Here is a 144,179-nt window from a genome sequence, read left to right on the forward strand (position 1 = left end):
AGCGATGACATTTGCGGGGGAGGGATGACTCTGGAGAAGTCAAGGAAAAGCTGGGAAAAGAGGGGTCTGGATGAGGAGAGGGGAGTGTTTGGAGAATGACCCCCACACAGGATCTCTCCAGGGCAAGTGGTTGGCGTGAAAGCAGCAATCTGACATCTGTGTGTGTGTGTAAAAATGTCCAACCCTCACCCTGGAAGGGAGAGGATAGGAATAAATGGGGGAGTGGTAGTCCTGGGATCTGCGCTTCCCCCCGCCCCAACATTCAATGTGCATGCAAAGGAAGCACATTCAGATGGACTGAGAGTCCCGAGTAGAGAGCAGAGAGCTTCCAGGAGGCAAAAGAAGGGTCTCCAGAGGAGGGCAGCGATTTCTGAGCAAAAAACCTGAGGATCCATGAGGATCTGGCTTTGAACCCACTGTGGTGCCATAGAGCATGGGATGCAGGATTATTATGTTCAGACATGTGTCTAAGGGTTTGAGCTGTGATGTGCAGGTGACTTTGGGTTGACCAAGTGGAAAAATCATGAGAATCCAGGAGGATCCATGTTTTTCAAGCAGGTTTTTGCACCAATGCAACACCATGATGCATGGGATGTGTGATTGTTGTGTTCAGACATGTGGCTAATGGCTGGAGTTGTGATATGCTGGTGATTTTGGGATGACTTAGTGCAAAAATCATGAGGATCCGTGTTTTTCAAGCAGGTTTTTACGACACTGTGGTGCCACAGAGTGTGGGATGCGTGATTGTTTTGGTGCTGCCTATAGTTCCATAGTTCTCTCATGTTCTATAGTTTCATGGTGGTTTCATTTCATTCAAGTGCAAAAATCATGTGAATTCATGATGATCCACTTAAAATCATCTGGATCCAGCTTTTGCCCAGATTTGTGAGTTGGGGCATGTTCTATAATGTTGTGATGACATTGAGATAACCTGGTGCAAACAAACTTTGGTTGTGGTGGGGGAGGATGGGGAGAGAAATTCAGATTTTGCCATGGGCTCCATTTTTCCTCGCTACGCCTCTGGTTTCATACGAGGCTATTTTACTCATTTAATGTATACCATACACATGCTTTCACAGGTGTGTTTCACAGGCTGTGACCAGAGGTAGCTGGGATTGTTAATTCAAGGTCTAGTAAAGATCATCTTTACATGTTGTAGCAACAAGTATGTCCCTGCTAGCAATTCCCAAGTCATGTGTGACAAATATTCTATGTGGATGTCTGTATGCACAGATGCCTCAACCAATGAATTCCTTCTTTCTGAATGGAGGGAATGACACTATCAAGCTATCACTCCTTTGTTTGACATGCCTGTGTCACACATGGCATTATAAGAGGAAACCTTGTCTGCCTGCTTCTCTGCCATATGGAAGCACTAACTTTTAATTCCAGAATACTTTACCCACATAGTCTTGTTCATTATTCAAGCTGAAATGCACTAGCAGGCAAAGCTATGCACATGAATAGTCTCTTCCTTGGGAGTCTGAAATCAAACCTCTATTGGACATTTATTTAAAAACAGGGGAAAGAAAAGAGATGAATTTTTATAGTACAAATGTTCTACAAAACTATGTTTTTAAAGGTCTGAGACTAAATATTATTTGTCCTGTGCCAGACAGAATGCTTCATTTTAAAGCCTGTGTATTAGATTTTCTTCCTCATTTGCTTTACCCTTCTGCTGTGAACCCAAACAATTCCTAGACAATGACTCGTGCTGACTAACGGCAGTCTGGGAAACTTTTAGACGTTCCTTCAATTTCAAACAAGAAAGCAAACTCTTGAAGTCAGTAGTTAAACATTTCTGTGAAGATCTGTCTGTTCTTTGTCTAAATAGTGGGTATGATTCAGCCAAAGCTTTCTAAGTCTCATGGATCGTAATGAGACAGTTAACTGTAACAAAACAGAATATTAAGCATATTGAAACAGTTTTTTTAAAAAAATGTAAGCCACTCCGAGCTTGGCCTTGATCAGGAAGGGCAGGGCATAAATATAATAAAATTTAAAATATATTGAAACAGCCTTAAAATGACTTAAATGTGACTGGATTGTGCCCTTAAGCTGCAGATACATGCACTGTGCTTCTCAGTGGCTTGAAAGCTTCTCATTCTACATTCTGTATTTGGATAAAGATATGAGCGTGTATATAGGGTGGTATGGGAACAGAGACCTATGAATGTGACAACTACATGGCTGATATCACTCTTCCAATTACATTTTTGGTCAATGACCTGCTTTAGATTCCATGGTGAGAGATTATTCTCCTTCCTGGAGTTTCACATTCATCACATAAAACTGATTTGCAGGATGGCTCTCTTATTTGGGGCTGGGGTGAGGAGAGATATCCTGTGCTCCTGCCTATGTCTCCCAGGAAAATAAATGAACCATATTCATTTGATATCAAGATTATACAGTCCTAGGCAGAGTTACTCCGGATCAAGGGCTTTTCCACATGTGTTTTTTCCTCACGTGTGCCTGTATTTCATTATTTCTCTCCTTTTTCACACATGTTTTGTTCCCCACAATGATCACATTGATATTTATTCATTGCTATTTCTCTAACTTATTTATGAGTACAGTTAAAATGAACTTAAGCCAGAAATCCCACAATTAAATATCAAAGAGATCACTAGAGGGCGTAAAACATGTGCAGAAAAGGGAAAAAACCCTGATGCAGTACTGATACCGACACACGCCATGAAAATAAGAGCAGAAAAGCTCTATGTCCTTTTGCATAGAATTGCACTGCCAGAAGCAGGAAGAAATATGCCATACTAAGAATCACCAAAACCCACCATCCTCTGTGTGCCAGAAGAATAGGGAAATAGGTGGGGATCAGCTGCAGCCACTGATATCATTGGCTCTTCATCCAGACTAGAAAAACTGTGTGTGAGAGAGTGTAGCATTTGGACTTCCAAAAGCATATTTACAAAGCCAAACATTGAAGCAATTGAAAAGCTTGTATAGTTCTCAAACAGTTTATTTGTCATTCACACTAATTATAATATTGAATTTACAGAAATTGTGGTACAAAGAAAGTAAGTTTCCATTAGAATCAATACAGCAGTCCAGCTGCTCCACATGCTAGTCACAATGAATAGTCCTGAACACACTGATTTTGCTATGTAGAAAAAGTGACTAGTCCGAAACAATGATATCTACCGGTAGAGGCCTGTTGGTGTTGGGGAAATAAGTTCTCTTCCAAGTTAGAAAACAGAGTTTTATCATTGGAAATTTTTAAAAATCCCCCCTTTTTAAAGTGATCTGTAAGGATCTGGCAATTATTCTACACAGCATAAGTTTGTTGTACATATGCCCAGAAAATGCGGAATTCACATATGCAAATATATGTTTTGCAAAGGGCCCTGCTTCCATTGTGTTCATCAGATTTACCAGACATCATTCTCATAGAAACATGTTTTGTTTCTGTTACATCCAGAATACCACAAATAACCCACAGTTGTTTGCACATTCATTTTCTCCTACAAAAAGTGAAGAGGTTTTGATGTGTCCACACAATGCCATGCTGTAACTGCTTACAAAGTAACTAAAAGAGTTAAATCTCAAATCCTAAAATAATGACGTTGAGAAGAAACAAGTTTTCTACAGTATTCAGTAAACACAAATGCAAGTTCAGAAAAAGGTGTAACAAAGGAAAAAGGTTGAATACTTACAAGCAGTAACAATATTTTTCTATGAAGTTTTTTGAAATTTATTTACATACATAAATACAATGAAGTCTCCTGACACAAACCCTTTTATGATAAGCAAAGGACAAATTACTGGTATTGACCAAACAAAATCAAGAAAGATGTAGTAAGCCTTATTAAAAAAATGTCATAAACAGAACAAGTGTTGAGCAATGGATAATGCATGTTATGTGGCAAAAAGTAATGGATATTTTGAGGCCAGAAGAATTTCAGAATTATTTATGGTTCTGGGATATCGGTGGGGAATCAGTTTAAGGGGATAAAGGATACTCTATAAGTCTCAGCACTCAAAATAAAGTTTATTTATACTGCTAGAGGGTGGAGACATGTTATTTGCAAAGCTATGATAGAAGATTTATATCCAACCCTAACCAAAGAACCTGGATTTAAAAAAAAATTAGGCCAGTGTAGCTCTATCAGAGTTGAGTAAATTGAAACTGCTTTAAACCCTACTGATTCAGATTAATGGGGTTATAGACAGTGCTGTTCATTTAAAATAAAAACACATTAATCTGTATTCACCACTAACTATTATTATGATTATTAAAACATACTTCTTGGGACAGCATTTTCAACTGTAATATTTTTCCAAATGGTATTTGCTTGGAAAGCAAAATTTAAAATGGAAAATTCTTGAAATTAGAACTGTAATATCTTGCAGGATTTATGCACATAAATATTTCTAATATTTAGTTGATATGGATATGCATGGTGACAGAAAATGCCTGTTACATGCTGAATGTAGTGATTCCAGTTAGTTTCAGCAAAATTGGAGAGCAACTGGTCTTCATCCTGCTGGGTTTTTTTAAAACAAACTAACGAACAACTCTTAATCAACTCTTTGAACATGTGAATCATTGACTAGAAGAGCGGTCTTACGGAGAATCATTAGCTTGGATAACAGAAGTGGGACAAGTTAAACATGGTGCACTATGTTAAACCTGGTTTATCCTGAACTGCTTTTTTGCTTGAGCAAAACATTTGCAAGCAATTTCTGGGCACTATAACTTATACCTTGAGCACCCAGCAGTGTACTACATTTGTTTATGTTTCTGCTTATGCATTGCTGGATCTATGATATTCAGTCTAGTAATCTATCAGTGGCTTCTTCAAAATGCTTCAGATGTAGTAGTCTCCATATGTACTCCATGTGAATTCCTCAAATGAAGGAAATATGGTTAAAGATGAATGGATCAGTTGGTAGTGTTCATATTTAGGCATAGGGAGTGTGGCTCAAGGTCCAATAGAACTGCAGTCTTATGAGAGTGCAACTCCTATGAACAATATGGTAGTTACATGGTTGCTCCCTTCAAACAGTTATTCACCATATTTATGAGAGGTGGCATATTCATATTTTTCAAAGAAACAGAATGGGAACTGCATCTCTTAGCATTTACTCAAACATCTTTAGGCGGGTCCATCAGTATAAATCCACATGAACAAGGAACAGTACCTTTTCAGGGTGGGGGAAAATCATATTCTATATGCTATTAAAGACTAAATGGTCCCTTGTAAAAATAAACCCTAACATGGTAGGATCCTTTCCAGATATCAGAGGTATGTGTTACACATATCATAGAACTGTGAGCCAATGAGCAAGACTTTCAGCCCTAAATACAATCATTCTGAAGTTCTTAAAGAAAGCCATTTACTTATGAGTTAGGATTCCAGAACTTACTAACAATAATTGGTGATAAGTACCTTCCAAAGGGCAAATTCAGTTAACTGATAAATTAGAACTGAATTGAATGCTTATGCGGCACTAAACTGAAGAGTTTCTCAGCAATAATCAAGACTTCACATGAAGTGAAAGATATGGTTGGCAATAATACGACTGTGATCTTAATCTAGGGAACGTCTGATCTAGAGTGTTTAATCCGGGGAAAACTGTATTTCAGGAAGGCAGGCTTGTAACTGGAGCAGAATGGGAAATGGGGAATAGCAGGTAGGTGCAAGTGAAGCGTTAGATGCAGTTATCTTGACTTAGCAGTAAACATTCGGTTCTTTGCGAGTGTAAATCCTCTGAGTTTTGAGGGTTTATGATATACAGATGGGGTAGGATGGAATGAATGTAGAACTTGATACTGACAACTTTCAGATACATAATCCTAGTTCAGTCCTCTGTATAAATTTGCAGTGCCTATTATGTGTTAGTAATATTAATTGAGATGGTGCTAAGAATTGCATTTCTTGGAATCTCTTATCCTGGTCAAGTTCATTCTTTTTACACTAGCCTGGCTTCATCCCAGTCCATTTGTGAAAGGTGATTCTAAATTAGATTGTCAAAAGTACAAAAGTATGTGCAGTGAATTCCTCTAATGATGGGTACAACAGCATATCGTTTCTCATACTTCCAGTGGGCTAACCATGTTAGTCTTTTGAAGTTAAATAAAATAGAATTCCAGTGGCACTTTAAAGACTAACACAGTTTCTGAAGCATAAATTCTGTATAAATGGTGGCCTGATTTATGTCATCTATAATAAATATTTTTTTTCTAAATGGATGTCCACAGTTAGTACTTATGAGAGATAATACGTTACATTGGAAGCTGAATTCCATGGGAAAGCGATAGGACACATTTCAGTGTCTCTTGAAACTTAAGAAATCTATACATAAAATGTCAACCAAATAGAGGGTAATAATTTGATGAGATTGAAACTTTTTCATTTTTTTCTTCATTTCAGAAGCATAGGACTGTTTTCAATTCCAGATTTTTTTACAAGGAAATTTAAACTCTTCCAGTTGCAAAACCAATTCATTTAAACAGAGCATGGCATTCACCTTCAATACTGGAATAAAAGAATAATATATGAAATTAAAAGGGCATGAAATTGTATAATCTCTTGAGTTTTGGATGAGATCAAGTGAAATGTTCTGCAGAACGTTGACCTTACTGATGACATAGCAGCTTCACTCCGTAACAATTCTACCAAAGTGCTACTGCATCAGACATACAAACAATGCAAAAAAATGCAAAAGCGAAGTCTACATACATAGAGATATATAGAAAGAAAAAAATACTTTAAATAAGTCCAGCTGTTTTGCTGCCTGCAGCCAAGGATCTTTCAAAACTGAATCCTTTATTTGTGTTTTAAACACCCAACACTGATTTAAAGGCTTGCTTTTAAATACTCAGTAGCTGACCTACAATTGTCCCACTAATTTTTAAGAAAGGTCCATTTATGAATGATCAAAAGATCATTTTGGATCTGTCGACCTCAGCCGTTTTTCTTTAATGAGGTGTACAACTGAATTCAGACCACACTCTCACATAAAATAGTGCCTTAAAATTTACAGTGATGTCTTCAATGTTTCAGGTGTAATAGAAAACAGTGATAGTCCCAGAATAACACTCCAGTTGAGCTGTTACGTTAAAAATTACAGAGCGGCTACCAGAATGGACTGTCCTATGTAATAGTCCAGAATATTATTTTCTCTTCCTTTGCCAACTGTGAGCTTAATTTTGCAAGATGATGAATATCACATAATGCGACCCAATGCACAAGGTAAATCTTGCTGAGGTCAATGAAACTTACTCTATAGTAAGAGAGCATGGGATCAAAATCTTGCCCTGCTCAAGATCTTAGGCCCCTTTCCGCATACGCAGAATAAAGTGTTTTCAAACCACTTTCACAACTTTTTGCAAGTGGATTTTGCTGTTCCACACAGCTTCGAAAAGCATTGAAAGGAGTTTGAAAGTGCATTATTGTGCATGTGTGGAAGGAGCCTTAGATTCATTTATGTTGAACTGGGTCCCAAACCAGATGTGACAAGCAAACACACATCTCATTTCTTCTCCTTAACCAAAACCCATCCCCATCATTCTCCTACTTTGAGAGGCTTCTTAGTTATTTTCCCTCCAGTAATATAGATATCCATATCTTGTCCCTATGGGGAGAAAAGAACCAGGGTGGGGGGTTGAAAAATTGCTGTCCCTTTGCTACTGTACCACTGAAATTCAGTGAAAGTCTGTCCAAACTCTTGTGCTTAGGATTAGAGCCTTAGACAAGTTCTTGTATTTTCCATTAGTTTAGGGCAGTGGTGGAGAACCTATGGCACTCCATATGTTCATGGACTACAATTCCCATCATCCCTTCCAGCATGGCCATGCTGGCAGGGGTGATGGGAATTGTAGTCCATGAACATCTGGAGTGCCATAGGTTCACACCATGGGTTTAGGGTAAAACATCCAGGATTTTGTCAGATTATGCCCATAATATAGAAGCTACATACTAATAGGGTATCACAGCATCCAGCTATGCTTGATTTTACTACTCAGTTCTGTTGCTTTTAGATCTTGGTACAGTATAACATCCAGCTGTGCCAGAAACTCTGAGTACTATCAGAGACTACCATTCAGCCACTGCCTCCCAGTGTTCGTCTGTGTCCCACAACCACTGTCTAAAGAAAATTGTGCCAAAATTTGGTGCAAAGTTCTTCTTTTATAAAATGGAGACTCACAGACACCAATATATTTCTATTATACTAACATATAAAATAATTCTGAGTTCTCAACTGGACAAAACAACTTCATTGGATATTGAATGTTGAAAGTGAAATGGAAGCTAAATGTAAACAATACTTCTAAATAATTAAAATCACATTACCCATAATTATTCCAGCCATTTTATATATGTGATAATTTTAAACTTTGGTTGCTACAAAAATGCATGTGCTTATCTTTAAGCATATTTAAATAATAAAAGTATCAAACAAAAAATTTCAATGCTGAGCATAAATATTGTGTTAACTCATCATATATGTTTTCAGTAGTTGAAAAGGACTCACGGCTGTTGCTCTTTTTATATTAAAGGAAGAATTAGATTATTCCCCCAGAAGTGGAAGGATTTATACCTTCAAGATGACAAAGTACAAGAAAAGCAAGCACATTTTTTTTAAAAAAAGATTAAATCTTTTTGCAAATTTTAAGGTGCCAAAAAAAGGAAATAAAAAATAATATGCAAAGAAGGATGAGTTCCATCCTTAAAAAGAAGTAAGAAAGAATTGCCATACTCTTTGGAATATACAACTTGGTTAAAAAAAATAGTTCCAGGATATAAAATCTCTCATTCACAGCATTGCTAAATCAGAAGCATTCACAGTTTCTCTCTGAGAATCTTCTTATACTTCTTTTTAACTCACATGACAAAATGGTTGATTAAGATCATTGAGATTGTGTTAGGTTTCAATCTCCAAATCAGATGCTAAACAAAATACTCTTTACAAGCTTTGGGGTGCTCCAAAACTTTGTTTGAAGTCTCAGGCTCTGAAAACACAGAGCATCTACTTTTCTCCATACCTATAGACAAAGTGAGTACTGCCATCTTAAATGCTCTCATTCTCAGAAGTTCAGCCTTTGGACAAGTATACTTTTATGGAGTATTATCACCTCACTGACTAAAATCTACTGGATAACATTGTGACACCATTCCTGGAAATAATTACTTCTGAACTGATTGTTTCTCAGAGAGATCTATAAACATTCATGAGGAAACCATGGTCACCAAAAGGTAGAACATTTTAGTCCCAGACTATTTTTGCTAATAATCTTTCAATATGGTCGCCATACTGCTTCTTCTAGCCTTGCTGTGGTTCCCATGTTAGTAGGGGAGTTGCTATGGCTACCTTCTGTGTCCACAACATCATTTTGATTTGGAAGATTGGGGTTGAGGAGAGTAGATCCCGTAGAAGCATTAGTGCAAGGAGGAAGAATACGTGGAGGAGACCGGTCTCCTCCAGACATCATGGAGAACTGGTACGATCCTGCTGATGTTCCATAGTAGAGATGATAAGAGGGCGAACTGGTCTGAAATGGGCCACTTTGAGCCTGAGAAGAACCTGGGTATGGAGGCGGTAGATAAGTGTGGTATCTGGTAGCAGTGGTCATGGCAGACATACCAATTCCTATTCCTGAGCTGACAGGTGTTGGAGTATAGGCAAATGCTCCTGGATAGTGCATGCGAGGATCAGAAATGGAAGGAATTGCAGGGAAGGGACGATCAATTCCTACTCTTGGATCACTGAATGCTGTTAAGTCAGAAGCACCTGGTTTGGGGAGGGAAAAAACAACATTTTAGAAAATGGTTTGGAGAGGAAAAAAAGAACATTCAAAATTCTGTAAAAACATTATTTTGTAATATCGTTGCTATTAGAGCTTTTGGCATTTGTGCTGTATCTGTGATATAGTCTTTTTTCCATTGTAATCATAAAAATGTACTTTCAGAAGAAACATCAGTGAACATCTAACCCATTTCCCATCACTGAGGCATCAACACTGCTCTGAAGTTGATGCTTTTGATTGCTTTTAAAAATAGTCAGCATTTAACTACACAATAAATGATAAATTGGAAAATGAATAGTAATACAAATCTTAGTGTTTCTGAATGGGCAAACTCTCTCCCTTGTTTTGCAGTAATTTTCAAAATTTGGTCATGTTTTGATTCTCATGAAAATGTTTATGAAAATTATATTCCTCTTCCTCTCAGCCCAGACCCATAAGACCTTAAATGGCCTGCCTCTGCTAACAAAGATTCATGAAAATATTACAAAGAATGTGTTATGCATTTAAAATGATGGGTGTACTTCAACTCTTTTTCTTTTGATTGAAGAATTCTCATCTGCTTCCATGCTTAAAAAGGATTAAAGAGATAATGGCCTTTTAAGAAAGAGCTTCTAGACAGCATCCAATTAACAGAGATCACGGCTCCCCATTTTTGCCAGTTATTATGGAGCATTAAAAACAACAATAAAGACACCTTTTCTTCTGGCAACATTTCCTCAGACATGATGTGGAGTCTGCATAAAAGGAATGTGTATGTAGCGGGGAATCAGCTGGTAGGAATAAGAAAACAAAAACAGTCTGCATTGTGACAAGGTTAAAAAGCACACCAGACATATTGTGCAGTCAGTTTCTGAAAGCTTGTCAGTCCTCTTTGATATACTTCCACATATTTCTCATGCTATAGTGGCTCCAATTCCTTGACCTGTCAGGTATTAGTCTTTTTCATACAAGCGGCAAGCATCACTGCATGCTGTTAAATTCATTGAGGTTTTTTTTAACTCCACATGGTTTTTCCTGTCTTTGATTTTGGAAATGTTTTTGCTATTTTTCCTGTCAGAACACTTTTAGTGCATTTTTTTTACTGTTTCAGAGCAAGCTCTGGGTGCAGTTTTGTAATGGAGTGCCACTGATGACAGTGGCAAGGCAGAAAGAAGAAGATTGGATTTATACCCCACCTTTTACTCCTTTAAGGAGACTGGAGGTGGCTTACAAACTCCTTTTCCTTCCTCTCCCCACAAAAGACAACTTGTGAAGTAGCTGGGGCTGAAAGAGTTCTGATGAACTGTGACTAGCCCAAAATCACCCAGAAGAAATGTAGGAGTGGGGAAACAAATATAGTTCACCAGATATGAGTCTGCCGTTCATGTGAAGTAGTGGGAAATCAAACCCGGTTCTCTAGATTAGGGTCCACCTGCTCTTAACCACTATACCACACTATTTCCGTCACTCTCTTGTTCTCTTCTTCCTCTACACTTTTGTTGCAATGATGCGGAGATGAAAGAGGAGCCAGCTACCCGCTCAGATTATTGTCGCCACCCTTTACTATAGTATTTTAAAAACATTTTTAATGAGAGAATTAGTGATAAAACCCTTGAATAAGTTAGTGTTAAGTCATCCCGGATGTATTGCCTGGGCTAGTGTGGCTGAGTGCTAGGAGTTGGAGAAATACATGGTTTTCCTATGGGTAATGAAACGGACATCTATCTTTCAAGAGTCAATGTACATACAATGCACATATAAAGAAAAACCTAACAGCTACACGATCTGTAAGCATATGCAAACACATAATGGTTTATTACAGGAGGGATTGTTCTGCATTGTCACCCACCATGTCACAGGTGACATCTAGACTCCACCAGGTATGCGACTTTTTTTGTGGCAGAACAAATACAAGGGGGGAAGGACAGAAATGCCAAAATTACAGTGGGGGGAATGGAGGAGTGGTGCAGAATGATTTCTCAAAAAATGTTTTCAAGCCACATGATTTGACCACTGGGATAATTTGTGCTAAAGTGTACATGTGGAAAAGGTCACTTTATGCCTTTCCACTTAATACTACTGGACATCTGGGCATACTTCCTATAATATATTAGATTTCCCTTTGAAACATCAATTGTAATTAGCGTAGTTATATTTTCCACTACACATTTAATAACTGCAATAGGTAAAATTCAGCAGGTAATGTTGGGCTTAGCATGGAGAAGTTGGAGTAGAAAAAGCTCCATCCATTGAGAATATCTGTAGGATTAAAGGAACTGGAGTTCTGGCATGAAAACAAAGCAGTAATTATAAATTGCAACAAAAGAAGTTTTATGCTAGCTGTTCCTCAATGTCATGTAACAAACCAAGATTGTTGCCGATTTACTGCCAGGTGCGAAGCTCCCATGGGGACATCAGGGGACAAATGCCCTGGGCACTCCCTGTGGGAGTCACATGGGGGGGTGCAAAATCACCTGCTTGCACCCTGCCCCTCCTTTGCCTGATTGCGTTTTGCCTGATCTTATTGTCCTCCCTCGCTGTCGTCATCCTCCTCCTTGCCCCCCCCCCCCTGTGCTTGGTATTTATGTCTCCACAATCTGTGAACCTTTCAAGTTATGGTGAGTCCCAATTTCATTTTACACAGTTTCTCAGCATCCTCAGGGCATCTGAAAATCACTATTTTGTAATTTGCCCTCATCCCTTTCTGCCCCTCCAAAAGGATATTTCCTCCAAACTGTCCCCCAGCACCCTCAGAGCCTGCATGCAAATGAGCCTTCTTCTCATTGGCTCCTACTTTCGTTTTGCCTTGGGTGGTGGTGGTGGGGGGGAGAGAAAACTGGTGAAATGGCTGGTATTGAGCCAGCAAGGTCAGTAGAGAAGAGATCATGCATGCCCTTCTGAAAGTTGCACTGGTAAGTTTTAAAAGAAAGGAAAAGATGACTTTCTACTTTCAATTTTACAGAGGCTTCACGAGGGGGCTAATCAAAACAAAAGCTAGTTTGTGGCTTTTACCTCTTATCTTCCAGCATAAACACAGTATGATATCTGTGAATTGCATTTGTACGAGATTTTTTAATGCATTGAATGTGAAAATAATCCCTTTATAGGTAATGTTTTAGCATTAGAAAACTGTATTATGCAAACAGCACACAGGCAGCATGAACTTTGGAGATTCAGAATCTGAAGAGCTTACAAAAGAATCTAATTTTGTAAATAAGAGTTTACAAACGAATGCATCCAGCCATGAAAGCTGAACCACTGAACCTGCAAAAGTTTTAATTAGTAGTTTTTTTTATATTATGCATAAGCCATATAGTTAAAAAAAGTTATGCATATGCATGTATGTGATGTAAGTGTTGCATACTTGATTCCACTTAAAAAAAGATCTATCTTTAAAGTTCCCCTTTGCTATTTTAGTTGCCTGTGGCTATTCTGTTTTTGGGATAGCTTTTGGCATATAATTTTATAATACTGTCTGTCTCAAAGTAAGTACATAATGTGGTTTTTCACTAAAGATAGTGGAATGAATTTCAGATACATAATAGTGCAAGTCATATTGTTCCAACTTCCAGGTGGTGGCTGGAGATCTCCTGGAATTACAAATGATTTCCATGTACAGAGATCAGTTCACCAGGAGAAAATGGCAACTTTGTATGGTAGATTCTGCATTGCACTGAAGTCTGTCCTCTCTCTGAACCCCCCTTCCTCAGGTTTCACCTTGATAATTTCCAGGTATTTTCCAGTCTAGAGCAGGCAACCCTAGTTCTGCACAATGTAGCATGTTTTAATAATAGTTATATCTTCAATGTTTGTGATGTCTAAGTTGTAAACAAAGGAGCCTAGAAGAAAGAGCAGGGGACACAAAAACATAGCTGTTCATAATTTTTCTGCATCTGGGATTGTAGAGAGTGATGTGTTGGAATGCTTGGAGTAAACTCCCCACAGTAAACTTCCTGAGGTTCAGCAAAAAGGCATAGAGGCCAAAGTCTGATGTTGCCTCTTGGCATTGGTATTCAGAGGTTTACTGCCTCTGGATGTGGAAGTTCTGCACAGTTTCAGCACTCAAGACAGATTTTTCAAGAGCAAGTAAAGTAGATTCTGAGTTTGTGCCCAAGCAGCCCACAGCAGCTTCTGGCCTTGGCTCCCCAGGCTGATGAATGCTCACCATATAAATTCAATGCTCGCCATATAAATTCAAAAGAATACATAAGCTCTCCCTCTCTCTGGGAAGAACCTTTGGATCACCCTTAGCAATTAGAGGACAAATCTGAAGTGCTTGGAATTCTTATAGAGACAAGTGTGAAATAGGCATTCAGAGGAAGAGGTGGAAATTCAGGCTTGCTTGTACTGTGGCTTATTTGGGCAGGTTTGATATTAATCCAAATTGGCTATTATTTCTGGCAATGCTTGGGAGAAATGCAAAGGAATGAGTGGAGGATAATAAAACATTATTCACAGCAGTAATAAAACATTTTGAAAGCATTTTAAGTCATATGACACTTAAAATACATTTAAGTGTTATAACAGTTATTAAACATTTTGAAAGCATTTTGAAAATGTCAATTTTTTAAAATCTCTGCTGTGTGCCATGGCACATTGCTGTGTTCAGTTTTGTGAGTTGAGACAAGTTCTATAATGTGATGGTGGCTTTGAGATGAGCTGGTGCAAAAAATCGTTCTTTGGTTGTAGCGGGGGAGGGTGGTCAGGGTGGGGGAAGGTAGCTGCCCATACTGGGGGGCGGCATGCATAAAACTCAGATTTTGCCCCGGGGCTCCATTTTCCCTAGCTACGCCTTTGTTTACTGATCATTAATTTTTGTAGGCAGAATGTTTTTTCTAACATGGAAAGAAAAATATAATATATAGGTCACTTATAGGTATTATTCAGTCAATGTGTAAAGGCAATTTCTTGGATCTCTCTCCAAATTGAAATTTGTATTCTCTCCTCCTCTTAAAAAGGAAATTGACTGTACAATTTTATGTAAGGTGAATTTAGTGAGGGAATGTAAAAATTAGGGCTTTTTAAAATAGTACCAGACATAAAAGCCTCATAAAACCAGTTGCATTTGTTTATGGGGAAAATCCATTCATATAAACTTTTAAAAGTTAGGAACAGCAAATGAAAGGATTAAAAAACAAACAAAAACATTCCCTCATGGGCAGACACCACGCCTCCACAGGAAAGTCTCTGGTAAACATGTTACAGATTCTCCATTCATCTGACTTGTGCGGCAGTTGGCAACAATTCTGCACAAATAGAACTGGGTCAAGTCCTAAAACTGACAGGTTAGAAGCCATTTGTAGTAGGTTTTATGTACTATTTCCGAATGTTATTTACAACATTTGTGGCTGCCTTGGGAGACAGCCAGGAGACTCTTGGAGTCATGTGACAATTATTCTTTTACTAAACTCCATCATGTAATGCCATATGGATTCAAATCTTGAAATTTTGGACTCTCATTTGAGAACAGCTGAGTTCCACAGTACAGTCCACATTGTTTGGCAGTATAGGCAGGCTTGCTCATTTTGTCTGCCAGAGTTCTTGTACCTTTTACACTGGACAGCCAAAATCCAGATTTCTCTGATATATTTGAAATGGCTGAAAAAGCTTCAACTGAAAGATTTCTGTCTGTCTGAAAGCACAGGAGCCCAACAGCAATGGCTGGCAACCCTGGGAATTAGTTGCTTATTCAAGGGAAGCATCAAATATCCCAAGTTCTAGACTGCTGTCCAACACATGCAGAACTCTCTATACAGCATTACCACTACTTCCTAAATTATTGATCTGTACTTGCATGTAATTTAGAAACAAAACTTTATTTTTCTCTATGATATCTCATACAGGATATAATTATTGAAGAAAGAACAAATGAGAACTCTCCTTCATTGCACACTTTCTGTTGTCCTGTTCATATTACACTGAATGCCTGCTGCTGGGCCCAGCCGGGCTGGGAGGCAGCAAGCAGCTCAGGTGGGTGCCTGATGCCAGCTCCTGCCCTATCTGGCCTCCCTGCTGACAGAGAGGCCGGTTGTGGCCACGGTGCCCACCTGAGTTGCCTGCTGCCGAGCCCGCCACCAAGCTGCTGTAAGTGGGGTGCGGGGGGGGGGGAGGGGAGTTGGGCGGGAGGGGGCCATAAGGAGCCGGTCATTACTTGGCTGCCATTTTGGGCTGGTATCCCTCTGGTTGCATATAATATATGTAGAGCTGAATGTCTGATTTAAACTCCACATTTATCCAGGTACTGGTCCGCAGATTCATTTGTAAAGCCAATATATACTGGCTCTTCTTCACTAACAGACTTATGCACATACATGCAAAGATGTTTGTGAATTCACTGTAACATGTGACAGAGGTTATGTCATTCATCAAACAATATCAACAATCAGTCTTATTATTTGGAATAGGATAAGATTGATTATAAGATTTCATAACTCTTCTCCTAATTAAGCCATATTGTCTTTTTTCCCAGATTTTTAATTTACCAATAAAAAACTGGATAACCTTGGGGCAGCATTCAGTTGAAGTTCTCCTAGCTGCCGTTTCTCAGATCTACATAGTGGTGGGGAGAGCAGGGCCTACATTCAGTTGAAGCTCCCTGCCCCTCCCTCCAATCACCTTGATTTGTCTTGACTGAACAATTATGGGTTTTTAAAACCTGAACCTGAAATTTACCAAATAAAAAAGATTGTGCTCATCCCGAGTCCTAATAAGCCTTCCATGGATTCTATTGCTATCACCTATCATACAGCAGGTAATATCATCCCTGACTTGTTTAACAACAATGCACATCACAGTGTTCCAAAAATGACCACCAAAGTTTACCGCAACTATGAAGATCAACAACCCACTTTGGTCAGAAGAGCCCAACAAGATCTGGTCTTTAGAGCAGCTTATTTAAAGCTCCTGAAGTTAACAGTTTTATCTGCTATCATTCATAGGTTTGGGGAACATGCAAGCTAGAAGGTAAAGTACTATGACCACAATGGCGATGCAAAGTGGTACTGAAGTTCCATAAGAGAGGGAATCAAGGGAAAATGAGCAAAAGAAGGCACATGCAAGAGTGGATTTGAGGACAACTGAGCTGGAGATTCTTCTTTCCTTGCCAGCTGTTTATATCTTCTTTGATGCCCTGCCTCACATCTTGAGAATACAGGGTTTAACAAATAAAATAATAAATTGAGAGACTTACCTGTCAGTCGGCTAGAAAGTTCAGCAGACAGGGATGTCATTCCACTAGCCCTTCCAGGTGAAATTGGTGTTGTTGGATGCACTGATGGAGTTGCAATTGGTCCTAGATATTGATAAGATGGATCATAAGGCCAAGGGGGAGATGGTTGAAGCTGCCTTGTATCTAAAGAGGAACAAGGAACGGTCATTTTTAATATGCCATACTGTGATCAAATGTTATTCCCTAAATCAGGATTAGAGCATCAGTTATGATCTGGTGAATTTTCTGGTGACCACTGGTTGAAAAAAAAATTCTAGATCTCAGTCTGATCCAAGAAGACACTTCTTATGACATAGAACAAGAGGACAGTCTCAGGAACATGTTACAGATTTGTCATATCTTTAAGGAATCCTGGAATATGCATTTATGCTTTGTATATTGAAAACACATTGGTTCTAACAAAGACAGCAATTATAATTTTTAAAAAATAGACCTTTCAAGACTAATGTCAACCAATCCCCAAGTAAAAGTTTAACATTCTTGAAAACTGCATTTTATTCAATATTCCCTTTGCCAGGTTTTTAGACGAATTAATCATTTTAAAATAATGTTTCCCTGTTGTTGGATATCATTAAATTTTGTTGATCATTCACTTTAAGAGTTTTGAAGGGATGAGACTGTATTTGTTTTCACAAGATGCAGATGCCCAGCATAATTTTTTTGCAATTGTTATCTTTATGTTGAATGGGGATTTTCTGCTCAAAATGTTCACAGGTCCAACTAGCCAAGTGCAGACTTCTGTAGAAAAGGGGTCCTTCAAGTTCCTATCTATTTAACTACAGCTATTATACAACAAACCCATATTTGGTTCACAAGGTTCCCATTTGGATTTCTAAGAAACACTGAAGTAAGTTTCGTATCTGAATCCCTTGACTTTGTAGCTATATGTCTCTTTTGGCATTATTTTGAGAGAACATGCCTGATGTACAAGTTGCCTGTGTCAGCTACAAAAAGTATGGCCCCTCCTGTTTGCCCATACTGCCTCAGAGGAACCTATCCACACATATTTTTGGGAAAAAAAGTTTTTGAATGCAAAAAGGAAATTTTGCATTTACTGTTTGCAGTCACAATTTGGTAGTGGCTGATATGCCTGATGTACTGAGAGGTCCTTCTAATCAGTTTCCTCTACCTCCCTAAATGTGTTTATATGAACCCTCAGGGCATCACTGTTGACTGAAAGCTCTAGATCCTTCCCATCTAACCAATAAAGGTATTGTCTTGTCTCTTCCAGTGGCTGACACCTTCAGCCCCTAACAGAACCTCATTCTGCACATGCAGAATAATGCACTTTCAAACTGCTTTCAGTGCTCTTTGAAGCTGTGCGGAATGGCAAAATCCACTTGCAAACAGTTGTGAAAGTGGTTTGAAAACGCATTATTTTGCGTGTGTGGAAGGGGCCAGAGTTTCTGGGACACAAGACAGGCAGAGCTTTAGTTACCACCAGCTGAACTTAAAGGTTCAAGGCTTTGGCAGTGTGAATGAAGAGCAGGAAGATTCCAGATTGTCTCTCCCTTTTGGGAGATTCCAGATTGGTCTCTGGCTGCAGGGCTTGCATCCTTTGCTGTTAGCATTTCTGCAAGTGCAAGGCCAGTGTTTTCCGAGGAGCCCTTGTGCACACAGAAGAGCTAGTAGTGGATGAAGCTAGTGCTGCAGTGGAGGACAGCCTGTGCAATGGCTAGAGAGAAACACAAGGGAAACAGTGTCACAGGATCCAAGCCCAAATGTTTCTGTACTAAGGGGAAACAATTGCCATAAATCTGGCTTTAGGATACTGGCATGAGAAGATACATGTTCAAATAATTCCCACTAAGACAATTTTCAAAAGGTCCCAAAGTGATGGAAGGGATGAGGGAACATGACACAACTGCCAGTTCCCAGCAACTGTTGGCTTTCAATCAGCAACCACTGATATACTTTGGAGTCCTTCCAAGCAACTGTCAAGCAAGAAAATACTCTATAGACTCAATTTCCACCAGGAACCCTGATCTTCATGCCCCATGACCTGAAAGTCCACGGATGCCCTACAGCAAAATCCAAATCCAATTAGTGAGATGTTACAGGTTGCCCTGGCCAGTGTTGGTCTGACTGGGCACAGAAGCATGAAGAAGATGGGCCATTCTAGGGCCTCACACCTTAAAAACATCAAGTCTTTGTGTCCATCAGCTGATTTAGAAAACAGCCTGAAGAAGATCAAGGGAGGAGGCCTGCTGTACCAGCTATAGATCACATTGTTCAGTGGGAAACTTGAAAATTAGTTTCAGTTTTACGAATCCAGGAATTCCAGTACAATCTTCACAAGTCACATCAAATGGAATCAAGACATACTTGGACAGACATAAGACACTGTGCCATTTTGGGATGTCTGGTTTGCAGAACTGGAAACAGCAGTGACAGCTGAACAACAACTCCATCCTCTGCCTCCACTAGTCTTTCTGCACCACTCATAGTGATGACAAACGCCTCTCCTTTGAGCAACTCAAATCAAAGGGGCTTTTCATAGTTTGTGCTCACAGGCATTTTGTTATAATATTTATCATTTATGGTAAGATATACGGACATAAAAATTGCAATTATATTGTTAGGAGTACATTTTTCACTATGTCTTTGATAGATTATCTGGCAGATAGAGTTGGCAGGAAGTGGCCAGTGTGTGGAGTCTAATCTAGAGAACCGGGTTTGATTCCCAACTCCTTCATATGACTGGTGATCTCTTATCTGATGAACTGGATTTGTTTCTCTGCTCCGACACATGAAGACTTCTGGGTAACCTTGGGCTTGTCACAGTTCTCTCAGAACTCTCTCAGCCCCACCAACCTCACTAGGTGTCTGTTGTGGGGAGAGGGAGGGAAAGGAGTTTGCAAGCTGTCTTGAGTCTCTTTACAGGAAAGGAAGGTGGGGTATAAATACAGGCTCTTCTTCTTCTCTTCTGCATCAAAGGCAGGTGGTAGGGGAAATATGGGATTAGGAGAAATACTGAATGTCCAAAGTTGCTATGATATGCCAGAAGGTCACATATGGATAGTTCGTGGCAAGTAAGGTCGGCAGAACACAGCCTATCAGACTGGCAGGTGGGCATGGGGTTTGAGTAAGAACTACTCATCATTCGTCTGGAGCACTTCTTCATCCAGGCTTGCCTCCTTTTTAGTAATCACTTCATGCCCTGCCCCCTCTAGAATCACAACAGCACAACCAATCATATCATAGTCCTTTTGAACATCCAGCCCCTCTGTGACAGGCAGGCAGAGGAGTCCTTCATGGCCAGCACCAAACAAAATTTATTACAATACAGATTTTTTTGGCAGCCCCAAACTCTTTGAAGGGCAGGATACAAATAACATGAATTGGAGCTGACGAGGTTTTTCACTGGTGAAAAAGGGAGAATGGTCCTCTTTGACCACCCAGTACTGTCATTCAAGCATAATAATATACTTATTACAAAAAAAACCCCATTTATTTAAATGTGATAAAAATAATTCAATATAGACATTTTTGGTCTTTTATTTGAACAAGAATTTTAAAAAGGTTTAAAGGAGATTTAAGGCACCAAGTGTGAGATTCTCATAATGATTCTCACCGTTTCTGATTTCCAACAAAGCTCTCCATGTTTTTCTCTGTGAGCAAAGTGCCATCCATTTTTTGTCTTTCATAGTGTGAGAAAAATATATGTAAACAGTTAATTATGGCAATAAAACACTCCAGGGTGCAAATTAAAGCACGGTAATTCGTACTGTGCTTAGTTAGATACAAGTTCTTGGCCTCCAGCCTCATGCTGAACAAGCTATTAGATACAAAACCCTGTACCACCATTCATGCTCCATCTTGTTTTACTGCCACAAAAATGTGGTGTTCAGCTTCTTAAAAAAACATAATTAAGCAATGCATATGTTGCATAATATTTAATAGTTTCATATAACAAGCTTTGGTTTTGAAAAAAGAGTCAACAAGTGGTTGACAAGAAACTGCAGTACTTGGTGCCTTTGTGTCCTCAGTATTTTCTAGAAATCACCACTGTTTAGAAGATAGCAATGCCAGAGTGGTAACTGGAAGAAGGCGATCTCCCAACGAGGCTTCTGCAGCAACCTAGTCCACCTTTTATATTGACCAGTAGGTGGCACTAGAGAGCTGCTTGAACAATCTTCTCATTTTTAGCTTACCAGCCAGAATTCACTTGGCAATCTTTGCCTGACAAATAGTTTGTCAAATCAGCAGTATTCTGTCAACAATGTGCTTTGGTGCCTGATTTGCACCACATTAAGCTTTCCTCTCTGTATAAAAAAAAGAATATTTCATACATCCCAGGACTGATCCAGCAGACTCATGTTACAGCTTGCCATTCTAAGTGCACAGACATGTTAGCTACCAAATGGTCCTGGTGCACCTTTTGAGAAATCAGCAGGGCCCTGGACAAGTATCCTTGCATGTTCAGAACAGACAGTACAAAATCTCCAAGTGCATAAAACATCTGGCTTAAGCAAATGCTTGACTGATGTTGGGTCATATGGATTTTTTTTCAGAGCACCTGAAATTCAACAGTATAGCATGTTGATCTAAAATTTATCTGGAGGACTACTACAGGTTTTGTATTCAGCCTACCCATTCTTTCCATCTTCTGCAGCCCATCAACTGCCTCATCTAATGCTGCTGCTGTGCATTGGCTGTATTATTAGGAAAAAAAGGAGGGAGAGATTTTTCCATGATGGCAAGTCACAAATGCTGAATATGACATGAATAATAAGCCTAATAAGCCTTGGGTATTGGTACAACCAGAGTTGGTTGTCATTTTGGGAACCTGAAGATGGCACATTTCAAAAGTTTGCTGACTGACAAATTAAAATTAGTAAAATTAGAGTTGTGATTTGTTGACTGTAATTGCTCAATTGGCAGTTTAGATGCAGCCAAAGAATAAAATTCTGACCATCTAGCATAATTTGAAAATGTACTGTTAGAATATCTAGGCAATTTTTTTAGATCTGTCCCATAAGAAGAAGTGTTGAAGACATGTGCAGATACGTAGGTAGTGTATACTAGTTTGTTTTCAATCATCATTGTTTCTGTTTCAGTCAATGAGATACTAGGAATATAAAAAACTGACTAATTAATACTTTTACCTTGTTCAGCTAAACACATAACCCTCTTTTACTGTTGTGCAGATATTTTAATGTAGTTTCTCTGCTTATTACAATTTGCATCCCAGATGTTAGCAAAATGTATCATTATTCTAGATCGAGGTGACCAACTCTGGCGCCCCAGATGTTCATGGACTATGATTCCCATCAGCCCTGCCAGCCTAGCCAATTGGATACCCCTGATCTAGATATTGCTCAAACATTTTTAAAGCTTATTTCTTTTTAAATTTTTTTTGCATTTGCTGAATAGTCCCCTTTATGCACATTTTTGATCTGTATTCAGCCCTGGATGGGAAGCATTAGATACTTGATTATAAGCTTCCATGGGCTAGCTCTCCTTCTCCACCAGATGCTGCATAGCTGACTTCCTGGCTACTTGTAAAGTGGTAGCTGTGTTAAGCCTGTTGTAGCAAAGTCCAGTGGAACCTTAAAAATATTTGCTTCAATATGAGCTTTCAAAAGTTACAGCTCACTTCTGCAGACACACTCTGCTACTATCAGCATGTGCGCGACTGAAAGGAAAGAACTAGTCTGTGAATGGCAGCTGCTGGCTTTGTAGGCACAGACTTTCTTTGGAGCAAGTTACGCCACATTATGGCATGAGCTCTCAGTGTCTCGCAGCTAGACAGACACTGGGCATGTGGCATATACAAGGGCTGAATCTTACTATGACACATGCTGCTGGAAGTATTTCTAAAAAAGAAGAAGCAGGAAGTGAATCACTGGTAAAGACGATATGCCAGTAACAGGCAAGATGACAGATATCTCCTGGAAGAGACTGACGCCAACACATCTGAAAGTCATCTCTTAAAAAAGCCCCGCCAGGAGCACCTCTCTTTCCCTCCTCTGAATGTCTGCTTTCCAAAAATGAAATCTACATCAAAAGGATCAGTGGGCACAGGCAATGAAAATAGTAAACAATTAATTAGCTACATAGCTATGTCAACAGGAATCCCTCAATAACATGAGTCAATCACTGCCATGCCGAGATCCAGGAAAATTGCAAAACTGTTTTCATCAGACCCAAGTCATTGAACCCAGCAGAAATGTCTGCCAAACTTATTTTGCCAAGAATGGTAATTTCTTTATTATACTGTCAATGAGTTTAACCTAGTTCAAAAACAGGGGTAAACTTTTGTAATTTTCATGAATCATGATGATATTAACTCAATAACAATGCAGTCCTAAACAGATTGCCTTTTTCTAAACCCAATGACTTCAATAGACTTGGAGAAGCATACCTCTGCTTAGGACATCACTGTAAGGCTTGTCCAATGACTTGGCCTCTTGCCATCTCCCCTTCCTCCCTCCAGCATGAGCAGTTTAGCTTCATGTTTATGTTTCACCTACTTGAATTTCCCACTGTTTCCAGATCAGCTAATTGACATCAGTGGTCAAGTTCAGTAAACCTAAGAACAAACTCTTGCAAGTACTAATCCTAACCTTCATTCTCACCAAAGTCATGCCCTTGCCACCACTAATATGACAATATTAGTTATAGTCCTTGAAATCCAAAGTAAGTGGAAAGTAGATCCCCCACCCAGAATGTGATCTTTGAACACTTACAGGAGGTTTGATAATGGACTGCTCATCCTAAGCATTGCTTCCAGCCATTTTTCTTTTCCCACAACATTGTTCTATTTGAATAACAACATCAAGTCTGAATCCTTGCCTAAGACAACCTTTTGAAAACCATGTCATTTTCCATAAACTAGATTCCTCAGTGCTTTGGAAGAGATGAGGCTTACCAAAGCCCATCACTCGGAACAGCAGATGAACAGCACAAGTATCTGCTTATCTTAGGAACTGGAAAGCTGGAAAATTACAGACCAAACTGTAAAATTCCGTTCTCAGCTGCTTCAGCATGCAGGGTGCTTTTCCATGGTGCAGACTACAGTGGAAATTCTTTCTATTTCCCACAAACTGTTTCCCAGTAAGGAGCCAGTGTGGTGCAGTCGTTAAGAGTGGTAGTTAGTATCACAACTCACGCCATGGAGGCTCACTGGGTGACCTCAGGCCAGTCACACTCTCTCAGCCTACCTAACCTACCTAACAGTGTTGGTGTGAGGATAAAATGGAGGAGTGGAGAATGATGAAACCGTCTTGGGTCCCCATTGGGGAGAAAGGCAGGGAACAAATGATTTGAGAAGATGACAAATTGGGATTTATATCCCTCTTTTCTCAACCATAAGGAGTCTTGTAACAGATTACAAACTCCTTCCCTTCCTCTCCCCACAATAGACACTTTGTGAGGTAAGTGGGGCTGAGAGAATTTTGAGAGAAGTGAACCTAGCTCAGGGGTCAGCAACCTGCGGCTCTCCAGATGTTCAATGGACTACAATTCCCCTCAGCCCCTGCCACCATGGCCAATTGGGAATTGTAGTCCATGAACATCTGGAGAGCCGCAGGTTGCAGACCCCTGACCTAGCAGCCTTCATGTGGAGGAGTGGTGAATCGTACCAGTTCTTCAGATTAGAGTCCCCTGTGCTTAACCACTACACCGTAAGAATTTGAGATGGGTTGGTGGTGGACATATTGACTTATGGCTTGTCAGAACTTAATTAATGGCAATTATTGTTCGTTTTGATAAAGAAACTTTATCTTCCAAACCCCATGTTCAAAGTACCTGACTCCTATGCAAACCAACCCACAGCTAAGCTCCTGCTTGCAGGCTCTTGGCCTGTTATGATTTTAAATATGTTTTAATTTTGTATTTTACCCATTGACCATTTTGGTTTGTTGTTATATGCCACCCTGTGCCCTGCCTCACTCTGTGACTGATCCTTTTTTGACAAACAAGATCAGTTCTCTTCCAGCAAGTTAGTGTCCTGACTGTTTGACCTAAAGTTTAATGATGCTGTTCTTACGGTATGGTTGTTGATGGGTTTCCACAGTTTTGTTTCCTCTTAAAAAGTTTTTTTTTACTCAGATGTAGCTTTAGTTTGCATGTTGACTTTTAACTGCTTTTTCTTAGCTGGAGATTTGTCTTTCTTACCTTGGAGATTTGTCTTCATGGTGTGAGATAAATATTTCACAAAACAAATATATGTTTTGATATTAGAAGACCCTTTTTGATATTAGAAGACCCTGCAGAGCAGCTACAGGGGCCATGTGGAGTGAGAGACTCAGATAAGAGAATATAGAACTGACAACCTGTTTCATGCTCCATTTAAATAGCCACTCCATGTTTTTTAAAGACCATCTACATTCAGAAGTCCATCCAGAGCAGTTCTGTACCAATTCTGATGTTCTGCTAAATGCTGTGATGACTCTTCATCTTTGACTAGCTCATGGGTAGGGAACCTGCGGCTCAAGAGCCGCATGCGGTTCTTCTGCCCTTGCACTACGGCTCCACGAGCCGAGCCGCCGGCTTCATCCTTGCCCGCGGGCGCACCAATTGCCCACGGCCGGCTGGGCAGCATTGTGGGCTTCCCCTCTTGCCCGCCTTGTTCGAGCGGGGCGGGTGGTTTCCCGGCGGCCGGCTAGGCCGAGCCGCTGGCCCCATTCTTGCCCGCCCTGCAGGCAGCAGGGCGGGGGCATCCATGTGCTTCTCAGAATGAGTGGAGTAAAAGGTTAAAAAGCCCAATATATACAGTGTTATCTTTATTTTAAATGTCAAAAATTATTTGCGGCTCCAAGTGTTTTCTTTTCCCGTGGAAAACGGGCCCAAATGGCTCTTTGAATGCTAAAGGTTCCCTACCCCTGGACTAGCTGAAGAAACCTCTACAGGTAAGTCTCTACAAGTACGTTTATATGAATGTCAAAGGATATTATTGTTTTAAAATGTTTGACTTGTATTCTCAAGATTATTTCATGCCAATCTTTGGCTCCATTTTCTCATATAACTGAAAAGTATACAGAGTAATGGTGTACATGAAGTTTCAGTATCATTGACAAACTTATTTAGGCTCATTTTAAAAGAACTGGTACCTTTAAGTAGTGACCTCATGCCCCATAGTTTGCTTTTATTTTAGAATTTCTGTGGCTTTACTGCAGCATTAAAACCATTTGAGAAGTTCTGCAGAAGCTTGGGTGTTTGAAACGACTTTCAAAGGAAACTGAAATTAGTCCTTTTAAAATTACATTTAGGGCTGCATCAGTAGATCACACCCACTGGAATGCCTCCTTCTGTCATTGCACTGAAAGGCATGTGGTATTTGAAGGTATTTTTAATGCTTTGTGTGCATTTTTATTAATCACAAAGCACCAGTGGCTTTATTGGAAAATAAGGCTCATTTCTAGTCATCAGATCTACTTAAAAACATGACCCAAAATAACCCTGTGAAGTTTTCAAGTCTTGTTGGATGATTCATTTGCTCTAGACCCCTTTCAGTCTGCCTTTAGACCATGCTATGGGACAGAGATAGCTAGTTTTAGTTGACAACCTCCATCTGAATGTAGACAAAGGCCATGCTACCTTGTGGCTCTTGTTGGACTTACCTATAGATTTTGACACACTAGATCATATTATATTGTTGAGGTGTCTAAAGGCAGAAGTAGGTTTCAGGGGATGCATGCTAAACTGGTTCAAATTATTTCTTATGGATCAGATTCAAAAAGTTGTCATTAGTGTGGGACCTATTCTCTGCAGTTCCACAAGGCTCAATTCTATCCCCCATGATTTTCAATCTCTCTGTAAAGCCATTAAGCAAATCATTTATAGCTTTGGGGTTGGATGTCATAAATATGTGGATGAAACCCAGCTCTGTATATCCTTATCCAAATCCTCTGATGATATGGCCAAAGTCCTGAATAACTGCCTGCCTGCTATGGTACATTGGCTAAGAGTGAACAAATTGAAACTAGACCCTGAAAAAAACAGAAATAGGGCTGGTTGGGAAGGCAGAGATCTGGAACAACACTGTGCTCCGCACTTTTGTTGAAGTTCAGCTGACCCTAGGTGACTCAATTAAGAGCCTTAAACTTATATGGGGCCAACTTTTATTACTGGAGAAGCAAGTTAACACAGTTGCTAAAAAGGTTGTCTTCCAACTTATCCTGGCCCAAAAGATTGTCCCTTATCTTTTATGGCTGATCTGGCTATGTGGATCCACACCATCGTAACATTACTACTGTAATACACAGTACATTGGTATCCTCTCAAAATCAGTTCAGAAACTCCAGCTGGTGCAGAAAGCCACAGCTCAGCTATTATTGGGAGCTAGATGAAGCATGCGTATTGCTCCCATCCTGCAGGTACTTCACTGGTTGCCCATCAGTTACTGGGCTTAATTTGAGGTATTAGTTTTCAAGGCCTTCACGGCCTTGAACTCTCATATGAGGCTACGAGGCTACCTGTTCCCCTATGCTTCGCCACAACAGCTTCCCTCATCAGAGCAAGGTCTTCTGTAGATGCCAACTGGCAAAAGGGCAAAATCAGCAACTGCCTATTCATGTGTCTTCTCTATTGTGGCCTTCACCTTGTGGAACAGCCTGCCTGAGGAGGTCAGGAAGGCTACCAGTCTCGTGGCTTTCCGGAAACTATTAAAAACTGAATTATTCAAGAGGGCTTATCTATACAGGTAATAGAGTTACACTACACAAAATGATTCACATTTACCCAAAAATTATGAGAGTGTGGAATATAGCTTGTGCATAGCTTGTTGAAACTATGATATTACAATGGAATTTTGCATAATTTAATATTTCATATTAATATTTATGCTTTGCTTCAGCTGTGTTTTTAGACTTTTGATTGGTTCTACAACCCTGATCCTATTGCATTCTTTATAGAATGTCACATGAGTTGATTGCATGGACTCATTCTGCGTAATCTGCCTTGAGTCCAAGTGAGAAAGGCAGACAATAAATAATGTGAATAAGCAAACAAATAAACATGTTATGTATTTGACACATGACTTTTTTAGAACAATGAGTGGCCCAATATGGCAGTGGTAACCATTCTAGAAGCCTAACAAAGCTGAGATGTGTTTGTTTCTTTGTAAAACTTCTGAGTCACATTTTATGCTGCACAATGAGGAGTCTCCTTAAAATGAGGAAACTGCATGATTACCAACTACATGCAAAGGGTTGTATGAAACACAGAAACAATGCCATCTCCATGTTAAGACAGACAAAACAGAAAAGGGGAGAACACAAAATCTGGTTCCCAGTTTCTGTGGCAAGAAGACCGTTAATTCTGTTGCATATTGAAATGGGGCTAATGAAGGGCAGAGGGGAAGCAGAACCAGCAACCTGTAGGTGCTTCTGAGGCCTTAGGCCTGATGGTCTGCTTGAAATAAGACTGCTGCACAGCCCTAGACCACTGCAAATGGCTCTGGGATGCACACTTGTTTGAGGCAGCTCAGTGAAGTTAGATCAGCTTTTAGTATGGTTTGAATCTTGCACAAGTGACAACATGCACCACAATCTTCCTGAATCACAAAGGCAATATCAGAGGTTGCCTTTTAAGTCAAGTCTGGGCCTACACAAATGGCTGATCTTTCTAAATTCCTGTGTTAGACATGGAATACACTAAGGACTACTGGAGTCTAGGATACGAGGAAGTCAGATGAGGATGGGAATTGCAGACTCTGGACAAAGTTAAACATGTGCTGGAATTATACAAAGTTTTAAATTGTAGAGCTCATGTTTAACTTCTTAAAACCTCCTTGAATATTTATAACACATAGGAATAGAACCCTGAAAAACTGATAGAAAAGGTGAGGCAAGAGCACTGAACGAACAAGCGGTAACACGATTAATTGCCACAGTCATAACAGACTGCCTTTTTCAAAAAAAGCATAATCTGTCACCTCTGCCTAGATGTGGTTTCTGGCTGACATTTTGAGGGTATCTCAGAAATTGCTTTTGAATGGAAGAATATATAATTCCTGTAATGGCTCATTGACAGTCAGTAATTATTGTGTAGACATGGCCCATTATGCATGGAACACTTACCTCAGGACTCTTCTCTGCACAATGGGCTTGCAGAGGACTCTCCTCGCATTTCATGCAAGGAAGCACTCCCTCCTTTCCCATGAGTTTTTCTCCAGACAGCTCACCAGACCAGGTTCTCTTCACTCTGCCCATCAAGTGATTCTGGTTCTCTTAACTCTACCCATCAAGTGATTCATTACACCTGGTAGTCAAGACTGCTGGCTTAGCCCTTTAAGCAGCACTTACTTCGATATTAATGTTTCAAAAGTAATCTTGCCCCTCCCCCCAAATGAAAGAGGCAAAGCAATTCCTTGAACCACGGGCTGCTAAAGAAGAGAACTGTCCTAGATCAGATATTCTCTCCACCTCCCCTCCCCTCCCTTCCACACAACACCTCCTGCTGTGGGTGCTGTCGCCACCAGAAAACAGAGACTTGTTTCCAAGTTCTCTTTGTATAAGTATCTCGAAATACCAAGAGAATTAGAGGTTCATGTTGTGTGAGAAAGTTTCTTTTCTGTTACTTGAAGCAGCCAGCAACATGGAGGGGGGGGCAAGGGGGAAGGCTGCCAATCACTGTGAGGGAGAGGAAAGGCTGGCCAGGGGCGAAGGGAAGATCACCAGGGCAAACCTGTGCTCAATGGCAAATCTGTTCCACTTTGGCGGTGAAGCAAATTTAAAATCATGCTAAAAGTGGTCTTGCTCGCTGTGAAGAGAATGGAAAGTGAAAGTGGGGCTCAAGGAAACAGGTCTGTACAAGAATCTTGCTGCGAGGGACATTCGCCCTCATCACACAGCAAGCACATTGTGCATAATCAGCCCATGAATGGTTTTCATGCAGATTTCTAAACTAAACTGAAGAATCTTGAGGGCTTTAGAGATAAACATTAAAATGGAAAGTCAATAATTTTTATTCTTGCTATTATTCTCAGCAGAATTCTAATATTTCTAAAATTCTCCTCCAGCATGAAGGGAAATGAACAATTAGGACAGTTTTCGCACTATCTCAAGTCTTGTGGAAGTAAATGGGTGCTATAAGACTGTAGAATCTATGCATAACACCGTCATGGGGAGGAAGAGACACAATGTCAGGGAAGAATTTATTTGGTGAAGGATATGGTTTCCCCCTCTCTCAGCAATGTATGTAGCAACCAGCTAGAACAGTACATGAATGATAGTAAAACTGCCATTTTCCCAGCTCAGTACATACTGCTGTTTGCAGTATCCCAATGTCAGTGCTAAGTTGGTCATAACCTAAGCAGATGCATAAAGTCTTCTCAAATACAAAGTTTCTGAAACATTTTTATGAACATTCTGAGAGCCACTGTTGCATAATGGTTAAGAGCTAGGCACTCTGCTCTGGAGAACTGGGTTTGATTCCTTACTCCTCCACTTGAGTGGCAGACTCTAATCTGGAGTACTAGACTTCTTTCCCCTCTCCTCCACATGAAGCCTGCAGGGTGACTTTGGGCTAGTCACAGTTCTCTCGGAACTCTCTCAATCTCATTTGTCTCACAAGCTGTCTGTTGTAGGGTGGGGAAGGGAATGTGATTATAAGCTGCTTTGAGATTCCTAAAGGAAGAGAAAAGTGGTATAAAAACCAGCTTCTTACTATCATCATTGTTATTGTTATTCCAAAGTAACATTGAAGCCTGTTCTTTGTGAGATTCCTTAATAGTACAATCCTATGCTGTACTCTGAGGCTTACTATAATGATTGAAAGGTTATTTACTTCACTGGCCTCCTTGTCTTGCTGTCAGACTTTCCTAGAAACAACTAATTTGGCTAATCTTTTTTTCTTTACCCTTGTTATTGGGAATCACTAGCACTCACTGCTAAACCAGGGCTAGCTCCCACCATTTCCTGATTTAGCCAACTAGGATAAATGTCCTAGCTGAAACAAAGTATGTATAGCTAGTTTCTAATCCCAAGGCAGCTGACCTGTATTTAGGACCTGCAAGGACTATATGTGAGGTGATTATATTTGGTGTTCAAAAAAACCCCCAAACATTGGTGAGGGAAAGCAGGTATTTGGTTTGCCAACAGTCTCCTTCTCAGGACCCCCCTGGAGAATAGGTGAAGGAGGGGGTAACTCAGTGCAGGTATTCCTCCCATCTTGCTTACTTCTATGAGTGACTCCTCCTTAGTAAGATATGAACCAATGTGGCTGAGGGATTTGTACAAAAGTTCTCAGCAGAACTCATATAGCCTCATTTAAATTCATAACACAATGTACTTTCCTCCTACCCTGAAGCATGTGTTTAAAGAAAGTTTAGACTAAGGCTGAGAATTCCACAAGGTGTTAATTCCCTTCAGAAAGACATAGCAGAAAAGCGGCAGAAAGGTAGATGTGAACAATGTCTACAGACAAGAGAGCAGTGATAACTATGGTAACATTGCCTCCAGTACTGGAAAGGTTACTCCTGAAGATATAAACTAATTACACAATATTAAAGTTCTCTCACTTGCAGATAAACAAAGGATTGCCCTTTTCATATGTTTAGTGCTTCTCTCCCACTTTTCTTCCCTAGCTTTAATGTAGGAGAAACTCGCTTTGTAGAGTTTGCTATCACTTCGTTTTCCACAAAACACTGACCTTGATGTGAACTAATTAGGACTGAGATAGTTAAATAATACAGGTTGGCAGTGGGAAACTTTGTTGGAATAAAAGGTGTCTTTGAACATAACAGCCGTTACACTTTCATGATCTCATCCCTAGAGTTCAGAAAGAAAGAACACAAACTAATAAAGGGAAACTTCATCTAGGGGAATTCTACATATGCAGCAGATTGTCAGCCCACAAACTCTTTGTCCAGAACACCAAATGAAATGGAACTGATGATTCTTTTACATTACAATATAGATCATGATTTAAAATAATCTTTTGGTAATAAGCAGACCTCTGATGATCTAAAGACATAATGGTTCACATTATCGACTGAAAAAGTAAATGTTACATCAAATGCAACCTTCATGCTATAACAGTGGAGGTCACCTTGTGGTGAGGAGAGGAATGCTACCAAAGTAGTATGAACCTCCTTTCAGAGTTCAGCCTTGATTTACAAAGTGAAAAATAAGGTCTATCTCATAAACTTTAAAGGATATTTAAAATCTAACTACCCCAGTCCTGAAAACTAATAAAAACTTTGGCTGAGGCCTCCTATCAGAGGTAGAGTGGGCGTCTAGAAACACCACTACATCTACTCTCTTTAGACTCATTCTGTAATTTTAAACACCAGAAAAATTATTTTCTCCAAGTTTTTGGTGACTAGGTAAGAGAGTGGGTGTTTGTGCTGCTGATTGCTGCTTCATTGGTTGCATGGTTTTTTTTTACTGGTGTCTAATAATTTCATAAATAGAACACATTAGACAGAAGGAAATTCTATTGAAATAAATGTATTTCCAAACTGGCCTTTTCGAATGGCAGTTATTTTCAAGTATATTACTCTGGAATAGATAAACAAGAAACATGAAAGGAAAAACTTCTACAATATAAAATCCTCATTTCTTCCATGCAATCAGTGAAAAAGTGCCACAAGACTTTTTGAGTGACAATAGCACATCATCCCATTCACAGGTAAAAGACTGCGAAGCAATATCTCTAAAAGAAAACAGCGCTGCTTCTTTATAAATAAAAGTTCTGGAATGACACTTACTACTGTGTAGTAGACATACAATAGCAGAACACAAAACCTCCAAGGAATAAAATAAAAACAACTCAAAAGGCACAGAAGGGGAGAAAATTTGTCACAGTGAAGTCCTCACTCAGAGTTTCAAGCAAAATAAAAAGGCGAAGACACTAACATCCCCATCCAGCAAATTTGTCCTCCCTGGGTATTTTCCCCGGCAGAGGGGCAGAAATGCTGGCAGGCAGCCATTGCCGTGCCCCATGGCACCCAGATGTGGAATCCAGCACTGCATCAGTGCTCCCACGCTGCTGTTTGCCACATTGGTGTGGCAAGGGCATGGCAAGGACATGGCAGGGGCGGTCTGGGGGGTGGAGCCAACATTAATTGGCTTCCACCCCAGGTTTGTGGCAGTTATGCCATGCTCCGGTTCTCATACTTATACTACCCTTTTGGGTGGCGTAAGTCCATTAAGCCCAATGGAGGGTTCCCCCTTGAAGTAGGGGGAGGGGTTCTTTGTTTTTTTGCCTCCCTGAACCACTAGAAAATTCTCTTGGAGGTGGTGGAATGGCACCATTGCAGCACTGCATCTCACCACCAGGGCTCAGGATGGGCTACTTGCTGTACCTTACAATGTACTTAGATGACAAATGGGCCAGGTAGGGAAGGTAGGACATTTTCTCAGGCCTTTTTCACTGCAAGTACTAAGAAATATCCACACCACAAAACTGTTACAGCAAAATGTACATATTGCTCACATGAAACAGCAAGCAAATGCACATGTTATACAAAAACTGAGTGTGCCCAAGCACTATAATTAAACTGAGAATTTGTTCAAAAGTAGCTTTAAGGAAGATCTGCAAAACCAACTTGGCAAAAAGTTAAGGTCAGAAATCTATAGTAAAAGCACTTCCTCCCCATCTTGCAGCCAGGCTACACAGTCTAGAAATGTATTTAAGATACCTTGAAATATTATCCTCCCGTGAAATCCTCTGGCACTTCCTGTTTTGCTCAAAACATAAATTGGTCTGCTAAGAGCACAGAATATGAAAGTTAGTTTATAATAGCAACTATAATTTTTTAGAATTCATTTAGATGAAAGAATTCATTTAGATGAAAGGTAGTAAAAACTAAGCTAAAAACATCTCTGCACATTTGGCAACCAGTCTAGTTATCAGCTCACAAAATTATCTTTAAGTCACATTTAGACCCCAAGATTCCCACATAAAGGCTGCTTTGAGTGACCTCATGCCAGAATATAGCTAAATCTTATGGCCACAGACATAAACATGTTGTACTTAAGAGTTTCCAGCAGGGATAAAATTACACAGCCTAATATGTTGGAGCACTGAGATTAGTGTGAACTAGAAATCAGCTCTGGAATGCTTCAGAGGACAGTAACAATTACCAAAATTATGGTTTCAGTGCCTGAGTTTTTACAGTTGCCCTTCTTTGGACTCAAAGGAAAAAGCTAGTGGAATCTGGATGTAGGAGATGCAGATTCTAGTTCCCTACATGTGCATCTGTCTCGGAGAAGATATAAGGAGGTAAGAAAATATTATATCCTGCCCAAGCCCCTGGGACAGGGAGGGAAGAAATGGAAAAACAATTCAGCATTGTGAAATGGCTGTGATCTGTGTCTCCTCCTCTGCCAGCCTGAAGGAGGAGGAGGAATGACAGGGCAGGCTGGTCGGCAGTGAGAAGCGGTGCTACATGGAGTTGCCCATGATCTCATCTGTCCATTAAGGAGTCTGGCTTTTTCATCATCTCTACAATCCTTAAAAAAATTGAAGCATTTCTTTTGGTAAATATAAAACCCTCCTGAAATTGGTGAGGCTATAATCTGGTACATACTTACTTGGAAGGAAGTTGAAAACAATGGAGGACTTTAAGTAAATGTGATTATTACCAGGTTGTGTGTGCTTAGAATCACAAAAGTGTTCTATTTTAAATAGACTTGTTCTATGTTAATACTGTGCAACAAGATGTGAAATGATGCACCCGCTTTCCAGCACCATCCAGTTGGTCATCCAACAAGATACCATCACCACTGCAGACACAGTTTCTCAGTCCTCGCTGAAGCATGTAAAAGGGTTTCACATGCTGTTTGCAGCTTATGCTGACTGTAGAGAGTTGCAAAAGACAGTCCATGGCACATTGCTCTATCCATCTTTTCTCTAAGGGAATTATCATAGCAATGTTTGGGTGTCAGAAAACTTGCACTCCATACTGGGAGTTGCTTGAGTATTCAAATGACAGCCAAGAAAGTGTAAGGGTTTGCGCACCACAAATATGACAGTTTATAGAATGGTTTTTTTGGTAGGACTTAATATTTAAATGCATAGCATACATTTAACTTTTGGTACCACACTGACTCCTATTTGTGTATTGTTTGGACAACAACAAAAGAAAGATCCTTGCATAAATAATGTCCTAAAATGTTACAGCGTGTGCACTGAACTCATTTAATAAAACATATCTGTGTGGAGCCTTTTGCCTCTTAAATAGCAGCTGTACGTTTGGATTTGTTGCCCTTTCAAGCGCATGAAATATATATTAAAAAGCAACCCCTCCATTTAGGGCACTGAATATTTGACTCTCTGTACTTTAGATAATGCTGAGACAATGAAGACAAAAATCAGACAATTACCATCCTTTGCAAGCATTTTAAAAGATTTGGGCCCTGCAGCAAAATGCTGTTTACTGAAGAATGAATGTGCCACTTAAACACAACACAGCCAAATATGTCTGAACTCAAGAATCCTGGATACTGGCCAGCAGTGGACTCTGAGAAAGGTTTACAGGTATTAGATAACATCAAACTTCTGTCTACAGTTCATTACTTCAGGGCCTTTGCTGTCTTTTAAAACAAGCAAATGCAAGTACTAACACAGGCATATTATTACATCTGTCTTTATAGTCACCTCTTGCAGTATTTAATCTCTCATCTTTGGGAGCATTATCATCAGTGTGTCTTAGACCACCCTGTCAAGATACACTGCTAGATTCTAAGTTCAGGTACAGGAATAAGGTTTTACTAAAGCTACGTGACTGTACCCACAAAGAATCTGGACCATTAATTTTGCCATAAAGTTAAAAGTCTTTGTCAACTGCTTTAAACACACACAAACAGCCCTGGAAATAAAACCAGAACTGACCCCCCACTGTAATCATTCACCTCGTGTGCAAGACAAGCTTGATCAACCCTTCCCTCCCCCCACCCCACATCATGTCATAAGGAAGTATATCCTCTGCCTTCTTTTTATAAGTTCTGTGCCTCTTCCAAACATATGACACTTTGCTGGTGACGTGTCTAACAAGGCCTTCATTGTCTCAGACAGGTGTGAAACTGGAACTGATTCACAGCCAACAAACCCTGGCACTAGAATCAGCTCTTGAGCTGAAAACAGGCACAAACCATTCAGTAATACCAACATAGACAACCAGAGACTCAACGATTTAAGGCTTAACACATACATGCATGTATGCACCATAAATCAGATGATGGTGTGCCAGCCAACTCTCAGCTTTTTGGGCTGCTGCCTGCAGACTGTCTGTGCACATCAAACCCTGCCTGTTTGGGTGAGTGGAAACATTTCTTTTCGCTCTGAAGATGAGAGATGGGTGGAGCAACTAGTTCAGACACATCTCTGTTGGCCCTGTCTTGTCTTGGCTTTTCTTTTACACATGCCTTTTATGATCCTCTTTTATTCAGAAGCATGACAGGGAATATTTAGTGTACAAACACAGGGGATCATGTGTACTTGCATTCTATATGTATGCTGCCTTCACAAGTAAAGTCATTCCATTTTTGTACAAATTGTCTCTGTCCTAACATGACCTGCCAAAACAATAGAATTCAGTCACCTCTTCACTTTCACCAGAAAATGAGCTTCTCCTTCTGCCTCTTTATGCCATGAGCCTTACCCCTTTTTCAAAGTTAAGGGGGGGAGGTCAAATGGGAGGGGTGTTTGGGGAGTGCAGTAGCAATAAACAAGAAAAGGGATAAACTCACACATATATCGCTCCTTTGCTCTGAATCATACACTCACACCTTTTCCTTGCTCTGTACTCCTCTGCTCCAATCAAATCTTTCAGAAAAGTCATATGAAATACTGATCTACAAACCTTTAGAAACAATCTTTCCGAGATTCATTCTGATTCTGTTCCTATTATTCATCTCAGTTCTCAAAAGTGAACAGGTTCTTGGTGCAGCTTTCCCTGTTGAAAGATGATTCACGTCCTCCCCAATAATACAGCAACGTGCTCACAGCTGTGACTCTGCCTGTTGGTGGCTGTTTATCTGTCATGCCCACCTGTTGGGTTTTATGGTTTTGGCTGGACAGCCCAAACCACAGCTGCAACTGGCATTTGATGAGATGAAATTCATAACTGGAAGCAACAGGATAGCCACACACAAACAGGGAAGCATGTACTTAAAATTAGAAGGAAGATATATGTGGGTTTAAAGTAATATTGAAAGATGAATTGGAAATAAGGATTTAAAGGTTTTTTTTTTAAAAAAAAATGATATGGCCACCATGCCAATAACTGACTCCTTTAGACACTCAAGAAAACATTCAATGTAGACTATTTGTATGTCTATTTTTCTCATTCCACATATTTTGACCAACATATAGAATTATTTTCGCATGTTCAAGAATTATTTTTTTCAAAGCCCTATTTCCACTCAGTGGCAATTTCTGTATCCTGGTAGCACACTTTTCTACTGTCACAATAAATGAGAGCAGTTCGCCAAAGCCAGTGGATATATCAACGCAACACCTGGTTCACACAAAATACTGTCTGCATTAACCAGCAATGTGAGGAAAATGTATGATAACCAGTTATGTAGAATAAATCAGAAGTAAAAGAAGCATTATCAATAACTTTTCAATCTTTCCCCGCCAATAATGATAAGTGAGCACAAGTAGACTCTTGGTACCAGAGCTGCTCAAGGGTATTTGATGCCCTGGGGGAAATTTGGCACTACAAATTCAATGTAAAGATAAATAAGAGATGACATATTGATATATTTTGAAATAGAAAAAAGCCCCACTTATGTCTAATTTGGCATTCCTTAAATCCTAGAGACCTAAGTGACCACCTAGTTCATATATATGGTCAGAAGGGCAGAGTGAGGGGGAACTGTGCCCAGAGCACGCTTGTGCCCTGCCATCCCCTACCCCGGAACGCCCCGCCTCCGGAACACCCTCACCACGCCCCCGCAGGGGCACACACCCAGTGTGTCACGCAACCCCCTGCCCCCTTGGTACTATGCCACTGATGATCAGGCTGGTGCTTCTTGGGACTTTTCAGCGTGACTGCAGCTGATCTGACCAAGAACTGTTCTTTGCAGGAAAATGTTAGACTGCGGCCAACATGTTGGAAGAAACTCATAGAACTCAATCCAATTCTTCACAGATATGCATTCTGAACAGGGACAGAATGGGAGAGGTGTGCACCTCTCATATCTTCCCGTTTAGCTTTCTACATTCATTATATCAAGGAACGATAGCTCATACAGAATTAATGGGAAGATGAAAGGAATACATAGGATCCTATTCCTTGTAAAAGCCTAGTATTCTGTTAGTATACTGAAGGGAAGTGGGGGGGGGGGGCTCCCTCTATGTGCAGCTGCAGGGCCTGTGGTGGATTGGACAGAGCCCATAATTTGTAAATGTTAATGACACCCAGCTTTGCACTGTACAACTTCAGTTCATGTTGCTACATATTTGGATGAGGTGCTTTGTTCTCCTATCATCTATAGCAGTGTCTGCAACCTGTGGCTCTCCAGATGTTCATGGATAACAATTCCCATCAGCCAATAGGTCATGATGGCAGGGGCTGATGGGATTTGTAGTCCATGAACATCTGGAGAGCTGCAGGTTGCAGACCCCTGATCTATAGAAATAGATTCTTCTTAGGTAGAGACATTGCTTAAAGATAGTGTTAAAGAGAAATTTTAATTTAAATGTATATCACGTTCAGATCCAAATTAAAGGGATAAAACCTTTTGACCTCAACAAAACCAAATTGTGCTCAAATACTGGCTAAATTACCATATATTGTTACTCTATCCATTTTGTTTGGCATGAAAACACAGCAAAAAGGAACATATCTGTTAATTGTGAAATCCAATCTGAACAAATCAGTAGCAAAGCAGCATCTTATAAATGAATTAAATCCTCAAAAGTAAAATCTTCATAAAACACCAAGACTACAATTTCCACATCTGTGAGCAAGTATCTCATGCATGTCAGCCACAGCAGAATCAGTAATTTGGGACACTGAAATATGTATGCTTAGAGCTAAACTAAACATGACCCAACACTTCTCCCAAAATTTCTATAAAATATAGGGGAGATGAGGAAATTTAAAGCAGATCATAAACAAATGGGACAGTGTTTTGTGTTCTTCCTACCCAGACCACCCCCTCCTAAAACCCTCCCCAGCTGTTTTCCTCATAGTGGGGATTACTTTTGGATTTTACATCGATGCCCATTAGAACATCAGAAGCAGCAGGAGAATTATGAATAGGAAAAAGCTTAGCATCTGTTACTAATGATCTTTATATAGTCCCTGCCATACTTTAGAAGGATCTAGTTGGAATTCCAGGTCTAACGTGCATGTCTACCACCATCAAGTTTGGCCCAAGAACAAAAAAATTTGCTGCAACTAGCCACTATCCTCACAGTGAATTGTGAGCCAGCAAATGACTAGTTGCATTGCTTTTTGTGAACACAAACTTGAGGACCAGTTGAACAAAAACATGTCCAACAAGTCTGTAGATGTTGGCTTTTGACCATTTATTTGCATGTAACATAACTTAATTTGGCAGTTTGGTTCTTGATACATAGCACAGTGCTGGTTTGGAGCACCTGTCACAGAGAGGAATTTCCCATTTTCTCCATGTCGTACAATACACAGGTAGATTAAATCTGTGCTCTGCATTTCTCTGTCCTAGTTATTTTTACAATGTAGCTTGGCTTCCCTTTATTTCATGCTTCAGGTAGTATTTTACTATCTAGCCACACTTACATATCCATTTCCATGGTCGTACCATAAGAAATGCTTGGCCTAAAAAGCCAGACTGCTATCAAAATTTGACAAGTAGTGGATTCACAAGGATTTGTGGAAGATATTTCATTTCCCCTCCCCCACTATTCCTTCTTTTCCTTCCCTGACAGATGCAACATACTTTTCCCCTTTTCCTGCTTCCTTCTTCTCATCCCTCCCCCACAAACCAATCAACTTTTATCTGTCTCCATCTTCAGCCTATCCTCTTTTCCTCCCCTGGCAGCCTCTTCCTGGGAAAATTCTGCCCAGTGCTGGCTGCTGGGCTGGGTCCAGCTGAGTGATATAGAACCTGCAAGAACCTGTATCCCCCCAAATTTATTATCCTCCTGAAACTTCCATATCTTCACCTATCCCTGCTTCCTTCTCTCCTACCCACTCACCAGCCAACCAAAATTTTATCTGCCCCAAATCTTCAGCTTTATTCATTTATTTCTCCACAAAAGGGCCCAAAGCAGCTTTCAACATATTCCCTTCTTCCACTTTGTCTTCACAAGAACCCTGTGAGGTAGTTTAAACTGAAAATGTATTACTGGTCCAACATCATCAAAAAAACTTCCCAGAAAGAACTGAAATTTCAACCTGGGGCTCCAAGATCCTGCTCTGAAACTCTAACTATTACAGCACTTTGGCTTTTGTGGAGTGGCTGCTATTAAACAGTAACAAGTAGCTGAGCCTGGGTGAGTCATGCAAGTCATATGGCATAAAGTCTTCTGTTGGTTGGTTGTAGTGGGTTCTCTGAGCTGTGAGGCCATGGCCTGGTTGTTTTAGCTCCTAACATTTCATCCCCATCTGTGACTGGCATCTTCAGAGTCATGTCACAGTAAGATCTATTTGATAAAATGTGGGCTAAAACCACCAGTTCACAGCCACACATCCCACAAAACTCATAACAGTTGATTCTGGCCTAAAAGCCTTCGACAATACATCTTCTGTTGGTTGCTGTCAGACTTAGCCCCAAGTCCTCCCCAAAAAGGCCAAAATAGCAATGGAAAGGCCACTGCCCTCTCCTTTCCTTTTATTGACAGAAACCAAGGCTTGGAGGTTGGACATACGGATGTGGTTTCCTAACAAATCCCACAATGACCAATGAGAGGTTACTTGTTTCTTAAAACTGCTTCTACAGGGACTGCTTCTACTATTTTTTGAGGGTTGGTGGTGGTTACCTTCAATCTATTTTTATTTGAGGTTTCAGATTTTTCTGAAAACCTGGGCCTTTTCCCAAATTGTAGAAAGATCTATCCAATCTCGGGAGCCCTTAGGGGGTTGGGCAGTCTATAAAATCTAATAAATGAAATAAATGAAATGGATTTAAGTATGCACGGATTTGGTCATCTTGAGAATTAGATATATTGATGATGAATGTTGGCACGCATTTTCTTTTCCCCAATTATGTCCTCTTTCCCTTTCCTGAAAGCCCCTATAGCATCTGCCCTTTTTCTGATTCATTAATGACTACACCACACTGGCTTTTGAGTGGGTAGGTGGGATGTTGCTGTAGCAAGCAGCCTGTCCTGGTAAGTCATGGAACTCAAGTGATAGAAAGTCACCCATTGGTTGTGAGGACTGCCCCCAATGAGTCCTCCCTCAAAGACCAAAACAGCTCTGGAAAGGGTCTTGCTCCCTTCCTGCCTTTTACTGACAGATAGGCTTGAAGGCTAGCAATACAACAGCGACTAAGGGCATTTGTTTCTAAAGGCACTGCTTCTATTATTTCAAGAAGATTTAAACCCTAATGTATTTTTTAAAGATTTCACCTGTGGCTTTTGGGGGTGTTTGTGGAATGTTTGTTTATGGCCCCAATCTCTAGATTTCAGTATCCCCAGATTCTGATATATTAAGAATTTAGATAAATTGATGATTGATTATTAATTGTCTAGATTTATAAATAGTACAAAGACTCTTATCCTACATTATTTCAGTCAACTGATAGAAAAAAATCAACAAAAAGACATTTTTACATGTAGTCACAAAATAGGTTTACTGATTGGTACAAGTGGCCAAGATGTTCAAAAGCAAGAAGCAGTTTGGGGTGATTCTATTTCAGAATGTGCAATTAGAAATGTGTCAAGAGGTGTTTGTTGAAAGCATACTGAAGAATCCTACTCTTTTAAAGACATCTGGATTAAGATGAGCAAACTTCCGTAACGCAGATTGAAAGAAACCACTTGGCGTTCATAGAACCACACCTATGGTAAAGAAAACCAGGGACACTTCTTTTATGTTTCTATGGTGTGGGATTACTGGTTTAACTTGCCAAATTAAAACACATAGTTTTTTGTAAAACAAATTTGAATTTGGAGTCAGCATATAAACCATCCTCTTGCCTGCTTGCATGACAGACCAAAGTTGTAACAGAGAACTATGTAAGTATGAGTCATATGTGGACATGAGTTTTAAACCTATTGACATCTTTAGAGACAGCTGAACTTATTTAATCAGGATCAAACCTTGATAACATTCTTTACTCATTTGATTTATTAGGGCACAGGTGTCAAACTCACGGCCCTCCATATGTTATGGACTACAGTTCCCATGCTTGCAGGGGATGATAGGAACTGTAGTCCATAACATCTGGAGGGCCGCGAATTTGACACCTATGTATTAGGGTATACTCAGTGAGAGATGGTAAAGCTGTTTTGTGAACAGATTTTCCCATAATCTTTATATTACAGAATACCACAAATTTATGAAAACATACCTTTCATGTACACCTGCAAACATAATTGTGGGATCATGAATACTGACAAATACTTCAAGTGAATACTCTAAGAAAATACTCTAAGAGAGAGCATCGGAACATAATTTGAGATGCTGGGTAGTTTCCAAAGTATTTTGTTCTCATCTTTTCTGATTAACTCTGTGGCCCTTTCTGCATAGCAAATGTAAAGCGGATTGCAGGCAGGATCAATGAACCCATCATAGCCCTGGGCTGTTCTCATGGCTGGGTGTCCCGTAGTCAGTGAGCACATTGGCCGGGACACACGCCTTTGCACAGAGGCACTTCCCCCTCTCCCACCTACCTCAGCTGCATAGCTATGAAGCTTGGAAGGCATGGACCTCCACAGCCATGTTGCCGTCCCTGTGCCCCTCCATAGTTACACAGCACAGAGGCAGGGACTGAGAAAAAAAGGGAAGCATGGCCAACGCACTTCCAGGGGCAGCCGTTCACTCAGCCACGGCTGCAATCCACATTAAAACAAAAGAATCGCAGATAGTGTGATTCTTGAAAAACCTGGGTTTGGGGTGGGAAATGTGGAGCTGACTCACATTCCAATACATGCGTAGTCCCCCCCCCCCCCACACACACGGGTTTTATACCATGCTTAGCCTGCATTTATTGGCCAGTGCAGAAGGGGCCTATGTGTCACAGTGCTATTCTAAGACGAGTTTCGCCCTTCTAAGCCCACTGATTTACTTAAGATGGCACTGGTAGCGGTTCAGAACAGGACAAACTGGAAACCTAAAGTAATTTTCAGCAATGAAAATGCATTCATACAAAGACCTGAAGTTCCACATGGCTTATCTTTGGTAACTTTTGCACATGCAGAATAATGCACTATCAATCCACTTTCACAATGGTTTGCAAGTGGATTTCGCTCTTTCACACAGTAAAATCCAGCTGCAAAGTGCATTGAAAGTGGATTGAAAGTGGATTATTCTGCATGTACGGAAGTGCCCTTAAAGGAGTGTCAAAATGTAACACTGCATTTTATTCCAGTGCAATTTTAAAATCTTTTCACTGCATCCTTGTGGTGATTTGGTCACTCTTACAGCAAAGCTATTCCTATACTTAACCAGTACAACAAAACTATAGGATCAAATAACTGTGGATGAACACAGACTGATCCTTCAGAAACACCCAGAGAGGTACACATAGTCAGGGAGGAATATGGACTTTTTTGTTTCTTTAATAGCAACTGAGCCTTTCACATCATAAACCACTTTTAAAAGGCTGCTTAGTTCAAAGGTGATTGCCCTGCTGTCCTTTTGGTGGCTGCTTCTGGGAACCAAACCAAGTCAAGAGCATTTTGGAGTACATAGCGTGGTTGTCTTGACTGAGTCCCATATTGCCTAGAGTAGATTCTGCATGCCATTGAGTGTTTGCTTTTTAAGGTATTTATTTATTTTCATGGTATTTGCATTGGGAGGTAACTTGAGCTCTGGTATCAGTGTTCTGCCAAGAAGGGGATTATGGGTGAAAATTCTATGGAGAGAAACTGGATTTGTCAGTGAAAGGCTAAAACAGATTTTATTTACTTGAGTTTTGCAACCAGCACCTTTAATCTTCATAACAACCAGGTTATTCATGGGCCCATTCTATGCTTCAAAATCCAATTAAAAAAACATTAATGGCAAGGGCATTAGACCTCACCTCCAATGTGTCAATATTTCCTTGTGATCCTGAATATGAGATCCTGAATAAGGAACACACTTGCTTTCTAGCAATGATAAAAGGTAAGATTCATCTGGTCATATTATCTCACAGGACTAGTATATTTTATTTATTGCTCTCCCGTTCTTTCTCAAGAAGATGCAGGCAGAATACACAGCTACCTTTCATTTTATCTTCATATTAGTCCTGCAAAGCAGACAAACAGTCCAATCCATGTGCATGCACGGGGGGAGACGGGGACTGCTGGTGGAAGAAATGTGGGGCCACACCAGCAGATCTGTCCAGATGCGTATCGGGGGAAATGGCACCGGGAGACAAATTGTCTCTGGGCGCCCCCTCACTGTGCCTGGGGGTGGGGCTCTGCCCCAGGCCCCGAGCCGCACCCCCCTCCCCCGGCCACCCGGGAGCCCAGCTTCTGCCCTCTCCTCTGGAGAGAGCTGAAGAGACTGCCATCCTCTATCCTCCAAGAGGTGCTTTTATAAGCACTGAGGCTGGGAGCAGGGCTTAGGGGCAGGGCCACACCCCACACTACTGAGCCCCACCCCTGGCCTCAGTGTTTATAAAAGCACCTCTCAGAGGACGGAGGATGGCAGTCTCTTCTGCTCTCCCCAGAGGGTGCGCAGAAGTCAGGCTGCTGGCCCGGATTCCCAGGAGCCTGGGGGAGGGGAGAGGTGGGAGTGGCGTCCGCAAGCATTCTTGGCCCTGCCCACTTCAATGACCCCCTGGGCAGGGCCAAGGGAGCCAAAAGATGATGAAGCAGCAAGACTTCCTACTGCCCCGTCATCTTCGCGCTGGACTCAGTTATGGGGGGGCAATTTTGCATCCCCACGTGACCAGATTAGTGGCACCCAGGGACAACGGGTACCCCCCATCCCCAGGGAAATATGCCACTGGATCTGTCCTCCCTGGGACACTTACCCTGGCGGAGGGGTGAATCCACTAGTGGGTGTCCACCATGGGCCTCTTGGGTAGTAGGATGCAGCACTGGATGTGGGGCCAGTTTCACTGCAGCCCTGCTGCCCCTTCTCCCCCCCCCCAACCACTGCCCCCATTACACTGGTAACCAGGGCTTCAGACTTACGTCACCAAACAAATGGCGTAAGTCCATTAAGCCCAAAGGGGTTTGCCAGCGCCAGGGAGGCCTCTCCAACCCACGCTGCCAGGAAGCCTCTTTGGAAGTGGCAGGCCAGTGTGACTGCAGCGCTGCAGCTGAGTGCCTGATCCACTAAATAGGGCTGCCTGTCTGCCAAAGTCATCCAATCATGAGTGGGGCTTGTTCTCTCTGTTTTAATTGAGGACAAATGCCCTCACAAGTCTGAAGGGGAATGAGCCTGGAATATTTCGTAAGCTGAAATAAGGCTGACCCATATATGTTCCTCTGAATTGTCAAAGTACTTTAAGTTCGGGAAAGAGCAGGGAAAGCAAAAGAGATCACTATGTGTTAAGCTTTCTTTAGGTTTTCTCAGTTCCTTCTGCCTTTTTCTGCCCAAAGAACAGCAGCCCTACTCTTTGGGCTACAATTTCATACCAAACAGAAGAGTGTCCTTGTTTTCATTTCAATGCTGAAATCAACATGAAATCAACTGTGAAATTGACATTGTCCAGCAAAGTGACACTAAACCAAAGATGGTAAAAAGAAAAAAAAAGTGGCAGTCAACCTCCCCAAATGGAGGTTGAATGGAAAAAGCAAAGAAGCAATGGGCAGGCAAAATGCAGATCAGCCCAGCTAGGGACACTTTGCAGCAGGAGAATCCCTGTATAAACAGAAAACCATGGACACCCCCTCCCCCACTCCATGAAGCAAACATCACAGGGTAAGTAGTGCATGCATAAATGGCCCATTAATTCCTTCTAAGATATTCATACAATTTCAGTAGTACATTTTCAAAATGATCAAGATGGCTAGAATTTAGAAAATATAACCATCAATACCCTTCTGCAGATCACTGCTTGGCCCATAGGGACTTAGCTACCCTTCTGGAACAAACAAAATGCTACTCTGGCTTCGGTTCATAAGCTCTTTACTTCTGTCAGAAAGTTAACAGCACTCCTACAATCCTGAGTCCATGTACTACAACAACCTCCTCCGTCCTGCTATCCCACTCAGGAGGTTTCCTCCCTCCTGGGAGCTCCCTGCTCCAATCTCCCTGTGGCTGGTGATTAGTCTGTCTTGTCCTGTCAACCAGAGACTGGCTCTTCAACCTTCCTGGCACCCCACCCCACTCTCTAAGGTGGCTGAGGGTTACTGATTGCAGCTTGGCTAGGCTGAGGTGCCTCTCTGGAATGGCTGTTTGCTCTTGCTGCTCAGGCTCTCCTGCCATTTCCCCTCCTGTTCCTTCTTGCTGCTAACTTCCTGGTGGTCTACTCCCTGTGGTAAGTCCAGGGACAGAGCTGTCGGTTATTAGGTATTTTAGGATTCCTGTGTGAGCATTTATGGTAAGACGGGGGTGGGGGTGGAACAAGCTGCCTGGTGCTGGAAGGAACCCCATCCCTGGACAAGTAGATAGCAGAAATTCCCAACAGGCACCATGACACTTGCCAACAACTATCAAGTGTCTTTAAAAGTGGGTGGGGCCAGGAAGGACTTTTATTCATCAAAGCTTCTGATTAAATATTGGAGATTTTGGTTGGTTATACAGATTTTTTTAGTGTTGCTTTGGCAAGAGCTGCCACCACAGCACTGTGTTACTGAAGTTAAGTTGTGGTAATAATTTTGTAGTTAACTCCACATCCTGAAGCAGCCATTTTGTGGCAGCCATTTTGTTGCTGTACCCACCATGTTGTGCCAGAATTCCAAATGTGCTTGCAGGCTCATAAAGTCTGGGGACGCCTGAGTGTATGGTATGCTGCCGTTTTAAAACTTAGTAGTTTGGGTTGGTAATTCAGTGGCAACTTCACACATTGAAGGTGTAATTAATAGATTTTGAGTTTGTGATGGATTTACAACACCCCCAAATCCCTTTCCTCTATTGACTTCTATGAGCCGGCTGCTGATATTGATCTATATGGACTATATGGACAGCAGCTACTGTAGTAATGGAGGCAGGAATCTTCCTACTGCTGGCTCTCCACTAATCAGAGGGAGGCTGGCATCAGTTAGTTAAGACTGCTGGCAGTTGCTCTGACTGAGGGAACTCTGGCAGGAGGGCAAAAGATCAGGGTTAGTGAATAACATGCTGCATCTGTTATCTCCCTTGTGTTTTAGTTACATTTATATAGATTCTGCCCAAGGGATGAATATGTTACGAAGTTTCCAAATTGAATGTCTTGTCTGAATAAAACCTTTCCACTTTGGTGTGGAGAGCAGTTCTGTAACTTTCTCATGGCATCCACAATCTTGGCCATGTGGATGTAAAATTGTGTGGAATTTTTCTTACTTAGGGGGTGGAGGTGTTCTCAGCAACAGGGAACACCAGGCAGCCACTTCCTCTTGTTTATCCAGGAGCATGCAAGTCCCCTTCTGGGGGAAAAATAGAGTCCTACTGGTGGCAGCCATCCATATTAAAAGGCATCAATGATAGGCTAGGAAATTTTTGCTGTCCTTGAGGAAAAAACATGTCTGTTATAAGGTGAAGTCACCTTCCGCTGCCATTAGCTGGTCACTACCCCCAGTTCACCAAACGGTTAAATACATATTGTAACTTTTTCTCCACATATACCTGGGCCCCACCTGAAGTCAGCCCACCATCCTCTTTTTTGGACCCCTCTCCAACAGAAATGCTTGATACAACAATATTTCATGTGTTCTCAGTGGTGGTGCATCAACTTTATCCAAAAGCTTTTTGAAAGACGTTTGGAGTGCTTCTCCTTTACTAGTCTTTCATAAGTTTTGTAAAACTTTCTGTTTTAGAGTCCATTTCAGATTAATGTTTATGAGTTTGACTGTGATGGGTACTGATCCGCAATCTGGATTATACTTTGGCTTATTATTGTAAATTGCAGCTGATCATTTTATCTATTCTTAGCCATTTTTAACATTAGGGAGGGTTGAGAGTATTTTTTTTCTCAAGGTGAGAAACAGAAGTATAGTGATCAAAAGACTGACAGTGCAATCCTAAACAGAGTTATTCACATTAATTTCAGTGGGCTTAAAATTGAGTAACTGCACTGTGACTGTAGGCGCAATTTAGTGAACTGACTGGACAGTCTTGTCCAATCCTTCATCTCTGCATTTCCAGTTTTGAATTTAGAACACTAGTATCATTGTAATTATCAGTAAGGTAAGTATTAAAAATCTTTAGAATGTATTTTAATGTTTCCCAGACAGAATCATGATGGGGGAGAGGTTTAAAGAGATTAATAAATGATCTCATCTTGTTTAATGTGTTTACAACCTCGGCTTCTGTATTTATTTTAATGTAGTTTGATTGACCATGTTCATTGAGTAGCAGCTCTTGAACATCCAAGTGAGACAGCGTATTAAAAAAAGGAAGCTAGGTATCCTATCTCAGCAACACAGAATGCCAATTCTGGCCCCTTTCCAGGCACATTGTAGCTGTATACGTTAATAAGAGAACTGGTACAATCCACAGATGAATGAATTGTTTATTTCAAATCCATAGGAAGGTTTACATCCATGGAGTTCTGTTCCCTTCGCATTTCAGCTGGAATGCTGTATTTGGATGACAAAATTGTATACTGAAATGTTTGTCAACATTTTATTCAAACCATACAGCAATTCCAGAACCACCTCAGCCAACCCACTGTGCTCACCTCTGTATGTGGAACTGGCATGGAGACACAATGGTACCATGGATATCACCATCTCTGACTCTGACCTTATTGACTTCCTCCACAGTTTAATCATCTGACATCATTACTTCCCCAATTAAACCTAACCAAGACCAAGGAGTATTTTATAGTTTGCTGCAGAATTAGCTAATCCTATTGAACTTATGGATCCCTTACATTAGAGAAATCTCTTCCCATTTCACTGCCAAACAATTAATTTAGTTTTCTTCAGCTAATTAAATATAATAGCTTATGCAGGAAGCAGAGCTGTTGCGCCTTGCCAAAGAAATTCCATCTGTTGAATGTTCACACTTGAGTGCATGAGAATGTCTCAGATGAAGAGAGCAGGGCAACACATTTACTAACCTATTGTTCTTGCTTGGGTCTTCACAGAGAAATAACTTGCTCATAGTCTGCAGTTTGAAGTACACTTAGTCTCCCCTGAGTTGGTCATGTCTACTCATGTTGTACATAAATGGAATAGATGTTCCATTTATACATTGAAAGAGAAAAATGCTATTTGCTTGTTACAGTTCTATACAGTGTTTGTAATGTTAGAGTACTGTTGTGAGGTCAGACTTATGATATGTCTTTTCAGTCAACCGTGCCCTTAAGTTAAAGGCTGTAAATAAAAAATAGATTCTTCTAGAATTGATTCTCCAAGATTCTGATCCTAAATATGTTGACATTAGTACTTGTTAGCTCTAAGTTACTGTATAGAACTTTTTGGTTTCAAAAGGATGTTGTTTCATACAAGAGCTATGCTGATTTAGGGCACTTGTGGTCCAACAGAAAGCTGTGTGCAAGCATTGTGCTCATGAAGCTTTGCATCTTCATCTGAAACACGTCTGAACACATGAATCTGCTTTATATTGAACCAGACCATTGGTCTATCAGTTTTGTCTACTCTAACTGCCATGCTTTCCAGGGTCTCAGGGCAATGGCTTTCACACCATCTACTGCCAGTTACTTTCAGCTGGAGAAGACAGAGATTGCTCTACTACTAAGCTGCTGCTCCTTCACTGCCAGCACCAATCGTCTGGTGGTTAGACAATACTTGAGAAGGAATGTAATTGCTTTTCTGTCCCTCCCATCTTACAAGTAACCTTACTGATTACTTTTATGGCCAAAATAAGAATTATTAAAATGAACAATTGAAAAGTTTTTCGTAATTACAATATGAATTAAAATGATCTGCAATTAATATTCACTTTAAGAATAGTGTACGTAAATATTTTTACAACGAAAAGATAATTTAGGACTACAAGTGACTTGCTCATGGTTTAATAAAATGATAAAATGACATTTTTAGTGCCTAATAAATACCTCTCTTTAACTGAATGTGGTAATATTTGCCTTGCCAAACATTTCATTGTGGTCTAACAATCCTGAAAGCACTAGAATGAACTGCTTCTCAACAGATCAAGCTGATTTCAAAAATGAAATATTAAAAATTTGGCAAAAGTAACACTGTTGTAGTAATCTGATTGAAATTCCTTGTGGTCAACCCCTCCAATGTGTTTCTTTGGTTCATGGGAACCAAGATAAAGAAGGATGTTTTCCTGGAAAGTTGATAGTGTGGTCCTTGAAAACATCTTTTAAACAAAGTGTTTTTTTGCACCTGGGAGGAGATAAGAAAACTATTACGGTAAACATTCTTCTATTGTCCAATAAACTGAATGCTGAATGATCTGTTTTGTTATGAAAGCAAAATGTCATTTCGTTTACTTTCCTCCAAGTATTTTATTAACAAATATGGTCACAAGTCTTTACAAATCACTTTAAGATATATAAGCATTTTGTTTAATACATTTGGTGGCTGGTAGTTTTATTCATTGTCAGTTCTGAAAGTTAATATTCGCTAAAACAGAAATAAATTAATGTTCACCAGTTTAAAGCTAACTATTGTGTTAACATTTTTACATATTAAGTCAGAATCCAAAGAACTGTGCAATCACTCCTGCAACTCAGAGGAGTGTTAAATTTGTCTTTTGTGAAAAGCTGCCTGTGTAACTGATTGACAAATCACTTTGAAATTTACAAGAATTTCAAAGACAGCGTTGCCAAATGACATGAGGTGTGTGTGCCAGCTGCGGCTCAATGGGAAAAAAATCCCACTTGGCACTCCTTAAAGTAGCTTTTTGGATCTCATCCTGGGGTTCTAAAGTCAACAATGACAAATTTGAAGTCAATGTTCTAATAAGAAAGATGTTACAACATCTTGGAAATCAAAAACCACTATGATTGTGGAAGTGCTTTGTTAACAGGTAAGCAGAATATTGACCGGCAGAGAAAGGAGGGAGGGGACGTTGATGGTGGTTGGAAGGGGGCTGCATCAATCCCTCCAGAAGCATGCTAGACCTAAGAGCACCTTGCCAGCGTGTGCTTGCTTCATGGCCTCAAGGAAATTCCTATGTAAGTGCATTTTCAAACAATAAAAAACCTTTTAAGATAATGTGCAGTGACTTAATACGATAACATTTATATGTAAAGAAGGATTGTTGAGGAAGGCTTTTGCATTATATGGTAATTTCTTATGGGCCTGTTGCAGTGCAGTTTGTTGTTCTTGCAGTCTGCCAAATGGGCTTGGATTGTGTTATTTTTGAAATGATTTTATAGTTATTTTTAATACCATTGTAACCCACCTTGAGTATGTTTGAGAAAGGTGGGATATAATGTCTTGAATAAATACATTACTTTGTTTGGATTGTTCCAGTGCTCTATAAAACATTCTTTCCTGCAGTTTAAGAAGAAGAGGATGGTATAAACACAAATGTTATGGGCTAACCCAATGACCTTTTGTGCTGTCAAACAAACATTTAGGCTGGAGCAAATAACTATGGGGGTGGAACAGCACAATATGTGGTACTCCACCAGACCTATCTGCTGAATCAAATCAAATGCTGACACAAGAACATGATTTGTCCTTTGGCTCCTAAAAGTACTATTCATAACCAGATGCAGTGCAGTAGTTGGTACACAAATATGAAGGTGATAGATAGCAGGAGTAACAAAAGGAGCCTCAATCGAATGTTACAAGCATTTCTGCCACTACAGAGCCACTACTATATCAATTTAGTCCTACATATTTTACAATAAGATGGCAACTAGAAGGCAGCAGAACAAGATGGCCACTTTTCCTCTAGCTTCACATACTGGGGATCTTCCATTTTGCTATCCTCAAGCTACAGTCCTTTGCCACAGAGATAGCTGGGCCTCTCTTAACAATAGAGAGTGCTGAATAGAATGATTCATTAGTGCCATAGCCACTCATTATGCAGCACATAGGACAGCTTTCCTCTTGGCATGACAACATTTTTGCCTTTCTTTTTAATTTTGAAGTATTTGAAGGATGAACGTTCCCCCAACTGGACAAGTCAAATATGGAACAATTCACAAATACAATGAAATTAGTATCAGCTATAACTTGCAGATATAGCAAGATTGAGGCAAACTTCAAGTGACCATTTCTTCTGACTTGTGGTTTCCAGGACAGTCTGGGAATCAGCAGGAGACTGGGAGAGATCAGGAAAGGCTGTCAACAATGGGGTTGATTTGAGTCTAATAGCACCTTGGAGACAATCACAAATTTCCAGGTATAAGCTTTCGAGTCAAAGCTCCCTTCACCAGAGCTTTGACTCATGACAGCTTATACCTGAAAATCTTGTAGGTATCCAAGGTACTACTGGTCTCAAATCACTGACACTGCTGACAGGTATAAGCTTTTGAGTCAAAGCTCCCTTCATTAGAGTTTTGACCTCGAAAACTTATAAAAAAATCTTGTTGATCTCTAAGAAGCTTCTTGAATTTCGCTGTTCTACTGGAGACCATCACAGCTACCATCTGAAGCAACTGCATGATATCACTTCTGAATTTTCCAGAAGTGACCTCACAATTCTCTAGGGATCACCAGAAACACAATGGTAAATTTGAGGTTTTTTTAGTTTTTGAGTAAATTTGAGTTTTTGGTAATTTCTAGGGCAGCCCATGTCATGAATGGTTTTTTCTTAAGTTTATCTCCCCCACCCCTCCCACACCCAGTAGGTTATGGCAACCTTAGTCTGACTGAATTTATTCCAGTTCTACAACATTTTCTCCATAAGGCTTCTCAAGTCATTACAGTATGCAGCAAATTATTATTATTCTCCAGAATAAATATTGGTTTGTAAAACCATATAGACATGCGCACAAAGTAGTTTTTCGAACTTGAAAGAACAACTATTCAGTTTATACTTTTCTGGTGTGTGAGGGCTTAGGTTTTTAAGTTTTTAAATGGACAGGTGTATTTTCCTTCTCATCTGTGAAAGAAACCCCGAAGTCAGTTATAGCAATTTATGAGCACTAACTTGTGTGGACTTGCTTTCAACACACAAACTGCTTTCTGTTTCAAATTTAATACCTGATAAAAATAGGAACTCAGTTAAAGAAAAAGAACTTTAGATTTTTATAAGAAATCTCACAAGCATACAGTAGTTTAGTGGTGACCATCTCTATTGCCTTCCTAATTCATAAATGTAGACATCTATACAAATTATTTATTTTAAATTTATATTTATGTGGAGTTTTATAGAATTTAGAAGCTAATGGTAACAGTTTTTTGAGTCGTGTATTAGAATGCTTAGTTAGGTTGTTCAAAAATGTATGACTACGTGGAGAAAATCATAGCTACAAAACAAAGGTATCCCATTCTATCACTTTCATAGGGGAAGTGTTAATTGGGAGATTATCAGTGCTTTTTAAAAGGCATGAATTAGGTTTGCCAGCTCTGTGTTCCAATAGAGTTGAGGGCAGAGTCTGAAGAGGGTGGAGTTTGAGGAGGGCATTCAGGAAGTATGTGATGTCACCCTCCAAAGGTGTCAATTCCACCAGGAAATGGATCTATGAAAACTGGAGATCAGTTGTAATTTTAGAAGAATGCCAGGCCCCACCTGAGGTTTGAAAATCCCATTAGAAATTCTGAACAGAGAAATGTTTATTAAGAGCTGTTGAAAATTTTATTATTTGATTTTATCACACTCTCCATATATCCACCAAGACATAGGAAGTAATCATCTTGTTGTTATTCAAACATTTAATATTTGTATATTTGTTCAGAGCATTTGGAAAGACAAATTGTGTTTCTATTTATGGAACATAAAACAGTGTACAGCCTTAAATCCAGAATTAAGGTATTATAATACACAGAACAGTTATTAAAAAACTTTTTAGTCACACCAACCCAAGAACTTCTATGCATTTAAACCTGAATATGAAAGATTGTGGGGTTGATAACATATTACAGGGAAACATGTAAAAGAAGGGAAAGAAATGTTAACAGAAAGAGCGGCCCTGAATCAGCAGGGTCCATTATTGCTGTCCGGAAAAGGCACTACAAAGAGGCCCTGCAGTGCCTGCCCTAACCCCCCCACCATGTGTGTCCTTCCCCTGTCTGCTTTTGAACTCTTCTACTGCCTATGCTCACCACTGCTGGCAGCCCTTTCCCCAGTGTCACTGGGCAGTGTGTGTAGCTGAGGCCTAGTGGGGTGGACTGAAGTGAACTCTGGCAGAAGTCCTGAGCCCTTCTGCTGCCTCACCTCAGGGAAAAGTCCTGAGCCTTTCTGCTGCCTCACCTCAGGGAAATCTGATCTGATCTGGCTCTGATCTGTGTTTTCCAGTCCAGATGATCCTCACAGTTTTCTGACATTTGCTGTTATTTAAATTCTTTAGAAAGTGTTAATAGTAACTTCACCTCTAGTTGATTAAACATAGAAAAAAATAACTTTAAGAAAAGAATTCTTAAATTCTGGCTGGTAATGCTGCAAACCTACACAATTTAGCTAAGACTAGCAGGGCCTGGCCACGCGTTGCTGTGGCTTATTGTGGTGAAATGGGAAAGGAACAGTAGCAGCAAATCAATTGCAGAGGCCAGCAGTACGTGCTCATGCAAACACGCCGCCTGATACTGTGCGATGTCAGTGATGTGTGTGTTCGCATTCCTTGGAAGGGAATGGAAAGGCACCTCTCCCACACATCTAGGCTGGCTGGTCATGATCCTTTGTCTGGGAGTAAGTTTGGGTGTCGCTTCTGAGGAAACCCTCTGAGGGGCGCGACGCAGCCATTCAAAGTATGTCACGGTTGCTGTACCGAGCTTACTCCTGAGTAATATGTGCCTGGTTTTCTTAACTGTAACCACAGTATTCAAGGAATCTAGGGTGCCTGGCCCCTCCCTCCCGTCCCTTGCATGTCGCCCCTCCCTCTCTTCCCTCCCTCACTTCTCTTCCCTTGCATGCCACCCCTCCCTCTCTCCCCTCTCTCACTTCTCTTCCCTTGCATGCCTCCCCCTCCATCCCTTTCCTCTCCCTCCCTCTCTTCCCTTGCATGCCACCCCTCCCTCCCTCCCTCCCTCCCTCTCCCTCCCTTCCCTCTCCCTCGTGTGTATGTGTGTGTATGTGTTTCACTTCCACTCGAGTCATTCCCTATGTACTGTTTTCACTGCACATATCTGGCCATCTGAGTGAACATTCTAAGCTGCACGAACATTCTAAGGGTGACAGTTACACACAGGCAGCTGCATGTCCTTCACCATGGAGCGCCAGGAAAAAGGCGTTTTACCTGGGCCAGGTGTGAAATTTCATGTATGTGAACATCTAAAAACACTCTCACCTGGCTGACTATAGTGGCTAGGAATTTTCAGAGGAATTGGCCCAGCAGTTACTGAGGTATACTATCATCAACAAATACATGGTTAGCTTTTTATATATATATAGATTGAAAGGGCTAAACCACAAGTTTTAGTTTTCTTTCCTATAGTAATATGAACTGTTGAATATCATGTCCATAGGTTGTGAGCTTGGGGATAGGAATCTTACTTCTTTTAAACTTGTAAAGAACTAACATGTTTTAAGTACTAAACATAATACTAATATTGTTGCTATTGCTCTTTAAAATAAATGGAACACACCACTGAGCCTAAATACAGAACTTCAGAAGTACATTCTTGATTTAAGACCAAGGAATCTGCTTTCCCTCCAAAACAATTCAGACCAGGAGACTAATCAAGTACTTACCTCTAAAATGAAAAAAAATGTCCCAAGAAAGAGCAATATGCCATTGCTCCTAATTTCAGACATGCTTAATTAAAGATTTTGTAAAATGTACATAGATATATTAATTAGAGGGTGTTTAATCAAGTCATTCACCCATTTAATTTCAGCTGCTGTCATGACGCAAAATGAGATTTCAGTAAGCAACAGTAAACAAGATGGGATTGTTTCAATTTGTTGGCATTGTATAGTCTGGAATTGTATGGTCTGGAATTTATACTTTTAAAGATATCCTAATACCTCAAAAATTAACTTATCCAGGCATGCCATAGAAGTAAATTTAATTGCAATCAATTCAACTTACATTAAAATTAAATTTGTTTAGGACTGAGAAATTATCCCAAAAGAGTCCAGGTGATTATTCTAGATAGAGCAAATTGTTTAAGAGTTGCTTCTTAAGGAAATGCTGAGCTGAGAATAAGCACCATTAAATTTCATGGGATTTACTTCTCAGTAAACATGCATTGCATTAGGATTCATATATGTTTAGTAGAACAGACTTACTGTTTACAAAGTCAGAAATGCATTCTTATGCATTTTCCCCCCTATGAATTGCTTTTGGCCTGTCATGTTGAAAGGCATACAAGACTGCAATCCCACTGCGTTTTGGATATGCCAAAATGGACTAGCCAGTGCTTGTTTTTAAAATGAATGTATGGATGCCACCAGTGCCAGATTTAGATGAAGAGCAGCCATAGGCTATTTGTGAGGCCCCTTCCAATCCCACACCCTCACAACTAGAGGAAGATGGAAGAGTTTTTTTTAAAAAAACTGAGTTAAGTCAAGGATTATTACTGAAGGAAAATTACTAAAGAGAATAAAGAATTTAGAGAGAATACAGTGCGTTATGACAGCATGTGTAAGAAAGGCCTATGACAAATATTATACACCTTGGCTGGAGGCCCCCTAGATTTTGAGGCTCTAGGCTTCAGCCTGCCAAGCCTATGATAAGGCTGGCACTGGATGCCATTAAGGTATATCATGCTGCTTTTTTCAGCTTGACAATGGAATATATAATTTCAGTTACAGCAATTTTACTACCATTTTGCAGGACATAGATTCTGTTCATTGAGCTATTTGCACCACCATCATCTCATGGCTCCTAGAGTCAGAGCTAGGGCAAAAACACTGCAACACAAGTCAAGCCAGAGAAGGCTGTCATGAAGGTTATACTTGATTAAATCTAAGCATGTTTCTGGGTGTTCAGCTCTTCAATCCAAGAGAACTAATACTTCCTTAACACAGTATTCATTTTTTTCACAGTCAGAATAGCTGAAGTGGTCAAATGACCACAACACTCAACTTCTTAGTTGATGGAGTGTGTAGGCAGAGTAAAGGCCTAACTCTGTGTTATACAGAAAAATGCATGTAATGAAACCAAAAGGACAATCCTTGGTACTCCATGCTTAAGTCTTTCCCTGCCCATTGCTTTCTCTTTGGAGATGTTTTCTCTTAGGAAAATAAGCTTTTGGGCTTTGACTGTACTAAAAAAAATGCAATGTTGTGGCAGGGGAAACCTCATAGTGACAGATAATCGCAGAGATTAAGAACATTCATTCTAGTATGGGATTTCTTCCAGTTTTCTTTTACTCTGTTTATCAAACTTCTCTACAAATTTTTTTGAACTAAAGTCAAACTGGATCTACTCCATATCATTGTTTGTTTGCAATAGTCAGTTCTATAATTCCAGGTTCAAATTCACATGTGGATGAAAGGCACTGAAGGAAACTGCACCCTGATGTCTCTTTGCATACATCAGATTATGCTAATTTTACTTCTAATGGTCAAGAAATGACTCCCCCCCCCCCCCAGTTTGGAAAGGGGAACACGTACTTACCCTGAATCTGGCTTTGAGGCTGAGGGTTAAAAGCAGTGGTGTGATTCAAGGAAGCTCTTGGATTAGGTGTGGGGGCTGGGTGGTGTGGGCTGGCCCTTATGGCTGTACGGCGCAACTGCTCCAGTTCACTCAGACGCTCTGAAAAGGACAAACTCCCAGGCTTTGTCTGCTCATCTAGTTTCTGACGGTGTCCTATTGTGGGGGTGGGGGGGAGAAGATGAGAAAATCTCTCATTGACATTCCCAAATTTGTTGATAGGTTATGATAGGTTATAGCCATGACAGAAGGTCAACAAATATTCTGTATTGATGAGGAACAGGAAAGCGTCAATCCACTTATTTAATTGGGAAGTACATTATTTGTTTCTTTATTTTATTTAGAAGATTTCTATCCAGCCTCTCATACCATCAAGGGACACAAAGGTGTCTAACAACTAAAAACATCATAAAACAAATTAAAAACCCAAACATAAATACATACATATATATGCATGCATGCATGCGCGCGCACACGCACACACACAAACTAGAAGGCATAAATTAAAAACATAGGACAGGGAGAATAATTTATTGAGAGAATGTCAAATGTAAAAAAAAAATTCAGCCATTGCTGGAAGACAGGAACAGAAGGGGACAACAAATATCCCTGGGAAGGGAGTTCTACTATTGATCCCACAACTGATAAGGGCTTCTCCTAAATTGCCCCTCATATAACTTCATAAGGTGGGAACACTCCAAGCAGGGCCTCACAGATTACTGTAGTGGCTGGGTAGGTTTGTATGTGAGTAGGTGATTCTTAAGGTATGCTGTTCATGCAGGGTTGCCTACCTCTAGGTGGCACCTGGAGACTCCCACTATTTCAGCTGATCTCCAGACGATCAAGACCAGTTCCCAAGTAGAAAATGGCTGCTTTGGAGGATGGCATTATACCTTGCTGACGTCTCTCCCCTCTCTAAATGTCACTCTCCCCAGGCTCTATCCCCAATATCTCCAAGTATTTCCCAACCCAGAGTTGGCAACCCTATGTTCGTGCTCACAGGGCATGCTCTGTGGTGACCAAATGTTTTCTGCTAGGAAAGACCACAGCTGGTTAATCAGTCAATGCCAATTAAAGGCACTCCTGGTCACAGCAACCACCTGTTCATCAAGCAGCTTCCCCAAGTTACAAACCTGTTTCTTTTATGGGAGTGTAACCCCATTCAGAACAGGAGACACCTCAGTTACCAGCTCAGTGCTTCCACATGCCAGTAGCACTTTTGTTACATACTCTTTAAGCGACTAACTCAGAAGACTTCAGTGCAAGTAGTAGTAGGAACACAGTTTCACTTCCCTACTGGTAACCTGAGGAGGGCTAGGCCTACACAAATTGTTTAGAATCAGTTCAGGACAATCCTGGGCTCAGTGTACAAGAAACAGCTTTTAGTTAAGCACTATTATATCTTCTATTTCAAGCCAAGGGATCTGCCCTGATGTTTCAGTATTATGTTAAAGGAAACTGGGTGTTTGTTGTTGTATCACTATACAATAACTTCTATATTTTCGTGATTAATCTTCAGCTTATTAGCCTCCATCCACCCCACATTTATGTTTTATCCAAACTCCCAGAGAACAGCTGGAAGTGTGAGATAGATATTAGTTTCATTCACATATTTGTGACAACACAGACCAAATCTCTAGAATCTGGATGACCTTGCTCAGTGGTTTCATGCAGCTTTTAAAGAGCAAAGGGAACAGAATGGAACCCTGTTGTACTCCATAGGTCAAAGACCTAGGCGCTTAGCAACAGCCAATGAGCTGGCAAAGTCTTACCACAAACCACAGTGAAGAACACATTTTGTTCACATCCTTCAGTACTATAATACTTTCAACAAATATAGCCTCACTTTCACCCGGCAAAACAGATATAAAGGCTTTTGTAAAATGAAAACTGATAGATCAACCATCCATGTTTGCAGCTCTTTGGTTAAATATAACAGAGGGTTGTTGGTAATCCATATTATATGTGCTACCTGTCACATCTAGCCCCAAGTTTGGATGGTTAGTCTACATAATGAATTGCTCCAACAAAATAGGTACTAACAAAGTAATTTTGCTTGGAAGGCTCTTACACTTCAGCATCCCATAGTTTAGGAGCTAAGAAACAGGTAAAGGCATTTGTCTCCCTGTGCTAATAAAGATTATAGTGGAGCTGGACTAGTTGCCAACCCTGAATTCTCTTGCATGATCCTCAGAGGAGCTACTTGCTGCCTCTGGAAGAAGTTGGGAGTATGTGAGTATGGGAATAAGTGGAAAACAGCTACATTCCCCTATGTTCTGAACAGCATATTTATTTTTGTTTCTCAATATTTTTACCTTTCTGATGACCCATCATTTTTCCAAGGCAGCACAGCCCTATCTTTGGCTCATTCCACACCAGCCAATAAACACAGGTATAGGACAATAAAAAGCCCATTTTGGGGGAGAACTTCGCACAGATCCCACCCCTAAAACAAATCTGCCCTGTGTTATTTCCTCCAAACTGTTTTTTTAAAACGAATTGTGTTATTGGCAAGTCTTTTCAAAAATCATGGGTTGTAGCCGCTTGCAAGTGAACAGCCAGGCAAGAGGCGCTTTATTCGCCTCAGTTTCCCTTTTTAAAAATTTTGCAGCTTACATCTGCGTATCTATGCAGGTACAGATAGTCGTATCATGAGACATCAACATGGCTGTGGGAGTTCATTTGTGCATGCCTGTGTAGCTATGCATCAGTGGGAATTTTTAAAAAAGAGACACGTTTCCGTGTGAAGGTGCAACAGCAACCCAGATTTTTCTGTGGGCTTCAATTGCTGCCTGCATGGATGCATGTGAACACGAAAACAGGAAAACGGGTTACTTTATCCCAACTGCAACCCGTTATACGTTTGCTGTTTGGAAGGGGCCTTAGTCATGCTCAGGAGCAAAAGTGAGATATGAGATTATGCTCTCAGGCTGTCATACTTGCGACAACATGGTATGAAAACACATCAGATAGTGCCAGAGGTGTTCTAGCTCCTGAAGGGTAGGACACAAACATGTCATCCTACCCTTATTTTGTCAATTTTCTCTTCACTAATTTTTATAACCTTCTCCTAAAGCAGTGGAAGCTACTGTACTTCCAGACCCAACATTCCTTTCTTATTTCTTTTCTTGCTATAGTCAGTGAGGGAGACAGGATGGTGTAGTGGTTAAGAGTAGCGGCACTCTAATCTGGAGAATTGGGTTTAATTCCCCACTCTTCCACATGGGCCCATCCCAGTTCTCTCAGACCATGCAGAGGCAGACAATGGCAAACCATCACAGAGCTGGCATGTCTGAAGTCACTGAAAAGCTACTGCAGCTCACCCCTTTTTCCCCTCAGGCTTTTAAAAGAAATCTGAACACATAATTTCCATTTATTTTTCACCTGAGGCAGATCATCAAATGAAAAGATAATCCTGTCTGAAGAGTTAAGCATGTCCTCTGCTCTGTAGAACATTCTTTCACACAGCCTAACAAACTTTCATGAAGACAGGGGACTAAAAAACAAAACATTCTAAGAGGAAAATGTATACTTAAAAGCAGTGCCCTGTGCCTACTAGCTGCTAAAATTAAATTTTATATATTGTGCTGCAGTTCCAGAGTCTCTCTTCTTCCTGCTGCCAGACCCTTTGGCACAACTGACTGCATCTCAAATTCCACACTGAGCTATAAATTATCACAGGAATAAAAGGGGGGGGGGGGAGTATGGTATCTAGAAGTGATTTTATCATTACACCCATTAGCCTGCCCTGCTTCCCCCCTGCTTTTTAAAAAAGACTTTCATCTGATATTTTTGGAGTTCAAATGCAAAAGTCCTTTCATTTGCTGGCAATGTAAATCTGAACTTGGATTCAAGACACTTGACTTGAATTCAAATACTCTGAGTCAGGCAAGCTGTGTACTCATGTAAAAGGACTTTAACATGGAGATTATTTTCAGCTTCATGGTCTGGACAGCCAGGGTCCAGGATTCATGGTGATGACTGCTCAGTCTACCACTACACAAAATAGATACACTGAAAAATTCAATCAGAAAAATTCATGCATTCAATTTAGCACATCTGTGCAATGCCTTCTTTTTGGGTTCTCTGTCAGACAATTTTCAATGTGTCCTTGAAAATTGTTCTTTGCTGCAGTGTAATTAACCTAAAATCAATTGTAATGTATAGGAGAACTTTAGCTGAATTAAATGACCGTTGGGCGCAACATCTTCTTTACTATTGGGCAGGCTGTGGCACACACATTACATCTATACATTTCTGCATCCCATGGATATTGTCATTCTTCTCCACATTAAGTTTTAATACTCCACATGCTATTCACATGTTTCTAGTACGATTAATGTATAAACTAGATCACCATATGCTAGAGTAATTTAGGCTGGTTTTTTCAAGGCAAGTGCAAGGGAAATAATAACTAGAATAAGGTTGGAGGTGGCCCAGACTGTGAGTCCATTGCCACATTGTAATCCATTGATATCTCTTCAGAAATAAAAAAGGAAGTTGGGGATCTAACAATGAACTGCAGGGGGAGGGCAAGTCAGAAGTACCCCACCGCGTAATTTCACCTTTCAAGATTGGATAAGCACTCAGCAAGGCTTGAGTAGGCTGATTTCCGCTCACCCTGCCCTTTTCCCATTTAACTGACTCTGCTCTCAACACACAATTTCTCCTGGAATATACTTGGTCTGTATACCTTGAAAGCTCCCCATTGTGCAGCTTTTGTGATCCATAAAAGGAGCAATTGGATTAGTATCAAATACAGCTGAGTCATGACACTATGTATGGAAGGAAATCATGGGGAGAGGGCACTGGTGGGATTCAGCAGGTTCGCACCACTTTGGCAGAACCGATTGGTAAAACGGTGCTTGTAAACAACCCGTTGTTAAATTATTTGAATCCCACCACTGGAGAGGGGGGAAGTAAACACTTGTACTTGCCCAAGCTATTTCCACAAGAAATCATAAAAATGGAAGCACCAGTAGTGAATGGTGTGAAAGCAGATGATAACAACATTAAGACATCCCCATCTTCCCACGCTGCTCCCTGCTCCTTTCCATCTGTTGTGTCTGTGCAGAAGTGACAACAACTACAGCTTGTCTAGCCTGGCACGCCCCCCCCTCACTTTCCTCTGCCCAGTTGAGCAGCAGTACAGAGCTGCACTGCAGTTCAGCTGTTAAGGGGGCAAAAACCTGTGGAAGGGCTAATGAGGTGATGGATACAGACATTACCTTCATCATTTTAAAGGTGTAGCATAACTCTGCCTCCTACCAAGATGGGCAGCTGGCACAACATCCACATACTTGCTTCTCCTGCAGTGAGCTTGAGGGTTCCCTGTTCAGCTGTATTCAAGGGGGGAGGTTTTGCACTTTCATACGGTTTACTGGGAAAGAATGATCCAGAATAAAGTCACACATGTTGAGCCAGGATTGGGCACAACATCATGTGAATGATCCAGAATGTAGTGGGGACTTCCCACTGTCTGCCCAAAGAAAAATCCCCATGACAATCAGCCCTGTAAATGCAGCAGAATAACAAACAATCCACATTCCATTTCCACTGTGGTAGGCATTTCTGTGTAGGAGGATTTAAACAGAAATAGCAGCCGTTAATGGTAGATGATTTGTACGGCTATAGCATTTTCCATATACAAAGCAAATGCTTCTTCAGTTTGAATTTATTCATCCTCACCATTTTTCTACAAAGGAGATAATTATTCTCCCCTTTTCCCAAAAGAGATGTAAAACTGAGGCAGGATGAGCCAGGGGGTTAAGCAATATTTCTCACATCCATGCCCTGTATAGTGCCAACTAGACCAAACTTGCCACTTCAATAAGATAAATATTTGGGCGGATGGGGTGGAGGTATCTCACTTGCAGTGCTTTTAAATCAAAATATACTGCATAATTACTGCCGAGATGCTTTATCATTTTAACAAGAAGCTTCATGTCGCTCTTTATGCAAAACTATCTCCTTACTGTAAGACCCAGAGTTGGTTATGAAATTAATCTTCTCTGCAGTGCTGCATTGTCCCCATTCCCACTGCCATCAGGCTAATGACCAGAAGCTTCTCAGAAATCAGTAGCAATGCTGTAGTCACGCTGTTTGGAAACTGTTGGCTGCTGCGCTGAGCAACATAGCTTACAAACTATTTTTGGACAAAATGTTGAAGGAGCAGAGGCGTAGCTGGCCAGCAGTGCGCCTGGGGTGCACTCCGTGTTTTCCGCCCCCTGCGGCTCCAGCCCCTCCCCCCGCAGCCCCCCCACTTATCTTTTCTAGCCGGCAGAAAACAGCTTTCTGCTGGCTGAAAATGAGCCAGGCTGGTGGGGCGGGACCAGGTCTGGTGAGACAGGGCAAGATGGGAAGGGGGTCGCAGTCAGGGGGCGATTTTCACACTGCCCAGGCTTGCACCCAGTGCAATGCGCGCACCCGGCCTCCTTATAGCTCCGCTACTATGAAAGAATCATCTTTGCTTAGGCAGAGGGCCTCTTCTGCACCCTTTTTATGGAACTCCCTTAGAAGGTTATGCACCTGATGCCAAACATGTAATCTTTTAGATGCCTGACAATGTTTGTTTGTTTGACCCTTCAGGATTTTTTTCCCTGGTACCCTTGTTTGCATAATTTTATTTAAATTATGCTGTCGTTCTGAGTTATTTTTTAAAAATGTTGCGGCAATAGTATCATTGTTATTTATCTTTCTTGGGATGCAACCTACCTGTTGAAGGGGTAGAAAGGCAGTGTACTAATTATTAACATAATAAATAAACTGATATTGCTTTTTGATCAATGTGGTAGTAATTTTATAAATTCTCATTCAAAGCAAAATCTGTTTGAGGAAACTCAAATGATATAAATCAGCATATGAAATTACCTAGACAGAACAGTTTATGACAGTTAAACTGGTATAAATCAGCATTTGAAACTATCTAGACAGGAGAATTTCTGGTAGGTAAACTAATTGGAAACATTATTTGCCTCACTTTTTAAAAAACATTTGGGTGGTAGAAGGTGCTGTCAAGTTACAACCAACTTATGATGACCCTATTGGTGATCTGTCATTGCCTGCCTCTGCATTCCAACCCTGGAGTTTCTTCGAGGTCTCCCATACAAACTGCTTAACTTCTGAGATCTGAAAATGTTGGGCTAGTGTGGGCCATTTGGGTTAGAAAAATATTTATGCATGTAATTGTACAATAAAAGTTAATTCAGACCACAAGGTGAGTGATCTGCAAATGCATTTACTTAAGAACAGAAGAACAAGCCAGCTGGATCAGACCAGAGTCCATCCATTCCAGCTCTCTGCTACTCGCAGTGGCCCACCAGGTGCCTTTGGGAGCTCACATGCAGGATGTGACTTGTTTACACTGTCAATTTTCCCCATACTGACAATTCAGATAGTATTTGAATGACCATCTCCACCTACGAGGCTTACAGATGCCTTGCTGTGAGGTAAAGTTGACAGGCATGCAAGATAGGGCATTCTTAGTTGTAGAACTTAGACTGTGGTATAGTGTTCCCCTGGGGCTCTATCATGTCAGCTTGCTTCTGCCCTGAGTGACTTGTTAAAATTATTTTGCACTGAAGAGCAATTGCTGTTTATACTCCCTAACTTTATGCAGCTCAATCTGTATATTTGTTCACTGATGTTGTCATTGCTGATTTTGGTTTTCCTCGTTTCAGTTTCATCACTGCTTTGATGGGTGGTTTGATGCTGTTTTTAGTTATTATATTTATTAATTTTGATATTTCTTTGTTAGATTTTAATTTTACACTGTAAGCCACATAGCATATTATTTTAACGGTATAAAGGATATATATATCCTCAATAAACAAAACAAATAAATATATGTATGTAAGAAATAATAAGGTGAAAGTCTCTCCTCCTGTAATAGTCCTCTCTTTTTCTCTTGGAAGAAAATCCGAGTACAGTATTTTCCCTGTTCTTTGAAATGTTCAGAGAACAGGAGGCCCAGCATGGTATAGTGGTTAAAAGTGGTGGACTTTAATCTGGAGAACCAGGTTTGATTCCCCACTCTTCCACATAAGTGGTAAACTCTTATCTGGTGAACTGGAATTGTTTTCTCACTCCTATACTTGAAGCCTGCTGGATAATCTTGGGCTAGTCACAATTCTTTCAGAACTCTATGAGCCCCACCGACCTCACAAGGTGTCTCTTGTGGGGAGAGGAAGGAGTTTGTAAGCGGGGTGAAAATCCAAACTGTGTTTCTACTGACAATGTGGAAAAAATATAATCTGTCCAAAAAAATTTAACTTTTTCTCCCTGTTCTGATTGGGTGTTGACATTTTCCACCCCCCATCGTATCTGGCAAGTTTATGATCTATACTGTGCCTAGCACTTTGTTGACAGTAAATGTTAAATAGTAAGGATATTTGGGTAAGAATTCAGTTTTCATAACAGAATTGGATTAGACAGCTTTAGACCTTCTGATTTATGATCTCTTCCTGAAAAGTCTTCTTATAAATCTTAATAGTCTAAAATAGACCTCACTCAATGGTTTAAGAGCCACATATGGCTTTTTGACTTGCTACAAGTCACTCTTCAGGTCATGGTACCACTGCATTTTTCAGGAAAGTGGACAATGCTGCTGCTTAACGAGGCTTATGATTGGCAGGTGCTTTTCACATAGTACAAAGAGAGACTCTTAACAACCTCGTCTCTTGCAACATTAGCGTTCAACTTGAAGGGTATTCTTAATCTAGTGAAGCATTTATCTTTTAATGTACAACCAGTGGTGTTGCGCCCACAGGGGGGGGGGTGACGCCCTGGGTGGAGCAGCAGTGAAGGCGTGGCTGGGCCATTGAGGGGGCATGGCGTCCCAGGGGTGTTCCTGAGTGGGGTGGGGCAATGCTGCAGCAGGGGCGAAGGGTGTGGGCGAGCCTCAGGCACAGTTTCCCCTCACTTCGCCCCTGTGTACAGCCTAATAAAGACTTTTGGAGAGCCTTAAAGCTTGTGTAATGCTTTGTGCCATGCCATCCCCTCACCCTAGGTACCCAAGGGCTGATTAAAGTTTAACAGTATTAAGGCGAGACAAACCTATATGCTCAGAAGTACTCTAGTAATTTAAAATGTTATAGTTATGCTTAATATCAATATTTATCTTACTGTATGTGTGTTTGATGGGTGATGCACAGGTTATATAATAGTCATGGACCTCCTTTCATTGAAAGTAATTGCCAATGTGACTCTTTAGGAGCTGTATGTGCACCACTGCACTGGAATGTGCAAACCACCACAAAGCATGTTGTGCTGTTTGATCCCTACACTTTAAAAAGATTGACCGTGATCCAGAGGACTATGAGCAACTTTAAAAAATATATACTTTTGGTAAATTTCTTTACACAAGCAGAGAAATATTTGGATGCACAAGCTTTCCTCACTCTAGGTACATATGCTCCAAAAGTCTTATGCAGATAAAATAGATTCTGTAAATACACCTTGGTTTTTTGATGCACAATGATCTTGCATAAAATGCTGGTAAAATGCTGTCTCAGATGTAGATGTTTTCCTCTACATGCAGAAGACAATCTCTGGATTGCTTTCATTGCTGCTGGTCATCATTCTGTATTTTGGTGACTTTGCCTCTCAAAACTATTATGAATCCTTTTCATTTCCAAACAGCCTTCAGAGAGTTAAATCCAGTCATTAACCAAAAAAACACTCCATGGCTGAAAAGGGCTTCTATTCCCCTGCTTATGCCCTGAGTCATCAAAACTTTGCTAAACAAATGGCATGATAGAAGGAAAAGTGGATTTTCCTAACTTGAATATTTATCTTTAAAACATGGACCAAAATAACCCTTCTTGTGATCGAACTAGCACTTTATTTTTTGTTGCTGCTTTGAAAGAAACATTTTTATATTTAGAGGCTAGAGTAGCTCAGAATTTTCTTTTAACCCACGAAACAGTCTCTGTATTGTACGAACACTTTGTTACATACATATGAGACTCCAGTTTCCTGAGAACTCTCATATTCCTAATGGTTCTGCTTAATCTTATGTATGTTATGCCATTTGCTTCCTTTCCCTCTGCTTTGCAGCTGCAAAGAGATATAGTAAGGTACTGTACAGTGTTTTGAAAGCAGAGCATCAGAGAAGTTTCCAAACTGCAGACAGGCTGGTTATTATTTGCCTTGTTTTCCTTGGCTTCATGTGAACAGCACAGAATGAGTCAAACAGTATTAACTTTCAACAGCAAAGTGGTGTGGTCAACCAAAACTGCTGGTGGCCAGATTGCAAAGATAGGTCCAGCAGGTAACAAAAAGCAGCACAGAATGCCCTATGTGGGCATGAGCAGCAGGCAACAATCAAACCACAGGCTATTTTCTGTTAAGCTGGTATCACTGTCTGTTATTTTTTGGGTTATGTCAGTTGAGAAATATTACCTTACAGTTTTTAGCCAGTTTGTCTTAAAGATCAAGTCAGATTACTTCTCATGATACTGTTGATGATCTGTAAAGCTTTGAGCACCCTGGACCCATCATAGACTTAAGAAAGCACTTCTATCACCATGTACCACCTCTGGTCACTAAGATCAACTGGGAATGTTAATGTTCTGCCACTTGAGCTGTGGAGGCTTATCTGGGGAATTCAGATTAGCCTGTGCACTCCCACACACGCCAGATGGGTGACCTTGGGCTAGTCACAGCTTCTCGGAGCTCTCTCAGCCCCACCCACATCACAGGGTGTTTGTTGTGAGGGGGGAAGGGAAAGGAGTTTGTAAGCCCCTTTGAGTCTCTTTACAGGAGAGAAAGGGGGGATATAAATCCAAACTACTACTCCTCCTCTTCTTCTTCTTCCTCTTTTTCTTCTTCCTCTTCTTCCTCTTCTTCTTCAGCACATCAACTATGTGTCAAACCAGCCCATAACAGCACAGCAGACATGCTTTTTTTGGGCAAATGTTCTACAATTTGAAATGCTCTTTTCCTAAAGACTCACCAAAGCCTGAGTCTATAAAGAAGAGATGAAAGACAGTCAGCCTGGTGTCATGTTGAACTAGGATCTAGGATAATCAGAGTCAAACCCTCACTCAGCCATAAAGCTTGCTGGGTGACTTTGGGCCAGTCATGCTCTCTCTCAGACTAACTTATTTCACAGAGTGGTTGATGTGAGGAAGAGGAGAGAGAGGAAGAGAGGAAATAGAGGAAGAGAGAACAATATTGTAAGCCATTTTATGGCTCAGTTGGAGAGAAAAGTTGCTTACAAATAAAAATATACAAATTAACATAATTCAAGTTGGCTTTAGGGGCCTCGTTATTGAATAATTAGTGCTGAGCACATAGAGGCACTATATCTGTTCTGATCTGTGGTGCCTTAATTACCCCTTGTCCTTAGGATAGATTGAGCTGTATATCTAAAAACCCCAGAAACAAACAGGATTCAGAGTCATTTATGACATCAATAGGGGATAAGAGAGGCAAGAATGGCTGCATTCAAAGCATTGGCTGCAAATTAATGGCATTAGGGCTTTTAATATGACTTTTCTTATGGCAAAAAAGCTTTCATTTTTGCACTCAAGCCAGTCAGTTTAGGCTTCATAGAATGACAAATGTTATGAAGCAAATAATTTACTGAAAATAAATTATGTTGAGTAACACACTACCTCTATCTTCTCATTATGTCTAAAACTTTCATTTTTGTAGTACTTGGGTTGTTTGCAAAAAGAAGAAGAAGAGAAGTCTTGGGAACTGATTACAGCAAGTATCCACACAGTGAGCAGAACTTCCATGCTGTACAATGGAACCTTTTATAGCTGTTCCCTGCATGTTTGTTTACTCATTGCTTCTGCAGAATGACTATAAAGCTATTTCTTAAAAAATAAAGAGGGAAAAAGAAATGAAAGCTAAGGACCTCAGGATTCTCCACTAGTTTGTCAGTTTTCCATCTCTCACAGAAAACTGTACTCATCTGCTGTTTGTGTGACAAAACTATGAAGAAGATGAAACGGGGGGAGGGAGAAAAGGGGGAAAATGAATTGTTTGAAAAGGTATGAAGAAGGATATTATTATAAACTGTAAAATTCAAATGATACAATAATTTTTTTTAAAAAAAAGAAAACTGTACTCATATGATAATCTATCAGCCCTGTCAAATTCATATTGGATTGCAGATATGGGGTTAATTAATACACTGATTCCCACAAGATCACAAAGAAGAATCCAGTACTATCCACACAAGAAAGCCACTATGATATTTTCTTTTTAATACTGCACTACTTCCTTCATCAAGGTAGCAACCAGCAATGCAAAAGTTCTTGTGAAAATATGCTGTAATATCTTCATTTCTATAGGAATGATTTTCCCCCTACATATAAAGTGGTGACTTTCATAAGAGTAATAAGGAAAGGGTAAAGTGACAGATGCAAACTGGAAAAAAAATTAGAAAAAGGTGACAATGTTTCCTCTCATTTCAGAGCAAGTTTATTCCACCTACTCTTGTCTCCTCACTTTTGCTATCAAAAAGTTCCCTTTTCTCAAGTTCTCATCACCAGCCACTTTGCTTTTGAGTCAGGCTGGTTACTCATTGGTTCACAGAAAGAGAGGTACTGAGCACACAGAAACACAATTTCCATTCTGATCTGTGGTGCTACACAAAGTAACCTACACGTAATGGGAGGGGCAATTTCGGAATAGGAATTTCTCCACTTTCCAGAAAACAGCCCACACTTCATGGGTGATACTGTAGAGGAAGTCCAAACAGCTCATTGCTGTGATATAGATATAGATAGGGGAAGATATCTGGTTTAACCTCCAGATGTCATCCATAGCCATGCTTGCCTTTTCCTTCATTTTCTTAACCAATATTTAAAAAGGCAAAAAAAAAATCTTATCATGTATCCCCATCCCTCTCAACCCAACAGATATTTCCATGATAAATGATTAATTTTCTCAGATCTCTGCAACCAATATCAAATCATTTTGAAACCTATGCAAAAATTGCTGATAAGCACTTAAAAACAGGCTGATCAGAGATTGATCACATTTTCTGTAAGCTGAAAAATGAAACCAGAGGCCAAGCATGGGGGAGGTATGATCTTTTTTCTAGATACAAGCCTATTATCATAACATAGTCTATTGCGTAATTTCAGATATAAAATATAAAAAGTTATTTCAGGACACTGAATATTTAGGATGGGATCAAGTTGGAGGGGTGTGTGTGTGTGACAAATTTGCAGATAGGCCAGAAAAATAATGCTAGGGTTCTGAATAAAATTAGTATGCTTTGCAATTATACTTCCAGATGAAACAAGATTGGGAGAATTTGTCAGCTGTCTGGCCAATTTGTTCTTCCGAGGGTGGAAAATGCCATCTAGTAGCAGTGATTTACAGTGACCCTGCAGGGTTGACAAGAAGAAGAAGAAGAAGAGTTTGGATTTATATCCCCCCCTTTCTCTCCTGTACAAGGCAAGAGATGTTCAGTAATGATTTGCCACTGCCTGCCTCTGTGTAGCAATGATGAATTTCCTTGGTGGTCTCCCATTCAAATACTAACCAGGACTGACCATGCTTAGTAACTGGACGCAAAGAACTGTATTTTGGAAAGCTGTGCTTTATAGGGGTTTTTTAGTTGTTTTAATACTAATAGAGCTGTAAGTTTGTACTGTAAATTACTGATGTTTTAAATTCTGCTCTACTTATATGATGTTAGCCCTTCGGGGGAGGGCGGTATACAAAATGATGATGAGGATGATGATGATGATGATGATGATGATGATGATGATGATGATGATGATGATGATGATGATGATGATGATGATAATAATAATAATTTGGAACAGTCAACATTAAGCGAGGAATTTTCCAAGGTGATTCACTATCACCTTTACTGTTTATCATTGCCATGATCCCACTAACAGTAATTTTAAAGAAAACAAAGTTGGGCTATCAAATGGCCAAAGACTCCGAAAAAATCTCACATTTGCTGTACATGGATGATTTGAAGCCGTATGGGAAATCAGACACAGAAATCCAGTCACTAGTAAACACAGTCCGAATATTCAGCACAGACATTTCGATGGAGTTTGGCACTTGGAAAAGTGCGCTACATGTGACAATAACGAGGTGCAAGATCACCAAGACTGATGGGATTCAAATGCCTTGACGGCCAACTCATCAGAATTGGTGCAACCAAGAGGCTTCCTTATAAATAACTCTAGGCATTTTGCAGCTGGATAAATCATCAAGCATGGGGCAAGTGAAGACTGGTGTCAGCAGAGAGTACACCCAGAGTGGGTCAGGAAAAATTTTGAAATCTAAATTAAACGGTGGGAATAACCGTCAAGGCCATCAACACCTGGGCCATACCCATCATCAGGTACACTGCAGGAATCATTACCAACTGGACACAGGCTGAGTTGGAAGTACTGGATAGAAAAACTTGGAAGCTTATGGACAAGGCACCATGCCTTTGCTACACCCAATGCAGTGATACTCGATAGATTATACCTTCCCTGGAGATCTGGAGGCAGGGGCTTACTGCAAAGTACAGCAAACAGTGGAAGAGGGAGAAGCATGCACTGGCCGATTATGTGAAGGGAAAGAGTCAAAGGAACAGGCATTTGATTGAAGTGAAGAACAGACATTTGCTGCAAAACCCAGACAACCAAAACAAGAATATAGAAAAAATGCTGGGATTAAGAGAAATGAGGACTGAAAGCGGGCACAAAAGAAAGAACTGCATGGCTAATTTCTGGAGAAAATCCAAAGAGACAAGGTGGATAAACGAAAAGACCTGGCTGTGGTTAACAACTGGAGCTCTGAAAAAGGAAACTGAATCCCTGATTTTAGCCGCCCAAGAGAAAGCCATTAGAACAAATTCAATCAAGGCCAAAATCGAAAAATCCTCAGATGATGCAAAATGCAAATTGTGCAAAGAAGCTGATGAAACTGTAGATCATGTCCTCAGCTGCTGCAAAAAGATTGCCCAGACTGAGTACAAACAGAGGCACAACTCAGTGGCCAAGATGATCCACTGGACTTTATGCAGGAATTACAACATAAGGGCAGCTAAAAACTGGTGGGAACATTGTCCAGAGAAAGTAATGTAAAATGAGAAGGTCAAGATCCTGTGGGACTTTCAAATCCAAACAGACAAAGTGTTGAAACCCAATACACCAGAAATCACCATGATTGAGGACAAGAAAGTGATCATCATTGACATAGCAGTACCCGGTGACAGGAGGGTCACAGGAGGGTCATTGAAAAAGAACACGAGAAGGTCACTAGATACCGCGATTTGAAAATTGAGCTTCAGCATCTACGGCACAAACCAGCTGAGGTCATCCCAGTGGTAACTGGCACGCTGGGCGCCATCCCAAAAACACTAGGGCAGCACTTGAAACATCTTCGAATTGACAAAATTAACATTTGTCAAATTCAGAAGGCAGCCCTGCTGGGATCTGCACGAATGCCACGCCGATACATTACAACTCCCTAGCCCTCTGGGTGAGGCTCAAATCGTAATGAAGGCCAACAACCAGCTAAAGATCTGGCAGCTGTGAAATCTACAACAACAACAACAACAATAAAAACACTAGGGCAGCACTTGAAACATCTTCGAATTGACAAAATTAACATATGTCAAATTCAGAAGGCAGCCCTGCTGGGATCCGCACAAATACTACGCTGATACATTACAACTTCCAAGGCTTCTGGGTGAGTCTCAAATTGTAATGAAGGCCAACAACCAACTAAAGATCTGGCAGCGGTGAAATCTACTACTACTACAACAACAACAACAACAACAACAACAACAACACTAGGGCAGCACTTGAAACATCTTTGAATTGACAAAATTAACATCTGTCAAATTCAGAAGGCAGCCCTGCTGGGATCCGCTCAAATACTACGCCGATACATTACAACTTCCTAGGCTTCTGGGTGAGGCTCGAATTGTAATGAAGGCCAACAACCAGCTAAAGATTTGTCAGCTGTGAAATCTACAACAACAACAACAACAACAACAACAAGCTTCTGAGATCTGATGAGATCAGGCTAGCCTGGGGCATCCAGATCAGGAAGTCCTTCATATACCCTCCACAATTTATATGGTATTTTAAAAATTGTAAAAGTGATTGGATGAATGTGAGAACTACTGTACATCAAATCTAGAGTAGTAAATACTTGTTTCTTTTTGAATGGTACATGGTTCAGATCAATAACTGGTAGTTGTAATGAACCCAATCCAGGGATCATTTTCCCCTGTGTCCTTAAAAAAAGACAATACCATTGAATATCATTTCAGCACAATGACTACAATGAACTCTTCCTGGAAATAAGCCCCCCTGAATAAAATGAGATTAACTTCTGAGTAGACCTGTTTAGGGTTGTGCTCTAAGTGATGGATGTAACTAAGATTTCTCCCCCACCCCATTCTCTCCAGCAATCCTTTCCAGACTTGATTGGCCCATTTTGTATTAAAGTGGGTTGAGGCCAGTGGTGGGATTCAGCAGGTTCGCACCACTTCAGCAGAACTGGTTGTTAAAATGGTGCTCGTAAACAATCAGTTGTTAAATTATTTGAATCTCACCACCAGAACTGGTTGTTAGATCATTTGAATCCCACCACTGGTTGAGGCCCTTTTAAAAAGCAATTTGTGTGTGTGTGGGAGTTCCCACAGAACTCACTTCCAAAATGCTGCTAACCTGTTTTAGTGGCCAGAACCTGGGTTTAATGAAAATCGCTAATTCTGCAACTTTTCCCCTTAAATACTTCCTGTTTGCCAGTGCCAACTATGGCAAGCAGGAGGATTCACTCCCCATCCCTCCTTCCCTCCACCATTATTATAGATCCCCCAGGCAGCTGCCATTAGAGGGGATACTCTAATAGATGGTTGCCTTGCCATGCATGTAGGTGGGGGGGGGGGAATCTCAGAGGGGAGATCCTCAGGTAGGGGGATTCTCAGAGGGGAGGATTGTCAGGGTGATTCTGGGGGATGGATTCTTGGGTAGGGGAGGAATCTCAGCTGCATGGTTTGCAAGGAAACACAGTGTTTCTTTGTGAACCATGCTGCCTTCTGCCTCTGGGATTCCAGAGATCCTGACTGGCCCCTGTAGCTGCCGTGCAAACGGCTGCAAAGGCAGCAGAAATTGGTTCCGTGCAGAATCAGCCACAGAGAAAACATGTATGAGTAGAAACTTGTTAATGAGTCAAATTCTATGAACAAATTTAATGAGTCAAGAAATTTAATGAGTCAAGAAAGTTTGGAATGATAAAAACTAAAGGTATATTTAGGGAGCAACGTTAAACAGATCTACTCTAAAATAAGTTCAATTTTGTTCAGTGGGACATACTACTAGGAAAGTGCTCTTAAGATGCAGCTTCAAACATACAATTAAAAGAAAGAAGATACATTTTTGTCGGAAGAGAGATACTATAACTGACATAGCCTTAAAGGAAATAACTAATTTAGAAATTCCTGCTTTCTAGTATGCTGATAAAAGGTTGATTCCATTTATGAATTATAAATTCACAGCAAAGGAAATAATCTTTTAAGTCATTCTAGCACTGCCTGCAGCAAAATATGCATTATAATGAATTAATATGTGCCAGTTTTAGTGAGTTTGAGAAAATAATAGACTAGGAGTTGACTGCTGATAATTTTAGTACAAGAGTGAATTAACAATCCTCTTTTGCCCTTCCCTCTTTCTACCACCAAATAATACTTTAAAATGCTACCATACTTTAAATGAAACTCTATTTGGGTGGAGGGGGTGGGTTTATACATCCAAGGCAATAGTCAAACTTTGACCAATGGATGCATTATCCCTCCCAGAACAATTATTTGCCCCTCCTAGAAATACTGAAAAAACTGGTCTTTTCATCTGTAACCTGACCACTTCTGTCTGTTAAAGAATAAAAGCTTATTTTAAGAATATCATTATTTCTGCTAAAAAAAGTAAAATCGCTGGTAGTTAGTGGCCTGTTCCCTACTCTGTCCACCCAAGAGTCTTTCCAGTTCAGAGTACACTTTTCAAGTTCATCACAACTTTTATTATGCTGAAGTGATCCTTTAAAAACAGCCCCCTTCATTCACTGAGGCAATGTATAAGGCAAGTATTTAAAGAGGGTTGGGATAACTTAAGGAAGTTGTTTATTTATTTAGAGAAGATGTTCATCATTGATGAGTAAAACCATCTGAACTTAGAAATACCTAACCATTTTGGTCTGTCGAATTGCTGAGAAAACTTAGCAATGAAGGAATAAGAGGGGAAGTCTTCCTAAGGATTAAAAACTGGTTGAGGAACAGTAAACAAAGGGTGGGTATAAATGGGAAGTTCTCACAATGGAGAGATGTAGGGAGTGGTGTCCCCCAAGGATCCGTTTTGGGACCAGTGCTCTTTAACCTATTCATAAATGACCTGGAAGTAGGGGTGGGTAGCGTGGTGGCCAAGTTTGCAGATGATACCAAATTATGTAGGGTGGTGAGAACCACAAAGGATTGCGAAGAGCTCCAAGCGGACCTTGATAAATTAGGTGAGTGGGCTAAGAAATGGCAGATGCAGTTCAGTGTAACAAAATGTAAAGTGATGCACAAAAAAAGGGGCAAAAATCCAAACTTCACATACACGCTACAAGGGACAGTGATATCAGTCACAGACCAGGAAAGGGATCTGGGCGTCTTAGTTGATAGTTCCATGGGAATGTCAACTCAATGCATGGCAGCTGTGAAAAAGGCAAACTCTATGCTGGGGATAATTAGGAAAGGAGTTGATAATAAAACTGCAAAGATTGTCATGCCCTTATATAAAGCAGTGGTGTGACCGCACTTGGGAGTACTGTGTTCAGTTCTGGTCGCCACATCTCAAAAAGGATATCGAAGAGATAGAAAAAGTGCAGAGAAGGGCAATGAGGATAATTGAGGGATTGGAGCACCTTCCTTATGAGGAGAGGCTGCAGCGTTTGGGATTCTTTAGTTTGGAGAGGAGACGTCTAAGGGGGGATACTATTGAAGTCTATAAAATTATGCATGGGGTAGAAAATGTTGACAGAGAGAAATTTTTCTCTCTTTCTCACAATACTAGAACCAGGGGGCATACACTGAAAATGCTGGGGGGAAGAATTTGGACTAATAAAAGGAAACACTTCTTCATGCATGATTGGTGTTTGGAATATGCTGCCACAGGAGGTAGTGATGGCCACTAACGTGGATAGCTTTAAAAAGGGTTTGGACAGATTTATGGAGGAGAAGTCGATCTATGGCTACCAATCTTGATCCTCCTTGCAATCTGAGAAGATTGCAAATGCCTTAGCAGACCAGGTGCTCGGGAACAGCAGCAGCAGAAGGCCATTGCTTTCATATCCTGCATGTGAGCTCCCAAAGGCACCTGGTGGGCCACTGCGAGTAGCAGAGTGCTGGACTAGATGGATTCTGGTCTGATCCAGCAGGCTAGTTTTTATGTTCTTATGTTCTTATGGTCAATAGCAATTCAGAGACTGTAAAATATACAAAAACTTTGCATTGTATTAATTTAAGAAACAATTGTGTATCCCAAATGCAAAGCACACTCTTGTCCAAAAACCTCTCTCTGAGTATGAGGAGAAAGACGCGTTCATTTACAGCAAGTGAGAGCCTTGTCTAAGCTTGCAGGAGTGAAAATGAAATAGTACAATAAAAACAAGTACATAAAAATAACATGTAAAATGTTTTTGTCCATTTAAAGTCAGTGGCATACTTCAATTAAAGCTAATGATGCCAAGGTTTCACACAAAATTGATCTGGCACTTGATAATCTAAACTTCACCCCCTTGGGGTTTTCTTTGGTTTCCCCATTTTGACTTCTCTTAAGCTACTGTTTCTGCCAAATATGAGGGGCAGGGGGGAGAAATAAAACCACAAACCTTAATTTGCAGAAGGACATATCAATACCTATATGAACATTCTACATATTGCTTTGGGTAATAATGGAACATATTGCATAAGCCCTACAACAGGATGGCTTCCAAGGCTTTCCCTTCCTCCAGTCACTGTGCTCACATATATTTTCTGGAAATATCCATGGAATACTATTTATTCATTATTAATTGATAAAAATGAGGAAATTGGTAAGCATGATTGTGAAAAATCTTGTCTTAGTGGAATAAATTTCATCTGCCTGCTTTAAGTGCTATCTTCAGTTATTACTGTTTTTTAAGTGAGAAACTAGCAATAAACTAGAAGTTGCAATAAACAAGATGATGCATAAAACAGCAACTAGGTTTGTCATCTTTCTGGTTCCTCCCTCCCCTTCACTTTTGCTGTCTGTCAGCACTGAAGAAAAAGTCTGAACAGGGCTGTTTTGTTTATAAAATTAAAATTCATATCAATAGCTGAAAGTGAAAATGAGCAGAAAATACTGAATAACATGTATAGATATCTTTTAAATCCCACATCCTTTGTCCATATCTGCATATACTGTACTCTCCTTTCTTTTCAAGAGGAAAGTATTCCAGCTCTTTCTTTCTCATTAGTAGACTCTCCCCTTAAAAAGTTTTAAGAAAGTTTTACTCAAAGATATGCAGGTATGATTTAAAAAATTAAAATTTATAATAAATTATATGCTCCAAAATCTGGATATTTGGAAATATGTATAACATGTGGCCAAAATTCTACACAGTTTGTTAGTGCTCAATTTAAATCCCTGATTCAAACATAGACTAGAACAGAAGGAACTGTATTCCATATGTTTATGTGATTTTTTTAAAAATAGAATAATAGAATACAGTGACATCTGATTACTTACTTCTTGGTTCTCGGGGTCCATCCACTGTTATTTTGATGGCTCTATGGTATGTCGCTACTTGTGGTGGATTTGTGAAGACTGTGATGGTCAAGGTGAAGCTCTTCCCTGAAAGACAAGAGGACATTTAGTCTTACACATAGTATATTAGCCATTCCACTCTATTAGTACCTTTAAAAGCACTAAAACTACTGAAAATACATAACACACAACCAGGATGGCATAATGTAGGGTTCTCATGGGCACCACAGTCTCCTCAACACCTTTTCTGGAACCCCACTCCCACTGTTTTTAGGAAGAGTAGGGTAAGAAATTTTGCTGAAATAACGGACATGCTAATGTGTTTGCTTCTGCCAACTCAACTCTAATGAAGGCCGTTCTCCACGGGTCAAAAACAGTGCCCTAGGGACAGTAAAAACATCTTCCCTGGGGTGCTGTTTGCACAGCTGCAGCTGCTGCAGTGCAGCACCACCATGCTCTCCATCCCAAAATGGCAGGAAAATGCTCCTTTCCTAATTCGCTCAATGAGCAAGTTATTTGGAAAGCAGCATCTTCCCACCGGCGCCATGCAAAGGGCACTGGTGTGAGGGCTCCACTTTTAGGCGCTGCCAGTTTGCTTAGGTGTAAAATATTTAAATCAAAATTAAACATAAATCTAAGGTCAAAGAATACTTCAATATATGTTGCCAGTACCATGTTCACCAGTAAAATGAATAATTGTTTATGAAAAACAGTGTTGGCCTCTGTACCATGATTAAAAGACCACATGATTAGACTAGAAAGAATATTCCACAATATATATGAGGGAGGGCAAATACTCAACTCATGGCAAGAGGCAAGAATCACACTGATACTGAAAGGAAAATCAGAAACTCCAGATATAGGAAAATTTAGACCTATATCTCTCTTAAATGTCGACCACAAAATGTTTACAAGTATTTAAACTAAAAGAATTAAATATTTCTTAATATATTTTATTGGGCAAGATCAAACCTGGGTGACAGACAAAAAACAACATTAGAACGGTTATTAACATCCTAGAATTTTTAAGAAACAAACGCAACTAAAATAGCTATGATATTCTTAGATGCAGAGAAAGCTTTTAATAACGTTAATTGGCAATTTATCAAATTGACCTTAGGAACATTAGGAATAAAAAGGAATTTGGAAAAATCATCGAGGCAATGTATACACATCAATACGCCTCAATAATAACAATACAGAATTGAAAACCTTAAAAGGTACAATACAAGGCTGTCCTCTTTCCCCATTGTTATTTATCTTACAATTGTAAGTTCTTTTAAGAAATATAACGGAAGGTACCAACTGGATAGGATTTAAAATTAAAAATTACGCCTTCAAATATAAAGCTTACACAGATGATTTAGTTCTATTCGTAGATGATCCAATCAATAAAATAGAACTAGCCAAACAAAAATTACAAGAATTTGGGGAGGTTCCAGACTTTAAAATAAATAAAGATAAAACTAAAGTACTAGCCCTTAACATGGATATTCATGATCAAAATCAATTAAAGACACTATCAGGATTTGAGATAGATAAACAAGTTAAACATTTAGGTATTCAATTGGGGGGGGACTACTTCTCTATTCACCAATAATTATGGGAAACTCTGGAATGAGATTAAAAAAGACCTAGAACAATGGTGCCCTCTGCAACTATCCTTCATGGGAAGAATAAATATTATCAAAAATGTCATCCTACCCAAACTAATATATTATATTAAGATAATTTACTAATTATCTTATGTGTCAACCCAATAAATAATTGGAAAAAGGACCTATTGAAATTTTTATGGGATAACAAAAAGGCAAGGATAAATTATACAAATTTAATTGATGTCAAATTAAGAGGATGTTTGGGCTTCCCAGATTAAAAGACTGGATAACTTTAAATGAAAAGAAATTATTGAATTTGGAAAAACTTGATCTAAGCAAAGGATGACATGCTTACCTTCGGCCAAATGAACAAAAAATAAATACAACACCACTAAACAGACACATAATCAGAGCCCTTCGGGGGTGGGTGGTAAATAAATTCAATTATAAATAAAATAAAAAATAAATATACAGAACATGGGTGAATTACAAAGACAGATTTTACAATAAAACACCACTATGGTTATCTAGGGCAGAATCGTTACAAATTGGAGACTTCCTAGAAAAAGAAAACTGGCCTAGTTACAGAGATTTACTCCGACATTCAAATGGTAAGACGTTAATGAAGGATATAACAGAATAATGAAGGATATTACAAAACAATGGTATTCTTAGCAATTGGAATACCTACAAAAAGTTAGAGTAAGAATTTACAGAAGATTTAAAAGTAGAAGACTTTTGGAATTGGAATACTAACAAATTTGAAGAAATGCTATGCAAAAATGACACAAAATTGATAAATAAAATGCATAAAATACTACTAGGATACAAAGGGGAACATGAAACAGTAAGGAAATAATGGTAAAGTGGGCCACAGATAGTAAACAGCCAATATTACTAAAAAGATGGAACAAATGCTGGGAAAGACATAATAAATTCACCCAAGCTATTAATTCAAATTCCATAGATGGTACTACACCCCTGCTAAAGTAGTCAAATTTAACAAGACAGATGAAAACCAATATTGGAAATGCAAAAAGAAAGTGGACTCCTTTATCCCATAGGCGAAGCTACAAGGAGATGGGGGGAGGGGTGTGCCTAACCCTGTTCTGTTCAGGCTGAAACGGGATCTTGTGGGAACTACACTACCCAGGAGACCTTGCAAGCCCCAAGGGCTCCTGATTAGTGTAGTTCCCACCCAGGCTTTTTTCAGCCTGAACTGAACAGGCTGCTTCTCAGCCTGAAACTAAGCCTGAAACTTAGGTAAGTGGGGGCTGCAGGGGGGCTGCGGCAGGAACGGGGCCCATGGGGGGTGGAAAACGCAGAGTCCGCCCGGGGCACAGTTTGGCCCAGCTATGCCTCTGCTTCATCATGTGGTGGGAATGCCATCAAATACGAACCTTTTGGAATAAGATAATTGACATTCTAGGTAAAATATTTCATACAAAAATAGAAAGACATCCAAAAACGATTCTTGATGTTATTAGTTTCAAAAGACAAAGGCCGGCAGAAGATGTCAGAAATAGCTGTGGTATCTGTAGTCTTGAGGAAGGAAAAAGTAATCTCTCCATAGTGCTGAAAAATACTTCTACATGAAGAAGTGAGATTAAAATTGAAAAAAAATCATTTATAAATGTGCATACATCAGGGGGAGAATAGTGTGCGAAGGGCAAAAAATACACCTTAGCAAGTCAGGTTCTCAAATAAAATGATACAAAAAAACTGCACACAGGAGCACAAAGTGCAGTTTGGAAATTCTGAGCAGATATCAATTGATTTGAAAATATGAGTGCATTTAAGTTACATTTCTGTGTCTCATAAATATCATACACTATCAATAGTGGAGAGGTTCAATAACACTTAAAGTGACATATGAAAGATCTTACAGCCATAGCAAGATCCTTAATATCAGATTCTACACAGCAAAATCAGTCATCTAATTAAACTGTAATTTTGTACTTCTATCTAGACTCTCTAATATTTATAAAAGGTAACAGCTAGAAACACTGAACTAATTAAACTCAAAAAGAATTTTTATGCATTCCAATGTGTACTCCATGCAACACATATACACATAAAACAACAATAATAAAAGTCAGGCCAGCTAGGGTTTTGTCTTTTGGGGGGGCGGGGTAAAGTTTGGGATCCTAAGCAGTAAGGTCCACAGAACACAATAGGAACTGTATGTAAGCATGTTTAGAATTGCTTTTCAAAAGCACACTTAAAAAGAACTGAAGTGTGCTTCTTTGAGGAAAGGATAAATACACCTGGGCTTAGTTGCGGTTCTCAAGTGGACAGGGGTCCATTTTCAAAGCTTAATTAGCAACCTCTTGACTTGTTTTTTTTTTAAGCTAATAGAAAAGAAGCAGCCTCAGATTGGAACTATTTGTACAAAACACATACTATGATGTCACTGTGCAATGAGTTTTCCCATCTAGCTTCAATTGACTGGCAGTCACTTGTTAGAGAGTAGAATATGGTATACATTGATGATTTCCTGTCAAGAGTTTTGTGTTATTAGCTACTGTGGTAGGGTGGGGTGGAGAAACCAAACAGGGGTCTGCTAAGATTCTAATGCCTCTATGTATATAAGTTTTGGAGTTTTGAGATACCAAAGTAAACTGCCAAGTGGTACTTTAGAATTTCCTGTTCTAGCAACTTGCAAGGACCATCTCCATCAACATGTAGCTAATCTGAAATAAATTTCCATTTTTAGACTTGATAATATAATGTAAGATTAGGTATTGTATCCCACCATCTATTTCTTTCCTCTCTTGAAGGATACAGAAAGATAGTCTAGGTGTCTTATTTGACCAAACAAAATTAGGCATGATTTTGTATCAGTGTCAAAATACTTGAGTTGATATTTACATTTTTATATTTTATATATTTATATATTTAAATAAAAACATAAATATTGTTATGATCAGTATTTTAATATTAGCACTCCTTTCCAACTAGGATTGCTGTAGCTGCTGCCAATTATGTAAGTCTGCCTTATTGTGGGGAAGGCTTATTCATGTGGTCCCAGATCTTATTACTGCTGCAAAAATGTTGATAGCTAAATGTTGGCTGTCAAATGCTGGATAACTAAAGTCTGGCTGATAGCCAAATTGTCTAAGTTTAGTGAGATTGTTCAGTTGAAGGAAGGAAGACAGCAAAATCAACATTTATGAGCAGTTGGAAACCTTTCTTTAAAAAAAGCAGTAGAAATTAGGTTTGAATACTTGAACATACTTGTTATGTGCTGTATTGAATTTTTTAAAAACTTGAAAGGAATACACAGTATGTGGTTGTAGAATGTGACCATGATTTCTTTCCTTGGTTTGACATGTTGAATACCTAGATTCTCAGTCTTCCATGGTATAACCTCCATGTTAATCCTTGAATAATAAAAATAACAGCTATTAAGAAAAAGAATGAGGAAGTGTAACATGATATAATATTGCATCCTCTTGTCTACTATAGCAGGAACACCTCAGATTGTGGGACTTGTATGCCTGTAGGGAGAGAAAAATTAATATCTGTTTCCCTTCCTGTTTTTTGCCCTTCATTTTCTCCCACTTCAACCTGAGCAAAATTTGAAAAGTACTATTGAAGCTTTGGATCCTGTGGCCAAATAATATGTTAGTGGCTTTTATATAAAGCTAAAGACATTATATAAAGCTAAAGCCATATTATACACAGGATTAAACTTTGTCTTATTCTTTAGTGAGGCCTCTATAGAGGAAACATTATTAGATAATTCTGAATAATCTGTAATTCCTCTGATTCAATCTCAAAAAATATCCTTATCAAATTTTAAACTAAACCAAAATGTTAAACTAAACAGTTCATAGTTCTCTACTTCATGACATTTTTGAATAAAAATAAAAGATAGCTCTAAAAAACAATTTGTGTAAGTTATGTCAGTAGTACCTTATCACCCTACAGCAGTAATGGTTGTTTTCAGCAGCTGTTAAACATGGATATATAAGAAAATTACAGCCCATCTGGGGTGGGGGGCCTGAATCGCCTCCTGGATGTGGCGTGGGCCCATGCTGATGAATTTGTCCTCCCCAGGGCACTCACCCCATTGTAGGGGCCAAAACGACAGTGGGAGGATACCATGACCTTTTGGGATGCCATGGCTCAGGGCATTGTGTCAGTACTCCCATGCCTAGAGCCATGTTCAAGCAGCCAGGGTCATGGCATGAGGCTTGCTGGGTTGCTGTCCCACCTTCACACAGAGACACATCTATTTTATTTAATTGCTCCCCTCCCCCCTTGCATAGCTACACAGGCATGCACAAATGAACCCTCACAGCCATGCTGATGTCCCACAATACAACCCTCTGCACCTGCATAGATACACAGATGCAAGCCGCAAACATTTTTAAAAAGGAAAAGGGAAGCAAATAAAGCACCTCCTGCCTGGAAGTTCACTCAGGAGCAGCTGCAACATGGGATTTTTGAAAAGACTTGCTTGTTTAGTGATTTTCAAAAAAGCCAGATTGGGAAAAATAACATGGGGCAGACTTGCTTTGGGCAGAGGCAGAGCTACCAGGGGACAGGGGGTACACATTGCACCAGGCATACACCTGGAAAGCGCAGCGCCCCCTGCTCCCGTGGCTCCCCCACACCCTGCCTGGAAAAGCAGCCTGTTCACTTGAGGCTGAAAACAGCCTGGTGGGAACTACACTTTCCAGAAAACCTTGTGAGCCCCAAGGTCTCCTAGGAAGTGTAGTTCCCACCAGGCCATTTTCAGCCTCAAGTGAACAGGCCACTTTTTCCAGCCTGCACTTTCAGGCTGAACTAAGGTAAGTGTATGTTGCGGGGGGGGGGGGGCACAGAGTGCGCACCAGGTGCAGTATGGCCCAGCTACACCTCTGGCTTTGGGGGCGGGAATTGTGTGAAGTCCTCCCCAAAGGTTTTTTAGCATTCTACACCTGTGTTTATTGACCCATATGGAAGGAACCTCAGATACAGGGGGGGTGGGACAGGCTCCAAAGTGGTGACAACTGCCAAGCCTCATGAGATGACACAGGGCTGAGCAGGGTCCAGCAGGGACATAAAATAGTATCTGTCTGATCAATGAGAAGACCTTCCCTGTGCCTGGTACTTCAGGGTAAATCCTTGAAAGCTGTGAAGGTGATGAATGAAAATAGCTTCTCCTGTTGATTCATATCCTGATATTTTATTCTTTCCCCTGGCAATCCTGAGAGGATTAAAACCCTGCAACTGCGTTTGGAGTTTAGTAAGACTAGCCAGATTCCTCTAAACAGGAGGTTGTCAGTGGTGAACAATATCTTCTTTGACCCATTCTAGATCTGCATACCTCAACTGTGTCTGGAAGCAAATACCAAGCAGACTTCTTTCCATCACAGTTAAGATCATAATGTGAGCTGTGCTTATCCACACAGTTGCAACAGATTATAAAGTCTAGTTCCTTTTTCTTTGTGGGCTGCTTTTGTGAGATAAAAACTTCACATGTCTCTTCCTACTAGATTTGATTATCCTAACTCTGGACCCATCATAAAAACAAGAGCTCCATTATCAAACATCTACCTATATGTGATTGGTCTCTCTAGGAAGGCTCAATGTGGCTATGTTTATAAATCCTGTACTCCAGAAGATCCAAATGCCTAAAGACATAGGAAGCCTGATCTTACATGGTTTATTCAGTGGCATAATCAGTGTGCATTACATTGCATTTGTAGCAATGTAACAATAACCAAGTAACATTACACATATCATATTTTATCTTCAGTCTCTGGAGTCTGGAGCATGGAAAGGAGTCCTCATGATAAAAAAAACACCAGGAAGCAGCTGGGACCAATGACTGACTTGGTTTACAGCAGCTAGATTATCTCCAAGGCAAGGTTGGAGATTCTGTCAGAGCTGAATTAAAATCCTTGCTATTCTAATAGTATCTGCCTGTTTGCATGATCAAGGTGCCCTATAGTCAACCTGAATCAACACACTTCAGACCCAATGACAAGCTCAGAGGTTTCAGAACTAGAGACTGTTTTCACCCAATGTGGAAGACTGAAAGAACTGAAAGACCATAGCAGTCAATCACCCCAAGATGGCATCAGAGCTATGGGTATTCTCTGCCATTGTCATTCAGCTTTCCACGTACTCTTTAATTATGTAATCAAGTCTGAGACTGATAGTAAGACAGACTATAAATAATTATCTTATATTAACTATGTAAGAATACTTAAGTGTGTCACATTAAATGTGACATAGAATTCTGAATGATATTCAAAAGTAGAACACAAAATGTCACCATCGTTAACTTAAGAAACAATAAACTTTTAAGAATAGCTTCTTTGGTTGAAGCCCTCACATTTTAAGAAGCAGCTGACATTTAAAAGTAAAATCAACTCCAAATGGCAAAAATGAAGCAGCTTTTAATCAGAAGCAAAGGTGCTTCTGTATTGTAACAACAATAACATGCTTAAAATCCTAGGTGGAGCCACTTATTAAAGCACAGGGAAAATGCCCTACACTTCAAGAACACAATGGTACTACAAAAGGACTATAAAGCTTTATTGAAATTGTCTAATGTCTATTGTGAAAATATTATTGACGAGTGGAAGGCAGGGGCATGATTCAGATATATTTGCATGATATTAATGTTTAAACAAAGAAGATGGAAAGGTTAACTGACAGAGGAGTTACTGTTTCTGTGACAAGGAGTTAAATGCCAGTTACTTCCTGTTTGCTTTCAGGACTGCTTGTCTCTAGAACTTACCGTAAGTGATCTTCAAATCTAAGGCCACTGACATGGTTTCACTTTAGGCATTCTGCTTCTACTTTTATCTTGGAAAGGGATGCCCAATTTGTGGTCTTCAGCTTAAGGCAATCCTCCAAACTGCAACATTTTAATGTTTGCGTCATTTGTTTAAAATATTTTTTTAATGTGGATGTGTGGGGAGGGTTGTATTGGATTTTTTTTGTTTTTTAGTTAATGGCCTAATTTTATTTCCAAACTTTGTTTTCTCTCCATTTGTCCTTCTTGATGGGATACAGTCTAGGGATGCCAGCGCAAGGCAGGACATGGGGATCCCCTGGAATTATCACTCATCTCCAGACTACAAAGATCAATTCCCCTGAAGAAAATGGATGCTTTGGAGGATGGGCTGCATGACATTGTACCCCACTGTCCTTCCCAGGTTCCACCCCAAAATCTCCAGGAGTTTTTCAACCTGGCTCCAGCAACCTGATATCCCTGCTGATGGCCAGGGGGGACCTGGCAACCATAGTACAGCCTTCTTCTTTTTTTGGTTTGTTAAATACAGATGGTAAACTTGAACAGCTGCAGAAATTCCAGCTCCCACACATACAAATATGAACAACTGACAAGTTTTTTGTAAAACAAACACAAGATGGCAACTTGTGGCTGATGCAGCCTCCCCCCCTTTCGGTGGTCTCCTCTTCTGATGGTCCCCATAACATCTGAGGGTTTTAGTTGTCGGAAGCGAGATGGTTTTTTGGAACGCTGGGTTTTAATGAGGATTTTTAATTCTTTTAATCCAATAGAGCCATATATATGTTATTAGAGTTGTATTTTGTTATGTATTAAACTGTGCTCTACTATATATATCAATATCTTGTGCACTGGCCAGAGCCCTTTGGGGGAGGGCGGTAGACAAAACTAATTAACAACAACAACAACACACAAAACATGGCGCTTCTTCAGTAACTGGCATTATAGGGCACATGGCAACACTTTCTGTATAAACTCAATGAACAGCCCCTGTGTGTGTCTCTCCAACACATATATGACATTTAAAAATAATTTTCTTTTCCTTATGAATAAAACTGCAGGCAAATTTAACAAACATTAAAGTTTTGTTATAGAGCCATGGGTTAGATAAAATGGCTCGGTAGGCTGTTGTATTATTTTGGCTTTTGGCATTATATATTCCAATAGCTATGTACAGCTGATTTCAAAAGGACCCAATTATTTGCTGAGAAGCTCATGTGATCTACTTCACTTTAATGTCATTTTTAGTCTATGTGGGAGCCAAAATACTATGTGGGAGCCAAAATACTAATTATTTCATCACAATAGCCTTAACCAGCAGGTCACTGATTGCTGTTAGCATGGTATATATTTCTCCCAAGCAGATCAGCTCCAGAAAATGACATGGACAAGCAAGAACTTAAAAACATGGCTCAAAAATAAAAGCAAAAAACTAAATTTAAATAGCTGACATTGTTATCGCCCAGTGTGCAAGCAACTGGGTCTGTGAGATGACTGAATAGCCCTAAACACAAGTGTGCTGAATTACTTTTACAACATTTTACAAATTTGCGTGTCACCCTTGCACAGGGGCAATGCTAATCTTCTCTGTATCGTTCCAATGTTTAGCATATGCGCCACTGAAGCGAACACAAGCTGAGCTGCTCTGAGTAATCAACCAAAAGAAGGAAACAGTCTGGAAGCTACACACTAACTCATCCTCATAAGCTACACTTAAAATAAAAAGTGCAAGCCCAGCTCAATGCAACCAAAAAAACAAAAACAAAAGCAGATTTATTGTTATTGGAATTAAGGCTGTGGCTCAGCATTTGGCACGCCAGCTGTTTACCACTGTAATGCTCATAGAGGCAGGAAACTCTAAAAAAAATCACTTTCCCAAAACTGTTGCCTGATTAAGATTCTCACTGATGAAATCAGCAGTTCTAAGATGACAGCAAAATGTGCCTTTCCAAGAGAGTTCATGCAGTATAAGCACAGTAAAAGATCTTCATCATAAGCTGCACTAATGCCCTTTTTCATTCCAACTTTAGTGGTGAAAAAAAACTTGGAAAAAAGCTTTGAAATACTGGACAGCAACCCAAAACAGCAACAAAAAAGAAACTATTATGGCTGTCAACAATTAACTCTTTGTCATTGTTGGTGGTATCCATGAAGGTGCTTTGCTGTACATGCATAGAAAATAAAGGCCACTAATGAAATTTAACCATTCTTTTATTCTTTTTCTCTTGTTGACTCATTTTTATTCTGCAGATCAAATTGAAGTAACAGAATGTTTGTGGGCTGGCAGAGAGAGCATAGTTGGCCCCACACAAACCACATGATGTTTTCAGTTCAAATATCCTCACTGAACTGTGTCATATAGCCCCCAAACAATCAGCAATTCATACAAAAAATAGTGCTGCTTTGAGGGTGACTACAGCTGTAACAATCTAAGAATCCACTAATGCTGGGTTAAAGATAACCAAATGTTAATGACTATGCCACTGATTGCTTTAACCTGCAACATTTTCCTCTGAAGAGTGGGTTGCAGAAGTAGAAGGTAAAAAGTAAACAGAGCCCAGTGATTCTGGCTCCCACAGAGATTATGACTTCCACTCCCTTTTTGTCATAAACTTGTGCATTACAATTTTGTTCCATCACAGTTCCATATGAGGCGTTTTCCAGGGCCACTTTTCTGTCAGGACTGCTGTGCCTTTAGATATTTATCTGTGTCTCTAATTTCTGCATAATTCAAAGGAATGAGAAGTAATATTTCTCTATTGGAGTAATTTTTTAAAAAGACTGTAGCTGTATGTTTGTCCTGACTAGGATAGCCTGATCCCATCCAATGTCAGAAGCTAAGCCAGTTGGCCCTGGTTAGCATTTGGATAGGCAGCCTCCAAGGAATACCAGGGTCATAATACAGAGACAGGCAATAGCAAACCACCTCCACGTCTCTTGCCTTGAAACCCCTATGGCAGGGGTAGGGAACCTGCGGCTCTCCAGATGTTCAGGAACTACAATTCCCATCAGCCTCTGTCAGCATGGCCAATTGGCCATGCTAGTAGGGGCTGATGGGAATTGTAGTTCCTGAACATCTGGAGAGCCGCAGGTTCCCTACCCCTGCCCTATGGGATAACCATATGTCAGCTGTGACTTGACAGCACAAAAAAAGCTGTAATTTATCAATCATATGTTGTTTCCCTGCCTCAGTGAGCAGTTTGGAGATTAAAAAAACCTGGCATATACATGGCATGGGTAATAAATTAAAACAAAACAAAACTTTCCCCATCAGTGCTCCTCTCTGGGAAGAAGGGTTGCACATGCTGTATTTGCATCACTCAGGAACTCTTAAGAGCTCAATCACCTTGCTAGACAACAGTTCATACCCTCAGGCCTTCAAATGCTATTGCATGTTGTTGGAGAGTATGCCAACACCTTACCTCCCAGTGAACACCTAACAAAGGATTTGCAAGTCTTGCCAGCTCTGCAAGCACTGTGTGCTAAATAACAATGGTATTTATTGTACAGGGTTTCAATTCTTCCTGTTTCTGGTCTCACAAATGAAAAGATTTTCAATATCAAACCAACACTGCTATGAACCATTTGTAAATAAGCACAATAAAAGAATAACTATTATAAGTCATGGGTGATGTGACTGAAGCACAGAAGGATTGTTTAAAGTTTAGGGCATTCAGTTACCATTGTGATCAAAACCTTTCAGTATCTAAGAGCACTAGGCAGAGGAGGGGCCCTTTTCCTAGCTCTTCCCTAGGTTTGCCAGCTCTGGGTTGGGAAATTCCTGGATATTCAGAGGTAGAGCCTAGCAATGGTAGCATTTGGAGAGGGCAGGGAGCTCAGCAGGGATGTCAGGACATACAGTCCATCCTTTGAAGCAGCTATTTTCTCCAGGATAGCTAATTCCTGTAGTCGGGATATTAGTTGTAATTCCAGAAGAGCTCCAGGCCCCACCTGGAGGTTGGCAACCCTATCCCCCACAATGACAGTTAATTTTATCTGTGAATCAGGACCTGAAAACTATGCCTGTCTCCAAACTCCACATGGCTCTCAAAGGCAGGCACGGGTGAGCCTGCATTTTAAAGCTGGACCCAGCCAGACCAAATCCAGCATTGAACTGTGCTCCCATCCATGTGGAGTTCAGGGGAAAGATCCACAGATACTTGCTGATCCAATCAGCATTCAACTGATGGTGACAGAGGAGGGAGGGGGAGTTTTTTTTAAGGTGGTGGCCTGCAGCAGTCCATAAAATGCCTTTAAAATCAGCATTTTGGGGGACCCACTTATCCAGGTCCCTTTTATTGTTCCTTTTTTTCCTAGAGAAAAGTCCCCTGAAAAATGACAAGGTATTTTCTGGGGTTTTTTTTTCTTATCAGATTATCCAAGTGGGCATCCCTAATTGATAGGCAAGCACAGCATTCTAGGCTTGCTTTCTGTATGTAAAAGGCACTGGGAAAGGGCAGGTCTATTTTCAGTGCTGTCTTGGTCTTTGAGAGAGCACTTATTGGGGCCAGGCCTGGCAGCAGTCACTGGGTGACTTGATAGCACCTGCCTTGCATGACTCACCTAGGCCTGGCTGTTTGTTACTGTTCAACAAAAGCCACTCTATGAAAGCCAGAATTGTTTAGCCATTAAAGCTTCAGAGCAGAGTCTGAGAGACCCAGGTTCAAATCACTGGCATGTCATAGAAGCAGAGAAAAGTGGAGTATAAATGGAGTAAATAAATAATAAACATAACTGAAGATGGAAGACAGATAAAAGGTAGGCAGGTGAAAGGAGAGACTGAGGCAGGGAAAAATGACAAGATATGGGTTTTTCCAGGAAAAGGGGAAAGTGATTCCCTCAGGGTTCCTTACCATGCAAATGGGCCTGGCCCAGCGGATGGCATCATAAAACTGGACCATAGTTTTCCTAGGTAGAGACTGTTTGAAGGTAAATATAGACAAAGGTAAGAAAAGGGGAGAGGCTATGGAGGCTTTCAGGGAAGGAGAAAAGGAAATCTGATGCATCCCACAGGTCCCTGAAGGTTCCTAATTGTCAATTTTTCTCATCACAACAAAGAGAATGTTTCTTTTACCATTTGACTAAATTCAGAGATACATATATCTCCTTTTTAGTTTGCTCCAAAATCAGTTGAAAACATTTTGAGTGCAACAGAACTGATGGAGAGTGACGTATGATAACATGGACCTGTGCCTTGAAAGTAACCCCAAGATCGATGAAATCTGATTCTGGACATATCTTTCCAAGTGTTAGATCCATGGCTACAGTTCTTTTATGAAACTCCACACCAGCATAACCACAAAACCCACAGCTGTATCTACTCCCTCACAAAAGCAATACAAAGCCTGCCCACGGAGGTCACTTCAATTACCTAGCCTTTCTTTAAGAGACCCAGAACAGGACTGGGAGCACATCTATGATATTATTCTTTGATAAATTCCTGATCGAGAACTGACCAAAAATTAATTTGCAGTACAGAGGAAACAAACTCACAAATTTCCCTTGCATTAAATTAAATCTGATTAGATGTTTTAAAAAACCTGTCTATCGTGTAAGTCAGGAATGCCAACTTTTCTCTGGCCCTCACCAGCCATACTATATTTTATTCAAGCTAAACCTCTAACAATTGCAAGGTATAGATGAGAATCCATGCTATTTTTATATATTATATCTTATTGATGGTGCAAATAAATGCTACAAAAGCAAAAAAAAAAAAAAACCCAGAGCAAGTTGGCCTTTTGAAGTCTATTTCCTTCTCCAGGTTCTAATTTACAAATGGGCAAAAATCAACAACTACCTATACATATACCTTCTCTGTTGTTGTCCTCCCCTTGTGGAATGGCCTACCTGAGGAGGTCTGGAAGATTTCCACTCTCTTATCTTTTTGCAAACTATGCAAAATTGAATTATTCAAGATGACTTTTCCATGGAGGCAACATGGTAGCACTGTCACTTAATTTGGAACTGTGGTCTATACTGCTGTAGATGGAATCCTATTGTGTAATTTTGCATTGCTTGATGTGTCATGTTATCGTTTAAGACTTGCCTTGGTTCTGTCTTTGGACTTCTAGTTGGTTCTACAACTGAAATCCTATCTCACTATTTATTGAATGCCCAATCTTGATTGTATTGATTTCCTCTGTATAATCCCCCTTGAGTCCAAGTGAGAACCTGAATTATAGTGTAAGTAAATAAATTTGTACAATACCACAGTCAACAGTTTCATAGCACTTGAGGGCATGTATGTCTGTGAAGCCCATGTTATTAGACAATAATCAGCATTGCATGAGAGTAATGACTTGAATAAAGAATCTAAAGGTCCTTGAGAATTAAAATCTAGCCAGCCCAGTTACAGATCATGACTTCAAAACAGAAATAGATATAACAAGGAACTGTACATAAATAATAAAATAGAAGGGAAGGCATAAGCAGAGTCTCTGGAGAGTTCAAAAATATACATTTCTGTTCACATCATTCAACTTTCATGTCAACGTCATTATACCCTCATGTAGTACAAAGATACTGTTGCAGAAAATATTTGTCCTTTCCTGATTTGCTTGGGTAGCATGACTAAAATGCATAATTGAGTGATAGAGAATGGAAGTAAGTCCATAAATGATTAAACAAATTGCTGCTTAAGATGCTATAGCATTATTAAAGGGATATATTTTTGGTTTCTATCTAATATGGTACAGAAAAAAATACTGTCCCTTAAAAGTAGCTTTCTATTTCAAGAGATCCCCTCTCCTTTCTATATATAGGTATGCTGGGTTACCTTCTATTTTGATTTTTTATTGTAGAAAACCTTGGACCTTTCATCTATTTCCTTTCATTGTCCGGGTCTTATAGGTAAACTACTGGCTAGTGGTTGTGCCATCATTGGTAACAAATGCTCCTTTTTCCATTTTATATAATCAGAAAAGTTTAACTTTTAAAGAGGCTGACAATTCCCTACTATATCACTGATACACCAGAGTATTTGTGAAGGAAAGAAAACCTTTTAAGGTAACTCGCTTTCCCCCATTAATCATGACTCTTTTCTTTTAAAAATAGTTCTAGGTTGTGTATCTTCAGTGTTATAGGATATATCACTGTGGCTATATTATTTTTAAAAATCATCCAACATTACTATTGTCTTTGCAGCAGGTTTCCATCTTCCCCCATCTATTTCTGATACTGCATTATTAGCACTGGATCAAAACTGCAGCCTTTTACACAGGCACAGTTTACCACAGATATTCCAAGAGGTCAAACCTCGTGCCTTGGAAACATTTTCTGTTAAATCATTCTGCACATCTCCTCCCTCCCCCATCACTCCCCAGCCTCACCCCTGTCTCCTAACTTGCATTTATTCCACACACTACTGCTAAAAATATATTATTCCTAATAGTGCTGGGATGTCATCCATGATGCAGAAGAGCAACCTGCCCTTTTCTTCTTTTTCTCAGGTGCTCCAGCATTACTGCAGTTACAAAGGTGTAACTACAGTTACAAAGAAGTTGCAATTCAAAAAATGTCTCAGTTTCCATTTCTACCACTGAGAATTACCCACACAAAATTGAAGGCAAAAAAGCTCTACAACAACCAGGGGCTATTACCTGAAGGAACAGAAACATACAGTCCACCTCCCCCCTTCAAAACGGCATATTTCCCAGCCAAATTAGAGCTGCAGTTATGCACAATCATTACTTTATCAGTCTCTTGAAAATTTCCTCTTTCAAAGGCAACTTCCTTCGTCAATTTCACTCACTCCTAACCGTGGACGTATTGTAAATTCGCCTTAACTGTATATGACTAATTCAAGATGAAATTGACAATGTTGATACAGTCAATCTGGTTTGTGTCTGTGCAATATGAGAAAAAGGTAATTCCTTTCAAAAATGGAGTACAAGGTGGAGGAGAATATGGCTGAAGTAGGGTTAGGTGACTACACAGGGGTGTTGATAAGGATCAGGTATTATGTGAATGAGAGAAATGAAAACTGTTTTAACATGATTGCATGCTCAAGAGAAGCTGACTCAGAAATGGATTTTAAAAATTGTGGTAAAAGTGCTCAAGAAAACAGTGGAGCAAAAATGAAAGGAAAATGTTTCCAGAACCAAACAACGGACAAAAACATGTGGAATTAAAAGAAAAAAAGTAGTATATGACAGCAAGACATGTTGTAAACAACTTGTGTGGAAAAGGCCTACAATGAGGACACTAGATTTAAAAAACTGTGAGAGGGCTTTGTCATTTAAAGAACCCCTGAATGAAATCATAATCCTGGATTAATTTCAAAGGATTGAAAAGCATATAACCAGTTACACGACAACTTTATACATGACTCTGCCTTACTCACTGCCTTAGCATTTTGTCCAATAGACAAAGCATTGACGTCAAATTAAAATGTATTTTAATCAGACCAGAGGCGTTCCTCCCATTGGGCAAAGTGGGCAGTTGCCCAGGGCGCCACCTTGTGGTGGGCGCCAAAAATTCAGGTTCATTTGTGGGGTTTTTTGTATTTTCAGTGTTTTTTCCATTTCTGGCCTGCAGGGGGTGCAGTTTTTAGGCTAGCAGCACCAAAATTTCAGGAATGTTTCTGGAGGCTCTCCTGATGCTATTGCCCAGGTTTGGTGAGGTTTGGTTCAGGGAGTCCAAAGTTATGGACTCCCAAAGGGGGTGCCCCATCCCCATTGTTTCCAATGGGAGCTAATTGGAGATGGGGCTACACCTTTGTGGGTCCATAACTTTGGACCCCCTGAACAAAACTTCACCAAACCTGGGATGTATCATCAGGAGAGTCTCTTACTAATACCACCCAGGTTTTGTGAAGTTTTGTCCACGGGATCCAAAGCTATGGTCATGCTGGCATGGGCTGATGGGAATTGTAGTCCATAACATCAGGAGTGCCAAAGGTTCGCCACCACGGTTCTATAATTTGATGGTGACTTTGAAACGACCTGGTGGAAAAAAATCATTGTTTGGTCACGGTGGGAGAGGGTGGCCGCCCATAGGGGGGGCATCAAACTCAGGTTTTGCCCAGGGCTCCAGTTTGCCTAGGTACGCCACTGAATCAGACTAAACTGTGCCAAAAATGTGCACAAAATGTTTCAATAACAAGAAATTCAAACAAAGTATTTGAAAATTTTATTTTCCATAGGTTCTTTATTTACAATGTTATCTTTAGATTAGGAAAAATGTTTAAACATGGCCACTTAGTGGCATTTATCCCCATGGAAGATTAGAAATTATATAACATCTGGTAAAGAAATTGTTGATACTAGTAGTGCCAAAAACAGATTCCCCCTCCCCCCACCACACAGTGGAAGATGTTTACCATTATAGAAATATTGGAAGATGTTACCATTATAGAAATATTGGAAGATGTTACCATTATAGAAATATTGGAAGATGTTACCATTATAGAAATATTGAAATTTTCACCAGAATTTCTTCTACTCAATTATTAAATAATATAACATTAAAGTACTAAGAATAAATATGTCCATCACCAGTGAAATAGCTCATGTTAAATACTGAAAACTATCTACCTGTTTAACTAAATTAAAAGGATTAGTTCATTTGTGGGAAATATTTATCATGGCAAAGTGAAATTGCTCAGATATCAAAGAAATACAAAAAAGGCAAGTGAAATTTTGTCATCTTTGATCCACTGTATATTTAATTTATAATTGTATTCTATTAACTTTGAAATTTTCTTTTGAACTCTTGAAATTCTCTTATATACTATTTGTAAAGCAATAATAATATAACCATTTTAAAATCTTATATACCTTTTAATGTGTGTTCTGTTGTAGTTTCACATATAGAATCTTCATGAATAGATTTGTTTTTAATAGACAGCAAATCCATGCACATAGATGATTAAATGGTGAAAATACATGCCCCAAGTATATTTTGCAAGCATGGTGCCAGGAAAGGAAATTATATTCTGGATATGGACCAACACCTTCTGGCTATGAATGTATTATGGAAATCTTAAATCCATGCTTCAGTCAAATCTTGAGCAACATCAAATGATGTCCAGAATCTCATTCTAAATGTTGTCTTCAAATACGCTCATGCCAAATACTTCCATGGGACCAGCGGAATAAGCTTTTCTTTCATTTAGCAGGGCATTTAATAGGAAAGATGGTTTTATTTTCTTGAAAATATTGTTATGGTTGTCACTGGCACATTTCCTTCGAATAAAAAATTAACAATGGTTGTGGTGGGTTTTCTGGGCTGTAACAATGACTTACTTTTTTTTTGCCCCCCTCTGTCTCATAGACTATTACTCTCTATTCCAGGGTTCAAAGGTACAGAGCATGACTGATCAGGGAATCAGTACTGCTCTGCTTCTAATGAACAGAAGAGAAATTCATCATATATATAAGAGAGGAATGCATTGCAGTGGAAAGGATGCTAGAAACTTGGAAGTATAACCTAGGGACTACCTGTGGCATAGTCCCAAATAACACTCATTATAAGAAGCGCACCCAAACTTACCTGGGGCACTGTTTGAGGCAGGGGAGGACGGAGCGGACAGCTCGCCTTCCCCTGTGTCAGGGAGATGGGTCACGTGATGGGGGAGAGAACCATCACATGATGAGGGAGCCGGGCAGGCTATTTAAGCCAGTGCCCGGCTCAGCCTCCTCAGGAGGCTGCGATCAAGCGGACCCACCCTCCCTCCCTAAGTTTAGGCAGTTGTTTTATTGAATATTGTTTATTGTTATACATTTGTCGCAGTCTGGGTGGTTTTCAGGGCATAGGGGCAAATCCTTTGTGAGTAGGCAGGCTTGCATGCCAGACCTTCCATGGCGGGGGCCTCAATAAGAGGTCTGGGGGTTTTGGAGGGCTTGGGGGAGCAGGCCTGGAAGTCCTGTCTTGAGCTCTCCATCCCCGGCAGGAGGGGGTGTCACAAATGGGTAGGCGCCCAAGTGGCATCTAGAAACCTCCTGTCCTGGTCCCCTATGGGGGATGGTGCCGGGTCAGCGGTTCACTGCCCGAAGGGCCGGTGGTCAGCTGTGGGCTGACAAGGACCAGGGTCAGCGGTTCGCTGCCTGGTTGGCCAGAATGTGCCCCGTTATGCTTGCCCAGCTTCCAAAAAGTTATATATTATTGTTAATAAATCGAGCTGTGGCCATTCTCATTCCAACAAGCAAGGTTTATGTGTGGTTAATTGGGGTAGCGAAATCTGCATATCTGCACGCAACCCAGTTTTAGGACATGGTAATAATGTATTTTTTCCCTTCCTTTGCTATTCATTGCTGTGGCTGGAGCCAATTAATTTTGTTGTTAATTGTCTTAATTATACTCACAGGTATATATACTCCACTTGCTTTCCTTTCCTTCTATCAGATCCTCTGAAGATGCCAGCCACAGATGCAGGTGAAACGTCAGGAGAGAATGCTGCTAGAACACGGCCATACAGCCCGGAAACCACACAGCACCCCAGTGATCTCGGCCGTGAAAGCCTTCGACAATAGATTTTGTTGTTGTTGTTGCCATCCTTGAGTAATCAACCTATAGTGACCTCGTGTTTCAAGGCACGAGATGAACAGAGGTGATTTGCTATCGCCTGCCTCTGCATAGCAACCCAGAACTACTTGGTGGTCTCCTACCCAAGTACTAAGCAGGGCTGATCCTGTTTAGCTTCTGAAATCTGATGAGATCAGGCAAGCCTGGACAAACCAGACCAGGGCAATTGATTCTATACTGCCTGAATATTCCAATAGATGGAAGGGGGAATAGGTAGCTAATTGTTGACTACTGGCAGCAGTTTTTATCATGTTGCAATGCTTTAAAAACATATCGAGATTATACAATTAACAAATACGTGGTAGGCACTTCTAAATGGAACCCATATACTAGACATTGATTTGCAAGTGAGAAAGGCTATGAACCATAATAACCAGCATCAAACTAGTGCCATCAAATCACAGTTGACTTATAGCAACCCTGTAGGTTTTCAAGGCAAGAGATGTTTGGAGGTGCTTTGCCATTGCCTGCCTCTGCTTGGGCTGAGAGAGTTCTGAGAGAACTGAGACTGATCCAAGGTCACCCAGCAGACTTCATGTGGAGGAGTGGGAAATTGAGCTCAGTTCTCCTAAATACAAGGTAGGAAGTCAGGTTTTACCAGTAATACTCTGAACAAGATAACAATTCCATTCCACAGCAAAACTTTGTATGGAAAATCCGGTCAATGGAATGTACAAACTACAATTTTGTTTCTGGTGATCAATTGTCATGAGGAGAATGTCAGTTTCAAAAGAAGTATAGTAATATTAAATGTGCCCTGACCTGAATGGTCCATTCTATCTTGCTCTTGTCAGATGTCAGAAGCTGAGCAGGGTCAGTTCTGGTTAGTACTTCGATGAGAGACCACCAAGGAATACCAATGCCACTATGAATAGGAATGCAGTTGAAACCTACCTCTGTTAGACTCTTGCCTATGCCTTGAAAACTCTACTGGGTTGCTGTAAGCCACAACTGAATGGTTGAAATAATGGGGATTCTGTTATGCCTTGCAGTAAAATCCAACTGCCAAAAAACTTTACTGATTCATACATAGAGCTAAGCAAATGATATTTGTGTGATACTTAAATAAAGGAATGGATGTGAATGATGAATGAATTGTCACTGCTTAAATCTGTTTTAAATCTCCATGCAGGGCAAAGCCAATACTACTCACTTTTTTCCATGAACATTTTCAGCAGTGATAATTTCTGGCTCTCCCTGCCAATATGCTTATTATTTTAAATTGTCCTCATGTGCCCACAATGTCATCACTATATAACCAAACCTGATGACTGCATAGCATAGTGGCATCACCACCTTCACTTATGTGACCCCTAACTGGGTATGTTCATTCATGTGACTAATCCACAAACAACAACAATTTTGCTGAAACAGGACTGGAAAACAACCACAATATTCACAGTTCAGATATTTTTCAGGAACAACTTCCACTCCACTGACATGACAAGCTTTACCTGACACCAGAAGTAAAAAAAAAATAACTGGAACTGTCCTTATTCCAAAGAAGATACTTGAGGTAATTTCAGTAGCAAATTGTATACGCAGGCCAAACTTCCAATCACCCTTTTGCATACTACTTATTCCTAACACTGCTTCTGAGAAGCTAATAGCTTCATGTGCACTGAAATATTACAAAGAATTAACATACGTCAATCTTCCTGTACTTGTTTCATGACCTTTAAAGCAACTACCTTACTCCTAACGCTTTAAGTGAATGCAATAAAAGAATGCCAGAAACCATGCTCTCTAATGCAAACAGCCCACACCTTTAGAAAACAGTTCAGGTTTGTGTGAATAAACAAACACATATAGTAGTTGTTCCCTCAAAATCAGTATTGCCCATGGAGATCAAACCTTCAGACCTCAGCAGTAAGCATACAGGGTGCCCAAGATCATTTCAATCATTAATCTTATCCTAAAAAGTACATTCAGTCTGTATTAGTGTGTCTACTTTGGTGCATAAATTATCAGCGCTGTATGGAATTTGCAAAGCAAATTACTGATTTTCAGGAGCTTCTGTTCTTCCAATTCTGACCTTAAGAACTGTGCAGACTGACTTCTGGCTTTACTTGCTGTGCCAGCTACCAAAGTGCAGACCTGCTTTTATTAGCTTCTCAAGCACTTTGCCAGCTCTACGTTTAAATCTTCAAAATGTTTTCTAAACACTCTGAATCATAATGAGAATTCCATTTACTGAAAAGGTGCAGCCTTCCATATAACAAGTGAACATGTTTAATGACTGATTCTTTTATACATTACAGCATCACTCATGTTTTCAGTAAATGGATATAATTTTCTCTGCTTTACCCTATTATTATCATTCGCTAGCATCACCAAGCTACAATTCCAATTCCAAGTATTTCTCCCTTGGCAATTATCGTCTGTACCAGGTTTAAAAGCCATCAAGTTCAGCATATCAGGTGAAAAAAGTAACAAAATAATATACCAAAAACTGTCTACTGAAGTGAGCTTCCTTGGAAAAATCAAATAAAGTCTGCTATTCTCAACAGTCCCAGTTTTGATAAAATCACTGGGTCCCTCAATACAAGTAAAGGATCTCCAGAATGTGATGGTACTGCATATATGAGTGATAGAGTAGGGCACAAGTCTGTTTCTCCACTACACTGAAGGAATAGTGTCCCAGTTCTGATAAAATAGTGATAAAATAACAAGCAGGAAGAGTCAGACAGCTATGTAATCTTCTGGAGTGATGTTTATAGCTTGGAGTCAGTACACTGCATATTCTCCATGTTTGTAGTTTCTGCCTTCCTAAGAGAAGGGTTCATATGGACATGGGCCGAATTCTTACACTCCACCACTATAGTTTTCACTGCAATTGGAAGAGTAGGTGTGCTTCACCACCACACATGCAAAATAACGTACATCCTCTGTGTGTGTGGAGGGGGGGATGCCACAAGCATGTAGACAATTTGTAAGACAACATCTTTAAAGTTTGACAAATCAAAGCTAGCATAGATCTCAATACAAGTAAAGGATCTCCAGAATGTGATGGTACTGCATATATGAGTGATAGAGTAGGGCACAAGTCTGTTTCTCCACTACACTGAAGGAATAGTGACCCAAGTGAGCATGAGGATAGGTCCCTAACGTGCACAGTATGCAGTCAGTGATGTTACCTACAGCAATTACCATAATCACAGCAACATTTTCCCCAGCTGTGACAGTCATGGGAACGGTTGCTGTTCATATTCACAACTGTCAACACATCCACTTAAGTACATAACAACAAACCATTCAATGAAGAAGTGACCAAGGTATCCAAACCACAAACTATGACTTGCACTCTTTTTTCTGCAGAAGGATTTCAAATCAGTATTAAACAAGAGTTTGGAGTCCAGAAGTGGGGAGAAGAGAACAAACCCTAATTTGTGATTTCAGTGTAACAACAATTCATGGATTGACTCAACAATGTTGAATCACACAACATTGTGTGCATCAGAGCCACACAAAATGGGATGGAAGAGTAAGGTGGGTGGTTCAGGTTAGCCCAATCTCATCAGATTTCAGAAACTAAGTAGAGTCAGCCATGGGTAGTACTCGAATGGGAGAGAACCAAGGAAGTCCAGGGTCACAACACAAAGACCGACAATGGCAAACCACTTCTGAACATCTTTTGCCTTGAATGCCCTACAGGGTCACCATAAGCCAGCTGAAACTTGGTGGTATTTTCTGTCAAGGAAGTGCATGAGCTTAAAGACTGCTCCCACCAAATTCATTCAAACAGGACAAGCATGGTACATGTGATTCATGTCATCATATCAGACCCTTCTGATGCATGAATGGGTACATATGAAGTTAGTTGTATAGAAGAACAAATGTTATGAGTTTAGATGTAGTATGGGTCAAAGATAATGTGCCTTTCATTTATTTATGTACATTATTTATAGGCCACCTTCTCTCACTGAGACTCAAAGTAGATTGCATAGTGTTAATCCAATACAATCAACAGCATGGGGCAACCTGTAAAACTATGCAATAGAGTTTGAATTACAAAATTTGAAAATAAGCAGAAATCTGAAACAATCGAAACAACAGGGACATGTGAATTTTAGTATCTACAAGATCTCCCACTATTGTGGAATAAATGATGAAGAAGTTGTTCAAATTCTGTCTTTGTCACTGCTCTTAAATATTCTCCATATCTTGTCCAAGAGGGCAACCTACTTTATAACTCCATTAGCAAATACTTTGGCTCAGAGCTAACAGTTGTTTTCTGCCACTGGAAGGATGATTGCACCATCTGAGGAGAAGGGGAAATTTGTGCCTGTTACCCATCATCTTGCACACTCTGACATTGCCAAGTGCTGTTTCCGGGAAGCCCTCTGAGTCCTGGAATGTTGGGGGCAAAAAATTCTAGGGCAGAAGGGGATGGGTGGGAACTGAACATCTTCATGCTATTTTCATGGCTCTTGTTGAATACAAATCTCAAAATGCAGAAGGATCACAATACTAAAGTACGCTTATTTCATTGGAATCAAGGGATACTATTTACTAGCAAACATATTTAATATGAGCATGTATGTTTGTTATTTTCTTCAGGCCAGCAGTAGGTACAGCAGCAAAAACAAATATGAATTTGATTCTTTTGTAAAAACTCAAAATTCTTAAGCAATGCATCTATTAAGGGTTATCTAATAGTGCTGTCTATGGGTGTGCACCAATGCTAAGAAACATGGTATTAGCAACATGCAACAGCTTTGTTTGCTATTTTAATAATCACCTATATTTATGCAGTACTGCTTTTGTTTTATGCTCTAAAGCAGGGGTAGGGAAACTCATATGGCTCCAAGAGCCGCGATCGCGGCTCTTCTCTGCTCTCTTGCACTGGCTGGCTCTATGAGCCGAGCCGTGGCTTCATCCTTGCTGCCTTCCTCGCCCTGCAGGTACAGCAGAGGCTGGCGCACCAACCGCCCACGGTCACCTGGAGCCGCTGGGCCGGGGGCTTCCCCTCTCACCACCCTGTTTGAAGCGGTGTGCTCTCAGCCCGGGCAGTCGAGCGAGGCCGAGTTTCGCTAGCCCCACATCCTTGCCTGCAGGGCGGACACATCCATGCGCTTCTCAGAATGAGCGGAGTAAAAGGTAAAAACCCCCAATACATATAGTGTTATCTTTATTTTAAATGTCAAAAATTATTTGCGGCTCCAAGTGTTTTCTTTTCCCATGGAAAACGGGTCCAAATGGCTCTTTGAGTGTTAAAGGTTCCCTACCCCTGCTCTAAAGTGTTCACAATTTCATTTATCAGCACCCCTCTAAACAACTAGAAAGGTACAACTATAACAAATGTGAAATACTTTTAAAATTATTGTGAAGATGATTTAATTTGAAAGAGTAAATTAATATTTATGTTATCAACCTGCTTTTGAAACTCTCTCTCCACAAACCAACACTATCTGTAAATTAAACTGATATCAATAAAAATATGTAAATGTAGGATTACTTTATATTATGAGGAGCAATACAGTAAAATCAGGCCCTACAAAAGTAAAAGTTTGTCATATGACACTGAATTCATTAGACAGATTTTTAAACTTCTGTTGATGGCAAATCAGGTTGCCACTGTGTGTGTGTGTGTGTGGGGTGCGTGTGTGACGGGAATGATCTATGATCATTATTTTATTGTTAGCATATTTTATAGAATTGGGATCATATGGTGTATTAAACCTTACTCATTGAATCCATTGGAATCCATATGAATATCTACTGCATACCTAGACTCCCTCTGTCACAATATATTTATAAAAGTGTGACTTATTGAACAAGTTCTGGAATTTACAATGCCATTTATAGTTGTTAGAACCAAATGACACTATTCTAGTGGACTTATCATATGTATTCTCCAGTGTGCATAATGGTTTCCCTATTTATTTTGCTGCGGGACTGCCTTCTCTACTGGAATGAATGAGAATATCTGATGACACAAGAAGCTCTATACTTAGAGATGTAATGAGAAGGTACAAATTATAGCATATACTCCCCAGAAATAATTACACTCAGCAGAAAGCAACCTGCTGGTGGTCCCTGGCCCAAAAATTATCCAGCTGTCCTAAACCAGAGCCAAAGCCTTTTTGTCTCTGGCCCTGTGGCCTGGTAGAGATCTGGGTCCAGCAGGATTTGTAACCATTCCACAGGGCCTGTAAGACTTAGTTGTGCCACCAGGCTTATAGTTGAGGACAGTGACTATTTTCATCTAACTGGCCTCCCTCCTCTCTTCCCTTCCCTTCCCCCTTTCTGTCGCTGCCCCTCTCGTGGGGAGTGCCAGAGGACCCCGCGCTACTCTCCTCAAGTAGCACGGGGCTTCAGGTAAGTGGGGAAAGGCCCTATATTACTTAAAATCCACACTATTTCATAGTAGTACTTAATCTGGCTCACTAAACTCCACAGCATACACTGAAATAATGAGTCATAATCTGCAATAATCTACTGTGATAGTATCAGTAAGAACTCAAGCTGCATAAATGTTAAAATTTCAGATTTAAACATAATTCTGAAATCATAGGGATGATGGCAAAAGACAACAGTCTGAGAATGGTAACTACGAATTCTATTCAGATAGCTTTCTGAAAAAATAAGGATAATTAACAAATAAACATACCTCTTCCACTTCTACCCACAAATCTCAAGTCATTGAATCGGGCTACTTGGTTTTTCATTGCAGCGGTAGCATTTCTGAGTTCTGCAGAATAGTTTTCATCATTCCCAGCCATTACTGTGACCAAAGTTCCATCAGGGACATCTCCTAAGGCTACCACCTAAAGATTAAATAGAAAAATCTTTGTTTTCATATATATGCAGTTTTAGTATACACAATATCAGTGACTTCATGAAAAATAGGATGATTTATACGACCCAGAACAAAACAAAAAACCCACATACAGAGTTAATCCAATCACAAAGACTGACACTGCTGTCCTAAAAACAATTTCCTTCCAATAGTTTATATTGCTTCTGAGTTTAGCCACCGTATAGTAGGGGAAACAATATTTAATGTACCTACATGGAAATAAATATAACTTGATTTCAACAGTACTGACTTCCAAGAAAGCTTAAATTAGAATCTTAAAGCTCAGTCTTATAGCTACCACAGTGGAAAATCAGTGCTTAGTCGATGATATAAAGATTGTTATGTCTGTATAGTGTAGATTCTTGGAAAGTTGTACAGATGCAGAGACCAATCTAAAACATTGTACTGCATGACACTATGCCAACAGCTGCCTCTGTAAGCAAAGCAGTAACTTGTATGTTACAATGCATAGAAATGACTGAGAAGGAGCATGACACAAGCAGAAGGAAATGACTTTTTCAGCATTCTAAAGGATGTGTGGGCACTATGAATTAATTTCCATCACCACAATCTGTAGTGTGGTCTGACAGATGGGAAGATGCGTATAGATCTAAGTTCTAGAATTTCTATCATGGAATTTCTGCAAGCTTAGACAACTATGAAATGCATGCATTATTTGACTGGCTTCTGCAATGCTGACCTTCAGATGCAGGACCACTTTGTACACGCAGTTCTAGGGAAAATGACCAATTCCACACTATGAATGAAACACAAGTACATTCTTTCCTGCACTCTTTGTCCCCCTTCATTGGATATCCTATAAGTGTGTCCCTGATCAAGTTGCCCTCTTTCTCTCAGGTTCAGTTCCCCAAGTACAAAACACAGATAATAGTGACCTGTTCCATGAGGGCAAGGAAAATAATTACTATAAAGATCTTTGGTGATCAGAAGTGCCATGTGCCTGCTGACACTGGGTTTCCAAGTGCATCTCACAGGAAACATAACTTGCCCCTTTCTCATGGAAGATGCTGCTGTAGCGCCATTGGCTTTATGGTGCCATCTGTTGAAAACGGTACGCCACTGATCCTGCTTGACATTTTCTCTGTATATCATAGGGGAAGTCCAGTCTTGACCTTCCAATTGATCATTTATGCCTTATATTTCCTTTGTAATTTGTTCTGTAATAGTAGCTCCAATTTGTACACCCCTCCTTCCCCTGCCCATTGTGTGTATCACTCACATGCTATTTTTAATAAACCATGAAACTGTAATCTCCCCACATTGCTATAAACATATTAGGTGAAATTCTAATTGAAAGCAGTAGCACTTTCTTCCCTATATCTCCATGCTGGTTTCACAAACTCCTTTAAGTCAACAGTTGTCACTTAAATTTGGCCCATGAGTTCCAGGTAATCTGTGTCTACTTCTTTTTACTTCTGTGGAAAAGTCACAATATTTAAATGTCTGTTTTGTGCACATATTCTACTTCCAAATACTCAGCCCTCCTCAACAGTTCACACTGTTACCTTTTGTCCTCTTCATGTCATGCTCAATGCATTTTTTTTCCAAATTCACTAGCTCTTTATTTTTTTTAACTTTATATTAAAACTGAAGTTATATTTACATGGAATAAGCAGGACCATATGAAAACTAGAGAGGCTGAATGAGAGCAAATGAAGCACATGATAGCTTTCCATGGCTTTAGCATTATTCAGTTCAGTTTTCTAACCACTGAAGTTTCTAAAATTAGCCATACCTTCTCCTTCACCACTACCCTTCTGTCTCCTATGTCTGGAGGGCCCTCTTGTACAGTTATGGTCACAAATTAGGTAAATTGCTGTACTTCTATTCAGCCACCAAGAGACTCTTTGGTCCTTTGCTATGCATCATATATGTTCAAGGCTGTCCTTGGGCTTCTCTGAGCAGAGATGCCCACAGAGATGCCTTTTCTTTTAGAGCCTCTGGTAATTTCTTCTAGCATGAGGATCGAGAACAGCTAACCATGTGTGGCCCATGTTAAACTGATGTGATTTTTTTAAAAAAAACCAGCTATGCACTATTGAAATGGATTAAACTTGTGTTTTGCTTGTTCACCAAGTCTCCAGCCATTCTATAAGGCTGCACTCATTAGGAAGCAAGCTTCAGTGAATACTGTGGGACTTTCAAGTAAACATGAACAGTATTTAACAGTTATATCTCAACAGAAACCACATTCACCAAGAAATATCTCATTCCTCCCGAAGTTTACAAGCCTAGCACTGCATTCTTATTCACAGATAAATGTATATATTCCAAATGCTGAGGGATATGAACCACGATTTGGCATTACAACTTAGCAACATTGCTGAGTCTAAATGCAATATTTGAGTTTTTCCAGTCAAATGAAGTACAGTGTTGAAATCAGAAAGAAATACATTCAAAGTGTTATTTGGTTCTATGCATCTCTTCCTCTGTGTGTGTGTGTAGGAGGAAAAAGGAACATTTTCTATTTAAAATATCCCACAAAAAAGCATATTTTCAACTGTGTTTACAGTATAGAGCAGGAAACCCTAGCAAAAGAAAGAGAGATCTCCAAGCCCTGGAAAAAGCAACTGATATGTAAGGTTGTAAAATAAAGGCACAGAAACACAAACATTTACATTATAAAACAGACTAAACAGATAAGTAAGAACTTGCTGACTGGAGATAACTAGTATTTTGCCTGACTATTCAGCTTATAAAAATATATCGTATGCAAGCTGGGTGGAATATTAAAAATCTCAACTTGCATCACAGTGGAATCTTAACAATTTCACCCCTTAACTAAGGGGGAAAGAGCTTATTTATTCAAGGTGAGCTGATTTTCTTACAGTTCACACAATTTTAAAACAATTTATGAGAAATTGTAGCAATTGTTACCATTGGTTTTGCCTTGTGTTTCACTTCATTTATACGTGTATTTTGAAAGAACACTAGGGGTTTCTGCAGAAATTTTGCCATAGTCATATGTACATGATTACAGGCAGTTATAGTCACAAATTAGGCAAATTATTGCACAGGAATTCAAGTTGTAAAAACACGTGGAGTGCAATCCTCAGCATGTATACTCAGAAAGTAAATTCTGAAGAGGCCAGTCTCAGTTGTAAGTTACATTAACCCTGATGAGTAAACATTCTTAGAACCAGAATACAAAATTTACTTAAAAGGAAGTTTACCAGAAAACAATAGCATTTATTTCCAAGTAATTCAGATGACAGATTTGGGTTTGGGGATTGTAAGTATGAAGTTCTAAAACAAACATTAACATATATCCAAAAATTTTAATGGCAGTTTTGTTTAAAAGTACAACTTAGCAGATGCACTTCTGACTGTAAGTAATCTACAGGATTTTTTTAAAAAAATTAATCCAGTTTAGAAAAAGTTGAGGAGGCAGTGTAAAAACAGGCATTCATTGCATGATTCACATGACACCAATTTCTTCCTCATAGTTAAACAATTCCAACTTTGGCCCAATGTTGTGGAAAATATTTGCTTATGTCTACAGAGCAGGGTAGGCTGCACGCAGCCGGAACGTATGCATGTTTATGTTTACAGAGAACTCCTATTGAGGTCAATGGTATTTACTCCCAAGTAAATGTGTAAAGGGTTTACTTAAAGCCTTCTTTTTGGGGGACTCACTTGATATGAGGAAAAACAAATATACATTTACTGGAGAAGCAGCAACGGGGTGTGCTGGCCACTCTTTATATGTTACAGCCATTTAAAACTTCATGATTCCATTATTATCAATCTGATATATTTGTACAAGGATCCCTTACTAGGAAAGAAAGGGAGAGACGGGAAAGAGAAAATATTTCCCTTGGGCTACTCTTGCGTTTTCCCCAGTGGGTTGTTTTCTGCAAACCTCAATATGAGGATAAAGGTGAGCCAGACGAGCCAACTAAAGCGCGTCTGCCTGTCTTGACAACTATTCTGAAATAGCCCGACCAAGACTGAAGCCATGCCCGTTTCTCTGGCTGGAGAACAAACAACAGGAAGGAAGAAAACAGTGGATGCGCCCACTTATAGACCGAGCAGGTAAGCGGGAAGTGCTCCACTCAAGCGCAAAGAAGGAGGTGAGTATGTGCCTACCGACTATCCGCCTGCAAGGTCAAGCCGGAAGGCTCCAGAGTCCAGAGCGTCTTGCTTTTGGAGCAGAAGCTTGCGGGACATGTGAGAAAGCCCCAAGCTCATAAGGAAAAACTTTCCCACTAACTGGAGGGGGGGGGGGCGCAGCCACGTCCGCGTCAAGATGGCTAAAGCCTCTTTGAATGGCTTCTTTGAATGGCTTGTCGCCCATTTATTAACTAATAGGGCCATTGATTGCTTGGAAGGCAACCCCGTGACAATGCAGACCGAATCAAGGGGACGTTGGTAACGGAGCGCAATGGAGTCTCGGCGCCCGCATCCAACTTCGAGGGGCACGCACTCTGCTCTCGGGCAGGCTCACTGGAGGACTTGGGGTTGCGATCTGGGGAAGCGCCTTTCTCAAATGCCTCGTTGCAGCTGAGCAAGGGCGGACGACCGTCTGCAGTCGCGACGTTCAGGAACTCTCCATCGAGACGTCTTCCCTTTAAGTCCCCTCTAAACTGACCGTCTTCTAGGATCAAACGGCGCCGGAGTGAATCGTTATTGCAAGAAAAAGAAGGCAGGAAGTGGTGTTCTCATGATGCAGAAGTACAGCTCCGGACCCTGCCGGAGGGCCTCTTAGGCCGCTCTGCAGCGAGGTAGATGCTGAACTCAGGATCGCGGCCGCCCCCCTGATCTGGTCACACACGCGCGAACCGCGGTTCAATGGGCCTTCTCGCTGAGTGCACCTTACAGCCCCGGCCGGCAGTCCGGCCATCCCTGTGGCTTCCGCGCATTACGCTCAGGGGAGCGACCACAGGATCGGGCTTCTGGAGGATGGGACGGCAAAGGAGTTCAGACGGGGGCCCTGCTGAAGATTGCCTGTGTGAATGACACTGCCTGCCAAGTGAATATACCCCATGAAGCCTCCGTGAAAGAGACGGGGCACTTTCCGGCCCCAGGGAAGAAAGTAGCTTTGAAAACTCGGGCGGGACACAGACACCGAACCCAAATACCAGCTGCCTGCCTGCCTGCCTGCCTGCCTGCGGCTGCGGCGGGCCGTGCCTTCCGCCTGTGGCTCCACCGAAGTGGCTGGGGGGAAACCAGGCTATTTACCCAGAACGTGGGAGGCTGGAGATCGATGTCACTCCCGGCCAAGCCAGCGTGTTTTGGACCGGCCTGGAATGCAGGGCATGTGCGAGTGAAAGGAGGCGGCCCCAGATCCAACTTTCGCAGAGTTCAATGTGCTTACTCTGGAGTAGTCCAAGGGGCTCCAAGAGAAATCTTCTCAAGGAAGTGGTTGCTTGGCTTTTAGCCAGGCGGTTAGATCTACTTGTAAACTATTTCAGCCGCGGGGCTTGGAATTAACTAGTTTGTGGGTTAGGGCATAAAACCAGAAAGCCTTGAGGCTCAGTCCTATGAACCTCTGCTAAGAAAGAAGTCACCGAGAGTTGATCCCAGGCAGAGTTGCGCTAGAAAGTTTGCATGCACTTAAAGTGAAAAGGCAATGCGACTTTACGTAGGAGTCCATTATTTAGCGACTGTTAACTTTGGGAGCTATTTAAACGCGGGAATGGGGCTCCAGCTCAAAGCGGAGCATTTCAAGGAGTCTTAAGAAGAGATTTGGAGCTGACCCGACAAAGCAAGCCAACTTACACCCTTCCAAAGTGGGTTTTAGGATGGCCCCTTAAAAGGACTGCGTCCAGGGCATTCCCTCCTCCCAAGAAGAGAGGCGACTTTAAATAAAGATGACAAGGCGTGTATTTGTTTAGTGAAAAGTTACAAATGAGTGTGACCAAAAACTTTCTGTTCCGGCGGGGGAGGGGGAAGCCCCGCAGCAGCAGCAGCAACCTCTGATCTTTTGCAGGGGAGCTCTGCGGGCTTTCCTGGGCTGCAGCAGGCGTTGGCAGGGGCTCCAGGCTGCAGCTCCTGGACGGTGCAGGACACTCTTAGGCGCCGGCGACCCTCCCCACCCTTCAGCCGCGCGCGGAGGCTGACTGTTGTTGCCCTCTGAGTGAGGTGGGGGGTGGGAAGAGATTTCTTCGGGCCCTTCCTCCCTTCTGCTGAAGCAGGAAACCAGCCTCCCGCCCACACGTCCTCCGAAGAGCTTCTCTGGGCAGCGTTTCTCCCACCCAGCAGCCTCTGCCAGCTCTTGCAGACTGGGAAGAAACTCCCATGGATTGAAGGAGGCTCCCTCCTGAGGGCTGCGGCGGGCGTCCATTCTAAGTCCTGCGAAAAAAGTACCAGGAGGGCTGGAAGGATGAGGCCATTTGAAGAGTTCCTGCCAGGACTGGGATTCCCCGCGGACGAGGCCTTTTCGGCCTGTCCCAGCAGGATCTTAAGCAGTTGGGCGGCAGGGCCTGGGAGATGGAGATGTTCCGCTGAGCCTTTGGTTGAGAGAAGTGGTCTGTCCCGATACCATCTTCTGGCCTCCCTACAATATGCTACCTTCTGGGCCGCCCTCGTGCTTGAATAGCTCTGCAAGGATTTGTGTGTGATCTGAGCTGGGCAGGTTTTAATAGGTCTAAATTTGGATGCCATCCTAATGATAGTGACATTTTATGTATTAGTGGAATTGTTTTAAAATGTTTGTGTTTTGCCCTGAGCCCAACTTTAGCCAGGGAGATCAGGATATAAATTTAATAAATAAAAATGCCCACAGTGGGAGTGAGAAAGCCCAAATCTTGGAGAAAAAAAACCCCCAAAAGCCAGAATCAGATCGTGGGGTTTCAAGACATTTTGCCTGATTCTCAAAGGTGTCAACCTTAGGAGGGGATTCTTCCAAATTAGTGCCATTTTATAGTGCAGATTTACCATGGCAAATTTACCACTTCATCCACAAATGAGTAAGACTGAACCCTTTGAAGCAAGAAAGGATTCATCTGATTAGATCTATAAATTTCTACTTAACTTGTTTGAATATTGAAAATTATAGTAGGGGTCTGGTCTCTGTGTGTATGTTGGGTGGGGGGGGGGGTAGGGGGCTGACTGAAGATGTTCCACAAGCAGTACTGACACTGTCCCTCCTTGGTCTCCAGGCTGTCCAGGGCTGCCTTTGATCCCTTCAGCTGTGAGCTTGAGGCTGACATCTTGTGGAGTTCAAATAAGTCTGTATACAATAGCTGGGCTGAGGCCTTCAGGTCAGTGTGTTTAGAATGGGGGTGTGAATTCTGGGTAACCACAACTGTAATCTTCCCTTTGATAGGCTGGCAGGAGGTAGACTGCAATCCACCACTAGCCAAGTTCTGGTAAACCACTTAGCGCCTGTTGGTGGTTGGCATTTCTGCAAAGAATGTTCTGACTTCTGATCCAGGCAAGATGCTTCAAATAGTCCTAAACAAGACTATATACAATCAGGATCCCTTAGCACAAACTAGATTTTTGCCTTTGCAGGCTCTGGATAAGCACTTTTGCTTGGTAGCATATAGAGTAAGTTGACAGGCCCCAGGGATCCTTCTAATCTGGAATGGGGCCACCAAGCCAAACTGAAGCCAGCTTGCTCCTTGCATGGTTCGAATAGGGAACTTTTAAACAAAAGTATCTGTATCTGGAAGACTAAGGTTACATGCCTACTTGGGAGTAAACCATTTCTTTTAATAGACCACCTTCCAATCCTATCCGGCTACAGTTTTTCAGAAAGCTGCCTTATAGAAAATCCTCTACCTTCACCCTCACCATGTCATGGTGGTGCTTGTCAAATCAAGGGCAAAATTCCCCGTTACTGCCAGCGCTGGCAGGGTAGGATGCCCTGGGAGAGAGCGACCCTGCCCAGTACATCGCGATTATTTATGGAAGCTGGGAGCTCAATGTAAAACCAACAGAAGTGTGTGTGTGTGTGTGTGGGGGGGGGGGGAATAGAGAAGGACAGCAGAGCCCCACCAAGAAACCCGGAATGACACCCTTCTGTCACTCGCAGAAACTTCCCTCCGTTTGGCGACCCCCCGCCCCAGGGCAGCCCCCCCTCCCGCGCCCGCCCGCGTACCTTGAAGGCGATGGGCAAAGTCTTGTTGCACCTCCAGTGGGTCGGCAGAACCGAGCAGAGGAAGTTGGGGCTGTCGGTGCGGACGAGCTCTCCGGGGTGATCGGCCAGGACCTCCACCATGCTGCGATCGGCGCTTCTCAGCTTCCCCGCCAGGGCGCCGCTGCTGTTCTCGTGGCCGGCCAGCGGCAGCGCGTCGCTCATCTTGCCCGGGCTCAGCGCGGTGGAGGGCGGCGTGAAGCGGCGGCTGGTGCTGGTATCTACGGGGATACGCATCACAACAAGCCTTTTGAGTGAAAAAGCTCCGCAGAGGACTTCGGACAAAGCGGCAGGAGGGGCGCAACTCTTCAGCCTGCGGCTCGCGGGAGACCCACATAAAAGGGCAGAGGGCGGCTTTGGACCCCGGAGCAGGAGGGGCAGGAGGAGCGGAGCCAGGCCCGAAGTGGATGCGGATCGGCCACGACACAGAGCGGGGGAAATCTCGGCTTCCTGGTCCTGCCACAGCTAATCCAAGCATCCAGTTTCAGGCTGTGCTGGATGCGTGTCTGAGGGACTCTCTTGAAAAGCAAAACTGGAAAACCTATAGATTTAGAGAAGTCCTTCCCTTGGGCATTGCCAGTGTTTTTCAAATCAAAGGGCCTGCCGACATCCCACACACGGAGAGAAGTTTGGAGCAAAGGAAATGTAAGACATCCGTTCAAAGCCACACACGCGCACGGAGGGGAGGGGAAGGGGGGAATCTAGAGTTTTCAGTAGTTAATTTCCTATCGTTTCCAAAAACGAGCCCCCATCCCTAGCCTCAAGCCTCAATCCAGGTTAAATGCAGTCTCTTTTCGCGGTGGGGAAAAAAAAAACCCCGATTAGAGCCAAGGACGGAGCGGGCTTCAAAGAGCGTGACCTGAGGTTTTCAAAGGTCAACCGGCTATCACGGCGTTATATACTGTAGCTCATCAAATATTTACAGTTGCCTCTATAGAGAGTTTAAACACCACAGAAATCCATTAATGTCCTTCGGCGGGGATTCCTTCCCCTCCCAAAGCAGCCTTGCAAGTAGTCGGACCCGCGTTCCTGGACAGGGAATCTGCAGTCTTGGCTTGGTCCGGGTCCGTTTGGGCTCTCGCAAGTCTCTTAGAAGGTGCTGGGCCAACAATTCGGAGGAGAGAGAGAGAGTTCGTGCCTTTGGACTGCTGGTTGGGTTGTGGGTTGCCTCTGTGGTTAATGTGTGCAGCAACTTCTGCACACACTTCACCCAACTGTCTGTGGCCGCCGAGTGAGTCACTGCCAACTCGGGGGGAAGTATCTGAAGCGATCTTCCTCAAATTCAGCCACAGGGGCTCGGCTGCTCAGCTATGGCTTAACCGCAGCAGGTGGAGCTCTGCTTTCAGGACCATCGCTTTACTCTCCTCCTCCTCCGCCCCCCCCCCCGCCGCCGCCCCTCCTTCTCCCCTGGCCCGCCTGCTTCTTGCTCTTTCCTGCTTCAAAACTTCACAACACGATGGCTACTAGTTTGTCAGCGTTTGCCCAGCCGAATTGCCTCAGCCGCAGAAAGAGGCAAAGAAGCCCGCCTGCCAGCAGAAAGAGCTGCTCCCCCACCCCGGCAAAAAAAAAATGCTATGGGGGGAGAAAGAAAAAAAGTGCGAAGAGCCCAGGCAAGAGTTGCGGGTTTCCCAAGCGGAAGAGGGCTCCAAGTGTGCGCTTCCCTGCTGGCGGCTGCTGCGACGGCGGCAGCGGCGGCTGCCTACAGAGGCCAGTCTCTCCAGCTGTGTGTGACCTTCTACGAGGCGCTGTTTGTTTGCTCCTGCCGCTCTGGAGAAGGCCGATCCCCCGCCCGCCTCTCGCGCTCCCTCCCTCCCTCGCGCCTCCTGGCTCTATGAATGGAGGCTGACTAGAAATGAATTTGCTTTTACAGTAAGAGAGTCCGGAGGAATGTCATTCCCTCCGCTCCTTTGCATAGGGGAGGACGCCGGCCAATCAGAGCCCTTTCCGGTCCGAAGAAGGGCGCGGCTCCCGGCTCCTGGAATTGGCCCGCGCGCCGCAGCCGGAGCTACTGTGCGAAGAAGCCACAGAGGCGCCCGCGTGTCACCGCAGCCCGCGCGCGCTCCCCAGCAGGCCGAATGGCGCCCACGTGCTGTTGTGGCCGAGACCGTGGCCGCAAAAGGCAGGCTGGCTGGCTGGCTGGCGGGCAGGCGGGCGGGCCGGGGGAGGGGTGGTGGTGGTGCAGGGTTCCCGCCGCGCGCGCGCTCCAGCTGCCTCTCTGAACCGGCAGGCGCTCCAGCGAGGCATCGGGAGGAGCTGCAGGAGCCCTGTTCTGCAAGGAGCGAGAAGGCTGGCGGGCCTCCGTCGGGTCTCCGTAGGCGCACGCGATGCCTTCCGGCCCTTGCCCCGCATTTCCATTAGGCGGTGTGTCTTCCGCGTCCATAGGGACTCTGCCCCTGAGGGAACGAGCTCCTCCCGCTGGGCAGAAGTGCCCCCTTAGGAACAGTGCTGCCCCTTTGCCCACCTCCCCTCTCCTGCCTTAGATATCAGTACCGATAGCAACGGCTCTGCCGGCAAAGCTGTGCCCAGTCCGGACACAAAAGCCTCACGGGTGGGGGGAGGGGGGCTCAAGAACTAGAGGTGGTCGGGCCCCCCCCCACCTTTTTTCCAACAAGAAAGTGAAAGGGCTGCGGTGGTCCTTTACCTAAGCCACCTCCCAGCCCAGCCCAGCCCAGCTCCTCCTTTTCTGCTGCCTCAGAGACGAGGACATGGAATAATGGATTCAAGGTGCAGAAAAAGAGATTCCACCGATACATTAGGAAGAACTTTCTGACTGTCAGGGTTGTTTGACAGTGGAATTCACTGCCTCAGAAAGCTGGAGGTTTTTAAACAGAGCTGGATGACCGTATGTCAGGAGAGCTTGACTGTGTGTTCCTGCACTCCAGGGGGACTTGATGGCCCTTGAGGTCTCTTCCAGCACTGATTCTATGATTCCTGCCTCAGTAGGGCAAGGGAACCCTGAGGAGGTCTCACTTCATTGCTATTCCGGCCTGCTCCTCATATCTCTCTCTACAGATGATGAGGCCAAGTATGCCGCCCCTGTCTGTGCCTTCCAATGTTAAACTGTGCTTTGGGAAAGAGTTGGCTTGGACAGACAGGATTGTTGAGGTGTTTTATAGACTAGATGGCCTAAAAATGGCGGTTTGATCATCTTTGTAGACCAGAACTGGAGCTAGGATCTATGCCAGAAATGGCAGCCACTGGCTCTGGGCTTACTCCACACCCTGTTTGTCACCCAGTGGTTCTTGCCCCCCTTTTAGCTTGCTAGCCCTAGGCTTCCTCCAGCCCTCCATGGAGAACTCTGTTGAGGCTGAAGCATTTTTTTATACCACACCATGTGGTGGAACCCTGGCACCCTCCATTTTGAACCTTAGTTGAAAACCCTGAAGTACTTTCTGGCTGCAAAGTGAGAAGAAACCATTAGGAAGCAGTGCAATCTTACACAGAGTTGCACCTGGCCAAAAGCGTAGCAAGGGGGAAAAGTGCCCCATGCACTGGTGCGTCCTCCACCCCTGTCCTGCCCCCAGAATGCCCCCGGAACACCCCCAGAATGTCCCCACAGGGGCATGTACCCGGTGCGTTGCGCACCCCCTGTCCCCTTGGAGCTACGCCTCTGCACCTGGCTAAGCCTATTGAAATGAATGGACTTGTAACTGGTAGAACAGATGGAATGACACAAAGGCTCTTTCCGCTCGGGCGGAATACGGCGCCCTGGGGATGGCAAAAACGCCGTCCCCAGGGAGCCGTTCGCACAGGGGGCGCACCTGCTTCGCAGCCACGCTGCCCAAGCGGCGTGAAGCCGCCATTTTCCAACCTCGCTTCCCCAGCAAGGTTTTTGGAAAACGGCAGCTTGGAGTGGCTCCAAGGCGCCTTCCCTCCCCCCATGTCCTGGCGACCTACCTGTCCTGAGGCCCTCCGGTGCGTCGCCGAGGCCTGGGGACACGCCCCCTCTGCCCTGTGACTCCGGAGCGGTCGCGCAGGGCAGGGGGCGTGTCCCCTGGCCTCGGCGACGTGCCGGAGGGCCGCAGGACAGATAGGTCGTCCTGGGAGGTTCTGGGACTGTTCATGCGAACGGTCCCAGAGGGGTCGGGTCGGCGTCATCTACGCCAACCTGACCCCTTCCGCCGCCGTGCGGAAACGGCCAAAGTTTCCCAGGCCCCTGACCAGTTGCTGGCTGAGATGGGTTCAGAGGTCTCTCAACAGACTGAATCTCCTAGATTGTGTCACTTCAAGTTCCAAGGGACCTCATGAGCATTAAGATACCTGCGTTGTTGTCCAGCATGAGAGCAGCTCATTCTCTATAAGATTCCATAGTGCTATTCTTTAAAGCTTATTTTAGATATTGCTGAAACTACTGTTCCTCTTTAAAAAAAAAAACCCTGATGAAATGTGTTTACATTTTTCCAGTAGAACAAGATGTGAAGCACACAAGAAAACACTGGCACTAGCAGACTCTCCTGCCCTGGTGTTACAAAGCAGTAAGGCAGCCAGTAGTTGTGGCTGAGTAGTGGCTGGACTCATAAGACAGAAACCTACTTTCTAAAAGTTCTTTATGATGGCCGCATCTTTTAAAATATCTAAATCACACTATTGTCCTGAAACCTCCAACTAGGCACTGCAGTATGCACCGCCCCCCTCCAATTAACAGTCCAAATCTGTCTTTTTGCCATGGTCCACAACCTATTGGCAGGAGAATCAGAGCAGATGGTGATGTGAATCTGGCTACAACCCAAATGGGTGATCTTTTCAACTGATGCTTCCTACCTTCAACAAGGTGTTGAAATTAGAGCAGATAAAATTAGTTGAAAGAAGACATGATCTTGCTTGTATCTTTTCTGTGTCTGGTGTCTGCAGGGCTGATCAAATATAGGCCCTAGTAGTCTTAATACAGCCACACCACAAACCTTTGTTAGTTATAGTATGTATCTGCACAAATTTTTATAAGTGTGATGCATATCCTCTGAGGATCTTTTCTCGATGAAATAAGCTGGCTATCTGTAACTAAAAGAAAATAATGTGAGTTCTAGTTAGTACTTACTGTTACTTCCTCAAATGAAAAGGAAGAGTTTATAGTCCACTGTTTTCTTTTGCATTAAATTCTGCCACATCTGTTGTAACTACTACCCCCTCCCCATTACTTGCTGTCATATCACAGGATATGTAATCTCTAATTTGAAACTTGATCCTAAAAGTTGGTTTACAGTAAACGGTTCATTTAGGTCATGAATAAATGGAATCAAGTCTGTGACTGATTTGCTGAAATGATCACTTTTGGGAGAGTTTAACAGAGGGAAAGGGTAATGACCAGTACAGATTCCTGAAAAATTGGGGGCTCTAGGAGGAGTTATTCCTTCCCCCAACCAATCAGTTGCCTTGCAAGTTATACCTAGGCTCTGTGCAATGCATGTGTCTGCACAAACACACACTACACCCCTCGAGTTCAGGTGCTGTCCACCTTTTTCCATTTGCTAAGGAAGTCTGTAAAGAAGGAGCAGAGTCAAGGATTTGGCAAGGGGAATGGAAACCCCTTGAAAATCACATACAAGTCTGATTTGAGGCAAAGCTCAGTATACTGCTTAAGTGGAAACACAACAGGCATCCCTGAGAATGTTACCTTTGTGAAAGGATTGTTTTAGTACCTTTTGAAAATATTACATCTTTCTTATTCAGTCCCTTCAAAGTAACCAATCCATCTTGGTGTTTGCTGTCCCTGGAAATCTTTTAACTCACCACGCTTCCCCCTCCTTTAACTTCAAACAGTCTGATTATAGCTTTGGACTGGGAAGAATCTTGTCAAGGGTCATGTGATGTTGGTAATTTTCATAGCTCCAGGGACAGATGAGTGCCACTTAGATGGTGGGAATAGCTGGGTGTCTTTATGCTCCCCCCACACAAAAAATCTGGGAAAGGATACCAGGGCAGAGCAGAGGCCTAACTAAACCAAACTGAGGGAAAAAGTAATGACCAGCCTTTCACTGAGAGGGAGAAAAATAAGCCTTTGCTTCTCTCAGTATATTAGGCGTGGGGTGGGGAATGCATGGAGGAGCAGGAGAAAAGGGGAAATGGTTTCCCAAGAGAATAGAAGGCACCTTAGTTAGCAAAGGCCGTTGCATAGAGTTGCAACTGAGAAGAAACCACATCGGTCTGGTTTGGGGGCGGGGAAGAAGCAAGGTCTGGTGGTGAAATCGCAAAGAGGAAGCGGCTTCCATTTCAAAGCGTGTTGTTTTTTGAATCTTGAGGGCTGCCCACAGTTTGATTGCGCAACAGACTCCGGAAACCTCACGCGCAATGACGCGGAGCGGACGCTAGAGGGGGCGCGACCTCTTTCCCCCTCAGAAACCGAACTTTCGAACAAGTGCTAGAGACGAAGCAGCCCAGTGGGAGTGGCTCCTACTTGTCAGTATCCCCTGAAGAGGTCAGCGCTGCCTATGCCTGCTCGACCCTGGGTTAATTCAACTTGTGCGAATGCAAGATAACAACATCAGAAATCGACTCAACAACTTTGCCCTGACTTAACGCTGAAAATTCTGGAGCGCTCTTTAGGAAAAAAAAAATGTTGGCCGCATGTTGTTCCTATCTCCTCCTTCTTTCTCCCTCTCCTGCACAAATCCCATCTCCACCTTTGCAACCGTTAAAATAAACCCTCGCGTGGCGATCATTCATTTCGTATTAGATTTTATTGACCCAGCAAACTAATCCGGGAGATTAGCACTGTCTCAATCTCCATGTTCCCTCCGTTTTCATATTCTCTCTGCGCGTGTATGTGCACACGCATTGTATATTGACGCTGCAATCTGCATAAGTTTAACACCACGAAGAGCTGCCAATTGTACAGGGTCAGCCGCCTATAAGGGTGGGGACCAGATTCGGACTTTGATTAACCTCCCCGCCCCCCGCCTCGTTCCATTAAACCAGCAAGGCGTTGCTCCCTTTGTGTGCATGCGAATGAGAGGCAGAGAGAAAATCTAGATCTACGTCTGACAGCCGTCGTGAGGGACAGTCAGGGTTTTTCATTTGGACTGATCACAGTATTCTTAATCCCATTGACACCTGCTGGGGGAAAGTCACTTTCTTACTTTTAACTGATGAATTAACCTAAATGTTCAGATTAGGGGAAAAAATTACTTATCCGTCTTACGGGGGGGGGGGCATGAACTCTGATGTACCTGTCGCGTTGAAAGGATCCAAACCACGAAGGATCCAACCTTGTTCCCTGACGGCTGCAATACAGCAGTTCAGGAGTACAGAACTCAAGACATCGAGAACTGCTCTGAAAGTCTGTAGGGAAGCACTGGGAAATTGGTTAATTTAGTAATTTACTGAAAATGGATAATCTAACCAGGTCGCATGTTTATTTTAAACTCGGAATTTTGAAGCAATTTCGGACACTCAACTAACCAGGCGCATCGCTTTACTGGCGCGGGGGGGGGGGGCTCAATTCTTGATAAGTTGAGCGTCCTATAACCACGCTTAGGCTCAGCGCTATTGAATTATTGCAGACATAAATGTTTTGGGTTTTTCTGTCCAGACGGGAACACCAGGAGATAAAGGGATAGATTCGGACTATATAGGCAATTTCCCCTGGTTTCGCCTCTTCTCTTCGGACCACCTCCCCCCCCCCCCCTCGCTCAAGGGACATCAGCAGGCTGCCGGGGGAGGGGAAAGTTCGTCTGGATCCAGTGTAACCAACCCAGCCTGACACAAACCGCTTCGCAGTGTTCAAACAGCTTCACAGCTCCACTAATAACGACAACCCTGCAAAGCAGATCAGTGTAACAATGTTGCTGAGTAGGGGCTGAGACTGAGAGAGTCGCCTGAGTCCATATTTGAGTGGGCTGGGTAAGGTGCGGTGCGCGGGAAGAACACAAACCGCCCGGGAGACCTAGCAGTACAGTGCAAAAACTCTGCCAGCAGCGCCCCGGATTTCTCTTGCAAACTGTCGCATGAATATGCTCAGTTTCACGCCAGACAGCCCAATCGCAACTGTATTCACTGGGAATCAGTTCCCATTGACTTCGAAGAGGAGTTCTTTCCCAGTCGGTTCGCTTAAACTTAAAGCATCCACGTGCGACTCACTGCCAGCTGCAACCAACAGCTCCGCCTAGCCAGAAGACGAGCTGCACACCAAAACGCACCAGCCCTTGGCAGGCGGCTGGGCCCTTCTCAACGTCCTGGCCGCATAGAGAGCGCTCCAGGGCAGGCAGAAGCCATCTCAGAGGCGGCGAGGGTGGGGCTGCCGCTTGGGTGTTCAGTGGGGGGGCCTCAGCGGCGCGTTTTGGGAGAAGGGATCTTCTGTGCAAGCGCAAGAAAGGGCACAGGACGGGACCCAACCGAGAGGGGAGACCTCCAGCCACAAGATCATCCCAGTGCTCTTCGGGCTGGAATTCGGGCTGTGCAGCTGGATCCTGAGCAAGGTCAGGTGGGGGAGGACGGCCGGGCCGGCCAGGCACACCCGCAGAGAGAGGATTGCAGACGGGCAGCCCGACCGCCTCGGCGTTCATTCCGAACAAAATCCTGCGGGACCTGCCAGAGGTTTAGACCAAAGACGTAGGCCCTGTTGGACGAAAGGAAGGGGGTTGCAAGAGCCTCCCTCTTCTCGTCCAAAAGGGCCTATGGCTTTGGTCTAAACCTCTGGGCGCCCGGGCTAATCACCCTGCTAAGACTTGCCACTGCGGCCTCCATAGATCATTTCACGATCTCCCTTTGTATGCGGGGTGACCCTGCCCGGCAGCCTGCTTTGCCTTCGGTGGCCCGGCCCGCCCTCGCCTTCGCCCCCGCGGCACTGCTGCCCGTCAGGATCCACCTGCCAGTCTTCCAGACGCCCACCCGTCTCTTGCCCTCTGCCTCACCCTTACACCAGTCCTACAAGGCTGACTTGGGCCAGGATAGTGTTGGAATATTGAAAGTAAAGTGAAACGTGGAAATCCCCACCCCCTGCCCACCTGCCGCACTTGGGGCATCCTCTCGCTCTCGGCCCCGGGCTGCAGTCCGAGGCCTAGTTGAGCTGGCCACGGGCAGGGCGGAGCCCACCGCCCGGGAGTCTGCGCCGCTTCCGAAACCGGAGCACGCCACGAGCCGCGCTTCTTCCTCCGAAAGGTGCCCTGCGGGGTTCGGGCGCTCTCAAAGCCGTGCCAACCCAGGGGCCGAGAGTCGCCCCCTCTCGGCCAAGCGCCAGCCTCTCGGCCTGGTCGTGGGCAGCAGTCCCCTGCGGAGTGCGGCTTTAGACGGCTGTCCGCACATCGCCCGCGCTTCAGTGGCAAATCGCCCGCTCGGGTTCACCGGGCGAAGGGCTCAGCCCCGCTCTGGGGTCCCTCTCTTGTCAGTCCGAAACCCGCGCAGTTCTTCGAAATTGGCGTCGTATTTAAACCAGCCATTCCGGACCGTCGAAGGTTTTCTACGGGAATGCCCATTTGTTCTAGTTCCTTGATTTCTCGAGAAAAAAAAATAAATTAGAAAAGCCAAGGAGCCTAAATGAACCGGAATGCTGAATGCATAAATCTTGCAAGCTCGGGAGGCAGGAAATTGGGGTGACGCTTCACTTCACGGGCAATACTGACGCCGCGCCCAGCCCGATCCTCTCTCTACGCCTTTACTCAGCTGTAAGGCGCGAAGGAAACATGCTGTCTAAGTCTGGGCTTACAGCCTTAACGGGAAGAAAACTTTAAAATTCTTCGGACGATTTGCATCCATTAAATTTATGTCGATCAGGTATTCAAAAAGGTTTTTAAAAATGATGTTCACTCGGTAATATCTTAGCTCACGTCTTCTAATTCTTTTTTTGGGGGGGGGGCAGATCACTTATCCAGAGGCACCTACTAGAGAGGCACGGAAAATCTTTGGGTTTAGAAATGAGTTTCATACATATTGGAAAACAAATATCCCCTGCATCCTGACCCCAAAGAATCGAAATCTCAAAAGACTACATAAGGAAAAGAAAGATCCCCAAAGTCTGTGAGCTTTCACAGGGGGGCAAAAAAAAAAATCTGGCAGGAATAGAACCCACGGGAAACCTGACAGATTGAAAGTGATCCCCTAATTCAAGAGCTGCACTGACCAATCAGCACGCGTCCTCATCCTGGAAATGCTTACTTAGAAGTAAATGCCCAAGTAAGTCTGTCAGAATAGTCATCTTACTCAGAAAAACGTCCCAGTGAAGTGTAGTGGAAAGAAATGCGGGATGTGGGGTGCTGGAGACGCAGGTTCAGATTCTGCAACCAGAGGCAGACGGTAAACCTTCAGGTTGCATTCAATGACTCTACAAACCTGAACGTGAATGACACCTAGAGCAGCATTCCGCATATGCAGAATAATGCACTTTCAAACTGCTTTCAGTGCTCTTTTGAAACTGTGCGGAATAGCAAAATCCACTTGGAAACAGTTGTGAAAGTGGTTTGAAAACACATTATTCTGCATGTGCGGAAGGGGCCTCAGCTACAGAAGTTTAAGCCACAAGACAGATGGAGAAGAGCTTGCAAGGCAGATTTCGCAGGAGCGTAGGCGTGAATCCTGGCCATTAAGGCGGCTTTCTCATCGTTCTTTTCTTAAACAGCGCGGGAGGGACCCAAACCGCAACCGAAACGCTGTTTTGTGCCCTGAACATCTCGAGGAAGATTAATGCTGCACAGAAACAGCGCAAGAAGTCCGCAGAAAGCCTTCCCATCAAGTGAGCGCCGCATGCCAGAGTGAGAGGTGCCGGTGGCGCTTGTAACAGTTCCAGAAGGCTTAACGCCCGTCCACCATGGATCGCGAAGGTGTCGGTCAGGCTGGTTTTTAAAAAGGTACAACCAACAAACGGCAACTGAGTGGCGAACAATGTGGATGACTGTAACGGACTTTTTTTCTCTTTTGCAGAGCTTGTGGGGAAGAAACCGCAGCCGAATCTCCCAGCCATTAAAGAACGCCTGTCACAGAGGATTACTAGGATGCAAAGCAGCAAGCTTTTAGGTAACATTGCTAAGCAAAATCTTTGGGAGTGCAAAGAGAGGGTGATTTTTTAAAACAGCGCATTCCTTTGCATTTGCAAAGAAACAAAACCAACAATACAAGTGGTGCATGTGAATGCATTTGGAGCTACTGTTAAAGCTGCACAATACATACAGGACTGGATGAGGTGCTTCATGCTATTAGAAACCATAAGGCACCGGATATATTTTACAGAAGGAGCAAAGTGATCTCTCCTTTAGAACACATTAGAACACATGCGGTTGAGGCAAACAATGCCTGGCCATATGTCCTTCCTCGGGGGAGCACTTGAACATTTGCAGAATTTTATTGCCCCCTTAAGTTTGACTTAGTGTGGAAAAAATGCTGCTCGATCAGCGTCCTGCAACTGTGGTTTTCAGACGGCCTTCTGGAGAACCCTGAAGTTTCTTGAAACACATCAAGGTACTACAATAGAAAACTGACTTAGTAGAAGAACTGCTGCTCTAAATGCAGAAGGTCCCAGGTTCAATCTCTGGCATATTCAGTGAAAAGGAAGAGGCAGCTTGTGGCATGGAAGACCTTCACCTGAAACCTTGGAGAGCTGCTGTCAATCTGAGTAGACGAGGGGTCTGCAACCTGCAGCTCTCCAGTTGGCCATGCTGGCAGAGGCTGATGGGAATTGTAGTCCATGAACATCTGGAGAGCCACAGGTTGCAGACCCCTGGAGTAGACAATACCTGACTTCTCATCACAAGCTCTGGTTCACATATTAGCCACAGCTGTTAGTTGAAGCATGCATGTGTGAGTGGGCCATCTCATATAAAACATAACAGACAAAACTTTTATAACCCTTGCCAGTTGCCATGGATGCTTTTCAGTGCAGTCAGTTCACAGATATATACGGCCCCTATGTATGGCACATCTGGTATCCACTTCTTTCTCCCATAGATGGAAAAGAAGCTGTGGATGCATGATTCTGAGCAGAAAACAGCCATATAGCAAAAGGTTAAGCAGTCATTCCTTCTGACACCCCACCATTCCACATTCTTTCCTTTCATGCCTTTTCCCCCTTTGGTTCTTTTGACAATGGCCAAAGAGTTCTGTCACATATGTTTGTGTACAGCAAGCAACCAGCTGCACTAGAAATCTTCATCTAGGCTCCTTTGAGCAATCTCTACAAAAGAGATCCTGCAACCTTTCTAGGGAGGCGGCTCCATTGCCCATATCCTTAGTTGTTCTGCGCTTGCATCTTGTTCTTTTCTCCACAGCCTCTTGTAAATGCCTGCTTTCTTTTTTAAAAAATATTTATCACCTGCACTTCCTGTTAATCTGAGACAGCTCACATCCCTAAAGCCACATCCAGAGAGGTAAATTCAATGAAATGTCAGCTGAAGCAGCTTGCAGATGTGGACCTTTCCCATCTCCCCATTTTCCCAGCAACCATGAATAACACTGAAAATACAATGCTGAAGGTTATTGGACCTATGAGGGGAAAAGTCACACATCCCACACTTGCTTCTGTAGAAGCATCCCAGTGGGACATGTTGGAATCGCCATCTTATTCCACCTCATCCTCTTTGTCGCCCCCTTGCTTTTTGTCTAGGCAAGACAAGTGACTACTGGCACCAGCTTTTCAGAGGTCAACTAATTGCAGTGGGGTTATGGCTTCCTATTAAAACAGTGATAGAAAACAATATAATTTCAGATCATGTGTGCAAAGGAAAGAATTAAAATGCAGGCCAAGGAATAAATAATAAAATAGTCAAATAGCAGCAAACAAAAAAGTACAACAGAATGCCTTGAAAAAGTATATAAACAGATTTTTTTACCTGGTACCTGAACAAGCTTGGCACCAGGTGAACCTGTGTGGAGGAGAATTCCAGAGAAGGCCCTATCTCTGATTGCCCCTCTCTCCACCTCTGACAGTGGAGGTGCAAAGAGCGGGATCTCCATTCAAGATCTTAGATGACAACTTGTGAGGGAGTAGATGACCTTTATACTGGAATGAACCCTAAATAGATAAGAGAGAAAAACCTGATACTTGCCAAACAGTTACATACCCTCACATATTGGCAAAATCAGTGAATGAATTACTCGTTGATTAACAGAATCATGAAAGCCCTCCTCAAGCCAGCAATGATTTGTGGAAATGCTATGGAATAAGAAATCTAACTGGAAAAATCCCTTCTTTTACAAGATGTCCTTCATTTTGTTAACTGGAAATACTATGTGTCATGCTGTTTTGACTCTCTTCTTTGGCTGAATCTGTTTAACCTCTCTAAAAACAGATAGCCTGGTAGCAGAATATTTGTTATTATTAACTAGTTTCAGTATCCCTATTTGTTTTCATTACAGTAACAACAACCTCAAATCATAAATCATTTAGGTTTTTGTATTGTTTAGGGTTTTTGTAATAAATATATATCCTTATTGCATATCAGATCTTTGTAGCTCACAACACTGCCTCATACACACATCTTTTAATTTGTTTACTTTGAAAAAATTAGAAGGGAAAAACCCCAAAACACAGAAAACAATGTAAACAAAAAAGGGGGAAGTGTTTATAGGATGGAAATAAAAATATAACGGCAGCAGTGGCAGATCTACCTATAAGCTTCTGTAAAATACATGTGAAAAAAGAATTTGAGGAGTAGATTACTAAAGGCTTACACCCAAGAGTTGTTGGGGAACTCAAATGTGAGATTGTTGATGCGCTAACCAGTATATGTAACTTCACTAAAATCAGCCACTGTACCAGAAGATTGGATTTTTAAAAAGGTGTCCTGAGGGAACTAGGAAATTACATATAAGTCTACAAATAAGTAGAAACTGTAATCAAATGTAGAATTATTAGGTGCACAGAGGGTCAAAGACTACTGAGGGGAAATCAGCATGGTTTCTGCAAGGGATATCTTGCCTCACCAGTGTTTTGGATAAAGTGAACAAATATCGAAATAACAGTGATAAGAAAATAAGTCCTCTTTTGATTTAAAAATTGGTTAAATGAAAGGAAGCAGAGAACAGGAATAAATGGACAATTCTCGCAATGGAAGGAACTAAGCAATGGGGTCTTACAAGGATTAATATTGATACTTAATTTGTCATAAATGATTTGGAACTAGGGATAAGCAATGTAGAGTCCAAGTTTTCAGGTGACATAAAATTATTTAGGATGTTGGAATCCAAGATGACTGTGAAGAGCTCTAGCAGGATCTCTGCAAATGGGGTAAGTGGGCAATAATTTAGCAAATGAAGTTCAATGTTGTAGAGTATAAGGAACACGGCACATGGGAACAAACAAAAACATTTCCCAACTTCAAGTATATGCTAATGGGCTCTAAATTTGCTAAGATAGAGGGAAAGAGATCTTGGGATCATTACAGATACTTCAATAACATTGTCAACCCAGTGTGCCAGAGCAATGAAAAAGGTAAACTCTGTGTTGGGGATTATTAGGAAAGCTATTGAAACAAAAGCAGCTGATACTATAAAGCCTGCATATTGATGTCTAGTTGGTGTGGCCTCCTTTGGAATACTGTGTGAGATCCTCGTCACTATATCTGAAGAAATTCGATAAATCGCTGGAAAAAGTACAGAAGAGGGTGACCAAGATGATTAAGGGGTTGAAGAACCTTTCCTTGCAGAAGAGTTTGGGACTATTCAATTTGGAAAAGAGACAATTAAAGGGGTACATGATAGAGGTTTATATAAATTATGGACACAGTACAGAGAGTGGACAGAGAGAGGACCCTTTCTCTCTCTCTTGTAAAATACTAGAATTCAAGGGTATCCAATGAAGCCGATGGGTGGTAGATTCTGGTGAGAAATTTAAAAGGTGCTTGTACATGGAGAACGTCTACCAGTGGCTACTAGCCTTGGTGGCTAAATGGAACCTCCACATTCAGAGGCAGTAAATTTCTGAATAACAGTGACAGGAAACAATATCAAGGAGGACCTTGCCCTCCAAGTCCTGTTGATGGCCTTCCAGAGAAACTGGTTGTCCATTATGTGAAACACAACTGGTTGTCCATTATGTGAGACACAAAACTACATGAGTCAGTGGTCTTCTTAGGTTCCTATACTCCACATTCACCAATGTCCAGGCATCTGCAACATGTACACTTTCTGAGATATTGGGTGATTTACAGCCCCATCCAAATGGCCAGGATGCCCCGCTGCTCCTAGAGATACTTCCTGGCAGCATGGGGAGGCTTGCAGAAAAAAAGGCCTCCCTGCTGCTGAGAAGCCTCTATGGGACTGTATGAACAGCCCCAACCACACCCCCAGACCACTACTGGACCATCCTGCGTCTTGTCCCACCACTGGGAGGGTGGAGATGGCTGCACACTGGTGGTTTTGCCCTTCCACTGGGGTAAGTACCCCAGGGAGGGCAAATCCACCAGAGTAGCCAGGCACTGCTCCCATGGGTGGATTAGTCTCCCCCTTTGGATGGGGCCATAAATGAACCTTATTCAACAATGGCTCATTCCGCACATGCAGAATAATGCACTTTCAAACTGCTTTCAGTGCTCTTTGAAGCTGTGCGGAATGGCAAAATCCACTTGCAAACAGTTGTGAAAGTGGTTTGAAAACGCATTATTTTGGGTGTGCGGAAGGGGCCAATGATTCTTATAAAAAGAAGGTCTTTTGCCTCTGAGTCCATAAGAGATCATTCTCCTCCTCACAAGATAAATCAACTAACAGGAAGAGAGATGGGGAAAGAAAGGTTTGCTGAAATAGGCATATGCCTGTTAACCATGATCAACACCACTAATGCATTTTCACAGCCACAATCAAAGCCACAAGTTAATCTTATAAATTGTTTCTCTTCCGCTTAACATTCCACCTGCAGCTGACTGCTCAGAGTGCCACTCTCACACTCTCAGTGGTTGCTGATCATACTTAACAGCCATTTCTTCTTTATAGGTGAGCCTCAATATATAACACATCTGATTGACCACACCTTTGTATATGAAAAAGGACTTCGATGAGGAAGCAGAGGTTTCAGATTCAAATGGAAATGATTCCAGGGATCCTGTAAATATGTCTGTTTGAAACTTCTGCATCCTGAATTTTAAAGAATGTTGAAGAAAGGTATGAAATAGAATCCAGACAACACTGACCATTTGAATTCAAATGCTTATGACTTTGTCTCCATTCTAGCCCCAGATATTTGAATTCCATGTATTCATCAAGGTTTAATGGAACTGGATTATGACCTTATTTTACAGCATTACTTTTTATTTCATAAAGCCTTTTGGAAAATATTTTTTATCCGTCAGTGAGAATGTATACACATTTTAAAATGTCAAATCCATTAACCTGTCTTACATGTCAGGAGGGCTTGCACAAGTCTCCTGTGCAAAAACGTTTGAATAGCTAACATATCTTGCTCAGCCCTAATAACAAATATGTTTACACACCAGTTTCAGTATTATTATTATTATTGTTATTATTATTGTTGTTGTTGTTGTTGTTGTTGTTGTTGTTGTTGTTGTTATTATTATTAAATTTAGTAAATTTAGTATGGCTCAGTTCCAGTTATTTGCTTTGGTTAAGAGTGCAAGCCATCTTCCATTCCCTTTAACCTCACTAGGCTCTTATTTTTCTACTGCTGCCATACCTCCAGATCTCTACCAGTGAGTTGAACTATGTGGAAAAGGATGTTAAAACACATATAAGATCATATGGACCTATTAGCCAAGGATACAAGCTAGGTAAGGTGAAAAAGCTGAGAAGATTTAAATTCTATGGTAGGAGAAACTTCAGCTTCTAGATTGTAGGGAGTCATTTTTGCATGTGTTATGATAGCTATTTACTTGCAGTGAATTCATGTTATACAGCTTTTCAAAGAACTTGCTAGTCATTCCTCAAAGTCACTCATGTAACTATATGACAAGTAACTTTGCTAAAATGTTGTCATTGAGCTTTTTGCTATCTCACGGCCTGGGTGCATCCAGCAAAATGATTGTGAGAAAGCAATTGAAGGCTGTTTTGTTGTTCTGTTCTTAAATGTGTGTGTGTGATGAGGATATAGAATTTCATTATCTTAAGATTCATTCAGAAGGTATTTGCACAAAATAGATCTTGAGCAGAGTCTAACAATATAATTGCACTTTTATATCACACTGGTTATATGAAATAGTTTTTACACACTCCAGTGCCTTCATACATCTTAGAAAATGCATTTTTTAAAAACTGCAACTTCTGCCACATGATTTTGTGTAAATGATGCTGTACTCTTCATGTTATTTAACAAAACATGTTTAATTGCTGTAGTAATTTAGATTACCCAGAATGGATTTCATATTGGGTGCTGGCATTAACAAATTTATGACTAGCAAATTAACCAAACAAAGACAGAACTACGGTAGTTGGTTCATGGTGGCTTTAAATCCTGGACTCATTCAAGTCCATCACAAACCTCCCTTGACTTGACTTTGATGTAGCTGGAATGGCAACATTCATGTCTAATCTCCCCATTCCATCTGTCAAAACTGAGATCCATGCATGACTGTGACGAAAGAGATAGTCTCATGAGAGAGAGAGAGATCAACATTTCTTTGAGGAAGTAGAATTCTGAATTACATCCACTCTCTTTGAGAAGCCTGGAGGAGCCTTTGCTGCCTTTTTATTATTTTGTCGCTTTATATAGCAACATTGATAGAATGGCATTTTATTTTAACTCACTTTCAGCTGTGAATTACAACATCCTGTGTTTAGGCCTGCAACAGTAAATATCTCAACTGCAATCTGGACAGCTACCTATAGGAGAGCAATTTCAAATTGCGTAGACATGTCAGTTTGTTGTAGCAAAAAAGCAACAAATACGATTCTTGATGCAGTGTAAAGAGAAAAGATAATCTTTTCTGGGACCAGGGAAGTTTAAGCTATAGTTAATATATTAGTCTTTATAATCCTACAAGATTCCTTGTGATTTAAGTCAGTCCTGGGGCTTGTACACACCTCATAGATTTTTAACTCTTTTTGTTGAATATAAGGCGTTCATCTCCTACATCAATGCTATTTTTGATACAATTAATTCCTCTGAGTTTTTATGCAGTTTGCCACAAAGGTTTCTGGTGAACTACTGTTCAAGAAACCGATGCACAGTTTTTCTAGCTGCATGGTCTTTTATGTATTTTTTCCTGACTTGTACCAAAAGCAGAAGTAGACATACAAAGATGCTTACTGAGATGACAATGTAAAGAACAACATTTGGACAGTCCAGTTGCATGAAGCATCTTGAAAACCTATTTATGGATACCCTTGCCATACTGCAATTGCAAAACTCCTTTCAAGATATAAAAAAATGATCCTATGAACTAGCTCTGAGTCTTAGCTTGACTGACACAATTCAAAACACTCCACAGCTGACCTACTGGGTTCAATGAAACTTGCATCTTGCATCTTCAGCCCTCATTGTCCATCCAGCTCTCTCCTGCAAGCTCTGGTTTCTTATTGCCAACCTAATCTGCCTGTTTCTTCCTGATTGCTCACAGACCTCTCCTGGGTGGTGAAGGTACAGAGAAACATTCAAGCAATGAAAGGAAGCTGGAGTCTTGCCTTCTTAGATTATCATTTCCACATTTTTATGCAGCCTCTTGGGTTGGCATGGCATCCTTAGACACTGCCCAAACTCTTTTAGAGGGCAATATCTGCACATGCACAGTTTGGGAAAAGTTGCTTACTCCATGAAATTCTTTGTTTTAAACAATTTGCATTTTTATACAAGATGCCCAGGCCAAAATACAAGAGACTCAAAAAAGTCACTTGGGGAGTCCTGAGAACACTGGGTACAATATGAATGGAGCAACCTCAGCACTGTTTTTCTTATCATTGTTCCTCTTCCCTTTCCCAGTGAGCTACTGGCCAACTGGAGGATTCTCTATACTGATTCTCCAGAAGCAAAACTATATCCCAAGATAATGTAGGTTATTTTTCATGAATCTACATTGTTCTAGTTAGAATGGGTGGAGGCATGAGGGTCAGCATAACCACACTTTGCTTGAAGTGACAAAATTTATTGAGCTGGCCCTGGCTTTCTCTAGGCAGTCTGAAAACTATACTCTTGATCTGGGTAACCCCACTGAGCAGGTTTTTTGATCGGCCTTGGTGTCATTCATACCTCTTCAATATACAGGTATTGGTTACACTACGAAGGGAAATTTTTAAAAATCATTTCTCACCCTGCTCACAAACTACAAATCCTATATTCAGAAGACTGATCCGCAAAAATCATTACTAAAGTTTTAGGGACCTTTTATATCCACCAACTTTCCTGGTAGCTTCAGGAGAGAAAGCCAGGTTACCCTTACTTCTGGCTGCATCAGCCTATGACAAAGTTGCTTTATGCTGCTGCCATGTGTATGCCTGCTTTTAGTATGCCACTGCTAACTACTCTAAACACTGGTGACATGCCACAAACGAAATCTGCATAAATCTTGCACATGTTATCTCATGATCTCCTTATCAGGGGCAGGCACAGATGAAAGCATCATTTTTTATAACTGCCAATTGAAGAGAAGAGGTGATGGGAAGAGGCCCACAGTACTTTGTACAGAAGAATACATTCTTCAGATAGTTAATTTTTAATTCATTCCAAAACACATCAGAAAGAAGTTCACTGATTTCAGTTCTACCAGCATAGACTTCCCCATTTCCTTACTACAGATGGGACAGATGATTACATGCAATGAGTGGTTGCTACAGTTGTCCTGAGGACATGAGCAGTCTGCAGTGCAGAAACTCTGTGTATTTGTTGCAATACACATACCCTAGTCTCTGGATCCAAGTGAATATATTTACGACTAGAGTGCTATTCATATCAGTCATACCATTTGTATACTTACCCATATGTCTTGTTAGTGTTATCATGAGTTTATCATGATTTATTCACTTTATATCATTTTTTTTAAAAAAAATATACTTCACTAAAGCAAAAGCCAGCAAGTTATTTACGCTGAAGTTGTACTAATATTTTCAGAGATACTGTCTGGAGTGGAATTGGAATTTATTTGCAAACAGATTACTTCCAAGTCCCACTGATTACTTACAAGCAATTTTGCTTCGAAGGGTAGCCTAGAAATGTAATTTTACCATTATCTGTCCAATCAATCTAAATGACTGCATATTATTCATCAACCTGTTCACCTTGGAATATTGCGGAATGGAGAAACAAAGCCCTCAAATCAGATTTTATTAATTTTCTTAAAAGTTTTAATATAATCTTAATGCAATAAACTTGGTCACTATCTCACATCTACATGCCGGGATTTATTTCCTTTTGTTTGCCAGCAAACAAAACTCTTTTAGAACTAACTCTAGGGGTAGCTATCAAGCTGGTCTAGCTATTATGATAGATAACAATTGGAGTGAATTTTCACCATCGGGCTGGCTGGCTGTTACTACCAGCAAAATAAATACTAGGATTATTATGATTTTTTTTAAAAAATAAGAGAGGGTACAAATACATTCCTGTGACACTAAAGGCATTTAAAGCCAATGTGTGCCAACAGCTCCTATATGGCATACCTCTCCGGTTACAAGCCTGGAACAATGATATAGAGCATGTTCAATCTTGTTTTCTATATAACATCTTTGGCTTTCCCCACTTGGTGTCTTATGCCATATTGTGTCTCAAAGTTGGACAGCATTTATTGGAACTAGGGCTTGGTGTATTACATTTCAATTTTGGATTCGCCTGTGTTTTAACCATGGCAACACTAGCCTCTCAGCTAAGAGAGGCTTAGCAAAAACGCCGTCCCGAGGGAGCCGTTCGCACAGGCGGCGCTGCGAAAATGCAGCAGCGCCGACCTGGCTCCCCTCCCCCTCCCCCAGGGCGGCATCAGGCCGCCTCCAAAAACCTCCCTCCTGGAGGGAGGTTTTTGGAAAACAGCGCATTCCTGGCGGCGCGATGCGAATGGCACCGCTGGGAACACGCTGTTTCCCCCATCCCTCTCCCACTCACCTCGTCGCCTTCGTCGCCCTGCTGGCCTCCTAAGACCCTCCCTCGCTGTCCTCTGACCCCTGGAGGTGGGAGGGCAGCGTGGGCAGGTCTTAGGAGGCCAGCAGGGCGACGAAGGCGACAAGGTGAGTGGGAGAGGGACGGGGAAGAGGCGGCTCCATCTGGAGCCGCCTCTCCTGCACCGGCCTCTGCAGGGGCCGCTCGCATGCTCCCATGCGAACGGCCCCCACCCCTCCACCAGCAGAATTCCTGCTGGTGCAGGGGCGCCCTTTGGCCCATGCGGAAAGGGCCTTGGTTTCTTGGGTGATTAAATTTTGTTCTCCCATTTCCTTAGACATTCCAGTAAGAACTACTGGCATGGCCACATATTTATATCTAATACCCGAGCCTAAACTATGCCATGCCATTTGGCTTGCAAGATATAACATCCTTCCTTCTTCTTTGAGGCGGGGGGGGGGGGAACTGAAACTCCCTCACTTTGAAGACTGCATCTGCAAGATGAAAAGTCAAGAAACAGTTGATCATAAGAACATAAGAAAGAGCCTGCTGGATCAGACCAGAGTCCATCTAGTCCAGCACTCTGATACTTGCAGTGGCCCACCAGATGCCTTTGGGAGCTCACATGCAGGATGTGTAAGCAATGGCCTTCTGCTGCTGCTCCTGAGTACCTGGTCTGCTACGGCATTTGCAATCTCAGATCAAGGAGGATCAAGATTGGTGATCATAGATAGACTTCTCCATAAATCTGTCCAAGCCCCTTTTAAAGCTATCCAAGTTAGTGGCCATCACGACCTCCTGTGGCAGCATATTTCAAACACCAATATGCATTGCATGAAGAAATGTTTCCTTTTATTAGTCCTAATTCTCTCCCTAGCATTTTCAATGTATGCCCCCTGTGAGAAAGAGAGAAAAATTTCTTTCTGTCGACATTTTCTACACCATGCATAATTTTATAGACTTCAATCATATCCTCCCTCAGATGTCTCCTCTCCAAACTAAAAAGTACCAAACCCTGCAGCCTCTCCTCATAAGGAAGGTGCTCCAATCCCTCAGTCATCCTCGTTGCCCTTCTCTGCACTTTTTCTATCTCTTTGATATTCTTTGTGGTGGCCAGAACTGAACACAGTACTCCAAGTATGGTCGCACCACTTCTTTACATAAGGGCATGGCAATCTTTGCAGTTTTATTATCAATTCCTTTCCTAATTATCCCCAGCATAGAGTTTGCCTTTTTCACAGCTGCCGTGCACTGAGTTGACATTTCCATGGAACTATCAACTAAGACGCCCAAATCCCTTTCCTGGTCTGTGACTGATAGAACTGACCCCTGAAGCATGTATGTGAAGTTTGGATTTTTTGCCCCTATGTGCATCACTTTACATTTTGCTACATTGAACTGCTTTTGCCATTTCTTAGCCCACTCACCTATTTTATAAAGGTCCACTTGGAGCTCTTCACAATCCTTTGCGGTTCTCACCACCCTACCTAATTTGGTATCATCTGCAAACTTAGCCACCATGCTACCCTCCCCTACTTCCATCACGCGCTACATCTTTGACCCCTGTACAGTATTGCTAGGTCTAGGTTGCTAGAACCTTTATTATTGCGTAGCGGTGAACTTACTAAGAAAAGACTGTATTTCTTTTAAGTAATGAAGTTACAGAAGTTCTTGAACAGACAGCTAAATTTCTTTGCTTTGTAGTCCTTTAATGTTTTTAATTATATAATATTAGCACTGTGGTTATTTTAATGTTTGATTGTCTTATATCTGCTGTGCCTAAGTTTTCAAGAATAACCTTGTTTAAATTTATATGCCAATAAAGGTTCCATATTGATTGACTGACTTGATTTTCTAAGTGATTTCTAAGTGATTAAGTTAAGGGCTGAATGGCACTATCACTTCAGTGATAGAAAAATGAGGAACTTCGGTACATTTAAATGCAGTTTTTGTTATATGTGACTTTCACTATGGGTAAAGTAAAAGAAAACAACAACTAAGCACTAACATCAGTATTCCCCTTCTTGAGTTCTTTAAATGAATTACAAAGACAATTCTATCAGCACAGCCATGAAAATAACAGAACAAATATTTTCAGCCATGGTACTGAAAAAGAACTATAAAAACGTATTAAAATGTATGGACTAGACCTGGTTATCTGTGGAAATAGATATATTACTGTATCTGAATATCGTCAAGAGAAGTAGACTTTCTCCCACTTGCTAAATTATCTTTAATGATTAAATCAGTAACTTATGTTCCACATTGTATGATTGCATACATTAAAAAAACATTAATTAATGTCTAGTTTGGAACTGACTAGCACAATATTGTATTATTCAATGTAAATTGTATTATTCAATGTAAAGTGCAAACACAAGTGTTATATGCAAATACCTCAATCTTAAATTTGGGGAAAGCCCTACTATTTTCACAGCAACTTAATTCCAATTTATTCTTGCCATTATCACAGATATTAAGAATTGATAGGAAATCAATGAAATGTATTTCTAAGTGTAGAAAGGTATACCTGGTTTGCAATTCATCTGGTATTAAAAGAGGAAGCAAAATTCTCATTCATTTGAACGGGACCCAAATCTTTAATATCTTTAAAATGACAGCAGAAACAATAATTATGTTTTCCCCCAAAGCTCTTTAAGTTTTAAGAAACCTGTCTAAACAGCTTAGTTAATAAATACATATCCCATTTATTTTAGAAATCCTATTACTTATAACTGTTTCCCAACACCAGACCATTTACAATATTGTATTGAAACAGAGAAATTTCCACCATCAAACCTCTTCCTTCTTAACAGAAAAATAAATAAACTTTTACCAAAGATGCCAGTCACTGCTCTGTTTTTTCTCATCAAGTACACAGTCCAGGATAGGGGAGGCGACAGGCCAAATGGTCCATGATTCATGGTTAAGGTCAATATGACACAACCCAGCAGTAGCCAGACCCAGCAAAAAGACCAACAGAAACTGAAGAAGAGGATAGTTCTTTTCTTTCTCTGCACTCTTGGGCTGTCCCAGAGATCTTTATTTAACACAAGCAAATTGAAAGATGACATGCAGTCATGCTTAGTGTTGTTTTTCACTAACCAAACTCACATGAGATTTCACTTCTTTTTGCCTCAGGCATGTATAGATGAGTAATTTTTATTTAGCTACTTAAATGATTTTTTTTGTATTGCCCAATTAGAGTGGGAAAGATTGATGGTTTACTTTGGTTGGTAAAAGAAAACTAAACTCTAGGTAAGAATATCTGTTGTAGCTGAGATATTTTCTTCAGAAAACAGATGGTGGGAATATCTGTTGTAACTGAGGTATTTTCTTCAGAAAACAAATGTCTTATAGAAATTTAAATATATATGTGTCCCAATAACAGATCCATCCCCACCACTTTGCAGGAAGCAGCCTCTCCCATCCACATCACATGGGCTCAAGCAACCCCTTGCTTGACCCCGGGGGGTGGGGGTAGCAACTAACTCTTAAGCTTTTATGGAGTTTTAAAGGGCTGTTGCAGGGTGGAGGGAGACATATACGCAATGACTTCTGGGATATCATCTGGGACTTTCCCCCAGGGCTCCTAAATCACTAAGACTACTCCTGCCTCCTGCTGAAGCCCACTACAGTCCCAAAATGCTGCTTTCAGGTTCAAAGAACTAAAAATGAGTGCTGAGAATCCAGTACCTTTTAACACATACAACCCTTTCTGAAGCGGGCTCATACTGACACAGATTACTCTCCTTTCCTCATTTTGCCCTTATACCAACCCTGTGAGGTAGGTTAGTGACTATCCCAGGGTCACCCAGTAAGCTTCATGACAGAGTGAAAAATTTAAAATTTAACTAAGTAAAAGCACACAGTGTAAAAATGCAAATATTAAAAACAGCTACATTCGCCAAAGCCATTTCCCTTCCAGCAAACCTTGTGTAAGAAAAGTGTCTTACATGTCTACCCAAAAGCAGTTAGAGAAGGTGCCCTCCATACCCAATGGAACAGGCCATTCAAGAGGACTTGGCTGCCATGGAAAGAGGGTAGTGACCTAATTATTGCCATATGGACAGTACTAAGAAATAGTAGCATAAGGAGATGAAGGTCTGAAGAACATAGCTGGTGCTTGGATGTAGTCAGACTGTACAGTCTGATAACGATGAGAACACTGAGCTGTAAAGGATTTTAAAGATCATAACCAGCACTTTGAATTGGGTTCAGAGATGAACAGGTAACAGATGCAATTGGTTATAGAGTTACATACCATATTGTCCCTACCCCACACAGATAATTTACATTAGTCTGATGGGGGGCGGGGGAGGTCTGCAATAGGAAAGGAGAATCCATTAAAGCCTGCATTGGTTGGAGTGCTTTTCCACAAGCAGAAAATACCATTTAGATATAGTCCTAAGTCTATTGATATATGGTGACTTTTGGAAATGTTGTCGCTGCTCGACACTTTTTATAAAACTACATCTCAATAGCTAATCCACAAAGCAAAAAGACAGGCCATTGGCATTTGTCAGTCAGTGACACAACAGAATATACCCCTAAATAAGACAAAGACTTTATTATTATTTTGATATGCCACATGGAAACGAATAGATGGAGGAAACTCACGAACTCTAGCAAGTTTAGCAAATATATAGTGAACTTTATGTTGACATTACAAATATAGCTAATGTTACTTTTGCTGTTACTCTGACATGTTGCACTGAATAAACAGAATAACAGCCAAGCCCTAATAAAAACAAAAACCCAATATCAAATGAAAAAACCACACACACACACACACACACCACACACACACACCCTGAATTACATTCAATTAGTTTGGTTTAAAAGGGTTGTGGTTTAACTTGTGGTTACTTCAGGCTATGTAAGATTTGTGTGAACTCAGGTTTTTTTCTTTATTTGAATAGGACACCAATACCATATCTCAACTAACTCTTAAGCTTTTATGGAGTTTTAAAGGGCTGTTGCAGGGTGGAGGGAGACATATACGCATCTAGGTGAAGTATTTTGCTGCCTGAGGAGAGGAGAATGAGCTCGAGGGTGTGGAAAGACAACATAGACAACCACCTTGTGTGGAATAAAATTTGGCCACAGCCTGGTTATTGGTAGGAAGCAGAGGCCCAGCACAGTAGATGGATCCATCACTGGGCAGCACGTCTGCTGTCCTCCAGTAATAACCTTCCCCCAGCATGGGGGAAAAACCAACACCCAGAGCAGCAAGATAGTGGGACCCATCTGGGCACTGGCCTCTGGATGAACTCCCCTTGCTGCCAGGGGGCGAGCCACTCACAGCTCCTGCCTGGGCATGCAATACACATGTTCACTACCACCCCCAGGCCTCTTATGGAGGCCCCCACCAAAAGTGGAAGCCCAACACACAGGCTCTTCTTCCCCTGAACAGATCTGTCCCCATGCACAACCTGCCAGGCTGTGACAGATAAATGTAAATAACAACAAAGCCCAGCAAACAATAGGGCAACACTACAAGGTCGAAAAACGAGGGTGGGTGGGTGGGAGAAGCTGTTGTAACTCGAGCAGAAGAGAGGAATGGGAATGCCCACCCTTTAGAGAGGCATGGGAATGCCCACCCTTTCCACCTACATCATGTGCTCACGCTGGCAGCAGAATGGGCCTGCCTGCTGGGCTGGACACTGGCACTGAGCCTGCCAGAGAGGCCCGGCCCACTCCCAGGCAGCAATGGTGGCCAAGGTAATTCTCAGCCGCGCTTTCCTAGAAGCATAAGTCCACAGTTCTCTTGAACTAGTGGAACTAGCTGTATGTATTGAATCCTGGCCTGTGTACTTTACAGGTAGGGTATGAATTTTTCTGACACCTCAATGAATTTGGCTGTACATGTATAGTGGAAAACAGACTCCTAAGAAAAGCTGATAATGCCAGTTAACCATTGTTGCCATCCAGCCTGGTAAAGCAAGGATAGTTTTATCTTTCCTGCTAGATGTTGTTTTTAAGTATTGTCTGTGTTGAGAGAGAGAGAGAGAGAGAGAGAGAGAGAGAGAGAGAGATCTTTACAAGAATGATGCTTCACTTCCCCAGGAAAAATATGGAAAGAGAGGAAGGTGACATGCATGATACCACAGATCCTTCACTCATTGTTGCACAATCTTATGTTGTAACGTTATTTAACTGAAACAGAAGGGTTGTTGAAGCATTAAGCAAAAGTTTCAGCAACTACATAGCAAGATGTTTCCTGAGCTTTTAGGCCAGTGGTTCAGTGAAAGTGCAGTAATGACCCATCTGGTGAAAGCTAGATAAAGCCATCTTATCATAATATCCTTATCCTTGTGATATCTAGGCAGACCATGTTCTTGGATCAGGAATTTGGAGTTTAGAGGTATTTAACACAAGTTTATTCATGCCTTTGTTCTCCTGTTAGGATCTCTAAGACTCCAATACAAGTACGTATATACTGCTAGAAAATATCTAAGCAAACCACATCACAAGCCATTGGATCAGTGGGAAATATCAGGCCCATGGAGGCCGCAGGAAATATCAGGCCCATTTGGGTCTGCAAATAAATAAAACTCAGCTAAGAAGGTTTTAAAAAATATTTTAACAGTGTTCTAGTAAAATTTTCTAGTAAGACACTGAGAGAACTCCACAGAACATAAAAAGTTATTAGTAAACATATTTTGCACCTGACAGTGGAATAATGCCAGAAAGAAATTTTAACACTGTGCTGTGGGAGTAAATCTCATTGAACACAGGAATTTAATTTTGAGATAATACACACAGGATTAGGATGCATGACAGATAGAACATATTTGTATAAACAAGAGAAAAGATCAGCATTTATTTTCACATTCTGTGTTAAATGTATTCTGCTGAAATATAAAGTGAAAAAAGACATAAGGCAACATCTAAAATTAGTTTTCATCCTCAAAATAGTTCACTTAAGTAAACTATGGTGCAATCCAAAGGAGAGCTATACCTTTCAAAGTCCACTGAAGTCAATGGACTTAGAAGGGTTTAATTCGACCTGGGCTGCACGGCTACCATCTTTGGGCATCCCTTCTTGGTAAAGATAATTAATGAAATCTTCAAGATTAGTTACATAATTTTATATTGTAAATTAAAATGTGTTTATAATATAGATAGAAAAATACACATGATAAAGTAAACAGGTAAATGGAATTTCTTTTTGTAATTTCACAAGTGGCACATTTAGCTTCATTTGAACACTGCTCCTGCTTTGGCACTGGTACAACAGAGCTCCTCATATTGAGGGGCCTGCCGTCCCCCCCTTCTTGGGGTGGGTTTTTAAATTGAGCCTGGACGCCTCTTGTTTAATTTGCTAATTGTTAGCTGCTGTTTTTATGTATTTTAAGATGTTTTATTGACGGAGCCTATGTTTGTATTTTACCGGATTTGCTCCTTTTTATTGTTTATATATTATGTTGTTCACCGCCCGGAGCCCTTTGGGGATCGGGCGGTATAGAAATTGAATTAATAATAATAATAATAATAATAAATTCTTGGAAAACATAACTCTCAAGATAAATATCCCCCCCTCACTCCCGTGGGCCTGATATTTCAGCCTGTATCTGTATGCCAGTGAGGTAATGTTTAATCTTGGTGTAACACCTTTGCAATCAGTGTAAGGAATATTAGACTTACTCCCCAGAATCAAATGAAAGTCCAATTGATAAATTTCAGATATTGGTATATGTCCAGTGCTGAAGACTGAAAAGCACTTAAATCTGAGAAAAGGCAGCAAGTTATGTCAAGTTCCATCTTTTACCAGATTCCACTTGCCCCCTATATTTTTGGGCCGGAGAGTGGGGCCAGTGCACTGCAGTAGAAGTGGAAAATGCAAACGTCCTACTTGGTGAAGCCTGCAGATGATTGAATGCACACCAGAAAACTTGAAGACTGGACTGGCCAAATTCACACATGCCTCTTAAGAGGACTTTTCACCCTTTCTTCCACTCTTGGTGTGCATCTGTGAAAAATAGAACATGTTGGGACTACATTTCTGAACTGAAACATAGCCCAAAGTAAACTTGATTTAGAACCATATAAGTCAGGGACCCACAAGGGGCACGTCATTTCACCCTCCCTAGCATGTCCCTTTCCCTTCCCCAATAGCCCCTTTCCTGCTTCCGTCTCTCCTGCCACTCACCAGCTAAGCTACTTTTATCTGCCCCCGTCTTCAACTTATGCCTTCCTTTCTACCTAGGAAAAGAAGAGGAAGCAGAAGCAGAAGCAGAAGCAGAAGCAGAAGCAGAAGAAGAAGAAGAAGAGGAGGAGGAGGAGGAGGAGGAGGAGGAGGAGGAGGAGGAGGAGGAGGAGTTTGGATTTATATCCCCCTTTCTCTCCTGCAGGAGACTCAAAGGGGCTTACAATCTCCTTGCCCTTCCCCCCTCACAACAAAGACCTTGTGAGGTAGATGGGGCTGAGAGAGCTCCGAGAAGCTGTGACTAGCCCAAGGTCACCCAGCTGGCATGTGTGGGAGTGTACAGGCTAATCTGAATTCCCCAGATAAGCCTCCACAGCTCAGGCGGCAGAGCTGGGAATCAAACCCGGTTCCTCCAGATTAGATACACGAGCTCTTAACCTCCTACGCCACTGCTGCTCCCCCATGTAGATCTGGCCACCAGGCTGTGCAGTGGTGAACTTGCAATGACTTGTGGGAGGGTGCACCCTACTTCCCCCTATACTCCACTTCTCACACTATTTCCTCTTTTCTTCCTCCAGGCAGCCTCCATATCATCTTAGCCTGCTTCCTTTTTTTCCTTTCCACCCACCTTTTATTTGTTCCCCTATATTTTGTTTACATCATTTATATCCCACTATTTTCCACAATAGGGATCCAGAATGTTCCAGTCTTTTAAGAATGCTTGTGACATGGCATGACAGTGGCTTAGCGCCAAGGGGATGCGGAGTGCGAGACACACCGGGTGCATGCTGGGGCGGGGCGGGGCCATTATGGGGTGTGGCGGGGGCATTCCAGGGCAGACGGGGGTGTGGCAGGGGCACAGGACGCATGGTACCCCAGTTTCCCCTCGCTACCGCTCTGCGGCATGAACACCTAATGGTAATGTATCTGCACAGATCACACTCTATCCTGATTACTTTTCCTTTGTGTTAGCACAGCTTTGCACTATTTTGCTGCCAGGCTGCTGTCAAGATTGTAATGTCAAGCTTTTTTAATAGTTGTGATTAACTACTACAGCTGGAAACTAGCTGAATTATGACACAGAACATGTTATTTTTTTCTTATAGTATTTAAAGAAAAGTGAACTTTACATGAGAGCAAAAGTGTATAAAGTTGACTTAGACCAAATTGGGCTGTTGACCTCTGTAGCTTAGTATTGTCTCCTTCACAGAGTTTTAGGCAGGAAGAAGCCTTTTTAAATATCTGCTGCCTAAAATCCTTTAGGCCACAGATGGATTCTGAGACTTTCTGTGAAAAAAGCATGTGGTCTACCACTAAGTCATGCTCTCTTCCTGGCTGCTTGATAAAAATGCTTCATGCCTTAACAAAATCATAGGAAATCACCATGAAGACTATAAGATCTGATAATTCTACATAGATCACTTGTTGAGTGAACTTGAGCTACAAAGACACAATTTACTGTACTTTCAGTGAGAAATCCTTATGAAGGGTGACCTCATATTACAAGATGCACCTAAGTTTCCTCAAAATTTCAACAAGAAAGTATATTCTTTGTAGAAATGTGGCTATATCAGAAATGGTCCTTGAAAAGGGCCACAATGCCTTGCTAGCGTGTCATGCCCACAGTTTCTTGACCTTCCATGCTATTAAGCAGGCTACAGTTGCAGGAAAGTGCCAGCACACTATCTTATACTTTCCTAGCCAAATTCTCCATCTATTCATTGAACTGTGACTCTAAGTACTCCCATCTATTCTCCGTGAAGATCTATTACAATGCACAGTTACTTAGCAATTATATCCCATTAGAGTTATTTAAGCTTTATATATAGAACTCCTAAGGTGCAAA

General features: G+C 41.5%; 1 protein-coding gene and 1 non-coding gene across 3 annotated transcripts; both read right to left on the minus strand.

The window, feature by feature from the left end:
- Positions 1-7,851: 7,851 nt before the first annotated feature.
- On the minus strand, positions 7,852-114,598 carry RUNX1 (RUNX family transcription factor 1). 2 transcript variants are annotated; one of them, XM_048495063.1, is made up of 6 exons: positions 113,262-114,598; positions 105,005-105,161; positions 78,499-78,603; positions 57,728-57,919; positions 16,938-17,099; positions 7,852-9,753 (listed from the first exon to the last, which is right to left on the minus strand). In XM_048495063.1, exons 1-6 carry the CDS (start codon positions 113,532-113,534, stop codon positions 9,260-9,262), a joined length of 1,383 nt encoding a protein of 460 aa, XP_048351020.1. In that variant the 5' UTR covers positions 113,535-114,598; the 3' UTR covers positions 7,852-9,259. The 2 variants fall into 2 exon arrangements, with proteins under 2 accessions (XP_048351020.1, XP_048351021.1); XM_048495064.1 differs by lacking the exon at positions 57,728-57,919.
- LOC125432254 lies at positions 88,393-88,500 on the minus strand. Its single transcript, XR_007244432.1, has one exon. It is a non-coding gene; the product is annotated as a U6 spliceosomal RNA (small nuclear RNA).
- Positions 114,599-144,179: the final 29,581 nt, after the last annotated feature.

This window comes from Sphaerodactylus townsendi, linkage group LG04 (genome assembly GCF_021028975.2).
Source record: "Sphaerodactylus townsendi isolate TG3544 linkage group LG04, MPM_Stown_v2.3, whole genome shotgun sequence".
NCBI classification, from domain to species: Eukaryota; Metazoa; Chordata; class Lepidosauria; order Squamata; family Sphaerodactylidae; genus Sphaerodactylus; species Sphaerodactylus townsendi.

What these genes read in the sequence shown, in the direction of transcription:
- RUNX1 (XM_048495063.1), bottom strand. Translation starts at nt 113,534, where the DNA reads ATGCGTATCCCCGTAGATACCAGCACCAGCCGCCGCTTCACGCCGCCC. An exon ending in TGTGGGTAGAAGTGGAAGAG is followed by an intron (nt 78,604 to 105,004) that starts GTATGTTTATTT and finishes CTTGTCTTTCAG; the next exon opens with GGAAGAGCTTCACCTTGACC. An exon ending in TGGACCCCGAGAACCAAGAA is followed by an intron (nt 57,920 to 78,498) that starts GTAAGTAATCAG and finishes CCCCCACAATAG; the next exon opens with GACACCGTCAGAAACTAGAT.